Source organism: Eleginops maclovinus, chromosome 8 (genome assembly GCF_036324505.1).
Source record: "Eleginops maclovinus isolate JMC-PN-2008 ecotype Puerto Natales chromosome 8, JC_Emac_rtc_rv5, whole genome shotgun sequence".
NCBI lineage: Eukaryota > Metazoa > Chordata > Actinopteri > Perciformes > Eleginopidae > Eleginops > Eleginops maclovinus.
Genome location: NC_086356.1, coordinates 21,558,620 through 21,702,798, shown reverse-complemented (window position 1 = coordinate 21,702,798; position 144,179 = coordinate 21,558,620). Strand labels below are relative to the sequence as shown.

The window sequence follows — 144,179 nt, the reverse complement described above, 5'->3', positions numbered from 1 at the left end:
TCTGGTCTCCGGCCGAGCCACTCCCCTCACCCCAGCAGCCGGCGCTCTAACCACACCCGGCTGCCACATACCCCCACCGCCCGACTCAGGCCGGGATCCCGCCGGCCGACAGCCGACCTCCCCCCCCCCCTCCGCCGAGCGGGAGAGGAAATCGGCCACGACCATCCGGTTACCCGGCCTGTGGATCACCTTGAATTAAACGGCTGTAACGCCAGATACCAACGAGTGATCCGGGCGTTGGCATCCTTCATGCGGTGGAGCCACTGGAGCGGGGCATGGTCCGAATAGAGGGTGAAAGGGCGCCCCAGGAGGTAGTAACGCAGGGCGCCGACCGCCCACCGTATGGCGAGGCACTCCTTTTCCACCGTACTGTAGTTCACCTCCCTCTGAGCCAGCTTACGGCTAATGTACAGTACGGGGCGGTCGACCCCCTCTACCTGCTGGGACAAAACGGCCCCCCCCCCACTGTTCGAGGCGTCGGTCTGCAAAACAAAAGGTAGAGAGAAGTTAGGGGTGAACAGAAGCGGCTTTCCACAGAGGGCTTTCTTAACCCTCTCAAACGCCAGCTGACATTGCTCCGTCCACTGGACCGGATCTGAAGCACCCTTTCGGGTCAGGTCGGTCAGAGGGCTGGTCAGCTCCGAAAAGGCGGGGATGAACCGCCTGTAGTAACCGGCCAGCCCCACGAACCTCCTGACCTCTTTTTTCGTCTTGGGCACCGGACAGGCAGAAATGGCGGCAGTTTTCTCTATCTGTGGCCGCACCTGCCCGCCGCCCAAGTGGTACCCCCAGATACCGTACCTCCCTCCGCCCAACCGCACACTTCTTTGGGTTGGCCGTGAGCCCCGCCTGCCTCAGGGACTCGAGCACTGCCCCCACCTGCTGCATATGCTGCCCCCATGTCTCACTGTGGATGATGACATCATCCAAGTAAGCAGCAGCATATGCAGAGTGGGGACGCAGCACTCGGTCCATGAGCCGTTGGAAGGTGGCTGGAGCCCCGAACAACCCGAAAGGAAGTGTGACAAACTGGTACAAACCGTACGGAGTGGAGAAGGCCGTTTTTTTCCTTCGACTCTGGAGAAAGGGGAATCTGCCAGTAGCCCTTGGTTAAATCCAGTGTCGTATAAAAACGAGCAGTGCCTAGCCGGTCCAGGAGTTCGTCGACCCGGGGCATTGGATAAGCATCGAATTTGGACACCTCGTTAACCCTGCGGTAGTCCACACAGAACCGGATTGACCCGTCCGGCTTATGTACCAGCACGACAGGGCAACACCAGTCACTGGTGGACTCTTCTATTACTCCCATCTCTAGCATAGCCTGAAGCTCCGCCTGAACAATTTTCCTCTTGTGTTCCGGCAGCCGATAGGGCCGTGAACGAATGGCCACGCCCGGGGGCGTTTCTATGCGGTGGTTTATGAGAGAGGTGCGCCCTGGCAGCGGGGAGAACACATCGGCAAACTGCCCTTGCAACGCGGCAACGTCTGCCACCTGACCGGGTGAGAGATGGTCGCCGCAACAGACCGGGGCTAATTCGGTGTTAATAATGACCTCCGGTCCCAACTCATCTCTCTCTATCACCGTGGTGGCCAGAGAAGCAGACGCCACTTCCCTCCATGTTTTAAGGAGGTTTACGTGGTAGATCTGTGTTGCTCCCCCCCTGTCAGAACGCACCAGCTCATAATCTACGTCCCCCACTCGTCGTGTGACCACGAAGGGCCCTTGCCACTTGGCGAGTAATTTGGAGCTGGAAGTTGGGAGTAACACAAGTACTTTATCTCCCGGTGAAAATTGTCTCAGTTTCGACCCTCTGTTGTACAGGCGCTGCTGACGTTCCTGAGCCTGCAGCAAATTCTCCCGTGATAACTGCCCCAGTGAATGGAGTTTTGCTCGCAGGTCCATAACGTACTGAATTTCGTTTTTACTTGTGCTCGGACCCTCCTCCCAGTTTTCTTTAAATAGGTCCAAAACACCCCGCGGCTTCCTGCCAAACAGCAGTTCAAAGGGAGAAAATCCCGTGGAGGACTGAGGCACCTCCCGCACTGCAAACAACAGAGGGTCTAGCCATTTATCCCAATTACGGCTATCCTCGTGAACGAACTTACGAACCATGTTCTTTAGCGTTTTGTTAAACCGCTCCACCAGGCCATCGGTCTGTGGATGGTAAACACTAGTCCGGATCGAGCGGACGCCCAACAGTTCATACAGCTCGCGTAGTGTGCGTGACATAAATGACGTGCCCTGGTCAGTCAGGATCTCTTTCGGGATCCCGACTCGGGAGATTATATGAAACAGTGCCTGTGCAACGCTCTTTGCAGAGATATTGCGCAACGGCACTGCCTCGGGATATCGTGTTGCATAATCCACTAGGACGAGTACAAAGCGATATCCCCGTGCACTCCGGTCTAATGGCCCGATGAGGTCCATACCAACTCTCTCAAAAGGCACCTCAATTAATGGGAGTGGGCGCAGAGGCGCTTTTGGGGTGGCCGGCGGATTAACCAGCTGACATTCGCTGCAGGATGCACACCACCGCTTCACATCCGCGCGAATGCCCGGCCAATAAAATCGGGCCATGATCCGGTGTAGTGTCTTATCGTACCCTAGGTGACCTGACATGGGGTTGTGATGAGCCGCCTGGAAAATCATTTCCCGACGGCTTTGTGGTACCAACAACTGGGTATTGATCTCTCCTGTCTGTGTGTCACGGCTCACACGATACAGCCTGTCCCTAATAACAACAAAGTGGGGGTGTGTGAGTGCTGTGTTTGGGTGGAGCTGGGAGCCATCAATACTCACCACCTGATCGAAAGCGTGCTGAAGGGTCCCGTCCCTAGACTGTTCGAGGGGGAAATCCTCAACCGGGAACACCGGCGGGGGCAGAGGGGCCTCCCCGGCACCCTCCGGTGGTAGAGGGACCTCCCCGGCCCCCTCCGTGTCTGTTCCCCCTTCGTCGCCGTCAGCCGCTTCCGATTCGCCACTAAACACAGCACACCAGTCACATTTCCCTGACTCCCGTGAACGCACCCCCATAGCCCTCGCTAGCTTAGCAAACCCCGGCCAATTTGTTCCCAAGATCAGAGGGTGCGTGAGGCGAGTACTAACTCCAGCCCTGACTCTATGCTTTTTTCCCCTAAAAGATATTTCCAGAGTCACCTCCGGGTACTGGTGAATATCCCCATGCACACACCTCACCTTCACCCACGATGCTTCCACCAATGCCCCCGGCCGAACCAAGCGCTGATGGATCATCGTCTGATTACAGCCCGTGTCCATCAGAGCCTGGTGGGTACCCCCCTGTATACATACCGGTATACGGTACGTCCCTTCTAAACCGGGGGAGGCAACTGGCGGTCCCGCAACCCGGACCAACTGTCCGACCTCCATCATGGGACACTCCCGCCGGAAGTGGCCGGGCTGCCCGCACCGCCAGCACTCCTGCCCTGGCGCCTGAGGAGCCCCCCGTGGTGCCGGACGACCAGAGGCGGAGGCTGGATCCTGGGGAGAGAGAGAGAGAGAGAGATGAGGTAGGGCTTGGGTGGGAAGGGGCCGGGTCGTGGGTTGAGGGGAACGCGGTGCAGCGGCTGCTGTCGGGAACCTCCTCCTTGGGGCTGGAACGGGTCGGTCCGCGGGGACGACAGATTGTCGGGGCTCCTCCTTCATGCTCCGCCGGGGAAGCGAAAGGTGGTCCTCCGCGAGGACGACGGCTGCCTCCAGGCTGGCAGGGCGGTGACACTGGACCCAATTCGCCGTTGACGATGGCAGCCCGGCGACAAACTGCTCCAGTGCCACCTGCTCCATGACGTCCTCGGCGGAGCGCATCCCCGGCTGAAGCCAGCGCCTCGCCGCATCGAGGAGCTGCTTCGCGTAGGAGAAGGGGCGGCCAGCGTCCTCGAAGGGAAGGGCCCTGAACCGGCGGCGGTGTCCCTCTGGTGTGCTGCCGAGCCGGTCCAGGATGGCCCTCCGCAACTGCTTGTACTCATGTCGATCGGACGCTGGCAGGCTGTGGGCGGCTAGCTGCGCTGCCCTGGCCAGCAGGGGAAGAAGCCGCACAGCCCACTCCTCCTCCGGCCACCCGCACGCCGCCGCAGTGCCCTCGAATATGTCCAGATAAGCCTCTGGGTCGTCGTCGGCTGACATCTTCTGGAGGGCAATCTGCGGCGGCCGGGCGGGGTTGGTCACCGGCTCGGCCTCCCGGGCGGCCGGACGCTGCAGCAGCTCCCGCAGGAGAGCACGGTCCTCCCGCTGGCTGGAGGCGATTACGAGGAGAGCCTCGCTCTGCTGCCGTTGCAGGGCCGTTGTGCTCTCCTGCATGAGGGCGAGACGCTGGAGGGCCTGGCCCAGCGGGCTTTCTCCTTCCGTCATCTGAGGGGTTCACGTCCCTGTTCAGGAGCCCCCCGTGGTGCCGGACGACCAGAGGCGGAGGCTGGATCCTGGGGAGAGAGAGAGAGAGAGAGATGAGGTAGGGCTTGGGTGGGAAGGGGCCGGGTCGTGGGTTGAGGGGAACGCGGTGCAGCGGCTGCTGTCGGGAACCTCCTCCTTGGGGCTGGAACGGGTCGGTCCGCGGGGACGACAGATTGTCGGGGCTCCTCCTTCATGCTCCGCCGGGGAAGCGAAAGGTGGTCCTCCGCGAGGACGACGGCTGCCTCCAGGCTGGCAGGGCGGTGACACTGGACCCAATTCGCCGTTGACGATGGCAGCCCGGCGACAAACTGCTCCAGTGCCACCTGCTCCATGACGTCCTCGGCGGAGCGCATCCCCGGCTGAAGCCAGCGCCTCGCCGCATCGAGGAGCTGCTTCGCGTAGGAGAAGGGGCGGCCAGCGTCCTCGAAGGGAAGGGCCCTGAACCGGCGGCGGTGTCCCTCTGGTGTGCTGCCGAGCCGGTCCAGGATGGCCCTCCGCAACTGCTTGTACTCATGTCGATCGGACGCTGGCAGGCTGTGGGCGGCTAGCTGCGCTGCCCTGGCCAGCAGGGGAAGAAGCCGCACAGCCCACTCCTCCTCCGGCCACCCGCACGCCGCCGCAGTGCCCTCGAATATGTCCAGATAAGCCTCTGGGTCGTCGTCGGCTGACATCTTCTGGAGGGCAATCTGCGGCGGCCGGGCGGGGTTGGTCACCGGCTCGGCCTCCCGGGCGGCCGGACGCTGCAGCAGCTCCCGCAGGAGAGCACGGTCCTCCCGCTGGCTGGAGGCGATTACGAGGAGAGCCTCGCTCTGCTGCCGTTGCAGGGCCGTTGTGCTCTCCTGCATGAGGGCGAGACGCTGGAGGGCCTGGCCCAGCGGGCTTTCTCCTTCCGTCATCTGAGGGGTTCACGTCCCTGTTCAGGCGCCACTGTGAGCGGGATGGCTCAGGTAACAGGTAAGAGACGGAAGCGTTCGGCGTTGGGCAAAAACAACAGCGTTTATTGGGTGAGAATTGTGCACACAACAGGCAGCTCCGCGGTACTTTCCGAGCGGGGAAGGCCAGGACGGGGTGTGTCGTCTTCCCAGGACACAGCCTACTGCAAGACAGATCAGAACCAGGTTACCAACATGCCTTATATTAAACGCCTGATTACCTGATTCCGATCAGCTGTCTGGTCTCCGGCCGAGCCACTCCCCTCACCCCAGCAGCCGGCGCTCTAACCACACCCGGCTGCCACACCAACTTCAAGCTGTACTGCCAAGCATAGACTGAGCTCATCCCATACTTCTTTGCCAACAACAACACTAACTATGCACACTGGCTCCCCATCCATCCCCGAGACATTGTGACCCTCAAAGAGAAAGATCCCCAGCTGGCCAAGGAGTTTGCGAGTGGAAAGTTTGTTGTTCATAAGTCAAGGCGAGAGTGCAATGACCAGGCTCATTAGCAGTCAAATGTTGTTATCAAAGCTGACGGGGGAGCAGTTGGTATAACTGAAGATCCCTCAGCACTGAGGAGATGGGTGATAGCTGGTCCAAGTCTGCCACATGGTTGCACATTACAAGGCAGCATCTGAAGCCAAGGAGGCTGCAGAACAAACTAGCCACCACAATGAGACACCACAAGCCCAAAGTGTTTTCCTTGAGAAAGTCAAGAAGCTAACCCAAGTTTTGAAGGAGCTGGGCAATCCTTTCCAGGAAAGGAGTGGGGATCTGTTGTCACTGGACACCAAGGATATCGCTCATTCATTGCACTTCTCAGCACACATTATGAGAGGGGCAGAACTTGTTTCCAGCAGTTCATGGAGGGCCTGCAAAATGAGGAAGTGGCCACCTTCTATGACCCAATCAAGAAAAACAGGGTACACTGCTTTAGACAGGAACCCGTTTTTGCTGATGCTTCAAAGCAGAACGTGCTGAAGGAGGACTGCCAGCTCTTCTCCAAGCTGTTCATCTAATGCAAGAGCAGAGAATGTGACCTGCATGAGTTCTTCCGCCATGAAAATCAGCAGTTCCCTGCTGCCTTGAGTGATGGTGGGAAGCTTTACTCCAGTCAGAAGACCCAGCTTGCAGCCATTCTTGAGAGCCATGTTACAATACCGGATGTGGAACCAAAGGCTGATGCAATCATCATTGACGGTTCAGCACTGGTGAACACCCCGCCACCACGAACCTAAAAGACTTTTGAAGACTATGCCATGTTGGATGTGCTCCCCAAAGTACAAGCATACTCCACCAAGTACAAGAGAACAGACATTGTGTTTGATGTCTACCAGTCATCAAGTCTCAAGGCTGAAACCAGGTCAAAACGCGGACGTGGGGTAAAACGCAGCAAAAGCAAAGGCCAAATCCCCTCAAACTGGTGGAACTTCCTACGAGACAATGATAACCAAACTGAGCTGTTCAGGTTCCTGGCTGACAAGATTGCACATACAGTATGTCTACACCCAACTTGGTCATCGTAACCAAAGATGAAGATGTTGCCCGCAACGACATGATCAGCTTGGATGGTCCTGATGGTTAAGGCCAGTGACACAGATGTCCTCATCATAGCAATCAGTGTTCTACCTCTACTTCAACTGATTTGTTTGCTGCAGTTGTGGGTGTCCTTTGGCCAAGGATGCAACCTGCGGTGGTTTCCTATACATGACCTTTACACCTCTATCGGACTGGAAAAAAGCAAAGGAATACTCTTCTTTCATGCCTTCACTGGTTGCAATGTTGTTTCAGGCTTCCACAGCAAAGGGAAAAAGTCTGAATGGCAAACCTGGGATGTGTGTGTTGAGGCATCTGATGTCTTTGCCAAGCTAAGCCAGCACCCACCAACAGTAGGTGATGATGATCTGGAGGTCCTCGAGATGATTGTAGTGACAATGTATGACAGGTCCAGTACAGTTGCATATGTAGATGATGCCAGACTGGAAATGTTTGCTCGGAAACAGAGGCCTTATGAAGCCATTCCTCCAACTCGTGCAGCACTACTTCAGCATGTGAAGCGTGCTGCCTATCAAGCAGGCTGCATATGGAGTCAGACAATACTGCGCCAACCACAGACACAGAGTCCTGCTGACTGGGGATGGACAAAGAGTGGAGATACATGGAAGGTCTTCTGGACAACACTTCCACCCATTGCAGAGAGTTGCCAACAGCTGACCAAGTGTGGATGCCATTCAGAATGCCATGGAAGGTGCAAATTTTACCAATATGGTCTTACCTGCACAAGACTATGTAGCTGCAAGTGTGAGGGTTAGGAAAAGTTCAAATTCCCTATACTTTTAGACACCAAGATCATCCAAATTGATCAAAGTGGTGAGATTATGTGTCAAATGTCCCCATTTACAAGTCTGCATGGTGGCCATCTTGGAAAATGGTCGGCCATCTTTTTCAAGTACTTTTTCAAAAGAGTAATGTCTAAGGAGTATTTGTACCAAGTGTAGTGCTTGTATCACTATTTGAACGATTCCTCTGAAAATATGATGTTATCTGCTCCACTACAAGGAGAGTTTCCGAGCTCTCAGAGGATACAAATGGGCAGTGCGAACAAATGGAAATGGTTTTAAATTCAGTGTGATGAATCAGTGGACTCAAGAGACAATACTCAGTTGGTGTTTAAAGACTTCTCTGTTGAAGAGGAATTTCTCACATTGCTACCTTTGAAAACAACAACCAGAGGCCTGGACATTTACAGCGTAGTGAAGAACTCCTTGGCCGAAAAGAATATGCCGTTAGAAAAATTGATGGATGGATGGATGCCCAGCCACGACAGGGAGGCATAATCACTTCATTGCAAACTGCAAAGCCGAGCCGGATTTTTCAAAGTCATGGGGTTTGATCATGTCATGACATCTGTCATAAAGATAATAAATTCTATTCGAGCAAAGGCCAGACAACATGGAAGAACTGTCATCAGAATATGGGGATCTTTTGCTGCATACAGAAATCAGATGGCTTAGCAGAGGAAAAATCCTGCATCGTTTTTGAGCACTTCTGACAGAGATCAAGGTTTCAAGGTTTCAAGGTTTCAAGGTTTTATTTGTCATATGCACAGCAGATACAGCGTATATGTTGGCAATGAAAATCTTATGTCGCGTGCTCCTCCAACAACTCAACATACATGGTGCAAATAAGATAAATAAAATAGTGCAAAAAGAGAGAAGAATATTTACAATATCAACAATAAAGATTTGAAGATGTGAAATATATACATATGTGGAATACATTGAAAGTATTTAAATACTTTACACTGTTGAATGAGGAGGTATGGACAGATGCATATATTATGTATAACAGATGTATATGGCAGATATGTACAATACATAGATATGTGTACTATAAACAGATATGTATGGCAGATGTGTATAATATATATATATATATATATATGTATGTGTGTACTATAAACAGATGTGAGTAGACATTCACACAGGTCAGGAGTTCAGCAGTCTTATAGCCTGTGGTATAAAACTGTGGTCTTGGTCCGGATGCTGCGGTACCGTCTGCCAGACGGCAGCAGACAGAACAGATTGTTGCTGGGGTGATGGGGGTCCTTTAATATCCTACCGGCCTTCTTCCTACACCGCTGGGTGTAGAGGTCCTCCATGGATGGCAGCTCCGTCCTGGTGATGTGCTGAGCAGTTTTCACCACCCTCTGTAGAGTCTTACGGTTGAGGGCGGTGCAACTTCCATACCAGGCGGTGATGCAGCCAGTCAGGATACTCTCGATGGTGCACCTGTAGAAGTTGCAAAGTATCCTGGAGTCCATGTTGAACTTCCGCAGCCTGCGGAGGAAGAAGAGCCGCTGTCGAGCCGTCTTCGATATCACCCTGGTGTGATGTGTCCATGTCAGGTCCTCACTGATGTTTACCCCGAGGAACCTGAAGCTGCTGACTCTCTCCACAGGAGTCCCGTCGATGGTGATGGGTGTGTGTGCCTCTCTCTGCCTCTTCCTGTAGTCCACAATCAGCTCCTTTGTTTTGCTGACGTTGAGATGGAGGTTGTTGTCCTGGCACCAAGATGTCAGGGCTCTGACCTCCTCTCTGTACGCCGTCTCGTCGCCGTCTGTGATCAGGCCGATGACGGTCGTGTCGTCAGCAAACTTGATGATGGTGTTCAAAATCAGATCAAAGCTTTCATGGAAGCAAGAAATGAGGATACAACTCTGCTGTGCTGTGATCAATGCACACAGGTATATTGCATTTCACACGCCTATTAATTATTTTACGATCTTTGTTACTTGGGCAGATCTGGCACCTTTTTCTCTTTGAGTGTCCCTGTCTGCTTCTTTCCTGTGGCTGGGTTGTGGCTTTTTTCACTCCACACCTTCCCATTGCTTCAATAATTGGGGTTTGATGTTGGGGCAGCCTTTCAGTTGACTCCTCATGTGTGGTGTGACAAGCTCCTTTGACAGCTCATTGAGGAAGAGCCGTCGTGCATGGGTGATGCCACTCTTAAATTCAAGGTGCTGACCAGTGAAAAAGGTGTAGGCATTCATGGTGGCGATGTCAATCATGTTGTACCACAGCACCATGGGCCTCTGTGTCTGACGCTTGCAAGTGTAAGTGCCAACCATCTGGTCCATGGTGTCTACCCCTCCTTTGGTCTTGTTGTAGAACTTGATGAATTTGTTTTTTTTCATTCTGCTATTTTCATCCACTGCTTTGTCATGGTGCATCGTGCTCAGGAGAACACAGCAGCCATTCCTTTCTTTCTGACATAGCTGATCATGGTAAGGCTTCCGTTGAATCCAAACTCCGTGCTGTGAACCTCCGTGGACTTGGAAGGCTTCATCAGAGGAGGGATGTCTGGCTTGTTCTGTCGTAGAGTCCCCACAATAGTGAGATCCTTCTCCAGGAGATGCTGTGCAAGAGGCACACTGGTGAAAAAGTTATCTGTGGGGATGTTGCGACCTTTGTTTCTTAATCTACTACACAAATGCTGGAGAAAGTTTTTTCCCAGATTCTTCTGAACTTCTTCCCCTGGTTCTCTCCCTGTGTAAACTTTACCATCTATTGGGTATGGGATGTGTGCATCACAAACCCAGAAGATCTTTAGGCCGTACTTGTCGGGCTTGTTTGGCATGTACTGTTGCAACATGCACCTCCCCCTGAACACAAGCTGTTCGTCCACAGTAACACAATCACTGGGGATGAATTGCTGTCTGCAGTTGACCAGGAACAGGTCCTATAGGTAGCAGAAGGCTGCTATATGGTCTGTTTCAAGTTGGATGCCCCTGGTCCTTTTGTCATCGAAGTACAAGACACGGCGAATATCTTAAAATCTTCCAACAGCCATAGAAGCCTTGTACATGGGATTATGTAAAGGACTCCTAAACAGCTCACAGACTGATACATCCCGGGTCTTCTAAAGAGCTCCCATGCATCTTTTGGTGAGATGGTGTCGGTAAGCCCTTGTGCAGGCCCTGACCGCCTTCTGAGGATATGTGGTTTGGTGTTCTGGTGATCAAAGGTTCCCATAAGATTCCATACAAAATGCATGTGGGTCATTTAGACCCACTTATGGAAGCTTGGGGTAGTAATACAAAATCAAAAATCTCTCAAAAACATGTTATTTGAGGAATAGCTCCAAAAACTATGAAATGATAACAATTTTTCGTTATTAAGATATTTCATGAAAACAACCTCACCAGGTCATTTTAGACTCAGTTGTGCATCTAAGCCTTAAGGGTTGTATCATGGGATTCAATGTTGTATAAGGCAACGTTTCTTTTAGCGACAGCATAGGCTGCCGTGAACAAACTAGCTGTCTCCTTAAACATACTGGAGCTGAGTTCTGCAACTTTTTATCGGAAGCACATTTTTGTTTGAGCTCTACTATTTCAACAGCTCAATTTTGAGCAATAGAGTCGCAGTATGTACATTTTTTTCCGCAACTGCTTTTAAACAGGGCTACTTACAGTCCCATCTGCCAAATGCACTCCAAACGTTTTCTCTGAAAGTAAGAAAGTCTTGGCTTATTTACAGACAAAGCATCCAGGACCACCCTCCTTTGAAAACAGCCAGGGGTTTCTTCCTTTCCAGGATCTCCACTGATTGTGTCCGCAGTTAAGTGTTGGTCCTTTTGTTGTAGAAGCGCCTGCCTTCTCATCCCGCTCCTCTTCTGAACTTTCCACGTCTGTGGTGGTCCCACATTCAGCAGCATCAGGTCGGGTAGCAAAGACAGCATCCTCCCTAGCAGCAAGGCTAGTGCTAGCTGTCACGCTAGTGTAACGGAGTAAATAAGTTGTGTGAGAGCCAAATTATTGTTAAGTTATTTTGATTAATATTTTTGAATGTAAATAGGTCAGAATAATATTAACAATGTTGTAGACTAGTTAAGTTAAATATGCTGATTTCGAACTGTGTTATTAATGCTGAAATTTGATAGGTTAACAGGATTCTAAGGGATACGTGTAATTTTGTATGAGAGACGTGCTGCTCAGTTGACGTGCGTGCAGCAACGAAGGCACATAGCTTTTTGACCGTGTCCGTTTCCCTGGCCTTGTCCGTGCCTTATGAAGGATAATACCAAGTGATATTACCATTTATTTTACCTGTTTTGTGTTTGTACCAAGATACTTTTGTGTTACCAAGACGTCAAGAATTAAAGAAAACAAAAAGAAACTCAACTGGTCCGTGAGTACACTGAAAGTAAAATGAATAACGGTGAAGCATGGGATATGGAACGAGTCAGAAAACCTTAGGCTGCCCACACGAAGTGGTCTAATTAATGAACCCTGAGAACGAAGTTTGGCCATTACATTAAGTCAAAAAGCTCCCTAAGCTTGATGTGGAAGACAAGAAGATGTATAGTTACAGAAACGTTTGCAAAACGACGTTTAATGGTGCTAACTTGGATGACTAAAACGAATTGGAGCTAAGCTAACCAAGCTAAGTGGAGGCTACGTTTGCCAGCTGTGGAATGATAAGTGACAGTGCTTGTGCAGTTACTTTTTACTCATTTTGAATGTTGAGAAGTTCGTTTTGAATAAGCTTGCAGTCATTTTTGTGCTAAGTTAAAAACCCGAAGACAGTTGGGTTCAACTGAAACGAGGCTGTGTAGTAGATTAGCTGAGTGAAACCTCGTGAATAATGGCGGACCAAGACGTTCTGAGTGACGTGCGTCATGACGATAGACAAAGGACGTTAACAGCTAAAGGACTGGAAGACAGATTACACTGTGTGACAACAGCCAGAAGAGGTAAAGTAGGACAAATGACAGCAAAATCAAACGAAATAGAGAAGCTCTTGCAAGGTGAAAATGTACCAGCTTTGGGAGATGTTAAAAAAGAAATGAAAGTTTACAACAAGTTGTTTGAAGAGTTTAATGAATACAATCAGGCAGTGTTGTTGTATCTTATTAATGAAGAGGAAAAGGAGGCTGACCAGCAGATGTGGTTTCAGCCAAAGTCAGAACAGTGCTTACAGTTTATGACAAATACAAAGAAGTGGATTGAAGCACAAGTAGCTGATCAAGAGATAACACCAGGGGACAGTGTTTCTAGAATTTCAAGGAGATCAAGAGTGTCAAGTGTATCTTCAGCACGAGTTAAAGAAGAAGCTAATAGAGCAGCTCTCATAGCACAAGCATCTGCTTTAAAGGAAAAACAAGTGTTAGAAATGAAAGAAGCGGAAATTAAAGCAGCAATGGTAAGATTGGAAATTGAAACTGCTCTAGCAGTATCTACTGCCAAAGTAAAAGTGTATGAAGAATCTGAAGGGCGACTGTCTCAAGTGAGTGGGGCTAAAGCATTACCAACGCAGCTTATTGATTTCAAAACTGAAGATGGATATGGCGATATGCAAAACATTTCAGCCACACCAAAATTCACTGACAGTGCAAGGCTATTCACTGAAAGACCTGAAGACCAGATGCCTACTGGTTACCCAGGAGCGTCAGCCGGCGCCACACCAAAACAACCAAGAGCTCCACAGCCGCCACTGAGAGCTACGCCGCTGCTGCCGCCTAGAGCTACCCTGCAATTGCCTAGTGCTACGCTGCAGCCACCCAGAGCTATGCTACCGCCGCCTATGCAACTCAGAGGTACTTCATACCAAGACACTGTTGCCAGTGAGATGTATCGTATGATGCAAAAACAGACAGACATTGCAGAGATGCTTGCAAGAAATCAGCAGCTGTTCCGCTTACCTCAAAGAGACGTGCCTGTGTTCCAGGGAGACCCGCTGGAGTACAGATCGTTTACGAGAGCATTCCTTCATGCCATTGACTCCAGAGCAGACAGCGATGCTGACAAGCTATATTTCTTGGATCAGTACACCAGAGGTGAACCTCGCGATCTAGTGAGGAGCTGTCAGCATATGCCTGAACAACGCGGCTACGCTAAGGCTTGGAAGCTGCTTGAAGAAAATTATGGACATGAGCTGAAGGTGGCTACGGCGCTAATTGAGAAGGTGTCCAAGTGGCCTCAGATCAAGGCTGAGGATTGTAAAGCATTGAGTGCATTCTCTGTGTTCCTGGTGAGCTGTCGTAATGCCATGGAAGATCTGGATTATATGGAAGAGATGGATAATCCCACTACCATGAGGGTCATAATTTCGAAGTTGCCATTCAAAACACGAGAAAGATGGAGAGGTCATGCGTATGACATCCAGGAGAAGCGCAACAAAAGAGCAAGATTCACAGAGCTGGTGAGCTTTGTGGAACGTCAAGCAAAGATTGTGTCTGACCCACTCTTCGGCGATATTGACACCACAGCCACAGATAAGGTCACTAAGAAACCACAGCAGGGATACAAACTAATGAAAGAAGGAAGGCAGGGAAGTAGTTTTGCTACTAAAGTTGACCAAGTTAGTGGAAGTGAGTCAAGCGACACAAAGTCGAAGTCAGATGTGTCACTCAGCAGAGCCTTTACGAAGCCCTGCCTGTTTTGCGAAATGAATCACACATTGCATGAGTGTCGCAAGATTAAAGAAAAGGCTCATAGTGACAGAGTGAACTTCTTGAAGAAGAATGGACTTTGTTTCAGTTGCCTAGTGAAGGGTCATCTGAGCAAGGAATGTAAGAAGAAGATGACATGCGATGTTTGCGCTCTGAAGCATCCAAGCCTGCTGCATTTCTATAAGGAGATCACCAAGGAGAAACCTGTTGGAACTGAGGTCAACAAAGTCAGTGCTGCCAGAGCACCACCAGAGGTGTCAGAAGAGAAGGAGACTAGTGCCTGTACTGGGGCTGGAGACAGGTGTGTGCTTGCCATCGTTCCTGTGCAAGTGAAAGTCAGCAAGAGTGACAAGACTGTCGAGGTCTACGCATTCATGGACCCTGGCAGCTCTGCGTCATTTTGTACGGAAGCTTTGGCAAGGCAGCTGAATGTGCAAGGCAGACGCACTGATCTCATGTTGAGTACCATCAATTCCAAGAGCAAGGTAGAAAGCTACGTCCTCACAGACTTGGAGATCAGCAGCCTTGAAGACAACAATTTCATCGCAGTGTCAAAGGTCTACACACAGAAGAGCATTCCTGTGTCTCAAGAGAACATTCCGCTTCAGAGAGAGATTGACAAGTGGCCATACCTCAGAGAGGTTAGGCTGCCTCAGATCGATGCTGGAGTGGAGCTTCTCATTGGAACAAAAGAGTACACCATCTTGGAGCCATGGAAAGTGATCCCAAGTAAGGACAATGGTCCATATGCTGTGAAAACTGCACTTGGATGGATCCTGAACGGGCCGCTTAGAGAGACAGACACTGCAGCTGACGATCATGCACAATCACATGCTGTTGTGAACAGAATAGCCATGGACAGTGTGGAGCATCTGCTTATACAACAGTATAACCATGATTTTCCTGAAAGCCACTGTGATGAAAGATCTGAAATGTCTCAGGAGGACCACAAATTCATGGAGTCTGTGTCCAGTTCTGCCCGTCTTATGGATGGACATTACTACATCAGTCTGCCAACAAAGAAGTTGTGTGTCCAGATGCCGAACAATCGCAGTTCAGTGCTACAACGTGTGTTGAACCTCAGGAACAAGTTGAAACGGAATCCCGAGTTCCATGAAGAATATACAGCCTTTATGAATGACATGCTGAGCAAGGGGTACGCCGTTGAGGTTCCTAAGCCACAACTGAACCGCCATGATAGAAAACTGTGGTATATTCCCCACCACGGGGTATATCACCCACAGAAGAAGAAGCTCCGCGTCATCTTCGACTGTGCGGCCAGCTACCAGGGAGTCTCACTAAACAGTGAGCTACTTCAGGGACCGGATTTAACAAACTCGTTGATTGGAGTCCTTCTCCGCTTCAGGCAAGAACCAATTGCGATGATTGCAGACATCGAGGCCATGTACCATCAAGTCCGCATTCCTGAGAATGACACCGACCTGCAGCGCTTCCTGTGGTGGCCAGCAGGAGACCTAAGTCAAGACATCGTTGAGTACAGGATGACAGTCCACATTTTCGGTGCGACTTCTTCTCCTAGTTGCGCGAACTACGCACTTCGAAGAACGGCTGAGGAGAACCGCAGCAAGTCATCACCTGAAGCTGTGAACTCAATCCTGAAGAACTTCTATGTTGATGACTCATTGACATCTGTTGCTAATGAAGATCAAGCAGTCAAGCTGTACAAAGACCTCACAGCATTGTGCGCTAGTGGAGGATTTCGTTTAACGAAGTGGGCAAGCAACAGCCGAGCGTTGCTCTCCTGTGTCCCTGACCATGAAAGAGCGAAAGACATCAGAGACCTGGACTTGACCCACGACGCGCTACCCATGGAAAGAGCTTTGGGTGTTCTATGGAGCACTGAGTCTGATGCCTTCAAGTTTAGGATCAACGTCAAAGATAAACCTGTCACGAGACGAGGAATTCTCTCGATCACAGGTTCCATCTATGACCCGCTCGGATTCCTCGCTCCAGCAATTCTTCCTGCAAAGTTGATACTACAACAGATGTGCAAGGAGGAACATGCTTGGGACGAGAAGATTCCAGAACAGCTCAGCAGAAAATGGAACAATTGGCTGAAAGAACTAAACCAGCTGTCAGCTGTGACCATACCGAGAGGCTTGAGACCAGTGGAATTTGGGCCTGTGGCTACAGCACAGCTCCACCATTTTTCTGATGGAAGCGAAAGTGGATATGGAACTGTCTCTTACCTACGGTTGACTGGTGAAGATGGACATGTTCATTGCGCCTTTATGAAGGGCACATCCCGCGTGACTCCAATTAAGCAGACCACTATCCCACGCATTGAGCTGACAGCAGCGATGGTTGCTGTGAAGACAGACAAGATGCTGAGAAGCGAGCTCCAGATGGATCTACTCGATTCTTTGTTTTGGACTGACAGCACAACGGTGCTAAAGTACATTGAGAACGAGAAGCTTCGCTTTAAGACATTCGTTGCAAATCGCATCGCTGTAATCAGAGAGCTAACCATGCCTCAGCAATGGAGATATGTTGACACATCAACTAATCCCGCCGATTGTGCATCCCGAGGGCTTGCACCAATCAAATTCATGAAGAACGCAAGCTGGTTCCAGGGTCCAGCTTTTCTTAAAGAACCAGAACACAACTGGCCAAAAAGACCTGACAAAACAGAAACTGACGAAGTTGACAATGAGGTGAGACACACCGCCACAGTTAATCTCACAAAAGCAGCTGAAGATGTTCATCTCGTGAACAAACTGTTCGACCACTACTCGAGCTGGTACCGTTTGAAGAGAGCTGTGGCGTGGGTTCTCAAGTTTAAAGACCTGCTTCTGCAACGCTGTAGAAAAAAGAAAGAACAAACAAACACAGACAATACGAACAGACAAGACAAGAAACCAATGACAACAACCACAATACTTACCTTGGAAGACCTAATGCAAGCAGAAACAGAGATCATCAAGTTCTGTCAGAACGAATGTTTCCAGGAAGAGATCACCATGCTAAAGAAAGGCAACAGCGTGAAGAAGACCAGTCACTTGCGGAAACTCGATCCAGAACTTCATGAAGGTGTGCTGAGAGTCGGAGGTCGTCTCTCTGCTGCTGCTATGCCAGAGCACTCAAAACATCCAGCAATCCTTCCGAAGGACCTACATGTCACCACATTGATCTTGAGAGACACTCACGAAAAGATTGGACACTGCGGAAGACTTTACATGCTCTCCCAGTTACGACAAGAATATTGGATACCCTCTGCCAACTCAGTAGTGAGAAAGTTTCTAACAAGGTGTGTGATCTGCAGAAAAGTTAAAGGCAAACCTTTAGAGCAGAAGATGGCAGATTTGCCAGAAGACAGACTTCTGCCTGACAACCCCCCTTTCACCAACGTGGGGGTCGACTACTTTGGGCCATTTGATGTCAAACAAGGCCGCAGTACAGTCAAAAGATACGGTGTGCTGTTCACCTGTCTCACAACGAGAGCAGTGCACATAGAGATTGCGCACACATTGGACACTGATTCTTGTCTGAATGCCATCAGACGTTTTGTGTGCAGGAGAGGACAGGTGTCTATTATGCGCTCAGATAATGGCACGAACCTAGTGGCCGCTGAGCGTGAGCTGCGTACAGCAATTCAAGAGTGGAACCAGTCCAAGATATCAGAATCTGTGATGCAAAGAGGAATTCAGTGGATATTCAATCCACCCTCTGGTTCTCACTTCGGGGGAATTTGGGAAAGGCAGATCAGATCTGTGAGAAAGGTTCTCCGGTCTGTGCTCAAGCAACAGACAGTCAGTGATGAATGTTTGCTGACACTGATGTGCGAAGTGGAGTCAGTGCTGAACAATAGACCACTGACCACAACAACAGACGATCCAACAGATCCGGAGCCGTTAACCCCTAGCCACTTGCTACTGATGAAGAAGCAGCCAACCCTTCCCCCTGGACTGTTCCAAAAGGAGGACTCATATTCCCGCCGTAGATGGAGGCAAGTGCAACATCTTGCTGACGTGTTTTGGAAGCGGTGGGTGCGTGAATATCTACCCATGCTGCAGGAGCGACAGAAATGGACCAGCGTCAAGAACAACTTGAGTGCCGGGGACATCGTCATGATCGTCGACGATACTGCACCACGAAGCTCGTGGGTACTGGGGAGGGTTCAACGGGTGATTCCAGATGCCAAGGGACTTGTGCGACGTGTGGTCATCAAGACAAAGACCAGCACCTTAGAAAGACCTATTGACAAACTTTGCCTCATTTGCGAAAAGGACACGTGAGTGATAAATGTAAAAAAAAAAAAAAAAAAGAAGGAATGTGAATATTGTAACTTTCTGAATGTTATCTGTGAAAGATGTGAGTTTCGTTGATAGGTAATACTTAATGTGTGATTTGTTTGGCTCTATAGTTGTTATTATAGTGAGTAATTGTCAGCCTTCATGTCTTACAATTAGGGGCTGGAAATGTGAGAGCCAAATTATTGTTAAGTTATTTTGATTAATATTTTTGAATGTAAATAGGTCAGAATAATATTAACAATGTTGTAGACTAGTTAAGTTAAATATGCTGATTTCGAACTGTGTTATTAATGCTGAAATTTGATAGGTTAACAGGATTCTAAGGGATACATGTAATTTTGTATGAGAGACGTGCTGCTCAGTTGACGTGCGTGCAGCAACGAAGGCACATAGCTTTTTGACCGTGTCCGTTTCCCTGGCCTTGTCCGTGCCTTATGAAGGATAATACCAAGTGATATTACCATTTATTTTACCTGTTTTGTGTTTGTACCAAGATACTTTTGTGTTACCAAGACGTCAAGAATTAAAGAAAACAAAAAGAAACTCAACTGGTCCGTGAGTACACTGAAAGTAAAATGAATAACGGTGAAGCATGGGATATGGAACGAGTCAGAAAACCTTAGGCTGCCCACACGAAGTGGTCTAATTAATGAACCCTGAGAACGAAGTTTGGCCATTACAAGTTGCCTTGTAGTTATTGTGAAATCCTGTATCATTGGGTCAGGGCTGTTATTCTACAGTATTTTTATACAGTGTTGCATTGTGTGTAACCTGCAGCAGGAAATACGACGTCTGCTGCAGGTAGGTTGAGTAAAGAAACAGGTCCGCATGAGAAGTCTTTAAAAGTCATGTTATTATTGTACTCCTCTAGTTAGTGACCCACCACACGCTACTCACACATGGCAGGATAGTAGCCCCACTCGCCACTGCACTTCCACTCCTTTCAGTACTGAGGACAATTTAGGCCAGATGGGTGGCATTGTGCAACACATAGGTCAACAGCTAGCGGACAGTATTCTCTTGCACTTAAATAGGCCTAGTCCAGCAGCAGCTTCATCTGCTCCAAGTGTACATGGTGATAGCCACACTCCAGCTCAATACTCTGGGTCATCATCTCAGCTACATGTAGTGAGTCAGAGGAAAGTGAGAGATCCCCCTACATTCAGGTGTGACAAATCAGACTCAGTTACACTTGAGGAATGGATTGAGCTAATGCGAGCGTTCATAAGGAAGGAGGCCTATCTATGGAGGAGCAAGGTGAAGAGATCCCCATTCACTTAAGGGGCAAGGATGTAGTCAAAGTGGGCATGAAATCTTGTGGTGTTGACATCGAGCGTAGCCCAGGTTCCATATACAGCATCTTAAGGAAGCATTTCAGTTGTAAGCAGTTTTCACCTCTGCCGCTGCAAGACTTTTATACAACCCTCCCTGAGCCACAGGAAGATCCCTATGACTACTGGCTTCACCTTAACCGTGCTGTTGATGTCGCTGCTGAGTGTCTCAAGGAACAGGGTAAGCAGCAAGACAACCTGTCCGTTGAAGTCACACGAATATTCATTAGGAACTGCCCAGATTCAGATCTAACTCTCACTTTTCACTCTAAGACTATTGACAAGTGGTTAGCTTCAGAGGTGCAAGAAGTTTTGAATGAATACCACTCAGAGAAATTCATCAGGGCAGCAGGGACAAAGACAGATAGGGCTGTCTTGGAGAAGAGAGTGGCCGTAAACAGGATAGAGGTGAAGAGTAGCCAGTGTTGGGAAGGATACTTTTAAAACGTATTCCGTTACAGAATACAGAATTCATGCCTAAAAATGTAATTTGTAACGTATTCCGTTACATTAGTCAATCTGAGTAACATATTCTGAATACTTGAATTACTTCCACATTGAATTGCATTTTATACGTGTAGGAATATGCCCATCAAATCCTGCTTACTAAACAGCCCTATTCTGGTGTGTTCTTCTGTTCCAATTGGCTGAATGTGTTAGGTCCAAGTCACCCTGAAAGTGCAATATATTATAATTTTCTGTAGAGGAACAAAGAAATGTCCAGAAAATGTGCCCTGAACAAAGACTAAGGGTATGTTAACACAAAATGTGTTTTGCTTGGTTAAAAAAAGAAGAAGAATTGACCAATTTTCCATTCAGTTTCTTTATTTACTCAGCTGTTAAAAATGGGAAAATAGAAAAACATAAAATACTCTGTTTCTGTTCAGAATTTGCTGTTACATCTAACATATTTTTTTCACTCAGCGACTAAGTGCGTAGGTGTTCCAACTTATCACCTTAAAAATAAAAAGCACCAGAGGAAAACCTGCATTTTCTGTACCCTTGTCCCGATTTTACATGATAAAAGCATAAAAGGATGATATGAAACATTCCATTAAGATTGTTACAGCTGACTTTTTTAAACATTACTGTTCTTCCATTAAGAAAGATACACTAATAACGGTCCTTCAAAACATAAAACACAAACACAAAACATAACAGAAACACAAACTGAATGTGATGATGGCAAAATGATATCCTTTTTTTAAACTACGCCACCAAATGTTATATTGAAAAACCAACATTACTTCTTGGTAATGTAACAACAAAGGCTAGCAGCAAAAAACAATCCAAAATGTCAAAGTTGTACATAGGGTGAAAAACTTTTTTTTGCAAACATTTGCAGAAGGCATGTAAAGTGTTGCTTTTATGTGAATGTCAGATGAAAAAAATACAACAATTGGTTTTAAAAAGAATAATGTGGTTGTCAATGTGCATTGCCTGTGAATGCCTGTGAACCTAAAACCAATATGATTTGAGCCACCTACCTACATATTTGACCCACCTACTCTATATATCAACACTCTAGTAAAGGCGGTTGTATCGCAGCAGGAGAGCCTGCTCAAAGTGCTTATCTGTCATTTTGTTACGGTGTGGAGTGAAAATAAGTCCTCCCTGGCTAAAGAGACGCTTGACAGGAGCACTTGATGGCAGAGTAGTATTGTACTTTAAGAAGAGGGCTCTGATCATTGGATACATCTTCAATGAAGCCAATGACTTGTCTGGATCTTGGAGATACCTCTGCACCTCTTCCTCCACTGATGAACTTGTCATCTGTGCTCTCTCAAAAGTGAAGAAGTTGTCATCATCTTCTGGATCACCTCCAACTGCGGCATTTCCAGAGGTGCCGGCGTCCTCAGAAGGCTCTGTATGAAGAAGACGAGTCTCTTGGACCATTGCTCTTTTCATGGCTTCCCTCTCTTCATCAGCAAGCCACCACAGTCGAAACTTTGGGATGGTGGAAGCCGCCATCCTTGCCTCATGGGAGGCCAACACCTGCCCAAATCGAGTGTCAATGGCTTTTATAACAGCTGAGAGGATGTGGGTTGAGAACTGCACTTGTGTCAACTTTTCAGCTAACTTGGCTTTTAGGCTGAGAATGGTGGGAACTATGTATCCAAAGTAACAGTTCTTTTCTCCCTCGAGCAGGTTGATTGAGTAGGCAAGAGGTTTCAGAATGGCTGTGTACTCTTTTAGAAACATCATCTCTTGAGGATGCAGTTTGGCCACTTTCAGCTGGTCACAGATTCCATTGAGCTGACTCTCAGTGAGACTCATTAACTTCTCAATTGCATGATACTCTGAGCTCCACCTAGTCACTGAAGGTACCAAACATTTCATTTGGGCAATTTCGTCAATTGCATCAGCAGCACCTGAGGAGCGATGAGACTTATTCCAGATTGCAGCACATTTTGACATTGCACTTCTGTATAGTTTTCGAGAAACACCCTGCGAGGCAACTTTGTCAAGATCATTTGTGGCAACAAGATTCAAAGTATGCGCGGCACATTGATGGTGAGGTGGCAAAAAAAAGTTTAGCTCCTCTTCCTCTTGCTCCTCCTGAAGAACTGCAGAGACATCAGCAAACTGCACATCATCTATGCCATCCATCTCATCATCCATTTCACACCCTCCATATTCATTGAATGCCTTCACGAAATTGCTACCATTGTCAGTGACTGTGGCACTGACTTTGCCTTGGATCTGGAATTCTGCATGAATCTGACTAATTTTGGCAGCAATAACATCATAGGTGTGGCGGCCCCTTATCCTTTCACATGCCAGCGCAGCAGACTTTCGATCTAATGTCTCTGGCTCAATCCAGTGACACGTGATTCCCATGAAACTCCTATGATGAGCCGTCCATATATCTGCTGTTGTGCACACGTTTTGAACATCCTGAAGGGTTTCAGTAAGTGCCTCCTTCATACTTTGAGATCCCCTTTCAATGAGCAACATCAATGTTTTTCTGCACATGGGTGTCCTACCCCCACTAATTCCTTCGATCATCTTACGGAATGGGGCATTCTCCACTAATGAAAAGGGCTGCACATCTGCAATTACGAACTCAAGAACCAAGGAGTTTACTTTCCTGTGGGTGATTGCTGAGGTGCTGAGTGTTGATTGTTTGAGAGGAGGTGTGGTGGGCATGGCTCTTCGTTCACCACCATCATCTGTTGCCATTTCTGCTGTTTTCAAGACACTGGAATGCTTCCTCTAAAATAAAGAAAGACATCAAGAGCACAAATAAATAACACTGAAATTGTTTTATGCTGGGAAGAATGAAGAGGATTAATGTAGGCCTATACATGTGTGTAAAACCAGGTGGAAGCATTTAAACATATAAAAGGCTTCCACAGTAGCATTACTAACAAGTACCTGAACTAGCAGACAGATTTTTTTGTGTTTGTAGTCCCGAACTGCATACTACAAAAATCTAACCACTGTCTAAGCCAGCCTTTCTCAAAGTGGGTGCCGCGGCACACTGGGGTGCCCCCCGACTGTGTCAGGGGTGCCGCCAAAAAAATTACGTATTCTGACATAAAAAAAAAAAATCCCCCCCCAAAAAAATATTTAAATTTGAATACATAAATACATTATTTTACCTACTAATGGATTACTAACATTGTAAATTAATGTTGATAATATATATCATTTTTATTTAAAAAAATTTAAAATGTAAAAATCTGACTCGCGGACCCGCCCACCGGGGTCAGATGCCCAACACTGGCTACTCTTTTTAGTGGCTAAAACAAAGACGCCCCACACTATTGCAGAGACTGTAATTATGCCAGCATGTACAGCAATCGTGAACAAAATGCTAGGGCCTCAAGCTGCAAAAGAAATAGCAAAGGTCCCACTGTCGAATTCTACAATAGGGAGGTGAATCAACGACATGTCAGTGGATATTGAAGATGTGGTTTTTTGGGAAAATCAAGACAAGTGGACATTTCTCTTTACAACTTGACAAGTCAACAGACGTGAGTGGGCACGCGCAGCTCTTGGCAAATGTTCGCTTTGTGGATGGGGACCATGTTAGAGAGAATTTTTTATTTTGCAAACCGCTACCAAACAAAACGACAGGAGAAGAAATGTATCGTGTGACAACTGAGTATCTTGAAAATAGAGGATTGAGTTGGAAAAACTGCATTAGTATCTGTACTGACGGTGCGGCTGCAATGACTGGCTGTGCCAGAGGTTTCATTAGCAGGGCCAAAGCGCAAAACCCAGACATCCGAACAACCCACTGCTTCCTTCACAGAGAGGCACTTGCCGCAAAGACGCTCCCAAAAGAACTTTCCGACGTACTGGACAGAGCAGTGGATATTGTTAATTTCATAAAGGCGCGCCCGTTAAAGAGCCGCCTGTTTTCCATTCTGTGCGAGGAAATGGGCGCAGAGCATCAGAGCTTGTTGCTACACACAGCCGTCTGCTGGTTGTCGCGAGGGAAGGTTTTGGGCCGATTGTACGAGTTAAGAGAAGAACTCAGAGTTTTCTTGACAGAAGAGAAAAATGCATATGCAGAGCTGCTCGCAGATGAACAATGGTGCGTAAAACTCGCGTATTTGGCTGACATCTTTAAGCACCTCAATGAGCTGAACATTAAAATGCAAGGCAAAGAAGAAAAATCCGTGTATCATTCGTTCATTTGTTTTTCCGATTTAGTTGAGGATTGAAAAAATGAAAATAGCATTTGATTTCTCGTTTTTCCCATTTCAAAACCAAAACCAGAAATCGGATTACGGTTCGTTTTCTCGTTTTTTCGATTATGCACCCCCAAACGGAAAATGGAAAATGAAACATTCGGATAACAAATCCTGGGAATGTTAGTTGTCAGGGAAACCGATCGCGAGCCAACAACTGACTCATGCCACAACTGATCTGTAAGGAAACATGGCTAATTTGGAGTCTCACTACGAGATGATAAATCAACTCTTTCTGTCGGGGAAAACTCACGCCGAAATGTCTGAGACATTGAAGAGTATGGGAATTAAGGGGTCCTCGGAGATGTCGGTGAGGAGATTCTGTGGCGACGTTGGGCTGAGACGGAAGGGGCACATCACAGACCAAGAGCTGGAAGAAGCTGTCCTGACAACTAACACTCCCAGGATTTGTTATCCGAATGTTTCATTTTCCATTTTCCGTTTGGGGGTGCATAATCGAAAAAACGAGAAAACTAACCGTAATCCGATTTCTGGTTTTGGTTTTGAAATGGGAAAAACGAGAAATCAAATGCTATTTTCATTTTTTCAATCCTCAACTAAATCGGAAAAACAAATGAACGAATGATACACGGATTAAGAAAACCTCCTCTCCTCATCTGACAAACTGCGTGGCTTCAGATCTAAGCTCACGCTCTGGCGTTCCTTTGTGGGACAGGGCAGGAGGGATATGTTTCCCCTGTGCAACGCGCATGTAAATAACACTTTCTGCCCTCATAGCCTAGCATCTGAAATCTCTCGAGGAACGTTTTAGTCATTATTTTCCATCGGAATCTTACGCTCAGTTTGACTGGGTCCGTGGTCCTTGGAGTTCAAGCGCACTTGAGAGCGCAAAGGACCTGTCACTGCCAACGCAGGAGCAACTGATGGAGATCAGGGAAGACCGCACATTGAAAATGAGATTTTTGGTGACATGGAATTGGACAGGTTTTGGATATCAGTGGAAAAAGAGTACCCAGTGGCCTCAAGTAGCGCTGTTGCTATTTTTCTACCCTTCTCCACAACATATCTGTGCCAACTGAGCTTTTCAAGCCTGACATACATCAAGAACAAGTACAGGGAGCGCCTGAGGACTGTGGACCAGGAGCTCCGTGTCTGCCTCTCATCCATCCCTGCTAGGATAGGGCGGTTGTGTGCGTCGCACCAGGCTCACGTCTCCCACTGATGGTGAGTCAAAACCCCTCCTCTCTCTCAATTGCGGCTTGTTTGTGTAAGTGTGTTTTTTCTTATCTTATTCATTGTATCTCATTTTATTTATTTGTTGTCATGTCTACCCCCTTTATTTTATTTTAACTGCATCCTGCACTTCATTTGAGTTCTCCTGGTCTCAATTTGTTGTTGAGTTCTTGCTTACTTCTTGTGGTTTTATGACATTTGTGACTGGTTTATTGTTTTGTGAAGCACTTCTGTGTTTTTAAAGGTGCTGCTAGATAAAGTTCCTATAAAGTTGTTATTATCATTATTATTATTATTCACAGTTCGTGTTGCACTTTACTGTCCCGTCTAAATAAACAGGACATTTGCATTTATGTTTAGGCTATGCAGTTATGTAGTGTCGTTTTTAATCATATTTTACATTGGGGTGCCTTGAGATTTTATGCACTTTTGAAAGGTGCCCTGACTGAAAAAAGTTTGAGAAAGGCTGGTCTAAACTAACACAAGCTAATTTTAGCTAACGTTAGCTAGCATGTCAAACAGGGCTAGTCAGACTCTTTCAATGGCTCCGGGGCTAGTAAATCAGCACATTAAGTACTATATAGAATGAAAAGTTGCACATAACTGATACAACTATTAAATAGCAAGATGGCCAGTAAAACTACAGCAGACGACAACCCCCGGATAATAAAAAAAACGAACTTACTTTAAGATGCTTCTTCAGGTTAGAGGTGGAGTGTTTGGACGCTGAAAGGAGGTTGGTTGCTGGCAAGCAGAGGTTGCACTGCACAGTTATATTTCGTTCTCCCTTCTCTTTCTTTAATGTGAAATGCTGTTTGAATTTCCATGTAAGAAACGCATTCTGTTGTGCCGGCTCCGGCTCAAGCTCTACCTCTAGCTCCTGCTGTTCCTCTTCGGACTTTATTGTGACTAATCACGCAAACAATCGTTTGTTTTCATGTTGGGGTTGGGGCTTCTGGGAAATTCATTAATTTATTTAGAGAGTGAATAAACTCGTGAAACAGAGAAGTATCGTCATGTAATCCATTGATTTCAACAATGTAACTGTATTCTGAATACCATCTATTTAAATTGTAACTGTAACGGAATACAGTTACTCATAATTTGTATTCTGAATACGTAACGCCGGTACATGTATTCCGTTACTCCCCAACACTGAGAGTAGCTCAACACCCATGTGTAACGTGCAGTCACTACCACAGTCCACACTGCCTGACCACTCTGCTCTGGAGAGATTGATTGGAATGCTGGAAAAAGTTCTCGTGAACAATGCCCAGCCCAGACCAGCGAGTCGGAAGACAAGTGGCATACCCCTTGTTAAAGGTCTTATTGACACTCCATGCTTAGTTTGCAAAGACTCCGCTCTTTCTGCCTTGTCACACTGTAAAGATAACACACTGTGTTTCCAATGCTTTTCACCTGACCCTGCTAGGAACAGATGTCCACAGAGAGAACAGAGTGGAGTATCCGCTGGCCAGGCGTCAAACTGAATGATTATGAAATACGTTCAGGGGAGGACAACGTAGATTGTCCAGCAGTGGCTCAGTCAGTAGGGGCTTGGACTGGGAATCTTAGGGTCGCCGGTTCAAGTCCCCGAACAGACTTGAAATATGGAAAGTGGACTGCTACTTGGAGAGGTCCCAGTTCACCTCCTAGGCCCTGCTGTGGTGCCCTTGAGCAAGGCACCAGACACCTCCAATCCCCCCTCCCCATTGCTCCCCGGGCGCTGCACAATAGCTGCCCACTGCTCCTAGTACTAGGATGGGTTAAATGCAGAGGACTAATTTCACTGTGTGTGCTCTGCTGTGTGCATGTATGTGACTAATAAAGAGGGTTTCATCCTCCGATTCTATCTATTGTGAGAGTGTGCCTCCCACCTCTAGTTTTGAAGCTTTTGCTGACTACGAATCTCTTAGTCAGTTGTACAGCAGTGATATTTATTCAGAGAAAACGGTTATTTTTCAGAATGTACTGAAAGTTCCCAGGTCAGACAGAGTGGGCACTGTGAAGTTCATGAGAAGTGTGACATTAGAGCCGTAAACAGAGCACCTTGTTTGGGGAAAGCTACCTGTGTCTTCAGTCCTGTCTGTGGGCAGCACAGTCATCGTTGCGCTGAGAAAGTCAACATCAAAACCGAAGCAGATAATGGTTGGCAGAGTGATTACACCACTTTGGGGTGATGGCTCCATCCCCTTGAAAGTCATAAACCCAACCAACCGCAGAATCGTGCTGAGGAAAAATGCTAAGATAGCCGATGTGTCACCATGTATTGCTGTGGAAGACCTGCCACAGCCTGAACAAATCAAGTCAAATGTGCAGTGTACTGACAGCAAGCCCTCTTCAACTCCCAGATCAAATGAGGAGATGAAACGTGCCCTGTGCAGTCTGGACCTTCCTGACATCGACCTGGAGTCTTGTGAGGTGTCAGCACACTGGAAAGACAAGCTGCTACAGACCATTGAGAAATATGAGTCAATATTCTCAAGGGACAAAATGGACTGTGGAGACGCCCGAGACTTTGTCCATCGCATTCATGACCGACCCTTTCGTTTACCGTACAGGCGTATACCACCAAGCCAGTATGCTAAACTAAGAACAGCTCTGAATTACATGGAGGAGAATGGAATCATTCGCAAGTCACACAGCGATTATGCATCTCCCCTCGTGCTCATCTGGAAAAAGAACTGCAACCCGAGGATCTGTACAGACTTCAGGTGGCTGAATGCTCGGACTGTCAGAGATGCTCATCCCAGTGGATGAGCATCTTTGACAGTCCTCACCAGTCTGATGTACTGGCTGCTCTGGGCGGGAATGCCTTCTTCTCCACCATGGATCTTACGTCAGGCTATTACAATGTGTCTCTGCAGGAAGAGCACAAGAAATACACAGCCTTTTGTTCTCCTTTTGACCTGCACAAGTACAACAGACTGCCTCAGGGTCTTTCCAACAGCCCAGCCACTTTCATTAGAATGATGATGTCCATCTTTGGCGATGAGAACTTCAGCAGTGTCCTGTGCTACCTTGACGATCTCATGGTATTCACTCCTTCCGAGTCTGTGGCCCTTCAACGTCTTGAAATGATCTTCTCCCGTCTGTCCAGTCACAATCTGAAGTTGGCCCAAAAGAAATGCTTCTTCTTAAGACCATCCGTTAAGTTCCTTGGCCACTTCATCTGTGAAGAAGGCATTAACAGGATCCAGACAAAGTCGAGGCCATCAGTAAAATCCAGAAAGTTGATCTAATGGAAGCTGACGGGCAGACACCATGTTCAAAGATGATCAGGTCGTTCCTTGGCATGGTGCTGTATTATCAACACTTTATCGAGGGATGTTCTGCAAAGGCCAAGCCACTCTTCAAGTTGACAGCAGGATCCAGTAAGCAGACACGTGGGAAGGGGGAGAAAGCCGAAGAACAGGCCGAGCGTCACAAAGCCTTAATTCTGGCCGTTGACGTGTCTTTTGATGGAGTTGGAGCAGTTCTCTCTCAAGTCCCTCCTGGTGAAGATATAGCAAGACTAGTGGCCTTTGCCAGCAGGACGCTATCTCGTTCATAGATGAACTACCCTGCGCACAGACTGGAATTATTTGCGGTGAAGTGGGCTGTCTGTGAAAAGTTCAGCCATTGGCTAAAGGGACAACATTTCACAGCCTGGACGGACAACAACCCGTTGACATACATTTTGACAAAGCCCAGACTGGATGCCTGTGAGCAGCGATGGGTGGCTAAACTCGCATCATACAACTTTGACATTAAGTATGTTCCAGGCCTCAGAAACGTTGTTGCTGATGCTCTGAGCAGAGAACCATTTGTCCTGTCTTGCGTAAGCCATCGCCTTGTAACGGAGCCATGTCACTCTTGAAGAATGTCAGTGGTGTTGTGGGTGACACAGTCCAAAATGCCTTCAGGTACTCCAACAACCATCAGATGGTCCTGAGAACAGGCAAAGATACACACAACACATCCACCAACGAAGCCTCAGACGCTGGTTCGGTCGGAGCTCCAGATGTTTCAGCTATTCTGGAAGCTCATTCCACTGGTGGCCTGAGTGAAGTCATGGGTGCAAGTCCGGCTGTTCCTCAATTGCAGCAGGTTAACTCCCCTATTCCTCACAGCAGTCGAGTGAACCAACAGGGACAGGATAGCACCATCAGCCGAGTCCTCTATTATATTGAGAGACGTTGGAAGTCATCGAAGAATGAGAGAGCAGATGAGCCCTCCATTGTGCATCAGCTCCTGAAGTATTGGGACAAGCTAGTTATCCATGATGGCCTACTGTACAAAGTGAGAAAAGACGAAGGCATGAACCAACGACTTTTTCTCTTAGTCGTGCCTAACTCCCTCAAAGCACAAGTACTCAATGGAATTCATGATGCAGCTGACCACCATGGGAAGAGCCGAACGCTGTCTCTGGCTAGGCAGAGATTTTTCTGGGTTGGCATGAAACGAGACGTCGATGATCATGTGAAGAACTGCCATCGCTGTGTCCTTGGAAAGAGACGCCAGAACCCAATGCTTCACTCCACTCGAGAGCATCCGCATATCAGAGCCGATGGAACTTGTCTGGATTGACTTTTGGTCTGCAGAGGTCAGTGATGGGAAGTCCATGAATGTATTTGTTGTGACTGACCATTTTTCCAAGATGGCTCATGCATTCCCATGCAAAAATCAGTCTGCCAAGCAAGTGGCTCGAAGACTCTGCGACGACTTCTTTCTCGTATACAGCTTTCCCAGGAGGATTCATTCTGATCAGGGAGCGAATTTTGAAAGCAAGTTGATCAAGGAGCTGTTGACTCTTTCAGGCGTCAAGAAGTCGCACACAACACCATACCACCCAATGGGCAATGGAGCACTTCTTGTCTTTTCTCTATTTTTTCTGCACTACTGCTACTTTTTATTGTATTTCATTTAATTGTAAGTGTTGCAACATTGATTTCCAACTTGTATATATTATTGGTAGTATTTCTTTTTACCACTTTTCTATGGATATCAATGGAAGGACTATCTCTAACTCAACAGAAGTGCTCCTCTCTCTCTGGTGCCGAATTGCAGCGCCACTGAGGGATTTACCAGCTGTTATACACAGGCACAGACGGGGTACACGCGCTGGAGCCTGCATGAGGCAAAAGAGGGCAAATAGTAGGAGGAGATTTAAACCTTACTTGCCCTCCTTAAACATGGGGAATGTCAGGCCGCTCGAAAATAAGACGGACGTACTCGCAGCACTTGTAAAAACACAGCAGGAATACCAGGAGTCAAGTTTGCTGTGCTTTACGGAGACATGGCTTAACGGGGAAATACCAGACTGTCTGGTGGAGCCGGGAGGGCTTCACTGTGGTTTGAGCCGACAGAGACAAGCAGAGCGACAAGAAGAGAGGCGGAAGACTTGCCGTCTTTATTAACAAACAATGATTTGTTAATAAAGACCCCCCCCCCCCAGCAGTTCAGACCACAACCTGATCAGGCTTGTTCCTAAACACAAGTCCCTTGTCAGAAGACAGGCCTACCACCACCAGGACTGTACAGCTGTGGTCTGATGAGGTCGAGGAGGAGTTGAGGGATTGCTACAGGACAACAGACTGGGACATGTTTCAGAGAGTTCATAGCTTGAGGACATTAATGGACTCTCACAGTGCATCACGGACTACATCAGTTTCTGTGAGGAGAGCATTGTACCCACCAAAAAGGTACGATGCTTCCCAAACAATAAACCCTGGATCAATAGGGACATTAAAACCCTGTTGAACAAGAACAAAAGGGCTTTCATGGTAAGAGACACTGAGGGGGCTAAAGCTGTACAAAAGGAGCTGAATAAAGAGCTAAAGGCAGCAAAGGAGAGTTACAAAGTGTAGGAATAATCAATATATTGTGATGGAACATAAAAGATATAATTCACTGTTTCTGGACAGACCATATTTTTGGACTTCCGGTAGTACTACCGGATGTGGTTTTTAGCCTCAGATAGCATGTAGCTAATATTGTATTGTATATATGAGTAGAGGGAGAATGACGCGTGGAGTTACATACTGAACACACCGCCTCTACCTCTCACTCATTGATGCTACAATAATATTATTACGTGTTTAATAATCAATAAACCTCAGAAGAGTTGTATAATAGAATGTGATAGGTGGAAGCTTCATGACTACGACGGTGACGTCATAAGTGGGCTAAGCAGAACGTGCCAAGGACCAGCCTCCGACAACGTCAGCCAATAGAAGAGACCGGGAAACATCCATGTGACGACAAGGGGCCAACAGGATCCGGCCCCCGTTGCCAACCAATGAGAAAAGACGAGACCGGTAACATAGGAACACAGAGTAGAAATACTTGATGTAAACAGAACATCATTTTCTTTTCCTCCACACTGCTGGGAGACAGCTAACTGTCTAAACGTGGTCTGTGGATCAGTGGCATGGGGAAGGACCGCAGCTGTATCCCCTTTGCAGACCTATTACACTATTGCATTAATAAATACTATTTGATTTAAACTAGAAGTTTCCTGGTCTACTTTGGACCGACTCTTAGTCTTCAAACAATGAACATTTTTCTATCAAAAGCCAGACTAGAGGGACGTCTGGAGGCCAATAGCTCTAGAGAGGTGTTGGGAGGGGTGAGGAAGATCACAGGCTACAAACAGTCAAACACGGTTATGGAGGGACCCTTGAAGGGGCGAATGAGCTAAACCTGTTCTTCAACAGGTTTGATCTCCCCATCTCCAGCTCAGCAGAACAGCAGGGGTCCTCTGGCACCATTTCCCACCTTCCCACCTCTTCTACCTGTTCTCCAACCACACCCAACACCACTCCACAGGGGACAGCAGCCTCTCTCCCTTCAACCCCAGTCTTGGGTGACACTTCCAGCAGCTTCACACCTCTGATAATCACCACCGGACAGGTCAGGAATCAGCTCTCGAAGATCAATGTGAGAAAGGCCAGTGGGCCAGACAACACCAACCACCGGGTGCTCAAGGTGTGCGCCGGACAGTTAGCAGGAGCTTTTCCGCACCTCTTCAGTCTCTCTTTGATGAAGGTGCCTGAGATCTGGAAGACTTCCTGCATTGTACCGGTGCCCAAGAAAATACGCCCAAGCGTTCCAGGAGACTACAGGCCTGTAGCTCTGACCTCTCATGTCATGAAAATCTTTGAGCTGGCCACGCCGCTTTTGGAGGCCATGCAGCTTTCTGTGAAGAGAGAAGTTTCTAATGGAGATACTCAACCCCAACTGCCATGATTAAACCCCATATTATGTTCCAAACCACCTCAACCATTATTTCTGAAACACTTATTTTCTCAGTATTTACCACTAAAACAGTGACATTGTATGTATTATATATAACCACTTTGCTCTAAGTCCCTCCTGCAGACATCTTGCTGAACACACAGACACACAGAAGTGCTCGAGGGGATTCAGCTCGCGACTGTAAATTCGGGACGATAGGTTGGGACATGTAACGTGGGCAGGACGTTGCCGTAAATTCAATGTGAGTTGCACGAGGATAGGCTTGTTGTTTCCAGCGAGCTGAGGAGAAAGAGACGGGAACACCGTGCCGGGGCAAAGTTGCGAGCAAGGAGGAGAAGATACAGACCTGTCTTTCTGTCTATCATCATGGGAAATGTAAGATCTCTCCCTAACAAGATGGACGAGCTACTGGCGTTGACCCGGCATCAGAGGGGGTATTGAGGGACGAGCATCATGGTGTTTACAGAGACGTGGCTAACGGAGCTAACCCTGGACACTAATGCTAAACTGGACAGTTTTCATCTGTTGCAGGCGGACGGGATGAGAGAGAGTGGTAAGGAGGAAGGAGGAGGGCTGGCCGGACTCCCAGGTCTGGAGGAACCATAAGTGGGCTAACGACATGAACATTTTCTTCAGTAAATTTGATCAGTCAGGCACCCCTCCCCCTCCCCAGTCCCCCCTGCTGCACCCCCCATTGTCCTCACTGCCTGGAAATGGCCCTGACACTTCTCCCACCTCCACCCACCCCCAACCATCAGCTCACAGACATTTTTCAACCACTGTTTCTTCTCTCCTTGCAATGCCCCCCACCCGCTCATGGCACCTTGTCCCTCACAACTAACCAGGTGAGGAGGGAGCTGCAGAGGTGTAAGGCACGGAAGGCTTCAGGTCCAGATGGCATCAGCTCGAGGCTCCACAAATCCTGTGCGGACGAGCTGCGTGGGATTGTGGAGTTTCTGTTCAACCTGAGCCTAAGGCAAGGGAGGGTACCATTACTGTGGAAGACGTTGTGTGTGGTACCTGTGCCAAAGACCCCACTTCCCAAGGACTGCAACAGCTACCGGCCGGTGGCGCTGACATTGCCGCTGATGAAGACCCTGTAGAGGCTGGTCCTTGGAAACCTTGGGCCCCTTGTGAGACCATCGATGGACCCGCTGCAGTTTGCTTACCAGCCTGACATCGGGGTGGATGATGCCGTCATCTACCTGCAGCAGAGGTCCCTCTCCCACCTGGAGAAGGCTGGGGCACTGTGAGGATCTTCTTCTTTGAATTCTCCAGTGCCTTCAACACATCCAGCCGCTGCTCCTGGGAGACAAGCTGCAGCACTTGGGGGTGGATCACTATCTCACATCCTGGATCCTGGACTACCTCAACAACTGTCTGCAGTACGGGGGCCCCCCAGGGGATGGTGCTGGTACCGTTTCTCTTCACCATCTACACTGCAGACTTCGCCCACAACATGGCGACCTGTCACCTGCAGAAGTTCTTTGACGACTCCGCCATCGTCGGCCTCATCTCCTACGAGGACGACAGGGAGTACAGGGAGCTGACGCAGGACTTCAACCTCTGGTGCCATGGGAGGAACCACCTCCAGGTTAACGCAGGGAAGACCAAGGAGCTGGTGGTGGATTTCAGACGGCGCAAACAATCCCCCAGTGAACATCCAGGGATCGGACATAGGGATTGTGGAACCCTACAAGTACCTGGGTGTTCATCTGAACAATAAACTGGACTGGTTCGACAACTCTGCCGCTCTCTACAAAAACAGACAGAGCAGACTCAGAGCACTCCTTCAGAGTTTCTTTGGCTCTGTGGGATATTATTGAATATTTATTGCTTGCTCATAAAGACATGTTTATGTATAAATTCTACCAGAGAGGGTTTTAAACTATGAAGAGAAGTGAGCTTCATGACAGAGTTTATGGTGGGCTAAACATAAGAAAGGAACTGTATTGTGGTATTATATTCACAGTGAACACTAACTGCACATTCCAGAATTGTGGGAGAAGGTAGGCCCGAGAGAGGGCCAGAATGAGATAGTGGTGCCAGGCACCTGGATACTGCACGTGACAGGAAAGTTATGATAGAGTAGAGAAGGATTAGATGATAGGCTGGACACCCGAACTCGTGGATCCAAGAGGCGAGGACTCTGCCTGTGCTCCAACCAGAAACCAACACGCACCACACTGAAAAATATACATTTAATATGTCATAAGGGACTGCCCCTTTTCTCTTTCCCAAAGTATAAATATTGTGTGATGTCACATGTCGTGGCTCTGGGTGGAATTGAAAGACAGTACCTGCTTGCAGTCTATGGTCCACTAAACCTCAATATTGAGTATTTATATCTTCATCACAACTGAACATAAACCAGCTTTATTATAACCTTACTACTTCGTTTGGACACCTTGCCTCATCGAGAAATTCTAGAACACAACAGCGGTGTCAGCCATCTTCTATGGTGTGGCCTGCTGGGGCTGCAGCATCTCAAGCCACTGACCAGACTGATAAGGAAGGCCAGCTCTGTCCTGGGGAGTCCTCTGGACACTGTGGAGGTGGTGGGAGACAGGAGAATGGCAGCCAAGCTGTCCTCCGTATACTGGAAAATGTGTCCCACCCCCTCCAGGACAACCCTCTCTGCAGCCCCTTCAGTGACAGGCTGCTGCAGGTGTCTCACAGAGAGATACCGCAGGTCCTTCCTTCCTGCAGCGGTCAGACTGTACAACCATCATGGCCCCCGGTAGATCCCTACACACATAACAACAAAGACAATACTATGTGCAATATGTATATATACTTTTAGTAACTGTAAATATATACCTGGCTGATATACCTATCTATGTTGGTGTACTTTGTAAATTGTGTAATTTTTGTATATTTTTTGTATCTTGGGTGATCCCCATTTTTAGAGATGTGAGTGAGGAGGAAAAGAGAGAGGGTTATATTTTCTGACACTTTGTGAGTCTCATTACACACCGGGGACACATTTATGTATAAAATACAGCAAAAAGTGCATTTTGCATAATAGGGGACTTTTAATTTTTAACACTTTGTATTTTGTTAATTACTAATAGCAGTAAAATAAAAATAAAACTGTAAGCTTCCTTTGGATAAAAATACACTTTAATTATCTAACAGTCATTGGTTAAGATGAAATGTACTTTTTCTGTTTGGCTTAAGGAACAAATAGAAGTGCATAAGACGACTTTACATACAGTATAGAGTGGATAAGTGTATAGACCCCACAAGTTTTAAATAATAGTTCCAAAAAGCCTGAAAATAAAAGTTTTCTTTACATGTATTTTTGCTTTGCTTGGCAGTAGTGTCAATGCTTAGCCACTATTGTTTTTAAAGACATCAGTAGCTGTTTAAAATGACATTGTTTCACAGGTAGTTTGACTGTTGCCCATTCAAATTTAGCACACCAATTTAAACACATTTTTAAAAGAAAATGTGAACAAAAGGTGATTTCCATCCACTATTGTTAAGCAAACATTTGGGTGATTCAAGAAAATCTTGTGGTGGAATTATACCATTAAACAAGATGTATATGTAAATAGAAACTCCAGTCAAAGCACACAGAAATGAAACAATGGTGGAAGGTCCACAGAGATCCGCTGTGTTTTTGGTCTCTTCAGTGGAAGTCACATGCTTCATGTAGGTCACGTTTTTTTCAGTCTGTTTTCATCGCAATACACCGTTTTTTCTAATATCCAGCATTTCCATTCATGTTTTTGGTGTACAAAATAAAAACCTGAAATTAGACATATTGAATAGTGGATCTTATAGAACGAGTGTAATCAGGCTCCTCCTGACAGTGCACCCCCCCTCCCCTTTGGATCTGTCAGATACACTGAAGATACTTCATCACATCAGAATTTGGCACAGAGGCTTTAGTTGTTGAACTTTCATGAACAAAATTAAATGTTCTAATGCACACAAATCACAATTTACTTTCAAAGAGGGGTGCACGGATTGTTCTACAGAACTGCAGATAGTGGCATGGCGTATGTGAACGTACTGATATAAAAGTGCACTGAGTTTCCAGAGACAGTCTGTGGAATCAGAAGCACTGACAGGCATAGAGCACACATCCATTACGAGCTGTAAGAGGAAAAAACACACTCATTAGAAAACACACATCTCAATATTGTTTTTGTGGCGCGCATAACCAGTGTACAAAACTAGGGACCAAGCAACTATGTTTATCTAAAGCCAACATATTTCCAGCCATATTTGCCAACAATAACCAATAAACAGATTACTCCACTAATTCCTCAGATTCTTCTTACTCCCAGCATGTAAACTGGTCTAATGTTACAAACCAGGACTAAAGTTGGGGCAATGTGAAGGATCCAGCAACAGCAGCCATCTTTTCCATTTGAAAGATGTGCCCTTAACCTCTTGTCTGGTCTTGCGCTGACTTCTGTGCCACATTTAATTCAGCACATATAAAGCATCCTGTGTACATTTAAAGAAGTCAATTCCTGTTCATACTTGCTATGAAATTATCCACATTCACAGGCCGACTCTTCAACAGTGTAGTCCTGCTGAGAAGGGATGGTCTTGTGTTGCCTGGTGACCAGTGACCTAAGGAGCTAAAGAATGGAATGAATTGTCCCTGGTTATTCAGCTAGCTTGTTGCATGGCCTGCCAGTAGAAATCCCATTCAATATATAAAATATGGAAGGGGTTAGTATGGGCAGAGGGATGAAAACAATCACTTATGTTTTTTATTAATGTACATATGGCATGTGAGTTTGAAAGTATTTTACCGCCTCAAACATCTGAGTATCACTTTAATTTGTTTTAAACATGCACATATTCTAAAAAAAAATAAGAGGTTTATAAACATCAACATTGATTAAAAACAACAAAACAGCAAATAAGCAAGTTAGTAAAAATATAATCCTGCTAATTTAACAGCTGTTGTTAACACACAAAAAAACACTTCCACTAACACAGCTCTTCACAGTGCAACTAGCATTGAAGTGGTTGCAATAATCCATTTAAACATCGTATATGTTTAATAAAGTATAGGATATGTGCTTCATCAGCTCTGACACTTTGTGTTTCTGAGCAGTACAAACAAACAGCACTGCCAATAAGTTTTACAAATTATTGCTCATTTTATATACTGTAATTCACATTTTTAACTTCAACAACCTAATTACAATGCGAGGAGATGCCATGTACAAGGTTAACCCAGAGTCCATAAAATAACCAGATTAGCAGATTTTCCTCTTGAAGAACATTTTATTATCTGAGTTGAAAGAAACCAAGCTGGAAATAGCACCTTAATCCCCAAAAGGATAGAAGACACCTGTAAGGACCTTCCACTGATCTCATGTCAGGTTCCTGGTGAACACGCGCTCCCCCCGCAGGGTGAGATGCTGCAGCTGGTACTGCAACACTTCCGTGTCCGACGACTCTCTTATTCTTGTTTTGTCCAGATTTAGGTAGTCCAGAGACTTGGACTGGGCCCTCTTCCCTTTAAGCAGACAGGGTGGCAGTGAAGCATGAAGACCCCTCCCAGCTTCCCCCTGAGCCAGGGACCTTAGGATGGGGTCACTGGAGCTTGGCATACGCCTCCGCCTCCGGCCATTGGCAGCAGGAATCTCATAGGGTTGGTAGTAACGACTTTTTCCTTTGCAGATTCGTGGAGACTTGTGGAGGACAGACTCTCCAGCCTTCGGGACACTGCTCTGGACAGAGTTGGACACAGTTTCTGAGACTGAACCCTTTTCTGGAGGACTTTCTGACCACCTGTGGGCTAGTTTAAGCAGTTCCTCCCCAGTGGTGAAGCCCACCAGATAGTTTGAGTCCATGTGGAGGATCTGGTACCCTGCGACAGTGCCTCTGATGGGCGAACACGGGGTGCTGGAACATCGAGGTCTCTCTCTGTCGGGTTTTAATGTGGCTTTGATTTCAGATGCAGGAACAATCGACACGTGTGCTCTTGATCCTCCATTGATATCCATTTCCATCCTTACAGACTTATCCTAAATAAAGATGTAGAACAAATTATTTGAGTCATTCTTGTTTCTGGCAAAAAAACCCACAAACATTCAGTGGCCACATTCAGCAAATATCTGAAAGCAAGACATCCACTCCCTGCTAAAGGGCTAGGTCAGTCCTAACGCCAGATCACTCTAACTGTAGTAAACTTCTCAAATAATTACAATTAGCTTTTTAATGTTTGTTTTTTATAATGGTGGTAATCACCATCCTTAATTCAAAGTTAAGAAATGTTTAATCGCGATTAATCTGATGGTCCATAGTTAATGGACAAATATGATTGCTTTATACAACATGTGTGTTATTATTATTGCAAAGACCAGTTTAAGTGAATGTAATGAAAGGTAATCAACAGCCATCTGCTTTCATTTATTCAAGTACTGTACTTTTTCTATCTTGAGCTATTTTCATTTTATGCTACAGTATTTTTTAAATCTACTCCACTACATTTTAGAAACCAATATTTTATGTTTTACTCCACAGCATTGGTCCAACTAGTCCCTGGTCCAACGCCGCCCTCAGCCCTACTGATGGACAACTGGCATGGTTTGCAGCTTTGGGGAGGCCTTGTGTTATCTATGCTTATTCTGTTCTACACATCTATTGTGAAATGTATAAAGAACCTGTAAACCAATAAAATAAAAGTGTGATAACAAATAACAACAACACAGAGGAAAATCAGGTGAGATATGTCTTGAAACTTTGATTTTTTAAAGTAAATTTGATATGTGTGTGACAGTTAGTGAGCCACAGGCCTTTTATTAAGAGGAGTTTTTCCTTTGCACATTTAAGTAAAAATGTTTAAATCTCCTGGTGATTTTGACATCATTTGGTTCATGAATGTATTTATGCTGCCACTACACAATATGCACAATTATACTGAGCAGAAATTGTGTGTCTAAATGTAGTGACAGGTTGGCAGCCTGCCAAAGGAGACACTATAGGCAGTGTCATTTGTTATTGTGATTTATAAAAGACATTAAGAGCAGCTAAGAATTCAACTGGGGATCATGCTGTTACCAGTATGCAGGTAGATGCTTTAACTTCATTTCCATTTCACTTATTAGGGAAGTTAAACTAGATTAATAATTTTACTAATAACACATTTTGTGAGATGAACTAAAAAACCCCAGTTTACATTGATATTATTATAATATTATGAAATTGACGATTTTACAGATGGGATTTTGGATCTCTTCAAATGGGACTATTATGTTAGGAAAAACCCTTTGGAATAAAGACAGGAGTGAATTTGGAATGCTTGATTTCTGGCTCAGAGTATAATAAATGATTTATTTTTTACTGAACCAAAAACAGCGGCCTGATGCGCGCGCGCGCGCGCGCGCACACACACACACACACACACACACACACACACACACACACACACACACACACACACACACAGGCCGCTCCTATAAGGATGGTGGTGTTGAGGTTGTACAGAGAATATTCGGGAGGAAAGATGGCGACATGCGGAGCATCATGTCCGCTGCTGTCAGGAGGCTGAGATGCAGGAGAGATACCGTGTCGTTACAACATTGTGGACATACTGTCTCTCCATAAAGAGATGCCATGTTATGTTAAATGGGACGCGCTCATCATGTCAGACTCTGAGTCTCATCACATTCATCCAATCCGCGTGACCAAGGGACCGCCGTTTACGTGGGAGCACAAGCTAATCTACCAATGTATGTTATTATGATGATCTCCTGCTATCTCACCGCGATACAGACGGAATAAAAATCAAATCAATACAAACCTGTGAGTGAAGAGAAAAGATGTCCCTCACGTCTGCCTCTCTCCTCTCCGCTGTGTTCCGCCAGCCAGTGGAACACTTCCGGTGTGTTTCTCCAGAGCACAACAAGCGATTATACAGTATTTCAATATACATAATTTAAACTTTTGGTGATTCAGAATACATAATTTAACCCTTAAATGTGCAATCAAATATAAATATTTTGTATAATTAATTGAATTATTTTTTTACAACCGCATTACAGCCTTGTTGCACCCGTGATACACCCAATATCATAGCCGTATATGACACTTATTACACCCATTTTACTCTTGGACACAGCCTGTGACATGACTGTATCCTGGGACCATTTAAGGGTTAAAGTATTTGTTGGTTGCAAACATCAGAGGACAAGTGTCTTTGTAAGTATACATATATTTTTAAATAACGCAAAAGGGTTATATTACACACTCAAGCTTATTGAAGCCTTTTTCCATCAAATATGAAAAACAATGTAATGAATAAAAATACAAATAATCTGAAACTATTTGTTTATTTTGGAAATTGTTTCACTCATAAACAAACAGGAGGTTACAACATGCATTGAGTGAGACAAGTCAGAGACACTTAGCAGCTGCTGCCTTGCTAAAAGGTATCTCTGCATGAGGCCAACTGTCCCAGTCCAAATTGCACCAACTGCACATGCCAAAGCATTCATATCAAGGTTTACAGCTGTCAGCAAGGAACCAGCAGGTAGTTGTTGGCTCTGCTGCGTCCCTGAGCGTCGCAATGCCATTCAGCTTCAAACACCTTCTCAGTATCTCTCACTCAAGTAGTAATAAATAATAAACTTAACCTACACACTAGTAAAACAATTGAACGTTTTAGATGGTCATAGTCTGGGTCATCCTGAAATGTGACATAAACATTGTTCACATATGTTCAGCAAACTTATGAAGAAAAACATGTATTCATAACATTACAAAATGTAAAAGAATTAAGGACATTTTTAGTGTGTACAATGTTATTAGAGCTGACCTTCCCTGTACAGTAATGTACAATCAAACCGTCATATTGTATATGGTTAAAGAAACATTGAAGCAGAAATCAATTGACATTCTTAACAGACCTTATAGGGACAATTTTAGGACTTGTTTAGTGACATCCTATATTCAAGAAAATGTATTTAATACATGTGAAAAAAATCATTGCTAAAGTGTGAGTCGGTCATTTTGAATCACTCCCAGTTCAAGTACCGTAACAGCACATGTAACTTCAAGCTCTCTGTACAGCTGGATTAAAACTATCATATTAGATTGTCCCTATCAAACAGGAAATACATCCCACACAATGTTTTAAAGTCATGTTGTTTCTCTGGGCTGCTCTGTCCTGTCTGTATCTGTGCTGTCAGCGTCCTCTTTGCCATGTCCCGTGGTTAGTCTCTCTTTGTTAATGCTGTGTTCTTGGCTCATATGGAGCTCAGATGTTACCGACAATTGTTTTCTACTCTCAGGTATCCTTCGCATGAACACGGGACAGGTATATCAGAAACAAAACAATGGGCGGGGTAAACATGGAGGCAGGTGAAGTTTTATGAAGCACACTAGTGAGATCTCTGAAAAACGATTTCCTGTAGGTAGGTATTCCAATACTTTGTACATCTTAAAATTATTTCCTCAAATGTAGCAACCTTGACAAACAACACATGTTACAGTTTCCTTTAACAAGTTCATATCCCTGTTTGCATAAAAGGTCCACCTTAGTCCATCGGAGCTACGTATCTGGCTAAATTGAGGGATTGCCTCAGCAAGAGAGTACTTTATTATACAGCATTGAGAAACTGTAGCTTACATTTAACGTTCAGGTTTTTTAAGCGAGTCACACATGTACACACATATTCTACAGCTCTTTAAAGCCAACACTGTCTTGCACCATGCTGCTGTACACTGATTGGTACACCTTGGACACATCCAGAGCTGAAGGCCTGAGCCTGGGGTCTTCCCTCTTACACTCCTGGTGGATCTGAAAGAGATGGAAATGGACTACATCCCCTCCAGATACCCTTCCCATTAGGAACAATGTCACGTCAGGGATCTTCCAGATGTCTGTTCTCTCATCGTACTCAGGCATGAGATCATCTGAAAATGGCCTACCAGTGTTTCTGAAGGGCCACAGCTGCTCTGGGGCAACAAAGTCCCCAGTGAGCTCCCGATGACCACATTTGACCCCCAGGCCTTTGGATATGTCCACTTCAGGCAGCGCATCCAGATCGTTCACCACCAGGTGAAAGTCACTTGTCAGCAGAAACTGGGACAAGGTTTTTTCCAGGCTGTTGGAGTCACACATGACCCGCCGCCCAGCTGGGCTGTTGTGGAGGTAATGCAGGATGAGGACATAGTCTATAGCCAGCCTCAACCGGACCTGCCATGTGTTGTGTTGCTGGTGCTGCCCTTGTGCAAGAACACCTTCCAAGTTAAGGAGTGAGCCATGTGGATGGTGCTCCGTGACCTGGGTGTTGTCTTCCTGGCAAAACCCCACCAGCTGCACCACCTGAGGGCCCCTCAGGAGCTGTAGCATAGACAATCCATGGAGGAAATCCTCAAGGTAATCCAGAGAGGACAGTTTGGACAAAGCCACCTTCTGACCTCTCCATTCCGCCAAATAGACCTGGGGGAAGAAAAGGGGACAGTGAGGTCAGTCAATGAGGAGAGAGGGCTGAGCAGAGGAAACATGGACAACAGAGGACACACCTGTGGGACAGGTTTCTTCCAGTAAAGAATTCAAACTTAGTGCAAATTACTCATTTCCAATTGAATGAATGCAACTATCTGGAGCTATTACTTCTGCGACCCTGAGGGATAAGCGGGAGAAGATGGATGGATGGATGGATGGATGAATGCAACTTGTACATTGGTAAGAGTGCATTTATGAGATAAGCATAATGAGCGCTCCCCAATAGCTCTGCAGGGTAACCTGTTCAGCTTCAAATGACAGAAACATGCCCTAGTAAGGCAAAGTGGACCACTCCAAAATAGGATGTAATTTATTCAGACCACCTTTCAATGCACACAACAATGGTTATATATACATAAAAAAAATGAAAATGTACGTAAAATAGACAAATAATTTCAGCCACTGATGCAGAACAAATTGCACCCTAAGCCATAAAAAGTGCAGTGACAGCAGCTGATCTATCATCGAGATTCATTGCAAACACACATTGCAACAGGTAATGGTGTTATAGTAAAATGTGTGATATGAAGAATACTCCATACACTGTCATTTAACACTTGTCCATGTTCTGCTATTGATAAATTATGTAAACTATGTCATAAGGCCCAACTCATGTTTCAAGAAATGAAATATGACATAAAGGATCTCCCAGCAGTAATATGTATGATCAAGTAAGTTTTCCCACATACATTTTATTGTTGGTTTACATTTTTGTTTCTTTTGTCTGTAAAATGTTATCCTTCTTTGTATGTAACAAAGGGAACCTTTATTCTTAAATCACCCATGCTTACTGCCCATTGCTATGGATATTTTCAATAGCATTATCTTAATAACTATAATATATATGGTCAATGAATCTTACTTACAAAAGTTCTGATCAGTCAGTAATAAAAGTTGTTTCACATTTTAGTAGCTATTTATAGACTTTGATAATCCTAATTATCAATAACTATAATTCACTACATTTAACAATCGGTAAGGAAACTAAACTAATATATAATTAAATACAATAATAAAGATCAGTGAATGGAAAAGTATCAAATATTTGAATGTGCCAAATCTTGGCTTTTAGTACCAACAGTGAACATGCGCCCAAAGCCCCCTGGCTGACTACTTTCTCCAACAGCAACAACAGAACTACACTTCATACCAACCAGAGGATTTAAAATACATTTCACTGGAGTTGTCCCTTGATTGATATCATAGGGCAAATTAATTAATTAAGCGATTGAAGAAGTCATTGCTCCAGTTTTTTTGGTAAGTGAAATCTAAGGTTCTAGTATTTAGTCTGTATGGAAGCATAGCAGTTCAATTCACTTCTAAAATTAGCATCTGCATTTCTAAATCATGCATTAGAATTGAATGGGGAATTGACTTGACATTTACCTTTTTAACAGCTCCTTGGCCAATCAGCTTCACCTTGCGTACTTCGGCATCTATCTGTGAACACTGGAGCCAAGGGGTGAAGTTTTTCATGGTCGAGATTTTAAAATGCTGAGGCATGTGGCGTACATGAGATGAAACCAGCTGTTCATCGGTTTGATACAAAGAATCCAGATACAGGTAGATCAAGGCATTGCTGAGGAGCAAGCCAGCTAGGCACACGGCCACTACTGGAACACCTTCGGAGATCAAACTGCTACTGCTCCGACCCATAACGCCTTGTATCTGAAATAGAAGGTAAGTAGGAAATAAGGAGAGCATAATATACAGTTTTTCCCTCTGACCACACCCAGCTTCACTGGTTATATTCGTATCCACAAGCAACAATGATTTCACAGAGACCAGTAGGGCTTATCTACTGTCACGTTGTTTATACCCTAACTGTATTGATTTGCAAATATGTCACCTGGAGTTTTCGTGTCTTTGCACAGCCGGCCAAGAGATCAATCATAATCAGCCTACTACCAATACTCAAAATATGTCTTATAACCACATACAACTTTTAAAGTCTTTAAAGCATTGATATCATTGCCAAAATAGAGTCTAATGTGTAGTAATAATACCATAGATTTAATTTAACAGCATTAAAAGCCACATTTAGGATGCATTTTGTCTGCTTGAAAAGCCCACATTCAAGGGTGGTGTGGGGGTCACATAGTTTTAGAAGTGTGCACGGGACGTGGCCCTGGGAAACAGTAAAGCATTAACTCTATGTTCATGTTTCTGTGTTTTTAAACATTAAAACATCAGCTCCAGCTGCGTCCTCTGCACTAGTTAAAAGCAATAACTTTACAGTTTGTGTCAATAAATGTTTATTAGTACCTATTAATATTGCATTGGGAATGCAATAAACATTCCTACACAAAACCCATTTGCCATAGTGTTTTTGCCAAGGCTTTTGTCACCTCTGTCATCTGACAACACCAACCAAATGAACTAAATGGGTAACATTTATATTTATGTTTTAAAGCAAACGGACTGTGGGGCTCAACGAGCAAGAAATGTATTTGATGAGTTATCAAATAGAGTGTATAACCCCACCAACTGTGTTAGGACCTAATGATTTAGATAATGGCTATTCAATATTTACAGGCGTATCTTTCCCAAAGAAGGTCAATAGGCCTAAGGAAAACAATTTTTGGAATTCAAGATACAACGTGATAGACACGTAAATTGTAATTAAAAGGCCTGTGTAAACGCCATTTTAACAAGAAACACTCCAGGAAGGAGCAGAGCCTGTGCTCAGCAGGGTGCTCCAGCAGTACCATGGGCACTAAGCTACCGCAGACATGTTGTTAAAATAAATCATAATACAGACGCTTGGCTTAAAGAACATCTTTGTACCTACTAATGTGAAGGAGCAAACTTGACGCCAGCATGAATGATTAGGATAAAGTCTCGCAAGGTGAACAAGCAGCAACTGTAACGTTCTGCCGACAGACAGACAGACAGACAGACAGACAGACAGACTGGCAGGCAGGCAGGCACGATAACTTAGCTGTAAACCCTCTAGCGTCACTAACCTGTGGCAGTGGGGTTCACATACTTTCACAATGCAGCACACACGACTACAAAAACAACAACTCACTCATACTAGAGCAGCTATTCAAGATATCCATTTTGGCTCCAAACCCACCAGTAGCCGGATGGAGAAAACACTTCCTGTCATATTTGCAGAATAAAAGCCTCACTTGTGGGTACACATTGAGGGACATAATTCACGTCGGCTCTACACACTTTAAAAACAATGGTCTGTTTGTTGAGTGTAGGTGCGTGTTGTACAGTGAAGACCTACACTTGTGTGTGTTGTGGAGAGTGTGTGTGTTTGTGCGTATATGCGGCGGACAGACAGGACAGGTTTCAATTGGTCTGGTTACCCGTGCTTACGTTTAATAATTGTAAATAAAACCTTTTGGCCAGTAATTTCATTTCCCCGTTGTAGCGACCAGAGAGAAGCAGGGAAATATATCCAGTCTCTGATGGTGTTACGTCATTATGAGAGTGCTGTGATACTTATTTGATCCTGAAATCATATATTTATATACAAACATATATATTATTTAGCATGTCTACGGGATATTCCATAGTTAAATCCGTTCATTTCATGTAATGACAAATATTTCCCCCTCAGTCAAATCATCCCGGAGCCTGTCCGCATCTGTAGCCAGTGTCTCATTATACCACATTGTGAATTAATTGAAAGTAAATATATACATTGTCAAGAACACAGTTATGCCCATCAGACAGGGTGCTGCTGTGCCTCCTGTCATCATTAATGGACCTTGCTTCAGAAGAATGACCACTCAGAGGAGAAGATTTCTTACTGCTCGCGCGCCTGTTGCTTTCACTCCTCGACTCCTCGGCTCGAATCTCCTGTGGGCGGGACTAAGACGCGAGGCGAAGAGTCGAGGAGAGGAGAGTACTGTTGTGTACGTGACTGCATTTTCCGTGAATGTTACGTTTGTAGTGAGTGAGCTTTTATTCTGAAAGCGGAAGTGTGATTGGAAACGGACTCCTACCATCCATGAAGCAGACAGGTTATCTCTTTAATACAGGCGATTGAAAGACTTCCAGACTCAGCGAACAGGTACCTTTTTTTATCTTCAAAGCTTCTCTCTTAAACATTTTCCATCAAGCTGAGTCGCAGGCTAAAAGTACACTTACAACAAGTTAGATTAAAGCTATCAAAAGCTCAGATTCGATCTGGTGAAACCTGTCAAAACAGACCAACGCACTAGATAACAGAAGCTAACGTTAGCTTGGGTACAATATGTTTATTCGCTAGAGTTGGTAGTTCCAGGAAGAATATAGCTCTGCGTTTTCTGAGTATGTAGCTAGCAGCGGTGTGTTTACATGTATCTACAGCTAGCAGCTCAGTGCTAGTTCCACATCTTCCTCCGCAGGCTTCCTGGTTAAGCCGACGCCGTTAGTTTAGGCGTGACACATCTCTGTGTCTGTAATGGTGTCAAACAATTACGAATTTGAACAAATTGAGAAAAACACAATGGCATACGTATTTTGTTCAGGTCCTTTTATTTACTTCAAAAATGAAACCACAAACGTGTAAGCTGGAATAATAAGAGGGTTATAATGAGTTTGAGGTAGCTGCAGATAGCAGAAGGTGAGAGTGTGTTAGTGCTGCAGCAGGCTACGTGCGGTTGTCGGTGAGTGGGATGAGCTGTTTCCATAGTTTCCCGAGCTGAGGAGGCTGTGATGTCACACCCTGTCTGTTGTTCCTACCTCACTGTTAGCGATGAGTCACCAGCTGGTTATTCATTGGCTATTTGTAACATCCTCTGGGTTCCAAAATATGTCACTGATGTGAACAGGGTGAAGGAGATATGGTGAAGGCCATAGGGACCGTAAGGTTTAAAGCGTGGTTGTTGGCAGTGTAATATCTTTGGTTTGAATGAAACTATTCCAAAACCTTTTGCAATCCAATAAAGATGACAAATAATAATTTTCTGTAAGTTTGACCTAAGTATGTGCCTTTAAAAAATAGCTGCTTCATTTCCTTGATTTGAGCAAAACATAATTTGTGGTGGTTTTATCCATACAATTCTAATCAATTCGTCAGCCAGATAAACAACTTTATTGCAATGTAAAAATAGCACAACAACAGCGGAACATATTTCTTTGGTAGATTAGTTGTTATACAGTTTATTTCTCTTTTAAATGGTGCCACATTTTTGAGGAACATGCATTTCTGGGGTGAGCAGCAGAGCTGAGAATGTGGGTTGCGCCCATGAAACATTTACCAAATATTCTCTTCCAATACCAAACAGATTTTTTTTTGCTGTTGTTATTTACTCTTGTTCTGAGTTTCTGGTACCTCCAGTTGTGACAATCAGACAAGTATCATGCACTGCTACAGGGGTCGGTTGGTGTCTGCTCCAAGAATTGGCATGCCACGTGAGACTGATCTGGATAGTGCCTGTGCGATAGGGCAACTGCAGGCTGGTGTTCTGCAAAACCAAGTTGCGACATTATGTGGAGTGAGCCCAAGTACCATCTGCAAACTGAAGGCCAAGTTAACGGGGGATGTCAGAGACGGGCTGCAAAGTGAGCCTCCCAAAAAGATGGCACCCTAAGAAGACTTTCTTCTACAGATTTGCAGTCAATGTTTGCAGGACAATATGGCTGACGGCTCTCTACCGGGACAATCCGGAACAGACTTACATGTAGCCAATCTCCGGTCTCGTAGGGCTGCCATGACTATCCTTAAATTAATAAATTGTTAAATTGCAGATATGTCTTGTTTCATCAAACTTCAATCCTCCAATCCACCAAACAAGAATCAACAGCGAAGAAGATTTGGCAAATTTTCATTGGCGCAAACCCATATACTACTCCCCATCCCACAAATGCAGGTGCAGCTTTGTTGGGTAAATTAAATAAAGTTATATCAGTGTGTGGCGGAGGGGTTGGTGTGAGTTAAGCAAATTTAGTTAGTCGGCACGATCATACAAAAACTAATAGGCAACAAAGTTGGTAAATAAAAACTCCCAGCAGCACTGCAACAAGAGTAATCATAACTTCAATTTATATAGTGCCTTTCATAAACCCAAGGATGCTTAAGAGTGTGATGTTTGAAAGGCCTTGATGTCTGTATGGTATTTTAATAATCCCATACAGGCGGCTGAGTCCTTTTGAGCTTGTTATTTGTATAGCTTTGCTGTCATTTTATACCTTTGTTCTTCTTACTCGCTGATTTTCGAGATATTTAATTTTGCCATTTTCTAATACAAACAGAGATATAACCTGCTCATTTTTAATGTTCTGAAAAAGCATTTGCAGAAAGGATTGCAGATTAGATTGTGTCAAAGAGATCAATAATATTTACCCCATGTGGTGGTGATTTTATTTCTGTACTCGGTTTGTGTCTCTTCGCCCTGGTATTAAGACACATGAACACAAATGCTTTTTCAGGTGGTCCAGACCCACCCACTCATGTTACTCTACTGGGAAGATACAAGTGTTATAGTCTGACATGCTAAAGGAGTGAGGTCCAGCAGTTCCCACCCTCAAACCAAGCTGAGCAGGTGGAGTTCTAACACCTTATCTTTCTCCACACTAAATTGTTGATGGCCTGTTTCACATCTGTTTCACATCTGTTTCAGACAGCAGCAGCAGCAGAAGCAGCAGGCTGCGGTCCCTGCAGGCGGGATGGGAGTCCCCATGTCATTTGTGCTGGTGCTAGCATCCATCTGTCTTAGCCACTGCCTGGAACTACAAAACGCTCTGGATAGTTTCAAAAGGTCTGATAAAAACCCTTTATGCTCTGGTTAAACAGTTTTGGCTGATGTTGAACAACATTTAGCCTTTTACTCATTTATCTTGTTTAAGACAACATGTAACCCTCCTGTCTAAAGATGCATAATAGAGTTCTCTTCATATTCAATGTGATCTTGTTTGTTTCCTGAAAGTGCCACAATCATTTCCTTCCTCTTAGAACAATGATAGGCCGTTGGTTATCTTTGTGTCACAGCATCCAAATGCAGCAATATTTTTCTCAAAATGTTATTAAGATTTGTTTAATTAAAATACAAACTGTTTAATCAGAATCATCTGAATCAAAATACTTTATTTATTCGGGGGAAATTGGGGAAAGTGTATCATGGGTTGGGAGTGTCTAAGATGAGCCATAGCTGAAACAGCGTCATGCTCCCTCTCTAACCCGGTATGAATACGAATTGTGTAACAGTTGCCAAAAAAATAGCTTTTCGTGGTATCTGCTTTGTCACTGCCGATAATGGTTACACAATGGGATGAATAAGCAGGAATCACAAAGGTCAGAGTGGAGGAACACCCAACCCGACTTGAAAGGCATGAATCTTTCAAAACATCTACTTTTTGGTTTATTTCTGTATAGTGTGTTGTTAAATTGAAGCTGAACTCACTGTGTGTCCTGTAATGTTTCCTCTGAAGGTCTCAGGAACATGTGGTGTCAGAACCCACTGACTGTGTGTCCAGGAGCAGGATGCCAGTCTCAGCAAACCCTCACAATTTTTCTGTGGACATTCGGATGCCTGCTGTCGTTCCCGCTGCAGTGAGTCACTTTCTTTGAGGCATAGTGAAGGGTCTGTATCCTTCACTTTAAAAGTGTACTCATCTGTCGAGCTGAAACCATCAATGAATTAATCTGAAGTGAATCAATAGAAAGTGAACCTGCAGTGATGTTCTAAATAAGGATATAATATTTTAAAGGGCTACTAACTAAATAAATCAATGATTTCACTCACAATATTGATTTATAAAAGGATTTGTTTTTGCTTTCACGAAGACAAAAGCCCTTTCTCATTTCTAAAATGTATGATTTGACTGAGGGGAAATATTTGTCATGTCATGAAATGAACGGATTTAAATGTGTAGACATGCTAACTATATATTATATAATTATAGTCCTGTACAGAGAACTGTAGTTCCCCACAGCAGATGCACATTAATGACATCATAAATACAGATAGTGTCAGTGCAATTCGATTCTCAAAGCACTGCAGTCTCTTTTCCTAAGTCCTTTTGAATTCTCCTATCCACTATTCCTTAACCCCGTGACGTTTCACACAGAGGTCCAGGAATAGAGCACAGGAGAAGACGATAGGAGCTGAGTTTTGGACAATTCAACCATACAATACATACATGTCTGCCTTCTACTGTTGTTCCTGTTAGTGATTACTTTCTGTCTGTCTTCTGTTTACCCCGTTGGTGTTTACTTATCAAAGTGAAGACAGATCAAGAGCTAGTGCATTTCCCCTAAGCATTATGCTATATTTATGTAAGGTCATTTTCATTCATGCTGATAATTGGTGAGCGTCTGGTTTTATAGGCTACTTTATAAGTTCCAGAAATTCTCCCTAAACAATGAATCCTAATCTGTGTTCTTAAAACACTTTAATGATATCCTGGATTATCAAGTTATGAATTTAAATTATGAATTTCAATAAATGCAGATGCAAGTAAGAAAATAAAAGAAATTAAAGCTGCGAGCAGCGATGAGCGGGTCTTCGATGCTCCGTGTAGGTCCGCTGTGGTCCACACGTTGCCGCATCACAAAGGTGTTGAGGCATGGACCTTTGATGTACATGTGAAGTTTAAGGGCTATCAGTGCTTTTTCGTTGGAGTTACCGCATCATTGTGTTTTATGGTGAGGGACGCGTTGCCATAGAAACGCCACATTTTCAAACATCCAATTTGACGTAGAGCTGTTCAAGGCAGCAGTGTTAACCACCGTCTGAAATGTGGGGCCGTTCTGAGCATGTCGGTTAGAGTTATGACATCATCGTGTTCCATGGCGAGGGATCGCCTAGCATCGCGCAAACGTGAAAATGGGCGCCACATTACGACAACGGTGTGCGATAAAAAAACATTCTGTTGGATATTGTTTTACCACCCAGGTCTCGAGACCTTACTTTCCAAGTTTGGAGTCGTTCGGATAAGTGCCCTAGGAGGAGTTGGTAAAGGAACGGAGGGCAAAAAACGCGATAAATCGCGTTTTTCCAACGCAAGATTCTAAATGGCCGACTTCCTGTACATTTTTTCATACCCCTCCAACAGGCTTTTTGGTTCGTCTCTGCACCCGAGATGTACATAGCAAATGTTGTTTGTTGAGAAAGTTAAAGGGGGGGGGAGTTTACATTAAAAACGGAAGTGGGCGTGGCTTGCGCATTTTTGTACGCAAAGTTCTGGAACACATTTGACACGTCTATCTTCACCAGTCCTGACGCCCGTGCAAAATTTGGTGACTTTTCACATATGTTGCGGGGCTCAAATATGCATTGAAAATGGAGAAATAAAAATCATAATAATAATAATCCTTTCCACGAGAGCGGGCTACCCAACTGTCATGATTTCGGCCCCTTTTTGGGTGTTTTTGCCCGTCGTTTTCCCTGTATTCTGTGTGTTTTGCAGGGTTGTACAATATTACAATAGGGTCTTCGCCGACCTCTGGTCTCAGACCCTAATGAAAAGGTTTGGTTGTGCTCAGCAAGACACAGTAGTGTGTGTGGCCTGCAGCTGGCTCTGTTCCTCCTGTTTTTATACACTTCATGGTGTTTTACAGCAAATTATTTTACCTGGTAACAGAGAGAATACTATTGGCCGGACTTCTACAGATTCTTGTGGTCAATCTCTGGTGAATACTGGCTGACTGAAGTTTTGCCGTACACATAACTCTGTTTTGGTTTGTGCTTTTTACTCAGAGTTCGCTTTAAAAGAATGCATCGTTCAGTTCCACTGCTGAACAAGTGACGCTTGTAACAAATAGATATATTGTGTTCTCTAATGTTTCAGTCGGACACTTACCTGTGCACAGCATTTTCGGTGCCAACTAGTCAAGATGCGTACATTGGTGAGTATATCTTCTTTAAAATCTATTGAGGTTTACAGGCAACATACAGTACGTAGCCCTGCTGTAAAAGCACCAGTCAGAGATGGGGGCTCAGTGGTTAGTGTGTGACCTGCTCCATCATAATCATTCACACCCAACCCTTTGGAAAGAGGATATAATTAGCTTTCCATTGATATCCCAATTGTGTTTGTTCTCCAAATATTCAGCCAAATGTTTTACATAATGAGTGTGACCAAGGCTTTAAAAGTTAGCTGACAATATTTTAACCATAGTTATTTCAAGTGCGGGCTCAAGGCTTTACATATGGGGGTATAGTACCCCTTGGCCTCCTCTTAGGACCACCACTGGATTAGCCATGATTTTGAAATTATTGTTGGTCAAAATAAAGCTTGTTAGCAGGCTGTCCTTCTCATGATGATTAACATGTCCACATGTGGACTTGTTGCCCATTCCACGGTCTGACCCCGGCTCTGGAGCCATCAATTTTGAGACTGGTGGAGAGGATGACTCTCATCAAACTGTTATCCATCATGGATAACCCCCCACCTTCTCTGCCTGCAGCTGGACAGAAAACAGAGCTCCTTCTCCAACAGACCTCCAGCTCCGCTGTCACAAGGACAGATACAGGAGAACATTCCTGCATACTGCCATAACTCTGTATAACAATTCACCTCTGGTAGGGGGGGGGGATAATCATCAAGTTCAAAATTTCAACACACCCATTTGGGACCTGATTAACACTATCAATACAAGAACTTTGACACCAAAAGTAACTCTGTATCTTGAAAATAACCCCCCATCCCTTGAAAATGAACCCCAAAAGTGGCATTTTCTGCACATTCCGCCTGGTATGCATAAGCTGCTCTTACTGTTTGCCTATATACTGTTGAATAAATGCTTTCAAACCCATTTGATATTTAATAAACACTATTAATAGAAGAACTGTTACACCTCAAAGTGACCCTGTATCTTGAAAATAATCCCCCATCCCTCTTTAAAATTAAAAAAAGAACACAAAAAGCGTTTTTTTTTAGCCGTTCTGCCCTTTGTATGCATTCACTACTCTTACAGTCTGCCAATACTAAAAGACTAAACTCATTTGGAAATTTTTTATTTCAAATACAAAACAGTTAATTCATTTCTATTCAGTCACATTGACATGGAAAGAACTTGAACTTGTCAGTCTTAAGTAGCACCTCACATTTTTCTTAGCCTTTCAAGACTTTCTTGGAATTTTGCATATTCCAGTGTGGTTCGGTCACTCCTCTTGCCTAGGTACGCCATGAGAGCATCTCCAAACTCCTGTGCTGTTTTCATCCTCCTCTTCCCATTGGGCAGTGTCACCTGGATTCTGAAGATAGGATCGACTTTAGGCAGAAGCGTGGTGCTTTCTCTGGCAAACTGAACCTCAAGCTTCATCCTCTGCAACTTTGCGTTGTTGTTCAGACTTTCATCCACAAGGAACTTTTCAACTTCCCCACTGTCAGTGAAGGGGCCACCTCTAGATTTCAGTGTGTCCAGCATGTCTAGTCTCTTCCTCTCCTTTCTTTGAGCCATCTCCTGTTTCTCGTCTGCCCCACTCTCGAATTTCGCCTTCATGAGTTTACTCCAGTTGAGTTCAACCTCTCTTTTTGCTTGGGCTGCTGCCTTGAAACCTCTGAAGGATGGAATCTGTCCATCCCTACGCTCCTGGCTCTTCTGTAAAATGATTGACCTACTGACTGCGTTCAGTTTGCCTAGCTTCTTCAGTCTGTAGTCCACCTTGCCACATTGTCTCTCCATCCCAATGTTGTGCACAGGGGTGCCATCAATGTTACTAGCCTGTTCACTGACAGGGTAGTCCATTGGGAAGGTCTCCTCATCAATCCCATAGTCCCTCCTCTGCCTGGCCAGGACAGTCTTCAGATGGGGCTGCATGAGATCTGTCAGCTTCTTCACTTCATCCAAGTGTTCGGCAGCCATCTTGGAGAGTGTTAATTAACTTCGGTGCTGCCTACTAATTTAGCTTAATGTAACAGTTAACTAAGTGATTACTGTATAATAAAGTTAGCTGGCTAATTTGAGCAAAAACATGTCAAATCAACTGTTGCACTAAGCTAGCTAGCTAGCTAGTTTGAGCTATGTTCTTAACAGATAGAAAGCTAAAAGTATGACTAATATTGGAACCTGACACAAACCAAGCTAAATTATAGTACAATAAATGATATAATAATACAATTAGAATATAATAATTTTGTTTAAAAGGAAAAAACATACCTGGGACAACTTTGTTTAACTGCTTGTCTGATGGTGTGTTGAATATGACTGTCTGCTTGGGGATTTCAACGGTTTGCTTGCAGTCAACCAGCAGCCACAATGTATTATGTAAATGTATTTTATCACATTAGAACATTGCAACATCTGACAGGTGAACCAAAGTGTTCTCTTAAGATTTTATTTTATTTTTAATGATAAAAGGGGGGGAAAGGGGGCAAAAAACATGTCCGATTTAGTTTTTTGGGTGGGGTGGGGGGTTTATTTCATGATAGGTACCAACTTCCGATACAAAATATCTCCCAAATGACCCAATGCACCATCACTGAAGTGGGCGTAATCATTTTCCAATTTTTTTATTTTTAGGCCATTTATCCCCCCCCCCCCCCCTACCTCTGGCTGGCAGAGAATTCACTGCTCCTCAGCCTCTCTGTTAACTGGAACACAACATTCTAACTTTACACTTTACATTTATATTTTATTTAATATCCCATTTACTGCACTACTATGTATATAATATCCTGCTCTATATTTTGTTAACTCCAATAGTGTTTACTTGTCCGACAGTGTACTGATTATTTATGTTCTTAGTCCAACTGTGTATATATATATTTATAATACTGGTTTATTTTTATTTCTATTTCTTCTTATCACTGTGATAACTGGACTTAAACCATACCATACTGTACATTCTACATTTAATCTATTTAATATTCCACACCTTCCTCACTTATTGTACATATCATATCCTGCTTTATATTTTGTTTTTGTTTATATAATGTACATTTTTAGTCCCAAATGCATATTTTTTACTTTCTTTATAAATGTTATTTTATTTTAATTTTTATTGTAATTACATTGCCTTCTTTATGCTGCTGCTGCAACGAAAAAAATGTCCCAAATTGGGATCAATAAAGTACTTCTATCTATTTTATCCATCTATCATTAGGACACATCCTTTCCAAACCCCGTTGGTCATCACAGTCCAGTGTCACAGCATCAGCACTTACTAATGTACACAAAAATGAAATCAAGTATGATCGAAGTCATTGACAAGTTGTGGCAGGTTTAAAAGTCAGTTTGATGAAAATGCAGAGTATGGACTTTATTTTAGATTTCATGAAACTATTGCATCTGAATAAGACACAAATGGTCTGAGATAATTCAGTCTTCAGACCCAAAGTGTGTTGAGTATGTAAAGTATGTTATTAAATGTAACATATTTCAACCACAGTGTTTTTTCTTCTTCAGTGGACTTCATACCTCATGCCAGTATGGACACAGTTCATCACATGCTTCTGTTTGGCTGCCAGACTCCCGTCTCCAGCAGCAGCTACTGGTAATATCACATTTCACACTGTTGCATTATCATGAATAACCACAGCACTGCCCACAGAACCTCCTGCAGATCCTGCTAGGGGTCGCATTGTTTCTTTAGTGATGTGAAAAGCACCAGCAAGATATATTCCTCACCACTTCATAGCTGGTTCAAATAGCTTCCAGTATGACAGGTGGACGTTTGATTATAACTAGTTAGTCATTTTCTCTACAAACCAGAAATTGAATGAGTTGACAAAGAACCTGTTCCTCCTTTGTCATGACATGGTGGATATGATCCTCGCATCTTTTGATGCCAGGTATACAATTTCAAATTCCACAAATACCCCTCAAATATTGGCTATGAAAGGTGGACCCTAAAGCCTACACATTTCACCTAAAAACCTACATCTGATCTCAATTCAAGAAAAATAAAACATTGAATTTTAAAGAAATCCAAAACTTTTTAGATTGAATTCAATGTATAAACTAACATTTCACAGAAACGGTTAGCGTTAGTGCCAAAGTAAATACAAACATAGCACTTTGTTTGAGTTGTACATATTCTTGCCCTACTTTTGTTCGGATGTAGGATTTTTTTTTTTTGGCCTTAGTCTCTTTCACTCAGATCATTTTTCATATTATGCAGATGCAACATTTCTTTTGGGATAGAGTAACTTAGAAGGGAACCTCGGTGGCCCCATATCGGACCACGAACAATGCAACATAATTGTTTCGACTCGTGCTGAATGCCAGTCCTGACCAAGCGTTATATTTACACAAAGCCTTAGGCAAATGAAGGCTGATGCCTAACTTGTGCAGCTGACATCATCTTTAGATCAGACTTAGAACAACAGGTAAGAACTGGGTGAGTTTAAGACCAGGTGTAGGGTTGCAACAGACCCCCAGTACTCCAAGTCAAAGGTTAGACAGACACAAAATAGACTGGAAGAACAGAATTTTGACTTTCATAATGTTATGTATGTCTCCATTATTGGCAATGAAGTTTGGGGACCTTCTATCATCAGGCAGTCATTTAGACTTGCCAGCAACAGCAGGCAGTTGTTTCAGATGAAATAAACTCTGATAAACCCAATGTACATCACCTGCTGAGCATCCAACAGCAGCAGAGAAACATTTAGAGAATACTGGAGAACAAAGAGGAGCATTTAGAGCGAAACAGAGCTAAATGAGGACTGAATAATAGATGTAGATGACTGCACAACCCCTATATGCTCAATTTGCAAAAAGTCTGAAGTTGGCTAACATGTTCACCATAATATCTTTATAATGGCTGCAAAGAACATAAACAAATCAGGTGTCTCCAATAGCCAATTGTAGTTCCATGATTGAGCCTACGAAAATAAATAAGAATATAAATGATATTGCAATTATATGTTAAACCATGTATTTCCCAAGAGTTCTGTTTGGACCTGTGTTTAGAAGTATGAAAACAACAACAACAAATCTAAAAACAGAGAATCAACCCGGGAAGATGATTGGGAAATGAAGACCTGCTGACGCAACCCTGGTTCAAGTCTTTTTTTATTGACACAAATCCAGGTGTAACTTTGCAGCGTTAATCAGAACATTTTTTCAGTTTGTTCTGCTGTAGTTTTTCTCTCAGTGCCCTCTCCCTCTCACTTGTCCATCTTTTCTCAACAGCTCACACACTGAACAATATAAATGCTAGATTCCAAAGCGAAAACAACTCAGCAGTTACTGAGTCACTGAGAGCTGCAGACTGCCTGCCCATGATTGGTCCACGCATGGCCTGATGCTTCTGGCCAATCGGCTGGCCCGGCCATTAGGGATGCTCCCTGTGCTCTTGATGGCCTGGTCCAGTCAAAGCTGACTCTGTAAAGTGGCCATAAACACACGTTTCTATTTTACTCATTTAGCGATTTATAATTAATGCCCCCATGTCGTTTTTTCCTACAAAACAAACTTAGGTCAAATCTAAAGCAAGTAACTAATGCACACTGAAGGGTCGCGCCGGCTGGTAAAGATTCCCGTGAAGGCAGCTCTGGTCACCTCACTCATTGCTCCTCAGATATCCTACCCTGCTTTCTTTAATCTACACAGAGCAGAGCGCACAGATCCTGCGGGGATGCACCCGCAGACATTTCTGCTCTGACTGCGTGCCAGTCCTTTAAAAAGGAAGAGACTGTTTATTTGAAGAGGTTGACTGAGCTGTTTCTCTCTGAAGGGACTGTGGCAGTGTCCAAGGCACCTGTGAGGATGAGGCGTCCATTATGTACGCCTGGGCGCGGAATGCACCCCCTACTAAATTACCCCAAGGTATGTTTGTTCACAATGACTGAAAGTCTTATTTGTTCATTTACCTAAAGTTGTACCATCCGTTGGTCTGGGTTAGTTTGTTTATTGATAGAACAAGGTACAAAATGAGAAGGACATTTAAGGGTATGAAATGTAAATATCTCCCTCTTGTGGACAACTGTAATAATTGAAGAATTTCTAAATGAGCTCAACTCTACTCTGGAAATCTGAAGTTACATGTCTTGTTACTTATCAGCTGACAAACACAGAACTGATAGATATGCAGCTATCTCATACACGCCAATTTGTCATTCTTACTGCTGTTGCAAAATGTGTTCTAAATCTTTATTAGGTCTCCTAGCCAATCTGATAAAAGGGAAACGAAAGCCATTAAAACAAATGTAAGTGCATTTTATAAGGGCGTGCAGGAAAATTGTCTTGCCAGTGGCTATAATATCAGAGTATGGGTTTGCAACGTTTGCAATATGAACATGCTGTGACTTTCTCAGTCAAAACTTATGTTAACAATAGACACATAGAAGATAGGGACATGGTTTAATAACTCCCTGACTCCCCCTGTAGAACACAGCTTCCCTGTCTTGTTAGTGTTTATTGATAACATATAATAGATTTAAAGGTCCCCACTTGTGCAAAATGCACTTTTGATGTCCTTTATACATAAATATGTGTCCCCGGTGTTTGAGGAGACTCACAAAGTGTCAACCCTCTCTCTTTTCCTCCTTACCCACATCTCTAAAAATCGGGGGTACAAACGAGCTGATCCAGATGAGGCATGTAGCATGGGGGATCTGTTTGGTATTTTGAACAAAACAATTTACATACATGCTTTTTATAGATATGGACCTACAATAACCATCCAGCCATCCATCTTCTCCCGCTTATCCGTCAGGGTCGCGGAGGTAACAGCTCCAGCAGAGAGCCCCAAACTTCTCTTTCCCTGGCCACATCAGCCAGCTTAGCTTCCAAGGTGCTCCCAGGCCAGCGAAGAGATATAATCCCGCCACCTGGTCCTAAGTCTACCCCTCGGTCTCTTCCCAGCCGGACGTGCCTGGAACACCTCCCTAGGGAGGCGCCCATGTGGCATCCTCACTAGGTGCCCGAACCACCTCAACTGGCTCATTTCAACGCGAAGGAGCGGCGGTTCTACTCCAAGTCCCTCCTGGATGACTGAACTCCTCACCTTATCCCTAAGGGAGATGCCAGCCACCCTGCAGAGAAATCCCATTTCGGCCGCTTGTATCCGCAATCTCGTTCTTTCGGTAATGACCCATCCTTCATGACCACGGGTGAGGGTAGGAACGAAAATGGCCCGGTAGACAGAGAGCTTTGCCTTCTGGCTCAGCTTTCTTTTCGTCACAACGGTGCGGTAAAGCGACTGCAGTACCGCTCCCGCTGCTCCGATTCTTCGGCCCATCTCACGCTCTATCATTCCCTCACTCGAGAACAAGACCCCGAGATACTTGAACTCCTTCACTTGGGGTAAGGCTTCATTTTCTACCTGGAGTGGACAGTCCATCGGTTTCCTGCTGAGAACCATGGCCTCAGATGTGGAGCTGCTGATCCTCATCCCAGCCACTTCACACTCGGCCGCGAACCGATCCAGTGAGTGCTGAAGGTCACAGACCGATGAAGCCATTAGGACCGCATCATCTGCAAAAAGCAGTGGTGCAATCCTTAGCCCACCAGCTGCAGACCCCCTCCCCCACGACTACGCCTCCTGTCCATGAATATCACAAACAAGAATGGTGACTAAGTGCAGCCCTGGCGGAGGCCAACCGTCACCAGAAATCTGTCCGACGTACTACCGAGGACCTGGACACAGCTCTCGCTTTGGGAGTACAGAGATTGGATGGCCCTGAGTAGAGACCCCCTCAACCCATACTCCCGCAGCACCTCCCACAGTATCTCCCTGGGAACCCGGTCATACGCCTCCTCCAAATCTACAAGGCACATGTAGACCGGATGAGCGTACTCCCAGGCCCCCTCCAGGATCCTTGCGAGAGTAAAAAGCTGATCCGTCGTTCCACGACCAGGACGAAATCGCATTGTTCCTCTTCGATCTGAGGTTCGACAATCGGTCGGACCCTCCTTTCCAGCACCTTAGAGTAAACTTTCCCGGGGAGGTTGAGTAATGTGATGCCTCTGTAATTGGCACACACCCTCTGATCCCTCTTTTTAAAAAGGGGAACCACCACACCGGTCTGCAACTCCCTCTGTACTGTTTCCGACTTCCACGCAATGTTGATGAGACGTGTCAACCATGACAGTCCCTCAACACCCAGAGCCTTCAGCATTTCTGGGTGGATCTCATCCACCGGGCTTTGCCACTGTGGAGCTGTTTAACTACCTCAGTGACTTCCCCCCGTGAGATTGGAGTTGATCCCCCTTCATACTCCAGCTCCGCCTCTAACATAGACGGCGGATTTGTCGGGTTCAGGAGTTCCTCAAAGTGCTCCTTCCACCGCCCTAACACACTATCAGTTGACGTCAACAGCGTCCCATCCTTACTGTACACAGCTTGGATGGTTCCCTGCTTCCCCCTCCTAAGGTGTCGGACGATTTTCCAGAACAACTTTAGTGCCGACCCAAAGTCCTTCTCCATGGCTTCTCCGAACTTCTCCCACACCTGCTGCTTTGCCTCGGCCACGGCTGAGGCTGCGTCAGGAGTACCCAGGGATAACATATCCCGGAAGGCCTCCTTCTTCAGTCGGATGGCTTCCCTGTCCACCAGGGGGTTCGAGAATTACCGCCCCTTGAGGCACCTAACCTTGAGACCACATTGGGCCCGCAGGACGAAGCGGAGGTGTTGCCCACGTTGCCTTTTCAGGCTGTGCCCCTCCGGGCTCCGTGGCAAGCCCGGCCACCAGACGCTCGCTGACGAGTCGTCCTTCTGGGCCTGGCTCCGGGTCTCCTCGCTTTCATGTGTGTTTGTCATGAGGTCTTTTGACCTACAATATATTGTTCAAATATAGTATAATAGGAGACCTTTAAAGGTCACATCGTGTTTATTTACATTGCAAATGCTGAAACAGTGCAGTAATCAAACACAGAGTATCAGCTCCAGCTGTGTGTCCCCCTCACTCTTAACAACAACAACAACAAACAACAATTTTGTGTCTTTTTCTAAGCTCTGTTGTGTTTTCTGTTGTCCCCTCAGATGTCGGTTTCAAAGTTGGAAGAAGTTCAGGAATATCCCACTTTGTGCTGCAGATCCATTATGGAGATATCAGTGCTTTCAGAGGTGAGTCCTAGTACACACATTGTTGCATAGAGATTGTTTATGTACATCTTATTGAGTTAAAGTCTGGAAAGATTCATGGGTTTCACGGATTCACTGCACAAAAGGTTTCACAGCTCAGTGAAGGATAAGCCAATGACCAGTTCAAATGTTGTTGCACAATCAGGGTTGTGCAGTAGTGGTGTTAGTAGTTGAAATACATTTCAATGAAGTGGTGGTGTAGCTTCTTTCTGAATCAAAAAGCTTTTTAGTAGCTTTGCCCTTTTTCTGATCAAACAGTGAGTCCACATCTACATTATGCCAAGCAAAGCTCTCTGCTGCGCTTCAAGATAAAAGCGCTGAGGAGCAGTAAGTGCTTATGCAGATGAGAAGAAAGCATTTGAAGGTTTTAAAGATTAATCTGTTTTGTTCTGCAGACCATCATAGAGATTGTTCAGGACTAACCCTACGGATGACATCCAAACCGTGAGTAATTGTAATTAAAAGCACAAACTGTTCTGCTGAATACTGATAGAAAAAGCAATGGGTAAACATTTTGAGGAAGCCAAAAATCCACCACAGACGAGGGGCAATGTAATGTAACGTAACATAATGAGCTATTTGAGCCACCGGTATTATTTGACATACATATGTTTCATACAGATGCAGGTCTTTCACATATCGGGCCGACACACACTCCAGCCGACACTTGAGTAGGTCAATAACCGTGCCGTAGAATTTTCTACCAGCATTCAGGTCCTCCACAATTCCAGTCAACAGATATTTTGGCAAGCAAAATAGCTGCTGAGGTTTTGCGCTACTAGCTAGCCTCTCTGTTTGGACTAAATATCCGTCATTAATTATAGCTACAGGTGGAACTAACCAGGGAAACTTGGCTTACCTTGGCCTCCTGGACAAAACGCAGAAAAAGTAGAGGGAAATGTGTGAGAGGAGAAAGAATAGGACCCTGAGACTTTACTATCAGTTTTTCCTCTGGAGGAGCAGGCAAACTTGACTAGAAGGAATAGAAAGGAGATTTCAGTAGAAAAGTGATAAAAGTAAGCTATGCTACTTTATGCTTTACTCTACTTTAGTTCAGAGGTAAATGGTGTACTTTTACTCCACTACATTTATTTAAATACCTACAGTTACTTTATATAATTTTGGATTAATGATGTGAAGTATAATCAACCCTTGAATCAAACACTTTCATGATCAATAATTATAAAACATATCAGATATATTATTCTGAAATGCTCCGGAGCAGGTTATGTACCAGATAAGAGATCACCTCAGTGAAAGCACCGCCTGCTGACCAATCACAGCTCACAGCCTGCAGACCAATCAGAGTTTACCGCCTGCTGACCAATTAGAGCTCTGTGTGGGGAGTTTAAACCCATCAAGTCATATATCAGGATAAAGGAAATACAGTTTAAACTGCCGTATGCAATGCAGACAAATGGCAAAAATCGCCGACCGTGTGAACATGAAAATTAAAGAACATCACTACCCATCATCTGAGCCATTCCACTATTATTACATTTGGCATTGCTTATTTAAATATCTGCCACAACATAAGTAACCGGAGCAAAGTAACTCAGGGCATTGCGTACAGTCCACGGTACTGTAAGTGCAGACCCAAAGTGTCGCATTTATCATCTGTGTCAGTTCCTCGAGCCGTATCTGGCCGTGCAGTACTTACAGTGCCACATACTGTACAGGGTTTCCCCCAGAAAATGTGTTAGTCAAGGTGGTGACCGGGGGGGGGGGCACGTACTCATCTCCGGGGGGGGGGGGGGGTGGTGAAGAAGCCGGCGATTTTGGGCTGAGTTTTTCGATCCATTTGGCTGTGAACATTGCGAGAGAAAATTACGTGCAAATGTCAAAGGCAGGCTAGGCTATAATAATATAGCTACGTGTAAACGTTAAACACAATTAGCCTTGATAAGAAAACATTACGCTTATCCAGGTAGCCTACTAGTGAACAGTTGACAGACTATTATTAGACTAGTATAGAATTCAATAATAATCTTACCTTGATACGACAGGTTGTCAGCCATCCAAATAGTAGATTCGACAGGTTGTCAGCTATCCAAATAGTAGATTCGACAGGTTGTCAGCTATCCAAATAGTAGTCTTTCCGAAAAATGCTGGTTTTGAAGGATGTTGGTCGAACGATGATAGCACAATGACATATACCACTAGATGCCGCTGTTCGGACGCATCACGCGATTCAGAGGCATATTTGGAGGCATAGCCCCACATTTTAAAACGTTTCTTTTATTTGTTTTTTGTTTTTTATTTTAAAATGCGTTCTGCAGAGAAGATAGACTGTCAGTCACGGTTTGGAATGAAAGGTAGAAAACATGAAAGAGTAAAACGGCGAATATCGCTATAGGCCTATATCTATATAATTTTTTTTTTTTTTTTCTGGAGACGTGACGTTAGTCAAGGCGGCAACCCCGTGTTGTTAAGGCGGCCGCCTTAACAGGAAAGCGCTGTGGGAAACCCTGCTGTATGAAAAAGTGTAAATAAACATTAAGTTGACGTAGTTTTTTATTTACCAGCTGTTCGTCCTGCACCTTGCAGCTGCAGCTGTGTGGCTTTCATGATGGATTAAGTGTTTAATTCATGGATGTTTAAAGTTTAGCTTCTTATTTGTCTGACATGATAGTTTACTTTCCATTAATGAAATATGATGCTCCGCTGTCAGTACGCTTCTCCAGGTTGTGATTTGTCAAATGTTGCTAACCCCGCACCTTTCACATGGATGCTGGACAGTGAAACCCTGGGTTGACTTACCGAGTTGATAACCAGCGTCGTAGGACCGCTTAGCGGGATATTGTTTGTTAGGGTTAGTTAAGCCAGACAACTCAAACATATCCAGGGTCTGTTGAACTGGCTTCGTTGTACAGGCCTCTGGAGGAACTGGATAAATATCAATGAGACAAACAACAGCAAGGAAACGACAATAAAACACTACCATGACAAATCGAATAATAAATATATCTCTATCAACACTAGAAACCTTTGCATATACAGAACATAAAACACAGGATGTAGAAAATGATATTGATCTGGGAAAACAACAATACCAACAACAGCTGCAATTATTACACAGAAGATCAAATTCAATACAACTTGTCAATCAGAATATAGCATATCAACTATCCACTTTAATAGCAGCAACCTACATGCCAAGTTCCACAACAGCAAAGAATATCTAAGACAGTTTAAGAACCCAGTTAACATCATGGCAATATCAGAGACCTGGACCAGCACTGAGAATTGTGCATACTTTGTGATTGATGGCTATGAACTGAATTACACAAACAGAAGGAGGAGGTGTTCACACATATTCACAAACATTATGGAAAACCATAGAGTAAGTGGGCTATTATAAAGGGACATCAGTGATCATTTTACCTGTTTTTATTGTCTGTCACTGCAGATATAAGAGACCTAAGAACACCAGCCATTTCAAATACTAAAGAAAACATAAATGCATTTAAGAATGACTGAATCATAATTGGAAAGTAGTATATGAAAGAAGTGATATTCACAAAGCATGTAACACATTTTTAAACATTTGAAAATCACTTTATGACAAAAACTGTCCTGTCAATGCAGAGATAGACAAAGACAAACCAACAGTCAGATCACTAAAGGTCTAAAAAGTGCCTGCAAAAAAGAAAAACACACTATATAGACAGTCAATATGGATTCCAGACAGACAGATCAACATCTACGGCACTAATGGAACTAATTGAGGAAATTGCTGTAAAGACAATAAAAAACATGCAGTGGGAATATTTATAGACACCATAAATCACAGCATTTTAACCACAAACTAGAAAGGTATGGCCTCAAAGGGTTGGGGTGGATTTGAACATAACTTGTGGCGTACCACAAGGGTCTGTGTTAGGTCCAAAGCTCTTCATACATCAAGAAACATCAACGATATATGCAGAGTATCAGATATACTGACATTTATTTTATTTGCCGATGATACTAGTATTTTTTCTCCCGGGTACAAATTTAAATAGCTTCTGAATTGTAAGGTATGCTTGGGTGCTTTGAGAGGCGCCTCTAAATACAATGAATTCTTATTATTAAAGAAGAACTCTGAGCATGTGCATAACAATGGTTGGGTTGTTTTTTATGGAATGGTTTGGAGCAGGAGAGTGGAGAGTTAAAAGAAAGCATGAACATAAATTAGTTTAAAAGAATATACAACAACACTTTTTGGAAAGATATGGGAATGACCATAGGTGATCCAAGATGAGAAATAATTGTAAATGTAAATACAATAGCAGTTATTCATAACCGCAGAAACCGCAGTGTCTGTTATTGAGTATAAACAACCTCTGAAATGTCCAAATTGACCAATCAGAATCGAGATTTCAACTAAGCCGTGTATTAAACTGTGACAAGCACTTCCTGTTTACTGACTGACTCTCTCTGTGCCTCCTCACAGGCAGCCGTTCATCGCTGGCATATACTTGCTTATGTCTGTGGACACAGTTATCCTTCCAGGAAGAAAAGGTATTTTTTCTAAAAAGTAAATGTGAATTTAAGTCCAGGCATGCAGCCAGTGGTGGATTTTGTCATATTTAGCTTTGGGAAACGCTGAAACTTGGAGGCAACAAAGACTGTGTCCAGTGTGTCTCTACCGGTTGGCCTTATTGTTCCACAAAGGAATCCAAAAGCATTTATGAAGGCTTCCTTCCTTACAGCCTGCTACCATTCTGACAACCCCAAGATGGCACTAACAAACACATACAGATTATTCAAATACATGTCTCCAAAAAGAAATAAGGGCAAGCCTACAGCCCGACTCCTCTTGCCATTTCTCTAATATGAATGTTACTGTATTGTCTTTCTTTCCTTTGTTATTCTGTCTATGCTTCCTTCCTTCCTTCTTTCTTTCTTTCCTTCCTTCCTTCCTTCCTTCCTTCCTTCCTTCCTTCCTTCTTTACTTCTTTTCTTTTTTCATTGCTTCGTTCCTCTCCACCCCCGAATACAGTATATAGTATTTGTCATATGTAAATATTGGAAATTTCTTATAATAGTCTTAAAATCGTTTTTTAAATAGCTTCCTTGTATTTTGTTCAAGCACCCATACTACTACTACTACTACATAGTAACTTTTTGAAGTTTTCGACTTCTAGTGGTCCAGTAAGTAATAACAATCTGCTGTCTCAGGCTGATCGTAATCATGTGACCTTTGAGGACCGTCTGGAAAATCCCAAATTGTAAGATAGTTTGGCTATTATAATGCTTTTATTCTAGTGATAAGTGTATATTTACTTTCAGAATCTACGTCCAGTGAATGTGTAGAATATATAGTTTGATAGGTACTACGATGATTATTTCAGGTCTCGCCAGGAAAATGTGTATATATGTATTGTGTAATGTGGTATGCACGCAGACCCTGAAATGTAAGATTGTCTCGTCATTCCTCCTATTGATTTGTTTTGGCCAGCGTCCATGCAAAATTTGTCAACATTTGTCTCAAGGTGTGAAAACAGTATTTCTATTCTAGGCGTATAAATAGTACCTAAGGTTGTTGTTTGGGACGCAGCTCCTGCTGCCCCGGGAACACGGAGAACTTTACACTCGGATGCAGGTATTGTCCTTGCAAGTACTGTAGATTGATTTTATAGTGATATCTGCAGAACTCAACAACTAAAAAACTAAAGCTCAGCGCTATATCTCCATCACACATGGTGCCGCTTGTAACTTTTTCAGGCGATTTGTAATCTATTCCATAATATATATATTTTTTTAGAGATTTCAAGAAGCGTATGAACAAACAATAGACGTCTTTTATGAACATATAACCACGATGGAAGTAAATTGAGATAAAGACTATAATACTATAATAATTATAATTATGCATCCCATGAAGCATTGTGTGAAGCCTGTTGACGAGTCAGAGGCTGTTGTTTGGGCTGCATAAAAGTGCTGATCACGGACATGCGTAGGGGAATAAAATGTCTCACAGACTTTGGTGAGTTGGAAATCAGCCGGTTTTATACAATAAGGACAATAATAACTGCAGTGAAAATAGATAAAACATATAGATAGAGCATTATATTATGACCACCTGCCTTTATATTGTGTAGGTCCCCCTTTTCCGGCCAAAACAGCCCTGACCCATCGAGGCTTGTAAGTAGAGAGGTGGGGCCTCCTTGGATCGGACTTGTTTATCCAGCACATCCCGCAGATGCTCGATGGATTGAGATCTGGGGAATTGCGAGGCCAAGTTAACACCTTTAACTTGTTGTCGTGCTCCTCAAAACATTCATGAAGCATCTTTGCAGTGTAGCAAGGGAGCGTTATCCTGCTGAGAGACGCCACTGCCATTAGGGAACACCGTATCTATGAAGGAGTGTACTGGGTCAGAACAAACTTTAGTTTTTTAGTTGTTGAGTACTGCAGATTTCACTTCAAATCAATCGGCAGTAAGGACAATACATACTTCCAGGTGTAAAGTTCTCTGTGTTTCCAGGACAGCAGGAGCTGTGTCCCTAGCAACCACCTTAGATACACTGAGAACGGAAATACTGTTTTCACTCCTTGAGAGTTAAAAATAACTTTACATAGGGGCAAAGACGTAGCAATCTCACAAATTCAGGGGCTGCACGCACAGAAACCTCAATAGTTAAAATGAAAATGTAGTATATATACACATTTTCCTGGCGAGACCTGAAATAATATATATCAAACTATAGATCCTACACATCCACTGGAAGTATATTCTGAAAGTAAAATATACACTTTTCGATAGAAATGTAATTATGATTCCTACTTCGCTTACTTCATTCCCTACCTACTATCCTCCCTTTGTTTTTTTTCTGTGCTTCCTTCCGCCTCTTTATTTACTTTCCCTTCCATTTTATACTTCTCCATTCCTTTCTTCCTCCTCCATCCATCCATCCATCCATCCATCCTATCTCCCTTCCTTTTTTCTTTTTGTTGTGTCTTTCTTAATTTTCTCCTTTCATTAACTTTTCCTTCCTTCCTTTCAATTTCCTTCTTCCTTTATTTTCTTTTTTTCCTTATTTGAACTTTCTTTCTTCCAGCCCTCCTTAATCCCTCCTTATCTTCCTTCCTCCTTTATTCCTTGCTTTTATTTATTCCACCTTGTATCCCTTGTTTTCTTCCATCCGTTTTCCTCTTTTGCTTGTTACTGTCTTCTCTCATTTCTCACGTTCTTTCCTTCTTTTTAACCGCCTTTACTTTCTTCCATTGTTCCTTCTGTCATCAGTTTGTTCTTTCCTATTAACTTCATTTCTTCCTTCTGCTTTTTTACGTCCTTACTTCCTTCTATCTTTTCTTCCTCCTTACCTCCTTTACCACGTTACCATGTCCTCCTTTTCTTTCTAGCATAGAGAAAATAAAGGAAAGAAGGAAGGCATTTAGGGCAGGCTCCTGGTTAGGTGTTTTGTTTGTGCCGAGTCAGCATTAAACAGTGAACTTGGAGTATAAACCTGACACCTGGTCCGTCATAATAATCAACAGCTGTACTGATAAAAGCAAGCAAACCCCAAAGAACAGTCCATAGATTTGGTAATCCTGTCAAATCTGAATACTTATTGTTGAAGCTTCTATTAAAAGACAACTGCTGCTGTAAGGGCTAATGCACGGAGTGCTGTCTGACTCACTGAGCCAGAACAAAAGCAAGAGTCCGTAACTCCATTTCATTTGTGTGTTGCATTTCGGTGTGGTTATTCACCCCATTTCTTTGACAGGGAGGTACAGCCCTCCATTACACAAAGATGTGTATGGCACCATTGACTGTGTGACTTTTTCATCCAATCAAACGCTTTGTCTGAGTCCTACTGCATATAACTAACAACATGATCTCATCAGCACGTCAGTCCACATGATCCACATTCAGACATTTGATCAATATGTTACCTTTCTTTCAGTTGCGGACAGTATCTCGGCTCCGAACCGTAGTTGGGATGCTCACTGGCCTTTGAATATCTGACCTTGGCTTGTTGTCAGGCCGGTAACCAGCCGCCCAGGCTATTTTTACCTTAACAAAAAGAGGAGAAGGCGTTTGGGTGCCGTTGGAACATCTGCCGCTTTATTTCACTCAGAACGTGATAACATGTCAAGAAGGTTCATAAAGAGCTATACTGGACACTTTTCCCCTCTCTACAGTACACATGTGCGCCTCACCGCGGTCGTCGCCATTACACAGCCAGACAATTCTCTTTCCCACAACCTGCACACATCACACACATACCTCACGGCTTCCGTTACTAAAAGGGGACAGGCCAAGCCTGTAAACAAATAGATGACCAAAACGAATGATCACAACCACAACATTTCTTCAATCCCGGGTGAAATTAGTTTTTGTGACAGTTGAGACATAACGAAGACTGAAACTTATGATGAAGACTCGGGCTCATGATGAAGACTCGGGCTCATGGTGAAGACTCGGGCTCATGGTGAAGACTCGGGCTCATGGTGAAGACTCAGGCTCATGATGAAGACTCAGGCTCATGATGAAGATTCAGGCTCATGTCGGAAACAAGATGAAGACTAATGACGTTAGGCTTAGTGTTGGATGGATGCAAAACAGCAGCAATTCCCGAGCAAATAAAACAAAGTAAATCTGTAAAATAAATCTACACATGTTTGGTGAGGGTGCAGCTTGAGAAGTTAATAATAGAAAAAGAAAGCAAGATCAAATAAGAATGTAAACATCTAGCAAAAGTGACAGACAGGCTGAACAGGGCTTGACATCCTTTCATTTTCCTTTGGTAGAAACAAATGCAGACATGGCCTGTGACTACACTTCATATCCAATTTACCCGTTTGCCTTCAGGACCCACACACACCACCTCGGTGAGTCCTTCCAGACTCTTCAGAAATCCATTTCAAAGTAACTTGAATCAATATCCGTAATAACCTGGATGATGTGTTACAGGTAAAGTGGTAAGTGGCTACAGGATAAGAGGCGGGAAGTGGAGCCTGATTGGGCGACAGTCCCCCCAGCTGCCACAGGTATGGTATCACACTCTGTTACATCAGAAGATATTAATCTGTAGTAGCCAGATAGTTAAGCAGAATTACATCTCTAAAGCCACAGCTACCACTTCGTCTTGTTTTTCCCATTTTGAGTCATTTAATCAAACTAAATGAAATACATTATCAGGTTACACATTTTTTATGAGAATATTTCAATATCGTATCGTAATATATCATATAATTTATCAACAAGTATTTAAAGATTGCCAACATATACGTTGTATATGCTGTGCATATGACAAATAAAACTTTGAAACCTTGAAACCTGAAACCACTGTGCAGTTTATCCTGTTTTAGTATTCACCGTCATTGTATACAACATATGATGCTAAAATTTCCAATCCTCTGTCCTAGAGGATCAGGTATTTCAATAATACATTATTCCTCCTATTGACTCTTGAACTCAAGAAGGTGTGATGTATTGATATTCAGGACTATATCAATTATAACCTTCCTTTTATTAGTGGGATTTATAAACCTCTGGCATGACAAAAGCAGTCGTCCAAGTTTTCCAAGGAGTTAATAATTGTGCTGTTAAATTATTTTAAAATATTTTTGATATATCAGAATTCAACAAGGAATATATTTATCAGGGTTCAGAGAGCTGTTTTTTCATTGCTCATCAGTGATGTGTTTTCCCTGCAGGCTTTTTATCCTGCTAACAAGGATGTCAGTGTGAAGTATGGGGACACCATCGCAGGCAGATGTGTGTTTACTGGGGAGGGCAGAACCTCCAAAACCTATATTGGGTGAGTTTGATTTATAACCTAATGCAGCTAATCCTTACCCGTGTTTATTATATTACATTAAACCTTTGAATCTACTTTTCTGATGTGTGCAGGGGTACCTCTGCTGATGAAATGTGCAACTTCTACATAATGTACTACATGGACAGCAGACATGCGGTCCCCTACATGAGCTGCATGGAGCCGGGCTCCAAAGAGCTGTTCAAGCATATTCCAGAGGAAGCCAACATGCCCATCGCCGTCAGTCCAGCTGATATGAACTCAATGATGCATATGAGGCACTCAACAGGTACAACTATATATCAAATATTGTTTATATTGCATAATGTTAACCCACTCTCGAATTTCCCCACAGGGATTAATAAAGGTACAAAGGTACTTATCTTATATACTATTTTAACATTTGTTTAATGAATTGTTCAAAAGTTACACTCTACAAGGCTTGATGTGGACAATGCTCGTGTTACATAATTATTTTCGTGCGAGCGTGGAAACATGAGCAATCTGACCAAACAGTTGGCTAAAAGGCATCATATTCAGACGGAGAAATGCACAGCTTTCTGCCATAAATCGAAGCTCTGTGGCCCCAATTACGTGTAAGGTGAGAGAAGTACTAAAGTCTGATTTAAGGGTTGATTATAACAGGAGGAGCACTGCCGGAGCCCTACAAAATGAGCTCCAGCAGGCCACTGGTGTGAATGTCTCTGACCAAACAATGAAAAACAGACTTCATGAGGGTGACCTGAGTTGTGTGTTGGGTCATGAGGGTCTGGGGAGGCATATCCATATTTCAGGCATGCATACAAGCACGTGGGGGCAATACACAGTGCTGAGTTCCATTTTGAGTTGCTGAAAATGGAATTTCAGTAAAGGGGACCAGCCTGCCGCATAATCTTTTCACCTGGATTTTCGGGGTGTCTTTGAATTCAACCCACTGTAGGTTGATCATTTTGATTTCCATCGAATGATGTGGCGTCCTTTTCGTCCCTCACACATTACCCATCTGATTTGTTTTCAAAGTGTTCCTTTCATTTTATAGAGACTCAATATCAAGTCTGTTATTTGTAATTTCTTCGCCCCTCGGTCTTCGCTTGAACCGGAAGTTGTTTTGGTGCGCCATCTTAAGGAGTGTTCCATGGCGCTTATTTTTGTCCGGAGGAGCGATGAGCGATAATCGAGGAACCATCGTTAAGTTTAATCCTCAGCCACTCGCCCCGCCCCCTTACTGTGTATCCCTCACTGATCTGATGCTTCCTAATATGAGAGCAGTTTAACAGTGGAGTGAAGACACGTTAAAATGAAGGGAATCACTGCTCAGTTTTATACTGTTTGTCTATTTATCATTGTATCATCTAGTTACAAATTTCAACAAAGTGGACAAAAATAACTTTATTCATTTATTGGAAACATTTTATCATGATCTCCAATGCATTTTTATTATTAACACAATAAAATGAATAGAGACAGATTTAATGTCTATCAACAGGAACAGCTTTTTCGTTTTACATGTATATTTATTGTCATTTCCATTCAGTCCCGGCATAGACATGATTAATCAGAATCAGAATCCCTTTATTCGCCCACAGAGGGGAAATTTAAATTTGCTACAGCAGCAACAGAGCCAAAGACACACACAAAAAAACACACTATTTACAAAATACACATCCTGAAGGAGATAAAGCAGCCAGGTTGCCCAGTTATTGATAATGACATATTTATGTTTATGTATTGCACATAAATTGTTATTGCACAACTAGTCAGTTTTTTTTGTTGTTGTTGTATGTATGAGGGGTCTACCAGGGGCCCTGCTGGTTGTAAAGTCTGACCGCTGCAGGAAGGAAGGACCTGCGCTATCTCTCCGTGAGACACCACGGGTTCAGCAGCCTGTCACTGAAGGAGCTGCACAGTGCGGACAGGGTGTCCTGGAGGGGTGGGACACATTATCCAGCAGGGAAGACAGCTTGGCTGCCATTCTCCATTCTCCCACCACCTCCACAGTGTCCAGAGGACTCCCCAGGACAGAGCTGGCCTTCTTTATTAGTCTGTTCATTTGCTTCCTGTCAGCAGCTGTGATGCTGCTGCCCCAGCATACCACACCATAGAAGATGGCTGATGACACCACAGAGTCATAGAAGGTCTGAAGGAGTGCCCCTGCATCCCAAAGACCTCAGTCCCCTCAGCAGAAACATTCTGCTCTGTCCCTTCTTGTAGAAAAATTGTTCAAGTCGTTGGCCCATTGATGGTCCCCCCGGACCTGGGTGTCTGGCTCTTTGATTTTCCACCTCAGCTCTCGCTGTGGGGCTGGCGAGCCTGTGTTAATTATTCTGGCTATTAACCAGGCCTGCTAATTGACCTTTCTGACGCTATTGAGTCAATGCAATTTACCGCCAGGCTCGGATCCACCTTGATCGGCAAGATCTTACCTCTGATAACCCTGAATGAACCAGGTTCTATTAACTGCTGTTTCAAAGCGGACGACTCACTAAATCCGTTTAAGCGATCCCGTACGTACTTGCCTCAGATGGTCAAGTTCAAGCTGAGCTGGAAGTTCCAGTACTTTGCCACTAAGTCCGGGCTCCTGTTTACGACTTGCTGCGAGTGAAGACAGCTGTGTCTCCCCTGCTAAACAATGGCTTCTATAGTCATATATGCACACATAGTCAGCTCTCCAAACTGTTAGCCTCTTATATATGGGCATAGAACAACATAAAATAAAATCGGTTTCAATGTGGGTTATACATGATTATATTTGATTATAGTAACTTTCGTTTTAAGTATTATCTTAATATGGGACCCCCAACATCGCTTAGTCATCCTTAGCTCCTTTCTTTACCCGATCTAAAGGCCGTCTTTTTGTCCTTCAGGAGAGCCTTTATCTCAGGGGTAATCCAGGGTTTGTTGTTTGGAAAACACCGTACAGTCCTGGTGGGTACGACGTTTTCCTCACAGAAGTTGATATAGTCCGTTATGCAGTCAGTCAGGCTGTTGATGTCCTCCCCGTGAGAGTCAGTGAACACACCCCAAGCAGGAGTGTTGAAACAGTCTTTAAGGGCATCTTCAGACGCCTCAGACCACTTCTTCACGCTGCGTGTGGGCACCGACTGTCTGTAGACCAGAGGTTGATACACAGGCAGGAGGTGGACCAGGTTGTGGCCAGATCTGCCCAGGGGAGGAAGGAGTGATGAGCTGTACCCCTCCTTGGTGTTGGCGAACAGTAAGTCCAGTGTTTTATTGTCTCTGGTGGTGCAGGTGACATATTGTTTGAATGTGGGCAGAGCTTTTGAGAGAGAGGCATGATTGAAGTCCCCAGAGATCAGGATTAGCGCAGGTGGGTTCTGTGTTTGCAGTCTGCTTACATTAGAGCACGTACAGTAGAGCACGTCACATACATGACGTCATCACATTACGTGATTTTGCACCATTTAAAAGCCCTGCCTCCAGCATTTTCTCAACAATGTTCATGTAAAAGCCCAACTAAAGGCAAGATTTGCAATAAATAACTTAATAATAACTAACCCTTTTTTGGACGTACCTTGGTTAAAAAGCACATGTTTGTTCAAATGTTTATATCAGTAAATGTGCAATAACAGAGGCATCAGGTGTGGGGGGGGGGTGGGGGGGGGTGTTTGTGTGTGTGAAAAAAATAAAACAGGGACAGAGATGGAACCACGTTCTAACACAAAGGGACACAAGGTCATCAATGTCTCTTCACATTTGGCCTATTTTTAAAAACAAATGATTAGAAAAATGTTGAGCAGTAATCCACATGAGAAGTCACTGATCAATACATGATTTTCCAGGACTGTTAAGAAAACTATACATGCACACTTCTTGTAGTAGTGATTAGAGGACAGGTCTTGTGTTTTGAACAAAATTATCAAGTCAAAGTTATTTACCCCATTTAATTAAATAATTAATTTAGAATGAAAACTATAAAAAAAGACAACGTGGATCATTTAAATACTTATTTAAAGAATGTGGAGACAAGCTCACCGGTTGTAATACCATACAGACACCCAGTATTTAGGTGTGTGTGTGTGTGTGTGTGTGTGTGTGTGTGTGTGTGTGTGTGTGTGTGTGTGTGTGTGTGTGTGTGTGTGTGTGTGTGTGTGTGTGTGTGTGTGTGTGTGTGTGTGTGTGTGTGTGTGTGTGTGTGTGTGTGTGTGTGTGTGTGTGTGTGGTGTGTGTACGAAAACATTTGGGACAGTGGTGAGAATGTGAGGCACCTGTTATGAAAAACTAGTTGTTGCTTGGACTGTGACTTTCTAAGTATGCAAAAACTTCAATATTTAAACTTTACTTCAACTTTAACTTCAAAGTCAGCTTTATTGTCAATCAGCGATAGGCCTTCTGATATGGAAATGTGCGTACATCATTCTTTGGTATAATGTCATTGGTACATTGCCAACGTAACAAATGTATAAAAGGGTAAGCCCTGTGGACAAAAAAAACCTCATCGATATGACACAAACCAAAGTATCATTTGCTATCCATTTCCACACCACTTATGCTCACCCTTGGCTTTATTCCAGTTACCCATGTCATTGTCAAAATATGCATGTATTGGAATGATTGGATCAGAAGAAGAAATGAAGAGTTTGCTAACTTTTCTCAGGTGTGTTTCTAACCTCCTGCACACTGACTCATAACAGAGTGCATTTTCCTTCTCTGGAGGTTATCTGCCCGAGAAGGCCCCAGCAAGGGCCGACTATTACCAATGATGTGGGACACTAGGGCAAAACTAAGGCAACATGCTTACCGACATCCCAATATCCTCTTGGTGTGCCAGGTCCTTAGCTCTTCTCTAGTCCAATGGAATCCTCCCATATCTCTAAGCTCAAGACAATTTCTGCTAGGTCTCTACAAAGTACTTCTACCCTTAGGCTGTGCCCTTTGCTAGACTTTGCCTATAGCCTACATTACCTTTGTTCTTTATTTCCACTCCTTTCCTTCCTATTCTTCTGTCTGTCTGTGCAGGTGACCTCTATTCTCTTTTGTCAAAGCTGCTAGGCCAGAGCAAGGAGGTTGTTAACAGTCATAGGTATAACCCCAGCCAGATGGAGGGATCCCAGCCTGACTCTGTGGCTCAATTTGATAACTTATTGCAAAAGAAAGAACTGGGCCTTCCCAGTGGCAGACTAACCTTCCACTCCAGGGAGGATCCTGTTTTGGTGAGGGACAGAGTCCACAAATTCCATCAGCTTGAGGCCATGGCCAAGCCACAGAGAAGCAAGCTTCTAGCTGAAGGTGGGTTCTGGATGTTATTTAATAGTTGTCACTGATGCTGAGAACATACCCATTTATTTCTGTGGTTGGTTCAGTATCCTTAAAGCCTAACACATAAAGTGCAGCCTTCATAAATAGTACATTATTTGTTTGGCAGTTTACGATGCTAAACTACCAACCTTTTTTTCTCAAAGAAAGGTTTTGTCATGGCTGGAAAGACATGATTACCGGTGCATATCAATAAATTAGAATATCTTGGAAAGGTTAGTTCATTTCAGAAGTTCACTTAAGAAAATGTAAACTCAGAGACCTGAGACCATGTCAGCATTATCATTTTCCCTTGTTTTATTATTTATAGACATGTCTTTGATTTAAATGATTTAATTTATTTTTTAAAAGATTTTTTTGGGCAACCAGTGCCTTTATTATAGTGCAGTTGAGAAATGGGCAAACAGAGGGGATCACACGCAGCAAAAGGACTCAGGCCGGATTCGAACCTGGGTTCATCACATGGGGATCAAACCCCAACATATGGCCGCTAACTCTACCCACTGAGCTGTACGTCGGCCAAGTTAAATTATTATTGTTATTATTATTCATTTTTTATTGTATTCTATAAACTACTGACATCTTTCTCTGTTTTGGAATTCAACAGACACTGGAATGGCTGCCATAAATGTAGAGATAAAGATTTAAGAAAAATCTGGAGTGGTCTCTTAATTTGTTTCCGGAGCTGTAGATCCATTACACACAAAGTTAACCATTACCAGCATTTATTTGTTTTAATCTTGATGATTGCAGCTCACAGCTAATGAAAACCCAAAATTCAATATCTCACCAAATTGTATCATTACATAAGGTCAATACAGAAACTGATTTGTTATTATAGAAATGTCAGCCTTTTGAGAAGTACACTGCCCGTCCCAAAGTTGCACACTAAGTTTGCCTGTACTAAGCTTCTGCAATGTCACAACATTTATTTCTGTCAAGAGTTGGATACATTTTCCGCCAATATCTTGTATTGTTGATGGGAGAGTTGAACCGCTGCGCAAAGTGTTCTCCAGCACATCCCAAAGACTCTCATTGGGGCTGATGTCTGGACTCTGCGGTGGCGATCCATGTGTGAAAGGATGTCTTGGGCTCCCTAAACAACATATTCAAAGTGTGAGCCCGATGAATCCTGGCATTGTCATCTTGGAATATACGGGCATATAGCGTACGCATGGGTCAGAGAGTCCGTAGAGGACCCATGCCATCAGGGAAGAAAAACGTAATTTATAAACATGGCGTATGCTCAAAAGATGGCGTATGTTAATTTCTAAGCAATCTTTGCGATTTATTACAAACAAACTCAATGGAAAATGTGCGGTCCTCTACGGACTTTCTGACCCATGCTTACGCTCAAAAACGGGAGGGATGAGAAACTGTGACACTGTTGGCAGAAGGAAGAATGGAGAGAAACATGTGAAATAATACCATAAATCGAAATATTACCTCATGTATCATATATGAAGAATTAATTTACAAAAATGTATAAAATCTTAAAATGATTAAACAAACGCCTGTTTGAGTGCACACAAAACATAAGTTGGAGAAATAAATAAATACAGATATGTTATTGAAAACCACCCCTGGATTATGTTCTCTTAATGTTATGAAATGTATCATGAATGATGCGTTTAACAGAAAGACATGTAACATTTAAACTGACACCTATTTGGTTGTACAGATACCAGTGAATGGAATACAGTAATTATGTTTGAAAATATGTTTAAATTTTTAAGCATTTTAGAATGTTTGTTTTTGAACGGTCCTTTACAAATAAAGTTAATTATTATCATGCCGTACGCCCAAACTTGATGGGTTGCTCCTAAAACACAAGAGGTATGGAAACTCAATTGCTAAATTGAACAGCTGACATCACACAATACATTTGTTTTCTTTCCTTTAACCGGTTGATGGAGTTGCTGCTGGGTGGTTGAGGTACAGTGTGCAGTGGAGACGCTGCGCACATCTGATTGACAGCCTGAACACAAAGCGCCAAATAAATAGCTAACTGTTTGTACATGTGCAAACCTAGCTAGATTGCACTCGTTTTAATATCATTTCTAAAAAAGGAAGAACATTTTGTTACATCTGAAGGCCAGACGCAAAGATGTAACCCCGTTGCACAGTTCTCAACCCGATTTTAGTAGTTTCAACAATAGTTCTTTTTTTGCCTGATGCAGGCCAATAATTTAACCCTTTTAAAAATGGTTAACATCCTTTCGACGACCACAGGATATGTCTTCCAACATGGTTGTTTAAGGAATGAAAATCTACTCAGCACATCAACCATGATTAAACAACTTGTTGTATGCTTGTACGCTTCTGACGTACGTGGTTCAGCAGTGACTTGACACGAGGAATGTGACCGCTGTAGCCCATGTCCTGGATACAATAATGCACTTCATGCTTCCTTCTTCTGTCCAGATTTATGGAGATGCTGATTTCATTTTTCTCGCAGGACCAATACCTGGGATAATACCCATGGAATGACTATGCATTATTGGCCAGCCAACTCGCCTGTCCTGAACCCCGTAGAGAATCTTTGGGTTCAGGTAATTTTTCAAGATTAGAGAGACGAAACCCAACAATGCAGAGGTCGCTATCAAAGCAGCCTTCCATCACATCTCAGCAGTGCCAAAGGCTGATAGTCTGCATGCCCTGCCACAGTGATCAAGTTATTCATGGTAAAGGAGGCCCAACCAAGTACTGAGTGCAAACACATGAACATACTTTTCAGAAGCCAGACATTTCTATATTAAATATCTGTTTATGTATTGGTCTTATGTGATATTCTAATTGTCTGAAATACTGAATTCTGGGTATTCATTAGCTGTAAGCCGCAATCATCATGATTAAAACATAATCGCTGGACATAATTAACTTTGTGTGTACTGGATCTATATAATGTATGAGTTTCTCCTTTTAAATTTAAGTACTGAAATGAACTAACTTTTCCACAATATTCAAACCTACACTCATCTACACTTAATAAACAGCAACATACTGTAAAAGTTGTACGTTATCTTTAGCAAGAAAGTTGACTCAGAAAGTGATATTTAACTCCTTCAGGCAATGTCAGATGTTTTTAGACTTCAAACTTTTGTTAACCTTTATTAACACCACCATAGCTGGAACTCCTGAAAATGACGCGGGGCAGTGAGTGGTTGTTCATCACTGAGCCCTACATAAATCAGCTGTTACGGAGCAGAACCCTGCAGTCCATGGGGCATGGTCTCCTGTCCTGTCAACTATTAATCTGTTCATTGTCTGACACAATGTGTATGCGTGGTATCAGTGAGAAAAGGATACTAACAAAGAGGACCCACTAAAGGCAAAGTCTCGACCCAGACTTTAGTACAGCTAACTTCCTCAGGCTGAGAGTCATCAACAACTCCACCACACTTTTTAACACGTTTCTAATGCTCTTTTATAGTTTATAGCTAAAGTGCATTAACAAGGCAGAAATATTTATTCAGGTGAATGTTAACATATTGAACTGCCACAAGTTTTGCCTGCCTATCGTTTCCGGAGCCTTATTCTTAGTGTACTGTATAAGGACCCTCACTTCCTGATATCACTGTATCGCACCTGGATGTGAATATACAGCTGATGAAACAACCCAGAAATGTGTTCGCCCTCACACCTCATGCTTTTTAGGAAGAAGTTTTATCACAGCTACTTTAAAAGACTGTTGTACATAGTACTTGGTCGGTGAAAATATGCATTGTGTCTTGCTTTGTTCTGAGTTTTTTTTTTCCTATGTCTAAAAAAGAGATTTCTGGAGGTGTAATCAAAAATCTTTGGAAATCATCATTGGAATATGCCTTTATTAATTTTGGAAATTGAAGTGTGTGTGTGTGTGTGTGTGTGTGTGTGTGTGTGTGTGTGTGTGTGTGTGTGTGTGTGTGTGTGTGTGTGTGTGTGTGTGTGTGTGTGTGTGTGTGTGTGTGTGTGTGTGTGTGTGTGTGTGTGTGTGTGTAGACTACCACTTGGAGCAGGTGGAAGGCTGGCCCCTGAGTTCTCTGCAGTTGGGCCAGGTGTCAGGACTGGCCCTTGACTCAGATTCTAACCTGGTGATTTTCCACAGAGGGGACCATCATTGGGGGGCTGAGTAAGTCACTTTCACTTTTGGATATACATATTTTTCTGTTGCTACATTCGGAAGTTAGGGTCAGAATTTGCTGTAAACAACATGAAAACATGGATCCATCCTGCTTTGTATCAACAGTTCCGGCTGGTGGTGCTGGTGTAAGGGTGTGGGGGATATTTTGTTGGCATACTTTGTACAGTTGGTACCAATTGAGTTTTGTTTAAAAGCCACAGTCGGCCTGAGTGGTGTTGCTGACCATGTCCATCCCTTTATGACCACAGTGTACCCATCATTAGGGTTGGGTATCGGTTGGGTTTTATCCGATACCGGTGCCTACTCGGTATTTTTTAAACGGTTCCGGTGCCGAAACGGTTCTCGAACCGGTACTTAAAAAAACGAAAACGCACACACGTTGTCAAAAAACAATACCCTTTTATTTCCAGGGCCAAATTGAACACAGTATTAACTTAAATCTTTAAACAATATAAATACAAGTAACATATATTAATAAATAAACCAATATAGAGAGTCCCAGCCTGGGACTCTCTTCTATTTGTCCGACACTGGCTGCTGCCGTTGAAGTGCTGCGCCTTTCGTCACGTAATTTATCAAACACGGTGCATTGATCGGCTTTTAAATAAACTCCATGCACGGTCAGATGTTTCATTAAATTAAGAGTGATACCTCCCTTGCATGCTATTGCTTTAAGACATGTGTTGCATGTCGCAGAATCTGCATCCTTAGATGTGAAATGAAGCCAAACCTTGGAGCGTTTTACTTTCGTCATCTTTATTGATCCTCTCACTCAGTTCTGATCAACAAGTGTGCTGAGTAGCGGCACTGACGTCAGGTTCAACAACCTCAAGTTGACGCCGGAACACCAGGGGGCAGTATAAAAAAAAAGTCTGGCACCGAAATGAGGCACCGAAATGTTCGTTCTTATTCGGTCTCTTTACTACCGTTTAGGTCGCGTTTCGGTGCCCAACCCTACTTCCAGCAGGAAAACGCGCCATTTCACAAAGCTCAAATCATCTACAACTGTTTTTTTGAACATGACGATAAGGTCACTGTTCTCAAATGGCCCCCACAGTCACCATATCTCAATCCTATAGATAGAGCACCTTTGGGTGTGGTGGAACGAGAGATTGGCCTTATAGATGTGCAGCCGACAGATCTGCAGCATCTGAGTGATGCCATCAGGTCAATATGGACCAACATGAGTCTATGCCACGAAGAATTAAGGCAGTTCTGAAGGCAGAAAAGGACCAAAGTGTAAAGTGGCTGGTGATTGTAGACAAAAATGACTCCAATAACAAGATCTTAAGGTTGAAAATAGCAATTGTCATAGCAATTATACAATCATTGGTTTTCAAATTGCCTTTGCTACTGGTCTGCTTAGAAACACAAAACCATTTGTTCCAGCTCTTTTAACAGCCAGGCTAGATACCAGCAGAGGTCTGTGGGTCCTATTCAGCAGTCCACTATCTTGGTCGTGGACTCAACCAAAGGCACCATCTTGAAGGCTTCTGGCAGAGACATGTGAGTCACATTGTATTCTCTATGATGATGAATGAAGGCAAGTGATGGGTATGAACAGGCAACCATGTATATTTGGTACATCTTTGATTTAAACCTGAGTCAGAACTTGTAATGATTCACGTCTCTGATGTTGCAGGTTCTATTTACCTCATGGAATAACTACAGACAAGAATAATAACTACTGGGTCACAGATGTGGCTCTACATCAGGTAATGTGCAAGATTTATTTGAGCCCAAGTTACTACATTCCAATCATAAATCGTTTAGGGTTTTTATTCACAATTAAATGTTCATATTTACTGTTTTTAATACTCTGGTCTCTGGAAAACTCTGGTCATTCCCATCTACGACTATATTTACCGTAATTTCCGGACTATAAGCCGCTACTTTTTTCCCATGCTTTGAACCTCGCGGCTTATACAATGACGTGGCTAATTTATGGATTTTTCCCGCTTTCACAAGCTTCATGCTGCCAAAATGGGATTTTGAAAAAAAATAGACAAAAAACTGAGCACCGTCAAATAATGTGACGTAAATCGAGCGTGCTCAAACTTCCCATCATTCTGATTACGGTAGTCATTTTGTCACCCTCATCATGGCAAAGACACGGAGAATTGCATATGATGCAGCTTTCAAGTTGAAGGCGATCGATCTGGCAGTTGGAAAAGGAAATAGAGCTGCTGCACGGGAGCTTGGCCTTAATGAGTCGATGATAAGACGTTGGAAACAGCAGCGTGAGGAACTAACTCAGTGCAAAAAGACAACAAAAGCTTTCAGAGGGAAGAAAAGCAGATGGCCCGAACTAGAAAATGATCTCGAAGACTGGATCAACACACAGAGAGCAGACGGCCGAGGTGTTTCAACTGTGCAGATCCGACTGAAAGCCAAAACAATTTCCATCGCAATGAAGTTTGAGGATTTTAGAGGTTGACCATCGTGGTGTCTAAGATTTATGAGACGTAAAGGCCTGTCCATCAGGGTACAAACAAGTCTGTGTCAGCAGCTCCCTCCCGACTACGAGGAAAAAGTTTCAAACTTCCGCAAGTTCACTGATGCAAATATAGCGAACCATTCCATCGGCCCGCACGACATCATAAATATGGATGAGGTTCCTCTGACGTTTGACCTGCCTCTCACTCGGACTGTCAACAGGAAAAACGAATCATCAGTCACGCTGAAAACAACTGGGCATGAAAAAATGCACTTCCACCTGTGTTCTGAGCTGCACGGCATCGGGAGAAAAGCTTCCACCGATGTTGATTTTTAAACGCATGACGATGCCAAAAGAAAAATTCTCGAGAGGAATTGTTGTGAAAGTCAACAAGAAAGGATGGATGACGGAAGGCCTAATGCATGAATGGCATACGGAGTGTTACGGCAAGCGACCGGGAGGATTCTTTCACAAGAACAAGGCTTTGCTCGTGTTGGACAGCATGAGGGCCCACATAACAAATTCTGTGAAAGAAGCCATCAAGAGGACAAACTCAATTCCAGCTGTGATTCCTGGGAGCACAACAAAGTATTTGCAGCCACTCGACATCAGTATAAATCATGCATTTAAGGTGGCGCTCTGTGTTCAGTGGGAGGCTTGGATGACAAGTGGGGAGAAATCCTTCACTAAAACGGGCCGCATGCGAAGAGCAACTTATGGTCAAGTCTGCCAGTGGGTCCTGACAGCGTGGAGCATTATCAAAAAATCCACTATCATCAACGGGTTTCAAAAGGCTGGACTGCTGCGTGTTGAAGAGGGCAGCATGAGCTCAGCGGGGAATTTGCCTCTGGATGAAAGTGACGAGAGCGACAATGAAGACGATCCAACATCGGATGAAGCAATTCTGAGGCTATTCAACTCCGACACTGAAGGAGATGACTTCAGTGGTTTCAGTGCACAGGAGGAGGAAGATAGTGACCAATGACTTTCTTGGTAGGCTACTGTTTACTGCTATTTTTTTTATTTTTGTCACAAGCCGTGTTTCGTTAAAGCCTGTTTATTTTTGTTACAAGCCGTGTAAAAAAGAAAAGAAAAAGAACAACGAAATTGGGGAGAATATTCATTTTAACAGCATTGACCGTCCCTGCCAGGGATAAAGGGAGATGTGACAACCGACCAAAATCATTAATGTACGCTCAAATACAGGTTTAAAGTTCAATTCAAACAAGTCTTGGATAAATCTACTCGTGACCACATGACCACAAGTATCAAAAGGATTTGTCAACCATCTTAAATGGGAATTGACAGTATGATATACCTTGTTTCGTTTAAAGGCCTATTTATTTTTGTTCCAAGCCGTGTTTCGTTAAAGCCTGTGTAAAGTTCATTTGTTTCAATGTACCGGTAGGCACCTGCGGCTTATAGACATGTGCGGCTTATTTATGTACAAAATACATATTTTTTTTAAATTCAGTGGGTGCAGCTTATATTCAGGTGCGCTTAATAGTCCGGAAATTACGGTAGTCTATATTTCCTAATGATGATCTGTCTATGGTGAACTAATCACTTACACATAATTAATTTACATTTGGAAATGATTTACAAATAATTGTTATGTAAAGGAAAATGTGCAGTGAGCCGATCATGACTGAGACCAGAACTTTTCTTATTAGTGAATGCTGCACATTATCGCGCCTAGAACACGGCTCATTACTAAGTAAATCAACAATTTGACTGACAATATTAATTTTAAAATGATGTTTTTGATTTAAAAAGGATTACATTGTTTCCAACAAGAACGATTGTCAGGTATAGTTTGTAGTAACAGCTGAATTGCAGCAACAAGCAAAGTAACTGTGACAGCACCAGTGTTGTGGTAGTTACTCACTACTACTACACACTACTAGTCACATTACTTTTGGATTACTCAGCCATGTTTTTTAAATTTCCATCATAACACCTGGCCATGTACAGTGGAGGAAATAAGTATTTGATCCCACTTACAAAGAAATGAACAGTCTGTAATTTTTATGGTATGCTTATTTTCACAGTGAGAGACAGAATATCATAAAGATTAGTGAGTAACAAACAGTGAAGGGCAGAAAGTTTGATGCGCATTTTATTCCCTTAAATAATTTGTAATCACAGCGGGAACAGTTTGCAGAGCTGTCATTTGTTCAGATAAGTCCAGACATGGGTCACGCCTCTTATAAACATCACTGTTGCCGGAAAAACAATCCATGGAGGATACATCATTCTATCCTCGGTTATAGCTCCTCCAGAGAGTCTCTTCGATGCTCCATCCTCCATCCTTGATGTTCATTTAGAGAAATTAGATTCCCTTTAACATGGCGCACAGACATTGACTTCCAGGTCACTACCGAGGAGTCGAGGAGGTGAACATTTGAGAAATGAGAAAGGGCTCATGTGTTTGACCTCTCTCTTTCTCTTGTTCTTGTTCTCATTTTCAACTGGGAACAGTTCATCCGTCATCATTTTCAAAGTTTCCTGTTTTTTAATGAATATTCAAAAAGTATCTAATGGTGTTTTCTGATGGATAAAACTGAATGTGTTTGGTTTTGCTTACTTCTGATGTTAAATTGACCTGACTTCTTTATGTGAATTAACTGCATATAGTCCCCAAGTATTCAACTATCATCATTAGGTCTGTATTCAGAATAGATTGGTTTTGAACACACAGATTGAATCTATGCATACATATTGAACCTGGAACCCTTCTCTACCCTCACCAGGTGTTAAAGGTGAGCAGCGATGGCAGAGATACAACAATGCTGGCATTAGGAGAGGCTTTCACACCAGGCAGCGACAGCAGCCACTTCTGCCAGCCCACCGACGTGGCTGTGGACGGAGACACTGGAAACATCTTTGTGTCTGATGGCTACTGCAATACGAGGATCCTCAAGTTCTCTGCTGACGGCCGATACCTGTCTGAGTGGGGTGCAGGTAGGAACGTGGCTCAACATTGTAGACAGTTCAAACATAGCAAAACTGTTGAACTTGTGAATGCAGCACAGGGAAACAGCACAGGGAATCACACTCTTGATGTTGCCTCCACCCATACTCTCCGAGGCACAGCGGCCTCTTCGCCTTCCATTCACCCAACTCACAACAAATTCAAACAATGAAAGCCTCCTTCCATCCAGAGATAATTTTAACAGCTAGACACAACAGCTCATTTGATTCGATAGAAACATTTGAACCTGCAACATTTAAAAACAACAGATTTTTAGGGTGAACAGATAGAAGCATTCATTCATTTACGTTCCCTCCACTCTGCTGGCATTTAAGTTGTCTGTCAGCATTCGCCCAGTGTAGTTTTTGGATGATTTAGAGGCAATCCAAACTCCAAACTTGACTTGATTCTCCAGGTTAGATGCATGCTAAGTTAGAGGCACCTTCGAATAGAGTCCAAACTAAAGAGATGTTAAAACATGTTTTAATTTGAAAGCAAAATAGTTTGTTTACAACAGCCCCAATAGCCAGCTGTCACTAAAAAAATACAACAACTAATGTTTCAATAAAGATGGCTCATTTACTGACAAAAAGTGTCTTTGAAAAACTGCATGTAACCACTTGAGCTCTGCATTCCTGCCTTTTATAAAGGTTAATGCTCCAGGCCATACTCCATATTGGCCTCTCACAACAAAATATCATAATAATTATAATATATAATAACTACTTTTACTTAAACTGAAGCACAACAAGGTAAAAACTCTGTAAAACTCAAGAACACAAGAAACTCATCTCGTCCAGTAGCCTGCTGCTTAAGAAATGTTCCAAATTAAAGTGTTAATAACTTCAGAAGATTAAGAGGGATTTCTAGGTTTACTTGAGGAGCGATCTTAAGGACCCTAACAGCAGCAGACCAGAGAGAGTCTGCCGTCAAGAGTTTGTTGGTTGAGTTAGAACTTTAGTGAAGTGAAAGCAATGATACTTGTAAAAACAAACCTCACTGATAAAAGTAAGAGGGGTTGAGGTTACATTTCTTTGGTGTTGTTTTTTGTTAAAGGCTCATCAGACAGGAGGAGACGCATACCGTTCCAGATCCCCCACAGCCTGGTGTTCCTCCCCGACAGACAGGAGGTCTGTGTGGCTGACAGGGAGAACGGACGCATCCAGTGCTTCATAGCCCAAACTGGAGAGTTTGTTAAGGAAATCAAGAAAGAGGAGTTTGGAGGGGAGGTGTTTGCCATCTCATACAGCCCTGATGGAGGTGAGATCAGGGACACTCATCACACCTGTACTCCTCACTTTACATAACAATTTACACTCTACAGTTTTTAACTTGCTCCAGAGCAGGTTATGTTTGAGATGAAAACTTGAGTAAAAACTGAACAATCAGAGCACAGTGCACAATGAACTAGTGCACTATGAAGACATATTCTAGGCTACAGGAAACACAGTTTAACTGCCAAATACAGGAAAGACAACTGGCAATAAATGGCTAATGTAAGTGTGTCAATTATGAAAATATCACAGCCCATCTAAAGAACAATCTGACAATACATTTGCAGTGCACAAGCCTTACTTAAATATCTGACACCACACCACACAACACCACATCTCATCTCATCACAATATGTCATTTATTCCATTATGTGTGTTGGCTTCCTGAGCTATATGGCCGTGCACTTACAGTGCCACATAAGACTTTATTAGTGTTACTTTTGTTACAGTTTACTTACTTTCATGTATGCAAAGTAATTTAAATATATGACAAACTTTTTACAAAAACACACACTCATCCATAACAATGCATCCAAATAACACCATGAGTTGACCAAACATTTGCATGTATTTAAAGTCAGATCTACTGGGGCATTGGGTTATATAACTGTTTAAATGTTGTGTTTATACTCTTAATAGATTATGTTGTTTTCCAAACTGGAGGTGTTAATCATGTGTGTGTGTGTGTGTGTGTGTGTGTGTGTGTGTGTGTGTGTGTGTGTGTGTGTGTGTGTGTGTGTGTGTGTGTGTGTGTGTGTGTGTGTGTGTGTGTGTGTGTGTGTGTGTGTGTGTGTGTGTGTGTGTGTGTGTGTGTGAGAAGATGGCTTGATCTTCGCAGTAAATGGGGAATCTCTGTTTGGCTCAGCTCCACTGAGAGGTTTTGTAATTGATTATTCAACCCTGGATATTTTGGATACCTTCAAAGCAGAGAAAAAGGTAAAGATACACACACACACACACACACACACACACATGCCACGTGTACTTTACCTAGTGGTCTGGGATGTGATTAATCATTTTTGTTGCCTGAACCTTGGCATTGATCTGTATTTTCCTTCATCAACAGGAGTTTAAAATGCCTCACGACATAGTTGTAAGTGGTGATGGCTGCGTCTTTGTCGGGGATGCAGGCAGTAAATCAGTCTTCAAGTTTACCACTGAAAGTAAGCACGGCCTTATTAAGATAAAACTGAAACTATTAAAACTTCTAATGTGCACAATCCATCTCAACTTGTTGCCTAAAGTAAAACTCACATTTACTATTATGATGTTTGAGATGTTGGCGAGAATGCAGAAAGTGTCAATAAGGTTATTTTTTATTAGAACTTTATCGTATTCAATCTTTTTTGTTGTGGCTCTGCAGATGAACGGTCTACTTGTAATTTTAACGGTGCAGTCTTATTCCGCTACTGGATTTAACAAAAACAAATGTCCATCTTAATTTTTCAGAGTTACATCGGTCTGTCAAGAAAGCTGGAATCGAGGTTCAAGAACTTGAAGGTGTGAATTTTTAAGTGTTACGATTTTAATACTCATCATGAAAATAAGATTACTGGGAATTGCTGAGGGTCTTAGCTCTGCCTCTGTCTGTTTCTGACCATCTTTGACAAGGTGTACATTAATGTCTAGGAAGCAGCTTTCAGTCTGATACAAGCACAATCGGCTTCACCCTGACCACGTCTCCTGTTTCTATGATGTGTCCAGTGGTTGGTAGTAGTTGCAACCTTGACATTTGTATATTTCTCATTTTTACTTATTTTTATTCATTTTTAGTTTTGGTTCCAATTATTTGTTATGCTTCTTTATGTATTTCTTGTTTGTATTGCGCTGCTACAATGAAAACATTTCCCAGTTTGGGATTAATAAAGTATTTCTGATTCTGATAGTTGTATAGTATCTTTGAACCAAATTTGAACACCAGACCAAAATAGGCATTAAAACATCATGGAGGGCAGGAGGAAGATCGATGTTCCACAGATTTTTTGATTCCATTGTGTTTGTTTTTATTAAAATGTTCAAATTTTCAGCATCGAGTAGGGGTAGAAAGAAAAAAAAACGTGCTGATCACAATCCACAATGAGGCTGGTTAAGGAACATTTTTTGTCGATAACATCCACTGCTTATTTCTGCCCTTCCAATTTAATCCCGGGAGTCTAATGTCAAACACTTTGATTTTAAGTGTTCATATATTTTTATATTTAAATGAAACAAAATAATTTAGTGACTGATCAAAACAGCAAATGAGTTATGCCTTTGCTTTGGGTACAGTTGTGTGGTTGATTCCATGTGGAATAAAAATAAAGAAATCAGGCATCAAGACAACTCTATTAACATACTTTCTCTCTCAATAGAAATGGAGACGTTTGTCCAAACTAAACTGAGGCCGGAGCACAACATGTCGAAGACAGCAGTCGCCCAAGAGAAGCAAATCGTGGCTCAGCATGAAGACCACACAGAAGCAGCAGAGGAGAAGCACAGTGCAGCTCAGCCAAGCAGGGGGCAGGCTGTTTTGCCAGCCATCATCACTACCCTGCTGCTTGTCCCTCTGCTGCTGCTGCTCTCCACCGGACTCTTCATTTGCTGGAGGAAAAACAGTATGTATGAGCCGCAAGCTTTGAAGTTGAATCAACCGAAAAAGGAGGAATTACATCACATTTACATATTAAGCCTAACAGGCGTCTTTTGTAGGATGTGTGCACTTTGAGGAGTGAAACTGAAGGAGTTAATCGCCTTAGTAGAATAGTGAAAAATTTACTTTGAAAACAATTGTGTCTAAAATCGTGGTTATACATTTACAAATTGTGTAAACTCTTGATTAGATCAGATTTTTTTGGGGTGTGTTTGGTCTTGAAAGACAGTTGAATCAGGATTTTTATTCCTACCAAGATCCATTGTCATTGGCCAAACCCAAGTGTTGCTTTCCTGGTGTTGTAAATGTGTGACGCACATTTCCATGTAAGCAGAGTATGCTAACTGAAAGGACAAAAAAAAACACACATCTTGACCGACTGTTTGAACCTCATGTTGAGGTCAATGTTTGAAAAGTTTGCAAAAATTTCATTTCTTAGGTAGGATAATAATAATAATAATACAATTTTAAAACATGACACGTTGCAATGGTGTCTTTAGTCCTTTTAATATTAAATTGCGCTCAATATCATAGAATAGAATATTCTTTGTCTGCAGACCGATGTGAGGTGAAATCCGAACCCAGCTCTGTAGGAGGAATCTTGGGAAAAATAAGAGGTAAGTCATTAATGATAACTAAAAGAAAACCTTTTACATGCTGAATATTGTTTCGGAGCCGGAGAGACACCAACAGACTCTGATAGAGCGGGCCATTCTGTCTGTTTGTTCTGTGATATTGCTAAAAGAAAAGCAACCTTTGCGGAAAGCCGTTGAAGCCCAGCCTGCTCCAGGATTTCAAAGGGTGGGGAAAGGAGGGCTTCCAGAACCAGAAGCTGGAACCTTGATAGCCAGAGGGGGGTTTTGCCACTGGGCAACTTTAAGAAATCGCGCCACTGTAGAGCGAGACCCAACAGTCTGGTTATCAACCTTAATATGTCTGGCTGCCCATAGACCGTCAAGGTGGAAGCCGTCAGCCGTCTTTCCAGCACCGACTGTAAAAAAAATGCAGGATTACGGGCACTGAGGTACTCTCAGGCACTTCTCCGCAAGCCCCACACCACTTTGAAAATCATTTTCATCTGTTGGCATTAAGTGCCCTTGTAGAGGGAGCCCTTGAATGCCCCCTATCAGCGGAAACGGTGGAAAGGCATGAAGGAGCCTATCTGGCCATGGATGTGCCAGGGCATCCTGTCCAATAGTACTGGTTGTCTCCATCATTGAGAACCAGAGAGGGCAATGTGTCTTGGACACCGAATCAAACAGATCCACCTCTGCCATGCTTGCCCCATAGTGCCTCTGGGTGGAGTCTCCATTCTCCCAAAAGAGGTTTTTCGGGAGAGAAAATACGCCACAACCTGCAGTGGCCCTAGCAGATACACAGCCCTGAGGCTGCAAAAATAAGGGGAAGCCCAGACAATGAGTTGCCGCGCAACCTGTCATGACTTGGTTGACTTAACTTGATGGTTGACATGGTAGACAGCTAACTTGTTGTCGCAACGTATCTATACATGTCTGCCTCTCAAATATGGCAGGAATTTGTGGAGCGCTTAATACATAGCACGTAGCTTAAGCACATTTATGTGCTGTGCCCTCTCCTTAGCACTCTAGAGCCCGCTCACTGCCCCCGAGCCAGAGAGCGAAGCATCTATCACCACCACCTCGTGGCATAAGGGGATTGACCCCAGTGTGACACCTCTGACCGGGTACACCCTGTCTCTCCATGGCTGCAATGCCATTAGGCATCGACTGGACACCCTGACCTTCCTGGTTCCGTGCAACCGCGGATATAAGTGGAGACCCCCTGTCCAGATTTGGAATGGCCGCACGGAGTAGGTCCAATGGCACTATTATCGTTACTGACGTCAAAGTCCCCAACAGCCTGAGAAAAAAGGCTGTAATTCACCTTCCTGTCTATTTGAAATTGAAGTAAAGTATGTATGGCCTTTATCCGCCTTGGAGGCCAGTATTTGGATGGAGTCCAGGGACATACCGAGGAACCCAACCTTTTGACTGTATAAAAGATAACTAGGCATGGTTGACTATAATAATAATAATAATAATAATAATAATAATAATAATAATAATAATAATACATTTATTTTATAGGCGCTTTAACAGGTGCTCAAAGTCGCTTTACAGAGGTACATAAAAAGAAAGACAACAAATAAAGTAAAAATCACATTAAAATCAAGCAATGTAAAAACAATCACACATTAAAAGCCAGTTTGAAGAGGTGATCTATCAAACTATCAAACCCAACCATGATACATGGCCCAGTAGGGCCGTGGTGTATTGCTCTGCCTGTTCCTGGGTCGGAGCACATATCAGCCAATCGTCCAAATATGGGTGGACTTGTATGCCCTTGGCTTGTATTGGGGCCAGTGCTGCCTTTGTGAAGACCCGTGGGGCTAGAGATAGGCCAAATGGAGCAACTTGAAGTGATAGGCCTGCCATTAAAACGCAAAGGGCAGGTATTCCCTTTGTTGGGGTGCTATTTGGACGTGAAAATATGCGTCATTTAAATCGATGGATGTGAACCAGCTTTGCTGTGTCACAGCCTGGAGCACATGTGCTGTCCTCAAATTGTGGATGGACAACACCTTTAAAAATCTGTTCAGCCTTTGTAAGGGCGAAACTCACCCTATTTCTTTTGAATTAAAAAATAAACTGACTAAAACCCACCTTGCTGTGTCTGAAGTTCTACAGCTTCGATTGCCCCCTTCTTAAGGAGGATGCATGTTTCCTGGCTGAAGTCTTTACTGTTTGTGGGTTCGCTGACTGTAGTTAGTCTGACCACAAAAGGGTCGGTGGTGTGAGAAAAGTGTCCAACAGCCAGCCCCAAACACTCCGCGCCTGCAACCTTGCCCTTTTGGGCCCCTGGCGGGGGAGAAACCCAGAGCCCCGGCCCCTCTGGATCAGCAGCGCCAGTATTGCAGGAGCCCAACCGGGTTGATCGGGCTGCTGAGGAAAGTTGGAGGTCCTCGGGTAGCCACTAGGACGAGCTGGCAGCTGAGGGCGATTGGGGCCATAACCCTGTGGCGGTCGCTGTCTGTATTGCGGCGTGGGTCCTCAAAAGCTAGCAAACTTCTGCCGAGTCTGGTTTGCCTGGATTCCACGATCCAAGGCCTGTTGTACTGTCGGGCCATACATACAACAGTCATAACTGTTGCTGTGGCAGCCTCTGAGACACTACGGTTTCAGCGCTACCAACGAAGAGTCACTCACTATGTTATTTCCCTAGATTTGTATCAACCTGCATTCGCTACCTGCAAGAAAACAATAGAGACCTTTCTGATGGTGATGTGGGCTGATAAAGGTGGGGCTGCCCTAAGTCACATAACCTGCGCATGTCCGAGAGGGATAACATTCAGCGTTAAGCACTGCCTCTGGCGCTCAGTAGGAATGAAATAGAACAGTCTGTTATAATGTGTCGCGGTGGCTGAACTGCAGCGCAAAATGTGGTCAGCCTTGATCAAAGTATACAGAAACTGTAAAGTCTGTTCACAGTTTGTTTTCCCATGAATCAGTCTCAACATGTCCCTTTGGTGTTTACTTCCTGTCCGTTTTCTGTATTTTTCCTCTAGAAATAATAATTAGATTTTCTTTGGTTTCCGAAATAGTGCCTTTTTCCCATCAGCAGTAAATAATAGTTTTTAACCTGAACATCATCCCTAATTCTCAGTGAGGAGGAGTCATTTGTATTTGTCAAACTGTTCAATATTCGTGGTTAGTGATTGTGTTTGCCTGTGTGTTCAGGTAAAGCTGTGGGCAGTCTGAACCTGGGGAACTTCTTTGCATCGCATAAGGGTTACAGTCGTCAGGGCTTCGACCAGCTGAGCACTGAGGGAAGCGACCAGGAGAGACACGATGTAGACAGCAGCGACTCGGAGAACGAGGAGTACTCTGCTCTGCCACTGCCTCGACCCCCCTCTTAGACTCTGTAGCCAGTCACCAAGATCCTGCTTACAGTGCTGAGTGTATGTTATTCATCACGTGTCTAACTGTTGTATAAGCTGCCAATCTTATTATTTATATATTTAAAAATATGCTGTATATAAAGATAATTTAAACATTAATGTAATTTAATTGTTGTGTTGATAGAGCGTGGTCTTGGTAATTAATTTCACACATTTCACTATAAAAGATTGTTTTCCCTAAATCAGACTTCCATTAAATTAAATCCGTAGCACAACTCTAATGATAAACATCTGGCCTTAGATTCAGCCTTAAAACAAGACCAAATCTGCCAATGTCGTAAGACTTACTCCACTGTTTATTTGTGCAATTTAACTCAGTGCAAGGATATTCTTAAAACCTAACCTAACCCCAATCTCTTTACTCTGTATGAAAGTTTCAAACTCAGACGAGTGCAGTTGCATGATCATACCCTATTTCACATTTATAACCCATAAAGTGTTACTTCTTGACTCTCATCACGATCAGCAGAGAGTGTGTACAGGCATTTATGGCAATTATTTTTGGGAAGTGGTGGCAAAGTCCATAAGGACTTGGCTTGGGATCCGCAAGGTCAACGGTTCAAGTCGCCGAAGGACCAAGTTCTACGAGGTGTCCCTGAGCAAGGCACCGTCTCCTACAGTGCTCCCTGGGCAGCTCACATTATGGCAGCCCACTGCTCTTAACACTAGGATGGGTCAAATGCAGAATGAAAAAACTGAAATCTGCCACTGGCTTTTTAATTTTTTTGAGATATGGGTTCTGCTGGACTGGAGCTGGAAATAAATACAGCATCTTAAGTCATTCCAACATCAGAGTTAGGATCTCTAAGAAGGATTTATTCTATTTTAATTGTGATCTTAAAATATATAATTTGCATTGATACGGTACACAGTGTTCATCCATCCAACACCCTCTTAGATATATTATAGCTACTTACTAACCATTATTTTTCAACATGATTCTTTGGACCGTGTTTTAGTTTAATACCATTTCATTAAGAATTTTGTGCCTTTTCTGTACGTGCCATTTCAACATGCATGATGGGATTAAAACAGCTGCTGCTTTTTGGTGTGTGTGTGTGTGCGTTTGTGTGTGTGTGCGTGTGTGTGTGTGTGTGTGTGTGAGAGAGATTGTTACTTCATTGGCTATAAAGACAGGAACAGAGAGTTGCTACAAACACACAACACCCTGGTCTCTGATGGAACCACATCAGCTGTTTATGTTCAAGTTTGGAGAAAAAAAGGTTTAAGCAGCTTCATTTGCTAAATGGTAAGCTGTTATTTAACTGATATGAAGTGTTGCAAACATGAAAAAGTGTTTGTATGGTGTCTTTGATTGTATGTCTTTTTTTGCGGCTGTATGGGGATGTTAATCTGGATATGAATTGTTTATTGTAAACCTTTTTGCACGGGTACCGCAGCTATTGAAAGGCATTGTTCAGACTGGAATTGTTTCTCAACATTTAAATCACAGTTATCGTAATATAAAAAATGATGAATTGATCACGTTTAAAAATGTAAGGACATGAATATCACACAGAGAAGATGCCTAGATACATGTTATTTTTAACGTAAAGGCAACACTCAAAGTATTTTTTTGTGAATCGAGTGCTTGAGTCACAATGCAAAAGTTAATCAATAAAGCAAGTTCACAGTGCACACCGCTAAAAATAAAAGGGATAACATCATAGGGATATTATCACACTGTTAAGTTTAATTACGTTTTCTATGGTTTTACCATATTTTCTGTTACATTGCCTATTCTTAAATGTCATCCTGTATACTCAGACCCTGATTAAATATTTTAATTTCTATCCATATCTATCACATCTCTATTTGGAATATTGTTTGTATGAAAGCTTTCTTTAATTGCATGCCATTGAAATTTGGCAATTTTGCAGTCAGATGGGAGCAATCTGATTTTTATTTTAACACCCTACTTTTTGCTGCAAGAGTAATATTTTCAGTAACTATGTTATTTGTGTAATAAAGTATCTGCAAAGCATCGTAGTGTCATAGAGCTTCTGGGATCAGACCATGAATCAGTATTCGTACCACAGCCTTTGACATCTGTCGTGTATTTCTTAACTCTGACATATAGTACAGGTATTCAAGCATTCAAGATGCTGCTTCAGAAGTGCTTGTCGAGAGGCTTTTAAGCGGCCTGCCAGGAAGAAAAAAATTAGTGTATGCTCCAGGATGCTATAGTTTCTATTATGATGTGTTTAATATAGATATGTATAAAACTATAAGGAGTTCAAAAATAGGAATACATTTAGTCAAACCGTGTTAATTTTTTGTTCATAATGTTGGGAGCATCGTGGCCATCGACACTGACAACTGTGCAATATTAACAGACTTTATAAAGCCCCCCCTTTGTAGAACTGTTTGTTGTTTAATATGTATAAGGGTCTGAACACACACACACACAAACACACCACAGTCCTTAAAGAAAGTGAAGCCTCATCTCAGCTCCTCATTTCTGGACACTGGACCTTTGGCCTTTGAAAATAGGATAGCAAAGTAGTCAAAATAGTGGGAGTAGCCTCACTTGCTATGCTAACATCACCTGTCTAATGCCAGAGACACTTTCATAACAGCGTTGTGATGCACTAGTGATAAAACAAAAAAACTAGTGCCAACACTGAGCTTACCTTTAACTCTCCACCTCATTGATAGTCCTTCAAGCCGGATATCGTAAGGTTTACGTCAGAGATGGAACCATTACCAGAGTATGAGGCCTATGGTGCACACCCTAGAAGGCAAACTCGCCCTCCATCACGCTATGCAGAATATGATGTGGATCATCCAGGCTACATCAATCAGAGATACAGACCGGAGGTAGAGACTTCTAATCAGGAGGGAAATGCCAGGATGACCCCCCTCACCTCTCCCAATGACTCTCCCCCACCAAGGCGCCCCCACAGGCATGATGCTATTCTCCAGGAGATGGACTTTAGCTATGGGGCTGGCAGGCAGCTGCTGTTTTCAGAGAGAGAGCTTAGGGATCGGTTTCGAGAACACTCTACTCCCCTGCCTCCAGCGCTGCACACCAGACATCCGCAGCAGGATTATAGAGCACAGATAAAGTGTGTGTCACTAGTTAACTAGTAAGCTAAAAACAATTGCACTAGTGTATCTAGTGGACATTTTGGACCTTACTAGTTAACTAGTGCACACTTTGAGCCTCACTAGTTAACTAGTAAGACATAAATAGGCTTTAACTAGTGAACCTTTTGCATTCATTAGTTAACGTGTAAGCTGCAATATGCATCCACTAGTTAACTAGTGGCACTTCATATGTCGTACACGTTACCTAGTGTGCACTTGAATGCAAATGAAGAAGGCGGGATCCGGATTTTGATTGGTCAGTGTTCAACTGTGCTGGAGAGCCTTGGGGCTGTTCTCCTGCAATGTTTTGTTTTACGTCTCAAAGACGTGATGCAAATCAGTCCGGTATTTGGTGCCTAATTTTAGATTATTGTCCTTTGGAAGTCAGTCAGTGTGTTTTATGTCTAGAAAAAACGCTTGTTCTGTCTCTGCTTTGTGTGTGAATTTGTGCAAGTGTGCGTATGCTTGTTTGTGAGAACACCGGGACACTCGTGACACAAAAGAAGAGGATATGATCGTGGCACATTTTAGCAGCAGTGCTCATGAAATGAATAAAGCTGAAACACTGAGCATCTCTTAAAATCAGGTTAACGATTGACCTGTATAAACAACCTCTCCATATTTGCCTTAGACTTAATATTTACGGAAGTCGCGGCGATCTGTCTGCCTCATAGGAAAGCTGTGATTGGGTCATACCATCTTTCTATCCATCATTGAGGTCCCTCTGTTATCACCGTGCTACACTAATCCAAGCACATTTCAAATTGCACCTTGATAACATGTTTTGAAGAGGATCTATATACTGTATCTGTCTGCAGTCCTAAAGCAACTTTCTAATGTTAACAGCAGTGGCGGCTCCTGACAAATTTCTCAGGGGGGGCAAAAGTTGTGATGATGGCTAAGATGACCCATTCAATGGGTAAAATAATAATAAATAAAAGTCAGATAGCCAGCTTTACAGTGTCACATCTCATTGTTTAATTTGGTTTTCAACCACTAGATGCAACCCCAGACATAAAATATACAATACATTTGGTTCCACAATAAAACACACATTAACAGATAGTTTGTCATCTAATAGTTTGCCCTTGAAATCACTTTTAGCACAGTCTACAATTTATAGCCATCATGGATGCCATAGCAATAATCAAATCAAATTATACTATAATCAAAACTGTAATTAATCAAAATTTTCCAGAACATATTCCATTTACCACTATACAGTTTACAGGTTTAGTAAAGGTATAGAAAACCAACAGACCCAACAGGCATGACGTGCATGCTGCTGATTCTGTGAAACTGAATCATTTACTGAAAGGGGCGTGTTCAAAAAAATAGCAGTGCCAGGTTCAACTATTGAGGTCATTGATTATGTGAAAAAAAATAGGTGTTAAACAGATGGCCCCTATTCAAGGATCAAGGCAACTGATGCTGCATATGCTGGCTGTGCATTTGTCCTTGAAAAACAGAGTAAAACGGGTTGTTTAAGACACTGTTAAGAAGAAGAGCATTCTTTGATTAAGAAATTAATAAAAGAGGGGAAAACCTATAAAGAAGTGCAGAAAATGATAGGCTGTTCAGCTAAAATGATATCAAACGCTTTAAAATGGCAGCCAAAACCATCACCACCAGGTGAGGAAGAAAAAGAAAAACAACTATTCGAAGGGATCGGAGAATAACCAAAATGGCAAAGGATCAGCCAATGATCAGCTCCAGGAGGATCAGAGAAGATCTAAGATTGCCTGTGAGTACTGTAACAATCAGACAACGTCTATGTGAAGCCAAGCTACCACCAAGAAGCCCCCGCAAAGTCCCATTGTTAAAAAAAATACATGTAATGAAGCGGTCACCTTTTTAAACACACTGCTATTATTATGAACATAACTGTATTTGGCTGGCAATATGCAATCAATACAACTATTTACAATTCAACATTTGGAGAGTACAACATAACACAACTCACCATTTAAGAACACACTCACTCATCACTTGTATTGAAATTTAGCTCGCCTCTCTTTCAAGCAAGCAAAGCGATCAATCACCCTCTCGTTGAAATCAGGCATGTTCCTGACCAGCTCTCTTTCCATGGAAAGCATGCCCAATGCATTCAGACGTTCCTGTCCCATTGTATTTCTCAGGAATGTCTTGATCCTCTTTAAGGTGGAGAAACACCTCTCAGCTTCAGCTGTTGTCATCGGAGTGGTTATGAGGATGTTCAACAGCGCCACAGTCTCAGAGAAGGTTTCCTGGAGGTTGTAGCTCTGTAGAACCTGGTACAGAGCCAGTGCACCGCAGCAGCCCCTGAAGTCTGGACTTTCGTAGATGAGAGAAAGCTCAGTCCTGAGCCTCTCCTTGTGTAGCATGGGGTATGCCCTCACGGTGGTATTCAGAGCCTCTTCAGGGAATGTTGTCCGATGCCGGTCAAACAGCTCTGCCTCTAGCAGCACGGCACTCACAAGGTGGCTGGTGAAGGAGAACCTGGCTTTGGCATGGCCAAGGATTGTGTCACAGATCTGTTAAAATTATAAAAAAATGTATAGTCAGTAACACACAATTGTTAAAAAAAAAGAAAAAAAAATCTAGTGATGGCATGAATGTGGCCATGATCTACTGCAGGGGTCCCCAAACTTTTTGCAAAGAGGGCCAGATTTGGTGAAGTAAAAATGTGTGGGGGCTGAGTCGGCCGACCTTTCAGCCTGACATCCTTTGAACCATTAACATTAAATGCAAATTAACTATTTAATACCTTTTTTTTTTTTTTTACCAAAATCACTCTTTTCATATTTGAAGACCACATAAAATGACACAAATGTCTGGAAAAAAAGGAAGCTTAAACATATCTAGGTTCATTTGAAACATTATTATATTTTATATTATATTTAAAAAAAAAATCAAAAATTGCACTTGAATAAAAATCAAACCAAAAACAAGAATAGACCCTGTCTCTGTTAAGAAAAGATGCACTCAAATATATAACCATACAATCAAGTCTCAACAAAACTGCACTTGAATAGATATTGACCGTGTCATCACAGTAGATGAGGTGAGTAGTGACTGAGGCTGTGTATGTCGCTCTAAGACGGGTGTGGTGGGGGTGTCAGCGGCGTGGAGCGGGTCTCATAGCGGGCACAGCTCCGTGACACCGCCGGTGGGGGCTGTAGGGACGGGGGCGAGGGGCTCACGGCAGCACCGCTGCTCGGTGGAAACAGCAGTGATGACGTGCTTTCACGTCCGAGTCTCCAAACCAGAAGTGTTTGTAACAGCACCGGAAAAGTCGCTAGATCTGACGTTACCTTGCGTTGCTCCTCACAGACTCACATGCAGCACTGTGTGTGTGGTAGCGGCCCCGCCTCCCCCCCCACACAGACAGAGATCCTGGATGAATGACAAGAGGCTTCACTCCCTTCATTTCATTCCGCTACGGAACAAACGCGCCCAGGTGCTGAGACCGAGTCACAGAGTGAAGCCTCTTGTCATTCAGCCTGTTTGGAGGCCAGAGACGAGGAAAGCAAAGAGGCATGCACATGGCGATATATCGAGGCTGGAAAAAAAAAAGTACGTGCTGGCGGGCCGCATATTATTGATTATTTGATGACAGAGGCTGCGGGCCGGTTGGAATTTGAACGCGGGCCGGGCCGTAGTTTGGGGACCACTGATCTACTGTATCTACTGTCTCACAGTTCCAAAGTATTTGTTATTCATGCAGACTTATTACTGTATCCTTGTGTGCATATAATGGACAAGTAATGGGTGAGTAATTACTGAATCCAACTGTAAAAACAGAGGTTGTGACTTTATCACTTGGTTCCAACACTTGAGTATGCCTACATCATTGGTCAGTAATGAATGCAGATACCTCTTTTGACAGCCTCTGCTTCTCTTGTTCTCCCAAGGCTCTCCTTGATCTTGTGGTACCTGGGGCTTCTTGCTGCTGCTGTTGAGAGGAGCTTTGGTCCCTGGGAGACAGATCAAAAGTGTTAGAATATGAATGAGACAGTATGTCAGTGTCATTATCAATAATTACTATCTTTAAAAAAAAAAAAAAAACTGTTTGTGTTGCACAACTTTTTGGAAATGGCTGAAAAAAATATCACTATTTCTGGATGTGCTAAATTTACTTATGCACACAAATGCAGATGACTAAATTGGCTCATTACTTTTGAGTTCCTATACATTATTGCCATCACAGCATGCTGACATTTAGTAATGAACATGTGCATAATTATTATTATAATTACTCTATTGTATTATCTTACCTGATGGCCTGAATACTGCTGGTGAAGTTCTGCAGGGCACGTTTGATGAACACCATGTCAATGTCCCTCTTCTGAAGCTGTTGGTACATCATGTCAACATGAGGCATGATTTGATGAAACTGCTGCAGGAAAAAAACAAAATCTTCATCCTGCAGCATCCTCAGGAAGCCAGACGCCTCCCTCACGGTGGTGCTGTCAAAGGTGCTGTCTGACCTGATGGTCTCAAAACACTCTATGAGGTCGCCCAGGTTCTCATAGACAGTGCTCACGATCCTGCTGTTGAAGTTCCATCTTGTGGATGATGCTCTAGGCAGCCTTCGTGCAACAATCTGGTCGAGAAGGGCTGTGCGTTTGGGTGACCGGGTAAAAAAACTGGAAATCCCACCAAGGTCAGAGAAAAAAACTCTCACTGCTGAGATGTGTGAAGTGGCCTGCTGCATGATCAAATTCAGCTGGTGTGCGTAGCAATGCAAATAATGGGCATTTTTGTACTCTTCTCGTACCTTTTGCTGCACACCAGCTCTCTCTCCTCTCATCACACTGGCACCGTCGTAGGCTTGCGCAATGAGTTTACACTTATCATCATCAGTGAAAACGCTATTCAGTCTCTCCAAAATTGCATCGGCAATGGAGCTGGCCGTTGCTGACAAGATGGGGACAAATTCAAAGAACCGTTCTTGCACAACGTGTTTTCCATCTACATATCTCAGCACCAGCACCAACTGAGTCTGTGTAGAGACGTCTGTGGTCTCATCTGCTTGGATTGCCACGAATCTTGCTGCTCTCACCTCCTCCACGATACGCTCTCTGATGACAGATGCCATGCAATCCAGCAGCTCATTCTGCACCGTCTTTGATGTGCCCTTAAAGACTGTGGCCGTTCTTAAGTGCTCCTCAAACACCTCGTCCAGCGACGCCACTAAATCAACCAGTCCACGAAAAATCCCCGCGTTGCTGGACCCCTCACTCTCATCCTTGCCTCTCAGAGCTAACTCAAACACGCCACAGAATTTCACACAGTCGATAAGGCGGCCTAGGATGTGCCGGTTCTTGCTCACCTCATCGTTGTGACGGCGCACGGCTATCCTGTAGCTCTCATCCAGCTGTGTGGCAATGTTCACTCTCCCAAATGCCGACAGTTTTAGGCAGCTGTCCATATGCATCTTCGATGCTTCGTGTTTCTTCACCTTTTCTGAGAGGTGGTGCATATCAGTGACACCCGTCTTTGTCCAGGCGGTGTCAGTGTTGGCATCCGGGTGGATTAGCACACAGGGGTAGCAAAACAGAGCGTTAGCCACTTCACAACCTGCTAGCCATGTTTTCCGCTCGTACCAGCTCCGGGAAAATCCGCGGCTGTATGTTTTCCCCGCTTTTGTTGACACCTGCTTGATGTTTAAATTTGGTCTGGGTGGTCCCAATTCTTTAACAGCCAATTTATCCGCATTGCTTCGTCGACTGAACGGTAATTCCCTCAGGGAAACGATGGAATTGCAGTTGCCAGCCATGATGATTCGGCGCCGCCGAATCATCCGCCGACCGAATCACGTTAGGGCAAGCCCCCCCGGAGCCCATAGAAATGCATTGTATCGTTCGATTTTTGAAAAAACGAGTCTCAACATGTAAGTCTATGAGAGCGCCTGGGGCGATTTTCAATCTGACTGATATCGCCCCAAGGGGGCGGGGCTACTGGTTGGACAGTGACATCCAGGCTGCTGATTGTCGCAGCGATATTCAGGCTGCTGTTTGGACTATACTATTAAGACTTACACCGGCAAAATAAACTCTTTTCTCTCTTTTTTTTTTTTTTTTTTTTTTTTCGTTTGGCTTAAGGAGGGCGGTGCACTATCGCCCCCTATGGGCCAGCCGCCCCTGGTTAACAGCATCTTCAAGGTTTCAAGGTTTTATTTGTCATATGCACAGCAGATACAAGGTATATGTTGGCAATGAAAATCTTATGTCGCGTGCTCCTCCAACAACTCCACATACATGGTACAAATAAGATAAATAAAATAGTGCAAAAAGAGAGAAGAATATTTACAATATCAACAATAAAGATTTGAGGATGTGAGATATATACATATTTGGAATACATTGAAAGTATTTAACACTTTACACTGTTGAATGAGGAGGTATGGACAGATGCATATATTATGTATAGCAGATGTATATGGCAGATACGTATAATATATAGATATGTGTACTATAAACAGATATGTATGGCAGATGTGTATAATATATATATATATATATATATATGTATGTGTGTACTATAAAAAGATGTGAGTAGACATTCACACAGCGCAGGAGTTCAGCAGTCTTATGGCCTGTGGTATAAAACTGTCTCTGAGTCTGGTGGTCTTGGTCCGGATGCTGCGGTACCGTCTGCCAGATGGCAGCAGACAGCACAGACTGTGGCTGGGGTGATTGGGGTCCTTTAATATCCTACCGGCCTTCTTCCTACACCGCTGGGTGTAGAGGTCCTCCATGGATGGCAGCTCCGTCCTGGTGATGTGCTGAGCAGTTTTCACCACCCTCTGTAGAGTCTTACGGTTGAGGGCGGTGCAACTGCCATACCAGGCGGTGATGCAGCCAGTCAGGATACTCTCGATGGTGCACCTGTAGAAGTTGCAGAGTATCCTGGAGTCCATGTTGAACTTCCGCAGCCTGCGGAGGAAGAAGAGCCGCTGTCGAGCCGTCTTGGATATGACCCTGGTGTGATGTGTCCATGTCAGGTCCTCACTGATGTTTACCCCGAGGAACCTGAAGCTGCTGACTCTCTCCACAGGAGTCCCGTCGATGGTGATGGGTGTGTGTGCCTCTCTCTGCCTCTTCCTGTAGTCCACAATCAGCTCCTTTGTTTTGCTGACGTTGAGATGGAGGTTGTTGTCCTGGCACCAAGATGTCAGGGCTCTGACCTCCTCTCTGTACGCCGTCTCGTCGCCGTCTGTGATCAGGCCGATGACGGTCGTGTCGTCAGCAAACTTGATGATGGTGTTGGAGCTGTGTGTGGCCACGCAGTCGTGCGTGAACAGGGAGTAGAGGAGAGGGCTGAGCACACAACCCTGAGGGGCTCCGGTGTTGAGGGTCAAGGTGGAGGATGTGATGTTCCCCATCCGCACTGCCTGGGATCTGCCCGTTAGGAAGCTCATGATCCAGTCACAGAGGGCGCTGTTGAGCCCAAGGTCCCTGAGCTTAATGATGAGCTTGGAGGGCACAATGGTATTGAATGCTGAACTGTAGTCAATGAACAGCATTCTCACATAAGTGTTCCTCTGGTCCAGGTGGGAGAGGGCAGTGTGGAGGGTGAGGGAGATGGCATCATCCGTGGACCTGTTTGCTCTGTAGGCAAACTGCAGGGGGTCCAGTGAGTCAGGGAGGGAGGAGGTGATAAAAGTTTTGACTAACCGCTCAAAGCACTTCATGATGATGGAGGTGAGTGTCAACTGGGCGGTAGTCATTGAGGCAGATGGGTTTTGTCTTTTTGGGGACAGGGACAATGATGGACTCTTTAAAACATGTGGGGACTACAGACTGGAGCAGTGACCTATTGAAAATGTCTGTGAACACATCTGCCAGCTGAACTGCACACACCTTGAGAGCACGGCCAGGGATGCCATCAGGTCCAGGAGCCCTGTGTGCGTTGATCCTTTTCAGAGATCTACACACATCTGCACTGGTTAAAACCAGTGAGCAGGGATCCTGGGCCTTTTGTGCCTCCACAGCCGGGGGCTTCTCAAAGCGTGCATAAAATGTGTTCAGTTCATCTGGGAGAGATGTAGACACTTCCTCAGCACCACTCGTTGTCCTTTTGTAGTCTGTTATTGTTTTTAGTCCAGACCACATATTTCTGGCGTTGGAGCCCTTGTAGTTCGACTCCACCTTGTCCCTGTATTGTCTTTTCGCACTGCTAATAGCTCTCCGGAGTGCATACCTGGAATTCCTGTACTCATCCAAATCACCGCCGCTGTGCGCGATGGCCCATGCTTTAAGTTTAGCTCGGACCTCGCCGTTTATCCAGGGCTTCTCATTTGGGAATGTCCGTACAGTAATCCGCGGCACGACGTCATCGATGCATTTGCCGATGTAGCAAATGACCGCGTCAGTGTGTGTGTTTATATCGTCCTCCTCAAACACACACCACTCCGTGATGCCAAAGCAGTGGCGGAGAGCAGAGTCAGTCTGCTCGGACCAACGCTGCTCTGTCCTTGTCACAGGTCGGTCCCTCTTCAGTCTCTGCCGGTAAACGGGGAGCAGAAGAAGAGATATGTGGTCTGACTTGCCGAAGGGGGGCGGGGGAGGGCTTTATATCCATGCCGGAAAGGAGTGTAAACATGGTCCAGTGTATTTCCACCGCGCGTGGGGCAGCTGACGTGCTGATAGTATTTCGGCAGGACTTTCTTCATGTTGGCTCTGTTAAAATCCCCGGCCACAATAAATGCGGCCTCTGGCCGAGAAGTCTCTGTCCTGTCGATAATCCCATACAGCTCCTCCAGCGTTGTGTTGTTGTCAGCGTGCGGCGGAACATACACTGCTGTTAGAACAACCGATATGAACTCCCTCGGCAGATAAAAAGGCCGGCATCCGATCATGATGTGCTCTAGGCTGGGAGAACAGTCCGAAGAAATGATCTCCACATCTGAGCACCAGTTGTTGTTAATCATGAAGCACACACCTCATCCCTTGCTCTTCCCTGAGTTTATTGTCCGGTCCTGGCGATGAATGGAGAATCCGTGTGGAGCAATGGCGGCGTCCGGTATCGTGTGGTCGAGCCAAGTCTCCGTGAAAACCAAAACATTACAGGTCTTAATGTCCCGTTGAAATGCCACCCTGCTAAGGAGTTCGTCCAGTTTATTATCCAGGGATTGGACATTTGCCAGAAGTAAACTCGGTAGAGGAGGCCTGTTTTCACGTTTCCTCAATGTTCGTACCTAATTGATATACAGTCAGATGACCGTTATTACAAAATACTCGTTTTATATTTTTGTAAATATGATCATATTTAAAAAACACAGTGTATTTAAGTTCCGATTGTTAAAAACGTATTTTAAAATGTGGGCTGGCTGAAGGTCTAGTTTAGGGCCAATAGGAGACCTCAGCGCATTGTTTCCCCTCCTCCTCATTAGCATTCAATGCAACTAGTGCAGGGGTATTCAAGAAAACTATGAGAAGGTCCAGTTCAAATACATTTCCTCTAGCAGAGGTCCGGAACATCATATGTCTATTTGCAGTATGACGATATCAGAATAAATTGTGTTTAAAAAAATAATAATACAGGTTAAAATCATTTCAAAGAAGTTTATTAGCACTGAACACAGGATAACCTTGTGAGGCTGCAGTTTAAATAAAAAATAACTAAATTATGTATTCAAAAATAAAGAAAGTGCTTAAGAAAAAATAGCAGCTTCAGTTTCCTTTTGATAGAACAATCTCAATATTTCTCCTGAACAAAACATTCTCAAAACATGTTAACTATTTTATGTATTCAAAAACAAAGAAAGTGCTTAAGAAAAAATAGCAGCTTCAGTTTCCTTTTGATTGAACAATCTCAATATTTCTCCTCAACAAAACATTCTCAAAACACCTTAACTATTTCTCTTACAGATTTCTCTCACATCTGTCTTCCCCCCTATCATTTCCCCTTGCTCAGTGTGAGAATTGAGCTTTGGCTTGCCCTGCCAACATTTTAAATCTGGGCTTGAAGGAGGTCAAGGCCATTCTCATGCACATGTGCAGATGCTCATTGGTGAGCGTGGAACGATATTTTGTTTTTATTATGTTCATTGTAGAGAACGCTGCCTCACAGCTGTATGTGGAGCCGAACATGGTCAAGATAAACAGGGCCACTTTTTTCAGATCTGGGAAAGCTGTCTCAGAAACCATCTGGAGCCAGAAGGTGGTACATTCGGTTCTTGCAAACTGCTCTTTCAGGGCCACGTCTGCCTGGAGGTCAATCATTTGCATCTGGAGAGGCCCAGAGTTTGCCCACTTGAAGTGATGTGCGACATCATTTGAGAATGCTCTGACATCAGTGATGAGAAATGGATTCTGTATGAAGAGGGTGAGCTCCTCTCCAATGCTGAAGCTATCAAAGCGTTTGCTGAAGTTTTCAATCAACTTGTCAACAAAGTCAACAAAAGAGGAGACATCTCTATGGCCCTGCACCTGTTCTTTCACTTTTTGGAAGTGTGTGTAGTCTCCTTGCAGATCTTCTTTGAACAGCTGAAGTTTTCGTTGAAATGAGCGGACAGCTGTCATCAGATCACAAATGGAATTGTTCTTTCCCTGCAGCTGCAAATTAAGCCCATTCAGGTGTGACATGATATCAGCCAAAAAAGCTATGATATCCACGTTTTTCTCGTCATTTAGAAAGACAGAAAAGTTTGCTGCTTTCTGACTTTCCAGTTGTTCCAAGAAAGCTGTTACTTCACGTCTAATTGACCGAAATCGCTCTAGCACCCTGCCTTTGCTGAGCCATCTCACATTGTTGTGGAGCAAAAGATCATCAGAGTTTGCATTAACCTCTTTGAGAAATTCCCTGAGCATGCGATGCTGACAAGAAGAAGATGCCCTGAGAAAGTTTGTGATTTTCATCATTGTCTTCATCACCTCAGCATACTCATCTGACAGGGCGGAGCAAAGGACAGCCTTATGAATAATGCAGTGGTAAGAGATGAGGTCAGCGTTGTCTTGTTTCAACCTTCCCACAGCTCCTTTTCTCTCCCTATCATGGCAGGGGCTCCATCAGTGGTTATTGATATGACTTGTTTTGGCTCTATTCCTCGCTTTGATAGCATTTCCTTAATGGCCAGGTAGATGTCTTCTCCTTTGGTAGTGGTCTGCAGGGGAGTCAGGCCTAAGAGGTCTTCACAGAACTCATTTTTCTCCCTGTTTAAGAATCTTATGTAAACTAACAGCTGAGCATTGTCAGACACATCAGTAGATTCATCCACAGCCAAGCCTACACACGGTGCCTTAGAAATAGCATCTTCCAGCTGGGACAGTGTATCTTGAGCTAGTATCTCACTTCTCCTTGTGGCTGTGTAGGCTGACAGGGGTATTTTCTCTATTTTGTCACAGAGGTCATCTTTTTCTTAACCATCAAGTAATGCCTCTGTTATTTCAGTCATGCACTCTTTGACAACACTTGCATCTGTAAAGGGCTTTTTGTGTTTTCCTAAAACCCAAGCAACACGGAGGGAACATTCATTTGCACGCTGTTGTGCGCTGAAAGCACGGCTTAATACCCTGGTGGACTGATCATATTGGGCAGTGAGACTTCAAATTTTCTGCGCCCGGAGTTCGGACAAATGCTTTGTGCCTAGTCTCATAGTGACGCTTGACATTGGCACTTTTAATAAGTGCCACGGTTTCGGAGCATATGAGGCACACTGGTTTCGTGTTCGCAGGCGGAAGAATGAACATGTATGCATCAGTCCATTCCGTGTTGAACGCTCTATTTTCGGCGTCTACTTTTCTCTTTTTTGAAAGCGCCATAGTGTTTGCACCTCTTCTGACTATAACTCACGCCCTGTATTCCTGTATCATCTCCCTGCGTTTCTCGCTTCAATCGCTTTTCGCTTGCCTTTCACCTTCTCTTCCTTATCACACTGCGTGTATGTCTGTGCCTGGCTGACTGGCTACAAACCTCGGCTTCGGTTTGCTCATACAACTCGCGCTGAGTTCAAGCTGGCGATTTGATTGGCTAGTTGAACCATGTGGTTAGTATGACTCGCACGCGATTGGTTTGTAGCTTCCAATCCTTGCTCAGTGTAGTGCTGGTAAAATCACTGTTGTGTCAGATAGGGGGAAATACGATGGCGCATTGCATTCACTCAATAATAAAAAAATTCACCAAGCTATCTCGTAATTACGAGATCATTATCTCATAATTACGAGATACTATCTCAAAATTATGAGATAATATCTCATAATTATGAGATAATTATCTCATAATTATGAGATAATTATCTCATAATTACGAGATACTATCTCAAAATTATGAGATAATTATCTCATAATTACGAGATAATATCTATAACTGTCTGCATGATCTGTCCTCTAATTGACTCAGCAGCTTTAGTTCGTCTAGTGACTTCTGACTGAATAAGGCAATAATGGACGTCTCTCGCGGAATTTGTTTTGGAATTTGTTTTTATTTCCTTCTTGGCATGAGGCACTGGGAAATATTAACATTTCTCAGGATGGATGGGATTAAAATAAGCATGTCAACGTTGCGAAGGCGACTGAAATCGTTGGGGTTGTACAGGAGGAAAGCCCAATCTGACCTGCTGGAAGTTGCGTTGTTCGTTGCAAGAGCAACTAAACCAATATGGTATGTTGCATGGCTACAAATTCATGCATTTGAAATGCATCCAGGCTGGCTTAGTAGTTAGTCAGAACACTGTTCGGGTTCTGCTGAAGATTCTCGATCCCCAAGGAGTACAGCTGCGGTCAAGACGACGTCTACTGCGACGTCTGTACAGAAACCCCGGCCCGAACTTCTTGTGGCATGTAGACTCCTATGACAAGCTGAAACCTTACGGTATATGCATCAATGGAGCAGTGGATGGATTTTCGCGTGTGGTCATATGGCTTCACGCATACTCCACCAGTAGCAACCCCAAAGTTATTGCTGGGTATTTCATTGATGAGGTTGAGAGTAGAGGTGGCACTCCTTCTCGTATCCGGTCAGATTTGGGCACCGAGAATTGTGTAGTGGGGCAAATGCAACGGTTTCTAAGAGATACTCATCATGATGAGTTTTCCAGCAGATGCTACATAACTGGGTCAAGTAACCACAATCAAAGAATTGAACAATGGTGGGGATTTCTCAGAACGCACCATGCACAGTTCTGGATGAACACGTTTCAAGATCTCAAAGACCAGGACCATTTCTCTGGAGATTTTCTGGACAAAAGTCTTATTCAGTTCACTTGCCTGGAAATAATAGAGGTAGGTACATGGCAACTTTTATAAGCTTTATAAAACCTGGGTTCTGGCAGAGACATGGTGTTCTGATGCTGTTTCCTGTTCGCCGTCACAGTTCAACTGTAATAGCCAAATAAATTAACAAAAGTAATTCACAAATGCAAAGATGTTTGATAGCCACATGCTGTAGCGGATATTTCTTTGAGAGACGCAACAGAACCTTGTAAAAAAAAGAGGCCCGTGCGTAAATGATGGTAATTGTTTTGTGCGCAAACATTAGGGGCTATGTTTACGCACAATATTTTATCCCTGAGCCACTCATAATCTGATTAGAAAACCTATTACCCATTAATTATTACGTTATTTTCATTAAATATGGCCGAATGAACATTTGGCCTGAATTGAGATAATGAATAATCTTATTTGTATCCTCCAGAGAGAGCTGCAGGAAGTGGCTCAGTTATGGAACTGCCACAGAATTCAACCCAGCAGGAATGCCGTTACTCCAAGTGGACGACCACTGCTGATGTATAACATTCCTCAACTGTTTGGCAGAACAGACCACATAAAAGCGGTACATCCTCAACAAGTAACTTTGCAGAGAAGAATGCCTGGCAAGAGGACCACTCCCCTGTGACCAGACTGTTTTTGACATTTGCTGTCTGATAATGTCAGAAAATCATCTGCACCCTCCCACTACTGTTGAGGAAGCCATCGAACTGTACCTTTTTTTACGAGCTAGGATCCACACTATGCTGTAATCCATAGATTCTTACCTGTTTCACCCATATTCCCAGTCGTGGTGGTAATGCACACCTCTTAAATTGGCACAAAATTATGTTAACACTTCAAGGGGTTTTAGCAAGGTTGTGTTACCTTTCATTTCTTCACATTGACAGAAGACTGATTTTAGGATTTCCAGAGTATAGCCATATGCATAACTTGCATGGATGTGTTCCTTATGTTCATACTTAAAACAATATTAAGGTATAGCAGACTGTATGAAAGACCTGTAAGTATTAGGCCTATATGTGATAGTACCACAGACTATTCAGTATTTCAAGTAGCCTACAGTTCCCTTAACTATAGCAATACATAAGTAAATAAATAAAATGAAATTAATGAATGAAATTCACAATTTGCTTATTTTGTTAACTATTCTGACTAAGCCTCAGTTGGGTTTTACAGTTTTTTTACTATGCACAGTACAATCTAATAATATTGTTAACAGTTACAGTAACAGCAGTTACTTATACTAATGTTTGTGTTACTAATCAATCTCACACTGAATTCAGAAGTTGTAATCACATTTTGCTCACACAAGAATAATAACACCGCATTCTGTGTTGTCTGGAACCTGCCATTCATCAGGCACTTCAAGTGACAGGCATTTAAACAGCGGTCAACAATGAACACTTAAAACAGCAATGTCAAAAAGACATTTTTCAAATTCACTTCAACAGGTCAGGGCATTACAGTTCATGTCAACTATGTGCAGAAACAGGGTAGGCATTGCTTTATCAAAATAATAAAGAAAATATATGTTAAAAGGTATACAACCCACATATAATACCCCCAATTGAAAACAAATCATGGTATAGAGTATATGTAAAGAAATCTGCTTATACTGTATAGGCTGAAACAGGGTGGGCATTAACGCACCCATGCAGAAAAGAATACATTCGAAAGGAGTGTCAAGTAACTGGTAAATGCATTCATCAAAAAAAGGACTTAAAGGTAACACAATACTAAATTCTTAGCAGTGTTTTCTGATAGTGCTTGTCTTCGTATCAGGTGAATCTGTATACTATGTATAAAAGCATACTTATTGGACCACGCAATGACGAACAGAAACGGAACAGAACAGACAAACAAAACTGAAGAAATCTGCATATAGGCAGAAACAGTGTGGGCATTTACGCATCAATGCTGAAAAAGAATACATTCACAAGGTGTGTCAACGTAATAGGCCAATGCATTCATAAAAAAAGGTAGGCTACCTAAAGTAATGGACCAGTGTAACCGCCAAGCACAATACTACATGTCATACAGTTGACTTCTACTTCATGGTGTTTTCTGATAGTACCTTGTTCTTGTATCAGGCACATCTGTGTACTACGTATAAAAGCAAACTTATTGGAACACGCAATGAAGAACAGACACTTTAATTCTGGTGCCCGATTGGCTTGCTACACCTCATGCAACTACATAATGTCCATTTGCAAGTAATTGCTGGAAAGCACTTCTTCCATCTCAATTTCGCAGCTCAGGGTAGGAGTTGTAAGTGAATGGTAACTCCAAGACTGCTCCACAAGTGTGCGCAACTGGTCGACGGGACAGTCCTTCTATATTGGTGAAAAGTACTTCAATTTTGATACAGATATTATGTCAGAGCCAGTTATGAACCTCAACAGTTTTCTTAACCCTGTATCATGTAATCCACGGATGTACTGCTGGAAAAATTTGAAGGCCTGTTTCTCTGGAGCAGAGACTGGATGGGCCTCAATGAGCTTCAGACTTTTCGGCATGTTGGCTTTTTGTCCGTATACATGGCTTCCAGTTGTTCTGGTGTGTTTATGGTGGTCTTCAGGCATTCAGCAGCAACTGCTGCCATATTGTCGAGAGCATATTTTGGCTCCTGGATGATCTGCTTGTGTGCCGCTTGAAGGAGTACTGCTTTGAGATTTTCACGTTTTGAACGATTTTCACTCCCCAGTCTATCAAGCATATCCAGGAGTTCATCCTGGACTCACCGTCAAGGTCTTCCTTTAAAGCTGTGTCAATAAGATCTCTCTCAGACTGACTTAAGTACATCCGAAAATGACTCAAAGAGTGTATTCATAGACACTGCATGCTCACCGAATAAGAGGGCTGTAGTGAATGCCGGGGCAAGGCGCAATGGAAAGTATCCTTGATCCATCCATCCTTTCGCTAGAACTCTTCCACAGCCTTCCATTCATCTTCCTGCCATCTCGGTGACAGAGAGGGTATTCTTAACTCTGCTCCTTCTGCTGCCCTGTCCAAAAATTCATTCCAAAAGGCAGTGTACACATCTCTGGCAACTCCATCCTCGTCTCTGCCACGTTCATTGACCATACTGTACTGCAATGGGTAGTCCAGGGTAAAGGATCCTTGAATTGGCTTATCATTTCATCAAACAGATTAGCCCTGTGAAGTGTTATTTGCATTGATAGTGTTTCAGAATTAAAATTTTGAATCTCGTACATTGGCACAGGAAGAGGCGTTGAGACAAGTGGCATGGATGTGGTAATGTCATCAGGTGGATGTAGAGAGGTAGAGGTCACTGGGGAGATGATAAGCAGAACTGGAATTGTGTCATCCAGCTGGCCTTCAGAAGGGGTGCCTTCTCCTGGCCCGATGAATACTTCTGGATCAGACATTGGAGATGAGGACGGAAGATCTACGAATTCATAACCAGATGAATTTTCAAAGCGGATACCAGAGATAGGTGCGTCCTGCTCTGTGGGAGTGTCACTCAGGGCACTTTGCGCGTCCTGCTCTGTGGGAGTGTCACTCAGGTCACTGTCCATCTTCCTTGTCCCGTGTCTGCTTCTTGTGGTCGGACTGCTGTGTGTAAGTAAAAGCGTAACATCCCAAACTTTGACAATGTGTACAGTTCACCAACATCTGTGTGGTCATCAAGTTCACATTCCTTGAAATCATACACATTGTGAATGAAGTCTTCCCAGTTTCCTTTTTTTGATTGCCGTCTGGAAAAAACAGTTCCTTCGCAAAAGAGAGTACATCCATTTTAGTTGCAGTCTTGCTCACATCAAGAACCCTAGTGCCTCCACCACATCGCTTCCTTACTTGTTTTCCCTCATGGATCCAACCCAGCTCAATTTTCCGTGTGGTCTTGACAGCATTTTTGTTAGTAGATCTTCTTAGCCCAACAGAGGAAGCTCCTGGTTCAGATGCCTCACCATGATTTGTTGCACTGGTCCTCATTCTCTTTCGCAGTTTATCTAGAAGTGACATCCTCGATGGTTCATCTCCTTCCTTTTTTGTTTGTCCATGCAGTATCGCCTTGTGGCAATTCTGTCCCCGTATAGTGGTATGTAACATGCAAGGGATGCATCATCTATGTCTTGAATGGCAAATGCGTCAATCTGTGAAGAAGACACACAAAAAATAATTACAATTACGAAAACCCAACATAGAAAAGACACCACTTACTATACTATTCATATCCACACTCAACATAATCAAACCAGATATCACTTACAATTCCCCTAATAACATGATGTGGATTTATAACATGCTGTGGATTTGTTTTAGATATCTTAAAAATGTGGTATTTAAAATACCCGTATAGTCTAGAAATTTTAAAACCTATCTGTTCAAATTGTTTTCTATAATCATCCAAATTACTCATCTCACCTGTACATTTAAATATGCATTAGTTAGCCTAATAATTTAGCTAGATTCTATTTTAATAGCTTAAATGAAGGCCCCCAAATACATAATGTTCCAGTGTAAACAGGTAGGGTACATCTAGAATTGTTAGGGTGACCACCAGTCAGACTTAGAAAAGGAGAATAGGCTACTTGTGTTGAAATGAGAGGACATAAAAGCAAATTTAAATCATCCAATCCCTTTTAAGTTAATTCAGTTATCTAATTGAATTCTGCCTTTCTGTTCAGTTCATCTTAATCATAGGTTATCAGGAAATGTTTGTGTTGCCATCTAGTGGCCTAATTAGTAATTACATATACAGTACCCAGCACAGTACAGCACTTTTGAAAAGTAACATTGTTGTAAAGATTACGCTTTCGAATTCGAAGACGCTTGGTGCTACAGTGAGTGGCAAGAAGATAGTTCTACCTTTTACAGTCTATGAGTTCTACCCGTTTTCAAAGTAGCTGAGAAATTATTAGTTGTAATCATCATATAAATTAGGGCTCGAACCTTACACCGTGCGGTCATTCGGCCATTTACTGTTTTATAAACGCATGGTACATAAATTATACATAAAGCGTGACGGTTTCTCAGTCTGAAGTTTGTACTGAGCTGAGTCCCGATGGTTAGAAGGCTGCAAAGCCAAACCTCACTAGATTTAGCTAGCAGCTAGCACTCCTCAAGTTGGAACCGTGCAGTCTCTGAACTAGTACTGACACGAGGAGCATAGCTCTAGACAACATCGAACAGCATGTCTACTCTAGCACATTTGCACATCGCCTCACCTTGTCAGCTTGCATTTGGCTGATTCCATCTTCGGAGACTCCGCGTCCCCGAAGAAAACCCCACAGGCCACCATCATCAGTTAAATCCATCACGCTGCAGGGCAGACAGACAGTACATCATCTGATATTGCCGTTAGGTTAGCTAGTCTGGTTAGGTTAGGCTAGCTAAGATTCAATCGAATGTGAACCAAAGAACATATTAAAGGCAGTCGAAAACCTAGGTTAGGCTGTTAAGAACTACAGAGGAATGTCCCACGAATCCATTTACTTTTAAAAACTGCAGTTTTAGTTGATTAGAACATACCTGTTTCGAGTCTGTTCCAGTCACAGCCATGCAAGCAACCCTCAGCAAGACTGCGTTGACTGATAGTCAGAACAAAAGTTATCTCGTAATTATGAGATACTTATCTCGTAATTATGAGATCTTTATCTCGTAATTTTGAGATGTTATCTCATAATTTTGAGATCTTATCTCGTAATTCAGGGATTCTTGAGACAAGGGACAAACGGGTTTTTAATTTCTAAAAATAAAATGTTGATTTTTCCAAAATATATCTATATATTATATTTGTCCCAGGTGCTGGCCTTTTGATGCTGTTGAAATACAATCTCCAGGTTTAACATTTTAAACATTTTTTTCATGTTTGCTGGACAAGCCTGGGATTTGTCAACACCGTAAGACACAAAGAAACATAGAAATATGTATTTTGAATAAACTTATTGCAGTTATTTTGACTACTGGAGGTTATTTTAATCTGTGTTATTCAATCCATGTTTTTAAACTAATACTATTACTTTAAAATATATATATTATCAAGCTGCCAATTATTATAACTGGGGAAATATACATGTTCACATTTATTTTTTAATCTCAAAAACAAACAATGTTAGTCAGCAATACAGAAATACACATTTATTTAGGAACTGCAGTGCTTTTGTTGAGATAATGTGAGAAAATGTAATAAAATATCTTTTTAAAAACAAAAATGAACAGAAAACTCATCTTATGGAGTTGACCAGCTGTTTACGGTGTTGACGCACATCTTACGGTGTTGACGAATTAGAAGAGAACTGGAGATAACTCATTTAACATGGCCATTGAACTTCAAAAACTCAACTTTTCAACTGAAACATTTCAGGATTAAACGCCATTTAATATAAATCGTTATTTTTGCACTCACACCCACTTTAAAAACAGGAACTTGGCAGTAGGCATATCGGATCTCTTGAAAAGTCCATAAACTCATATCTGATCTATTGAACAGTCCATAAACTCATATTGGATCTTTTGAACAGTCCATAAACTCATATCAGATCTCTTGAACAGTCCATAAACTCATCAAATTTACAGATCATGGAGAAAAACACTAAGAATATTCATTAATTCAGCCTTTGGAAATGGAAATTCTCTGTAAATCTTGAACTCATCTTATATCATTGGCATGAATTTAAACACCTGGCAACAACCGATTGAAAAGGTCCTCATCTAGGAAGTCCATGACCTCTGAGGAGAGCTGGTAGATATCCCTTGTGCGCTGTGCGGCTTGTGCGGACTGGTAATGATGGGTGAATTTGACTATGATGTCAGTAGATGGAACATAGCAGACATCCTGGCACCCTTGTTTCCTTTGGAAACGACTACATGGCCCATGAGGGTGGAAAAAATCCACTTGAACATCCCCTTGTTCTTGATCTGTTTTAAGCACTTTAGCCAGCCACCAATTGTAGTCATAAACCACAGCAAGCCAATCTCTGTGTGATGTCACTCGGCCCCACTGCTGACATTAAGCCCTCAGGTGCTCTGGTCGGCTCCTCCTCCATTGCCTCCACTAACATGGCAAGAGGACTCTGAACAGCCCGATGCTCATCTGCATGCTGTGGTGTGTGTGGTGTGGTGTGGTGTGCAACTGGATTAAAACAGCGGCAGATTTGTGGCTCATTACAAAAGCATGAACTATGCCTACAGTAGATGGTATTGCCCCGAGCTACCACTTGATGAACCTTTCTTGTTCCTGAGATGGGTCGTAGGGACTTGGGGAGGACAGCATCATAAGCCAGGAAATCATCAGTGCTGACATAGTGTAGGTGGACTCCACTTAGCCTGCTGGACACAAGCTGATGAAAAGTCATGCCATTGACGATGTCCACTCCTCCAAGAACCATTCTGTCAGCACACCGCTTAACTGTTGCCCCAATACCATCCGGGGCGCCCTTTCCGTGGGATGTAGGGAAGAAGTTCCATGTTACATTGTTGAACCCCAGTCGAGGAGGGATGGTGGAGAGGAGGAGAAAGTTCTTTTTATTTTTGTATTGTTTACTTGGACCATCAGACCAAAAGTGAATTGTGTCAATGTGGGGGAATCTGGTATGAATGTCCTTCAGAACTTCATCCATGTAGGTCCATATTGCTGCTGCGTCTTGGCGCTTGGACTCGGAAATTGTGCAAAAAGCTTGTTTTTCTTGCTTGGTGTAAAACATGCCTGTATGGAGCGTTATCAGTGGGAGATTTTGGCCATAGTGGCAGGATTGTACTTCGGAGCTGTATTTGCATTTCCATGCTTCAGAGAAATCGATATGCACAATCACTGTTCTTTCATTGCAATTTTCAATCATGTTTCGGTACTCTTTGGATTGATTTTGAACAAGATGGACATGGGTGGTTGTTTCGTTTCTTAATTTGTCTTGGTAGAGATCCATCAGCTCCGACAGAGTACCCGTACGTTTCTGTAGTCTGGTATGAAAGTGAACTCCATCCTCTGTTTTCTCTTCGACCCGTTCCCACTGCTTCCAGTCCACTTTTGTTTTCCCTTGCTCTAAAGGCAGACTTGATGATTTGTGAAGGCATCTTGCACAGGTGCGCAATAGACACGATTCACTTGGTGGAGAACAACAGACAAGCTGAAAACTCTCTTTAAGCTTGCTGGTTGACACAGCCTGGAAAGATTTCAAAACATCAAGCATGAGCGTGGCGTTTTCATGGATCTGGCACTGACAAGTGTTTCGATCTGAGGTTTTGGGTGGTGTTATGTAGAAGGGACGTAGTGCACAGAAAGAGGAATAACTCAGGCGAATGCTGGGGTTTTGCTCAGTATATGACTGGTGGAGATTCTGCATTGTGTCTGTCATTACCATCCTTTGACGTTTCACTTTTTTTCTTGTGATGGTGTCTTGCTTGTCTGTCGTGATTCTTGAATTGTTTTCAAAAAATGTGTGAACCACTGAGGAGATTGTCTGGAGGTAACTGGGCTTTCTTTGGATTGGTGTGTTTTCTCTGAGTGTTTTGTAGCTAAGGCCAAATTCACGAACCTGATGCATCAGGCGATACTTTTTGAGGATTTTGCCAGACAATGTGGTGTGTGGATGCGGTGGTGTTGAATTAAATGGGCAAATGATACATTTAAATCCCATTTGTCAACACCATAAGGTAAGTGGTCAACTCCATAAGACAACATTTCTTACGGAGTTGACGTCTGATGGAGTCTTACGGAGTTGACGATATCTTCAATTTTTCATCATAACATGTGATTTCTTTGCAGAAGCCATCTTGTTTATCACTAGCTGCTAGTGGCCTCAACAATAACGTTAGATTAAACTTTTATTTCTTGATAAAATCACATAAACCTTGAATTTTATCGACCATGGTGTTGACACTCTATGGTTGTGACATAGCTGGTTTTGTAAAAGAAGATAATTAAGGAAAAATATGAGAAATATTTACTTACCAGAGCAGTGGCCTCATGGCATGTCCACCAAACAGCAAGTGGAAAAGGGGTCCTTAGAGTATGAGTTGGCCAATATAATGCCTGTTTTTTTTGCATTTTTAGAAAAATCTTATGGTGTTGACAGAAACTCCGGACGCGATTTCAATCACGTAAAAAGTACATAAATATATATTTTTAATTGTAAATTTCTATATAGTTTGAATAATTACTTAAAATACATGATCACAGTAGCTATTGTGTTTGTTTTATTTTAATTTTAACAATTATTTAAGTATTGTAAAGTCATGGAACTTGCTTTCGGACAAGGGTATTTTGGGGTTCAGGCAGCACACTAGGTGATGTAAAATAAAATATATGTGTAAAAAAGCATTAATTCACATTTTGTGGTATAAATAAGTTCTTGTTTTATTGTTTAATCAAATTATTGGACATTTTTTAAACACATTTTAAGAATTACAATGAGTTTTATCTCTCGGACATGTTTTGTCCCTCATCTCAAGAATCCCTGAATTATGAGAAAACATCTCATAATTATGAGATCATTATCTCGTAATTACGAGATAACCTGGTGAAATTTTTATTATTGAGTGAATGCAATGCGCCATCGTAGGGAAAAGTAACCCTCCGGTTTAAAATGAATTCTCCCGTCAAAATTAAAAATATTTTAACAATTTATTCCGGGTCCGGATGGGATTGCATTTGGGTCCGTATCCGGACCGCGGTCCGTTGGTTGCGGACCACTGAACTAGTGTGACCAGTGCGCATTTGGGATCCACTACTCCTAGTAAACATTTTAAGCCTTGCAAGTTAACTAGTTGAATTTAAATGTATATCTCACTAGTTAACTAGTAAGGGCACAAGAGCCGTTAACTAGTGAATCTTTTGCCTTTACTAGTTAACTACTGAGTGATTTTGGGTGTTACTAGTTAACCAGTGCAGAAAAATGTATGCCACTAGTTCGCCAATTTTCTGCTTCTTTTTTGTAACTAGTTTAACATGTCAGAGTTTTTGCAGCACACTACACCCCGTTCCAAATTATTATGCAAATAATATTTTCCTCAGATCTCCTCAGATCTTCCTAAATAGTCGATGCAAATGACAGTCAGTATTATTTTCAAGTCATCAACTGTTAAGATTATAATTCGAATTTTATTGAACAAACCTCCCAATGATTACAGTATTTTTTCAAAATAAAAAATTCAAAATGCACTGTTCCAAATTATCATGCACAACAGAGTTTCAAAAACATTTTATACGTTGTAAAGAACTAAAAATGGTCATTTGTTGAATTTGCAGCATTAGGATGTCATATTTACTGAAATTAAAGCTATTTCAATCAAAAACATCTTAACAGGCTAGGTTACATGTTAGCATAGGACCCCTTCTTTGATATCACCTTCACAATTCTTGCATCCATTGAACTTGTGAGTTTTTGGAGAGTTTCTGGTTGAATTTCTTTACAGGATGTCAGAATAGTCTCCCAGAGCTGCTGTTTTGATGCAAACTGCCTCCCACCCTCATAGATCTTTTGCTTGAGGATGCTCCAAAGGTTCTCAATAGGGTTGAGGTCAGGGGAAGATGGGGGCCACACCATGAGTTTCTCTCTTTTTATGCCCATAGCAGTCAATGACACAGAGGTATTCTTGCAGCATGAGATGGTGCATTGTCATGCATGAAGATGATTTTACTACGAAAGGCACGGTTCTTCTTTTTTTACCATGGATGAAAGTGGTCAGTCAGAAATTCTATATACTTTGCCGAGGTCATTTTCACACCTTCAGGGACCCTAAAGGGTCCTACCAGCTCTCTCCCCATTCCGTCCCAAAACATGACTCCGCCACCTCCTTGCTGACGTCGCAGCCTTGTTGGGACATGGTGGCCATCCACCAACCATCCACACTACTCCATCTATCTGGGCCATCCAGGGTTGCACGACACTCATCAGTAAACAAGACTGTTTGAAAATGAGTCTTCATGTATTTCTGAGCCAACTTCAACCGTTTCTGCTTGTGAGCATTGTTTAGGGGTGGCCGAATAGTAGATTTATACACAACTGCAAACCTCTGGAGGATCCTACACCTTGAGGTTCGTGGGACTCCAGAGGCACCAGCGGCTTCAAATACCTGTTTGCTGCTTTGTAATGGCATTTTAGCAGCTGCTCTCCTAATCCGATGAATTTGTCTGGCAGAAACCTTCCTCATTATGCCTTTATCTGCATGAACCCGTCTATGCTCTGAATCAGCCACAAATCTTTTCACAGTACGATGATCACACTTAAGTTTTCGTGAAATATCTAATGTTTTCATACCTTGTCCAAGGTATTGCACTATTTGACACTTTTCAGCCACAGAGAGATCCTTTTTCTTTCCCATATTGCTTGAAACCTGTGACCTGCTTAATAATGTGGAACGTCCTTCTTAAGTAGTTTTCCTTTGATTGGGCTCACCTGGCAAACTAATTATCACGTGTGTGTCTGATATTGATTTCAATGATCCAAAGAGCCCTGAGATCCATGAGTTTAATTGAAAAACTAAAAATTAAATGTTTATTACACTTAAATCCAATTTGCATGATAATTTGGAACGTGGTTGTGAGCAGGATCGCTCAGGTTGAAGACAAGAGATGGAAGGGTATAGGGTTGGGCAACAATAATAGCGTTTATTCCACAAGAAACGTGCAAACGAAAGACAGCTCCCCGGCCCTTCCAGGACGGGCAAGGCCAGGACGGTGTGTGTCGGCTTCCCAGGACCCAGCCTACTGCAAGACAGACCAGAACCAGGTTACCAACATGCTTTATATTAAATGACTGATTACCTGATTCTGATCAGCTGTATGGTCTCCTGCCGAGCCACTCCCCTCACCCCAGCAGCCGGTGCTCTAACCACACCCGGCTGCCACAGTGGTGTATTTAACTAGTAAGACTTTTAGCGTCACTAGTACGGTCAGATGGCCACTAGTCCATCAAAAAGCTTAGAAGTTGGGTCTTTACTGCTACTAGTGCCTTTCCTGGCGTCACTTGTAAGGCTTATGTAGGAACTAGTTGAAAAATAATGACCAGTAAAAAGTTTTGTTCAGCTAGTAAAACAAAGTGCCAAACTAGTGACTTGTGCTGCCAGTATGCATAGAGGGGGCCAATGTGGAGGATGTCAACACATAGTACCTAGGGATACACCTCGGCAATAAACTGGACTGGTCAGCTAACACTGATGCACACTACAAGAAAGGGCTAGCCGGCTCTACTTCATCAGGAGGCTGCGGTCCTTCAATGTCTGTAGCAAGTTCCTCTGTATGTTTTACCAGTCTGTTGTCGCCAGTGTTATCTTTTATGCTGTGGTATGTTGGGGAGTCAGTATTACCAATAAGGATGCTGGGCGACTGGACAGGCTGGTAAAGAAAGCTGGCTTTGTTGCTGGCCTTGAACTGGAGGGTATCCACAGCTACTGCAGAGCAAAGGACAGACTGCTTTACCGTCCTGGACAATGATTGTCATCCACTGCACAGCACTTTCACAAAGCAGAGGAGCATGATCAGCTCAAGACTAAGGTCACTGTCGTGCTCAACCGATTGGCTGGGGAAGTCATTTGCACCCAGGGCTATACATCTCTACAATATGTCACTAAGAGGTAGAGGAGAGATTGACTTTTCTGCATAAGTCTGTCTCCCTCTCCACCACTTGCATTTTCACTGCCACTTATAACAATGTTTGTTGTCTGACTGTCTACTGGCTATATTAGCCCATATGCACACACCCCTCCTTCCCCCAACCTGGACTGTGTCCTAACTTTTAACGTAATACTTGAATACTGGCTGTAACTTTAATACTTAATACTGTTAGATTCGCCGCTGATTTCTGTGTATTACCTACTGTTTACATAACGTTAATATTTGCTGCTGATTTCTGTCTCTCCTACTGTTTACATTACTCTAATATTTGCTGCTGATTTCTGTGTCTCTCCTACTGTTTACATTACTCTAATATTTGCTGCTGATTTCTGTGTCTCTCCTACTGTTTACATTACTCTAATATTTGCTGCTGATTTCTGTGTCCCTCCTACTGTTTACATTTGTTTCTTTTATTTTCTATTGTCCATATTTAATGCTGTTTTTTAGGCTTTAGCTTTGCACTGTAAGACTCCCTTGCACTACAGCCTGGCACACATTCTCCTTGAGCACCTTACAATGCACACTGAATCACAGGGTCAGGTCCTGCAAGCGTCCTATGCCTATACTTTTTCTATTTACATTCATGTGGATTTTAATATCATCCTTTTTTATGTTGTATGTGTATGTTGTGTGTGTTGTCTATAAGCAACTGGAGACTGAATTTCCCTCGGGATCAATAAAGTATCTACCTTCCTACCTACCTTAAAGAGCAGCCAATGATATAAGGCTGATTTTTCATGCCACGTAATGTGACCCTCACTGGGTTTCAGTAGACAGGGAAATCATCTTCCACCAATAGCCAGCCAACTATGTGTCCATGTTTATCTCTGATATGTTCCAGTTTCCCTAGTTGTACCATCATTAGTGTTAAAAGGTGTTAAATATGTTACACAACTTTGTTTCTCAAAACCATTACATGTTGTGTAACAGTACATTTTACTGGCACTGTTTCTACAGGAACATCAGAAACATCGGGTAATTCTGAAGACATCCTACAAACACCACTGCAAACAAAGCATTGAGGGGCTTTACCTAAGTGTGAGGCAGCGGAAGCAATCCCTTTACCGACAGAATGGTATTCTGGTATCCCCCGACCCCTCGTTGTCCCCAGTGTTGTCACAATACCAACATTTTTGTTTCGATACCAATACCAAGTCAAGAATTTAGATACTTTTTCAATACTTAAAAAAAAAAGGGGGAAACATCTTACATGTCATTATTGTGCTTTATTTCAAACCTGGGGGAAGAAATCTGTCAAACAAACTACTTACATGTATAGTAGATGAACTACATTATTCAAAAGTTTACATTAAGTTTGGATAATAACACGGGAAAAATAGAGTGCTCTCTGTTCCCCTCTCCCCATCTCTCCCTCTCCTGACAGCCAGTCGTATCGGTCTGATGCAGCTCAATGATCCAGTAATGAGTGACCCGACAGGGAAGAATAAACGTATGTATAACTAGTTTAGTTAGTATATAAGATAGTTACGTGTGTTAGATATTTAACTTGATGTATGTGTTTTGTTCCGCGCACTGGTCCGTCACAAAGGACGCTAACATCGCAGCTGATGAAGACCCTGGAGAGGCTGGTTGGCCCCTTGTGAGACCATCGATGGACCCGCTGCAGTTCGCCTACCAGCCTGACATCGGGGTGGATGACGCCATCATCTACCTGCTTTTTTTTCAGAGGTCACTCTCCCACCTGGAGAAGGCTGGGGGCACTGTGAGGATCATGTTCTTTGATTTCTCCAGTGCCTTCAACACCATCCAGTCCCTGTTCCTGGGAGACAAGCGGCAGCACTAGGGGGTGGATCACCACCTCACCTCCTGGATTCTGGACTACCTCACCAACTGTCCACAGTACCTGAGGACCAGGGAGTGTCAATCAGACACCATCATCTGCAGTACGGGGGCCCCCCAGGGGACGATGCTGGCACCGTTCCTCTTCACCCTCTACACTGCAGACTTCACCCATAACACGCCGATCTGTCACCTGCAGAAGTTCTCTGAAGACTCCGCCATCGTTGGCCTCATCTCGAACAAGGACGACAGGGAGTACAGGGAGCTGACGCAGGACTTCAACCTCTGGTGCCATGGGAGGAACCACCTCCAGCTTAACGCAGGGAAGACCAAGGAGCTGGTGGTGGATTTCAGACGGCACGAACACTCCCCCAGTGAACATCCAGGGATCGGACATAGGGATTGTGGAATCCTACAAGTACCTGGGTGTTCATCTGAACAATAAACTGGACTGGTCCGACAACTCTGCTGCTCTCTACAAGAAGGGACAGAGCAGACTCTTTCTGCTGAGGAGACTGAGGTCTTGTGGGGTGCAGGGGGCACTCCTTTAGACTTTCTATGACTCTGTGGTGGCATCAGCCACCTTTTATGGTATGGCCTGCTGGGGCAGCAGCATCTCAACTGCTGACAGGAAGCAACAGACTAATAAAGAAGGCCAGCTCTGTCCTGGGGAGTCCTCTGGACACTGTGGAGGTGGTGGGAGACAGGAGAATGGCAGCCAGGCTGTCCTAACTGCTGAACAATGTGTCCCACCCCCTCCAGGACACCCTGTCCGCACTGTGCAGCTCCTTCAGTGACAGGCTGCTGCACCCGCAGTGTCTCAAGGAGAGATACCGAAGGTCCTTCCTTCCTGCAGCGGTCAGACTGTACAACCATCATGGCCCCCGGTACACCCCCCCAAGGATGGATTACTGCACCGGCCTACCGGGCCCACTACCATTTCAATATTGTCTCAACAACATAATACAATTAAAGGGGCCATGAAGCCATAACATTGGTTACATTACATACATTATGTAATATATCTCAATAGGGCCCCTCGATCATATGCCACGGGTTGTGTAATTAATTCATCCATCATACGTTAAAGCCCCCCCCCCAAATTAAATAGAATAGCATATGATACGTCATATAGTGCTCCTGAACTACAGCTTATCAATGTTATGCATCCCTAATATCGGAAAAGGGCCCTTAAATCAGTTAGAATGGGGTAGGATATACCATAAAGCAGGGGTTCCCAACCTTTTGCAAGCTGGCCCCCCCTTTCGAAGGTTAGAATATTGTCAAGCCTTGATGACAATGCATGATTTCAAGCAGTTTTCTTATGAATGATGTGATCTGTGTGATGTAGGGGTTTGGGCCCCTTGCATTGCGCCTGCTTATTTTTGACTTGTGTGCTTATGTGTGTTCTTTGACTTGTTGTAAATCCTCAAGATATACGTGAATAAAATTTGACTGTGCTTTTAGCGCAACCTACCGCTGATTTGCGCGTGAGGGTTAGCGTGGTGCTTCTTTTTTTTTTGGGGGGGGGGGGGGGGGCGTCACAGGCCCAGGGGCCCAATCACTCTTAATCTGTCCCTGCACCCCCCACATATACACTGCCTGGCCAAAAAATGGTCAAACACTCTAATATTTCGTTGGACCGCCTGTAGCTTTGATTACAGCACGTATTCGCTGTGGCATCATTTCCATAAGCGTCTGCAATGTCACAACATTTATTTCTGTCTTTCATTAATTTTTCGCCAAGATCTTCTATTGATGACAGGAGATTAGGACCCCTGCGCAAAGTCTTCTCCAGCACATCCCAAAGGTTCTCAATCGGGTTCAGGTCTGGACTCTGTAGTGGCCAATCCATGTGTGAAAATTATGTCTCATGCTCCCTGAACCACTCTTTCACAATTTGAGCCCGATGAATCCTGGCATTGTCATCTTGGAACATGCCTGTGCCATCAGGGAAGAAAAAATCCATTGATGGAATACTTGGTTTCCCACACATAGACTTTACTTGGGAGGGCCGCCCAGGTATATTAACGGCCACCAAATTATATTTCGCGACCCATTTAGTTTTTTTTTATCTGTCCGCGAGCAGGCGCCATCCGCGATCAATTAACTAGTGGACAATGATCTCCCCACTCTACGCCTCCTGTACCTGTTTGCTCTGCTATCGTGTGAAGGGTCTGCTAACAAGCGACAAAACAGAAAGGGTGACCTTACGAGAAAAAGAGAAGAGGACATTGGAATTACCTCAGAAGACGCGGACACTTAAAAGGTAAAGCAACTCATTTTCTCCTTATAGTGCTGTTGTTTTCTGACTTTGGTAGGAGCTTCGAATGACATGAAAGAAAGTGACAACTTTGTTGCGTTGGTAGCTACAACGTTTGTAACACAGGATAATATTGCTGCGTGCAAGTTACGTGTGCTAAATTAAATATAAAAAAGATTATAGTTTTCTCTTCGGGCTATGGCAGTTAGAAAGACACAGATTAACTTTAGCTAAGGTATGACTGGTAATTTCCCATGCAATTTACTCATCAGATATGAGTATTCAAAAGTATTTTAAGAGAATACGGCATGAGGACGAGGAGGAGAGACGAGGAGAGGAGGAGAGACCACAGGTAACTTAGCCAATGTTAGCATTTGGCATGCAAAGGCAATAATAAATACATAATTCTCAATAATTACATGTGTCAGTTCATTTGACCTGAAATTATACAATTGCAGTCAACAGTGAGTTGAAATGCAGAGACCAAACTAGATTCTAGCATGTTCTCAATTCTAGCAGGTGGTCAGTGAAGCTGCTGGCACAAATAGTGAGAATACTGGGAGAGACAGCAGGTCCCAGTGGGGTAGAAGCAGCAGCAGATCCCAGTGTGGTAAAGGCAGGTGCAGGTGACCAAGCAGCACAGTTCCAAGCATCCCATTCACCGAGAAATAGACATAGTATGACATAGCAAGGAGAACTCTAACATTTAAATGCTGTAATACCAATGCATCATTTTCAGATTCCAAGCATCGCAACTCAGGATGGAACCCTGACTGGCTCAAAATGCCACAGTTAAAGAATTGGCTCTACCTCACCCAGCATGGTATGAATGGCATTTGCAAGGTCATATTTGTAATAAAACTTATTTTTTGTAAGAATTAACACGTTTTTTTTTAAAGGAATGTTTTGCCGACTGTGCAGGCAACACAAGCCTCCAGTAAAGAAAATAGAAACTGGGGTTCTTTTTTTCTGCAAGGATTATCTGGAGCACCACATCTCTTCAGAGCCTCATCAATATAGTGTAAAAAGTCAGGTCTCACTTGCATCAGGTATATCATTGTTTAATGTATAGCTCATTTCTGCAACCTATTAACCATGTTTGGCTCATATAATGAATGATGTCTTTGCCCTTGGTCTAGGCTACTCAGTGATGCAGGCTTTTGAGCCCACAGTTATTATCGAGTATGAAGCCGTTATAGGTGTATTCAAATGCCTTTACTGGCTAGTAAAGAAAGAGATTGTTCACCACACCAACTACCCTAAGCTGTTAAGTCTAGCTCAGCTTTTGGGTTGTGATTACTTTGAAAAGCTGAAGGTACACCTATTATAAATTAATGCTTGTGAAACTAAGAACCTTAACCAGCTTAATGTTAAATTACCTTCTTTTCTCAGGTGGATCATATAAACAATTACCAATCACACAGAATAGTGGATGAAATGCTGGAGATCCTTGCACAGATAGTGGAGTTGCCTATTTTGGAAGAGATAAGGTCATCTCAAGCAATCAGCCTAGAGGTTGACGAAACGACAGATGTTTTGTAAGCCGCCAGCTGGATTTACATGTTAGGTGGGGTATTTTTTAAAGGAATGATGTGCATTTAAATAAAGATTTAGGCCTAGTTGATACTTATTAATTAACATATTAATTTGATTTTAGACACCTGGATAAAGAGGGTTGTGTTTTTAAGAACTTCCTTGACCTTGTAACTCTGGAAGATGGGAAAGCTGACAGCATTGTTGCTGACATAAAGTATGTACTACAGAAGAAGGAGCTCCCAGTAGACAGGCTCTACGGATTCGGGACAGACGCTGCAGTGGTGATGACGGGTATGGAGTTTATTGTTAAATTTAATGGATTGTGTGACATTTGTTTGTCAACTGTTATTTAACACTAGTCCAGTTTATTTGTATTGCCGTTAATCACAATTACATTCTCAAAGGGCTTTACAGGCCCACATTTAACAAAGGAAACAAAATGACGCCCTCAACACTAAATTTACATCTTAAACCTAGGCCGTGTGAATGGAGTGGCAAAGCAGCTCACAGACAGTTTTCCAAAGCTGGTTTCTGTAGCATGTGCTGCTCACAGACTAACACTGGCATGCAAAGATGCCTCAAATGCTGTCAAATATATGGCAAACTTCAGGAACCACCTGCAGGAACTGCACCTATTCTTCAGAAATAGTGCATATAGGTCAGCTACACTGAGATCTGCCGCTACCACTCTTCGTCTGAACGACTTGAAAGTTAAGGTGTGTTTTCACCAATTTCCATAATACTACTGTGGTGTCATATTATTTATTTTATACTTACCAGTGTTTCTATTTGTTGTTAGGAAGTGAAAGACACAAGGTGGCTATCGCAGGACCTAGCCGTAAAAAACCTCCAGAGGAGCCTTCCAGCTGTGCTGGCTGCTCTGGCAGAAGAAGCGAGCACAAGGAAGTGCCCAGTGGCCAAAGGTCTATACACCTACAGTTGTACAAGAGTGGACCTCGTACAAGCAGCATGTTCTCGTAGGATCATTTAAGGTTGGTAAATTACCTGAATTAATATGAACTGAATTGATTTCTGTCTCATCTGTCTTGATGGTTAGAATTGCTTGTTTTGACATCTGTAAATGTTTCAATATGATCTCTGAAGGACAATTCACAAACTGAGATCATGCATATCCTGGCCAGTGAGAATGACGAATGGGCAGAAATATACCCAAACCTCTGCCTTCTAGCTTCAGCAGGGCTGGTTATCCCTGTCTCCAGTGTGAACTGCGAGAGGGATTTCTCAACGATGAACAGGGTAAGTAAATGTAATCTTTCTTTCAGCACTAAATAAGTTTTGCATGTAATTCCTGTATAGTTCATGTAAAGCCAACTGTCTGTTTTTCATCAGTTTTTCAGGTGAAAACAGACCTAAGGAACAGACTAAAAGGGGAGCACCTGGCTGCATGTCTGCGGATATCAGTCAATGGACCAGCACAAGAGGCGTTCCCATATGCACAGGCGTTGGAGCTGTTCTTCAAAAAACCCTGAAGGATTATGTGCTCTGACCAACAGTGCCATCTTTGTGCACAGTGAACATTGAATGAAAAATTCAATAAATCGAAATGTTGTTAAAGCTCACAAGTATTTGTTTTTTGTCACATGTTGTTGCACGTCACAAAGCGTGGCGTGACCCCCCCCCCCCCCCCCCCGGTCATTTTTTTGTTTTGCGGCGGCGGGGGTGTTGTCAGCAGCTGCTGAATGGAACTAATAAAGTAACTTGTAATCTAACTTAGTTACTTTTAAAATCAAGTAATCAGTAAAGTAACCAAGTTACTTTTTAAAGGAAACTGTGGCAACACTGTATATATGTATATAAAGTTAATCACTGTGCAATATTTACCTGGCTGCTATACCTCAGAACGGTTTCTGAGGTCTGTTTTTGTGTCTTCTGTACAATTGTGTAATTGTTGTATACAGTATATGTTTGTATCTTGGGTGTAACATCAAGCTGTCTTTGGCTCTTTTTGCTGTAATGAATGAAAATGTCCCCTCTGTAGGACAAATAAAGGGATTCTGATTCTGATTCTGATAGTGAAACTGGAACATATCAGAAATAAACATGGACACATAGTTGGCTGGCTACTGGTGGAAGATGATGTCCCTGTCTACTGAAATCCAGTGAGGGTCACATAACATGGCATGAAGAATCAGCCTTATATTATTGGCTGCTCTTTAAAATAAAATCTGTAAATTCAAAAAGTCGTGGACAATGATATGTATCTGGTGTTATCTGGTCATGCTTACCAGATACCCATTCATTCACGTCAGAAATCCATTTTGACACCATGTCATCTGAGACACAATGTAGCTCCGTCTTGAGTTCCTCAAGACTTACAGTCTCTTCAAGGAGCCTCTTACTAGCCTGATAAACAGTAAACGATATACATTTATCAAAATTAAAACTTGCTATGATTAACAACAAGCCATTGCCTTTAATAGGAGGCTTACCTTCATATATCTTGTGGAAATTGCCTGATGAAAGGAGTCATCTTTTTTACTGTTCCATCCCATAGCATGCACTGTGAGCATGTGTAGTCGTGCTTTTGAAAGCAATAATGAGGTTATGATGTGTATTCTTAAAAACTATGCAATAATAGGGCAAAACCTTCTACTCACCTGCTTTGGACATGTATTTTGTGGTCAGGGCACAACGGGACAGATAGCTGTTGACCTGCTCCACCTCTTCCACCGCGGTCATCCCTGCTCCCTCCTGGTTCTTCCCACTCCATTTAATCTGATGGTAAAAGGTTCCTGGAATTGTTGTGCATACCACTATACTAAACAGTATAGTTTAGATATTTACTTCAGTATTATAAATATAAAAAATACAAATGTACGTGATACAAAAATATTTCACATACCTCAGTAAGAACAGGCTAAAAGAATCCAAGAGATTTCTCAACTAAATTAAATAGGATTTATTATTACAATGATATGATAAATTTACAATGGACGCTCGGCCGAGGTCTTCTCCTATTTAACTGGTCCACAGTCCACTTTCGAGTGGTTAGCTGTCTACAGCGCCGTAGGAAGAAGGGCTGATCTCACACTTTTCAAGTTGTTTTCTACTCTAAGGTCCTTCCAGTCTCATCTTCTCTTAATGGTTAGTAGCAACGGGGCGGGTCTTCGGCACATCTGACTTCGTCATCTTCTTCTGTCTACTATTGGCTGACGTCGACGGAGGCAGGTCCATGGCACGTTTTGCTTAGCCTTCTCATGACGTCTCTATATATGATATCTAGTGATCCAGAAATATTTCACATACCTCACATTTGGTAGCATGGGCTTGAGCATGCATTACACATAGGAATGGCTTCATGGTGGTCAGTTCCTGGAGAGCAGGACTTCCTGGACTTGCAGCTTTCTCCATGTACGGCCAGTACTTGCAAGCCACATCTATGGCGAAGAACTTGGCTTTGGCTGGCATGAGCTCCTTATTAAGATAGAGGGGGTAGTTGAATATCTCCCCCCTGTACATATTTCAGGCCTTCAACAGAAACCCATGGCGACTGACAACCACCTCCATGCCTTCTTCATCCAGCTTAGAAGCCCTCCTTGACTTCTCCCTCGCTGCTGTCCACTTGGAGTCCCCACGTGTGCCTCTTCTATGGGTCTAAGACACGCATTACATCATGACAAATCAATTAAAAGCAATGGAATCACGATCTACACTTACATGGTAAGGAGAAGTAGCTGAATTTGAAGAAAGTCTAGGTCGGATATACATGAGTATTATTGTGATATACAGTGGGGCAAAAAAGTATTTAGTCAGCCACCAATTGTGCAAGTTCTCCCATTTAAAAAGATGAGAGATGCCTGTAATTTTCATCATAGGTACACTTCAACTATGAGAGACAGAATGAGGAAAAAAAATCCAGAAAATCACATTGTAGGATTTTTAATGAATTAATTGGTAAATTCCTCGGTAAAATAAGTTTTTGGTCACCTACAAACAAGCAAGATTTCTGGCTCTCACAGACCTGTAACTTCTTCTTTAAGAGGCTCCTCTGTCCTCCACTCGTTACCTGTATTAATGGCACCTTTTTGAACTCGTTATCAGTATAAAAGACACCTGTCAACAACCTCAAACAGTCATACTCCAAACTCCACTATGGCCAAGACCAAAGAGCTGTCAAAGGAGACCAGAGACAAAATTGTAGACCTGCACCAGGCTGGGAAAACTGAATCTGCAATAGGTAAGCAGCTTGGTGTGAAGAAATCAACTGTGGGAGCAATTATTAGAAAATGGAAGACATAAAAGACCACTGCTAATCTCCCTCCATCTGGGGCTCCACGCAAGATCTCACCCCGTGGGGTCAAAATGATCACAAGAACGGTGAGCAAAAATCCCAGAACCACACGGGGAGACCTAGTGAATGACCTGCAGAGAGCTGGGACCAAAGTAACAGAGGCTACCATCAGTAACACACTACGCCGCCAGGGACTTAAATCCTGCAGTTCCAGACATGTCCCCCTGCTTAAGCCAGTACATGTCCAGGCCCGTCTGAAGTTTGCTAGAGGGCATTTGGATGATCCAGAAGAGGATTGGGAGAATGTCATATGGTCAGATGAAACCAAAATAGAACTTTTTGGTAAAAACTCAAGTCGTCGTGTTTGGAGGAGAAAGAATGCAGAGTTGCATCCAAAGAACACCATACCTACTGTGAAGCATGGGGGTGGAAACATCATGCTTTGGGGCTGTTTTTCTGCAAAGGGACCAGGACGACTGATCCGTGTAAAGGAAAGAATGAATGGGGCCATGTATCGTGAGATTTTGAGTGAAAACCTCCTTCCATCAGCAAGGGCACTGAAGATGAAGCGTGGCTGGGTCTTTCAGCATGACAATGATCTCAAACACACCGCCAGGGCAACGAAGGAGTGGCTTCGTAAGAAGCATTTCAAGGTCCTGGAGTGGCCTAGCCAGTCTCCAGATCTCAACCCCATAGAAAATCTTTGGAGGGAGTTGAAAGTCCGTGTTGCCCAGCGACAGCCCCAAAACATCAGTGCTTTAGAGGAGATCTGCATGGAGGAATGGGCCAAAATACCAGCAACAGTGTGTGGAAACCTTGTGAAGACTTACAGAAAACGTTTGACCTCTGTCATTGCCAACAAAGGGTATATAACAAAGTATTGAGATGAACTTTTGTTATTGACCAAATACTTATTTTCCACAACCATTTGAAAATTAATTCATTAAAAATCCTACAATGTGATTTCCTGGATTTTTTTTTCTCATTCTGTCTCTCATAGTTGAGGTATACCTATGATAAAAAGTACAGGCCTCTCTCATCTTTTTAAATGGGAGAACTTGCACAATTGGTGGCTGACTAAATACTTTTTTGCCCCACTGTACCTATAAGGTCAAATGACGAATAAAAACTTGTTTTTTGTTTACAAATGAAGTCACCGCTCTGTCTTCTGCTACAAAGAGGCCATTAAAAAAGGCGCTGTCATCAGAACTGAGGAAAAAAAATAGCAAATCTACCCATGAAATATAAACAGTAATCAAAAATTAAATAAAAACATTGTAAAAACTGCACCTTAACTCTTCTGTTAAAACCAGGCAGGGATGCTTCAAAATGTGGATCATACAGACCAGTATCACTTTTAAACACTGATATTAAAATACCCTCTAAATTATTATCTACACATTTGGAATCACCCTTGCAACATATAATATCAACTGACCAAACAGGTTTTATTAAAGGGCGGCATTTGTTTTCCAACATAAGAAGTCCCTCATCTAATGATTCCCCAGAAGTTGTGGTTTCATTGGATGCGGAGAAGGCTTTCGACTGCGTGGAATGGGATTTTCTTTTTTTTGTTTTAAAGAAATTTGGTTTGGTAAAACATTTACTAAGTGGATCCAACTTCTTCCTTATTGCAAATCCCAGACCTTTCTCTGCCATTTCATATCTCAAGGTCGGATTTAAATATTTGGATATTAACATAAGTCCTTCATTTAAAAACCTCTTTGATGGGAATTTTGCCCCACTCATGTCTAAACTTAAACTACATTTACAAAGATGGGACATTCTACATCTGACGTTAGAAGGCAGAGTGAAGTGTGTTAAAATGAACGTTCTGCCAAGATTTTTATTTCTGTTTCAATGTATTCCTATCTTCTTACCAAAATCGTTTTTCTGTCAGCTTGATAAAATGATATCTGGATTTATATGGAGTGGGCGGTGCCCTAGAACTGGGAAGGAGTTCTTCCAACAACCAAGAGCAGAAGGCGGGTTGGCTCTGCCGAACTTTAGAGGCTATTATTGGGCAGCAAACGTACACAAGATATCATACTGGATTCAATCTACAGATACAGACTGGTGTGAACTGGAAGGCATGTCATGTATATCGTCATACTTCCGTGCTCTGATTTCATCAAATCTTTCTGAGAAGGTTTTACAGTTTACATCTAACCTGGTTGTCATCTCCACTCTTAAAATATGGTCCCAATTTAGGAAGCAGAACAATGCGAGGAAAACTCTTTTGTTTTACACCCCGCTGTGTAGCAACCACAACTTCTTACCAGCCAAATTGGATCAGACATTTGCATCATGGCATAGAAAAGGTATCACGAGGTTCAGTGATTTATATGTAGATGGGACCTTTCTTAGTTTCAATGATTTACGTCTTAAATATGACCTCCAACAAAAGGACCTATTTCGCTACTTTCAAATGCGTCAATTTGCTAAGACGTATAGCCCACAGTTTCCCAACCTTTCTAATAAATCCCTTTTAGATTTAATTTTGGATGTTCCTTATTGGTTGAAGGGTTTCACAGCACGCTCATACTCAATGATCATGTCAATGGATAATGCCAAGCTGGACAGGATCAAAATTAGCTGGGAGAAGGAACTTGGAACTGAAATCTCAGAAGATATTTGGTCTGAAGCTTTGCATAGGGTGAATAATAGCACCTCCTGTGCAATATTGGGTCTAATTCAGTTTAAGGTTGTACATCGCCTGCATTGGAGTAGAGCGAGAATTTCCTCCTTTTATCCAAATGTTGATAGCAGTTGTGCCAGATGTCATGTCTGTGTGGCAAATGAAGACACACTAAGAAGCAACTCACAAATATGACTTAATTGGAAATCAAATATCCCACCCACTGCAGCACAATGGCTGAAAGATGAAATGCTATTTCTACATTTGGAGAAGATTAAATTTGCAATAAGAGGCTAAGACAAATTTCGGTCAGTCTGGGAACCTCTTTTGTCACACTTTAGTAATCTTCGAGAACTCCCCGGCACACTGACTGACAAAGTTATAAGTAGTCAGTAATGGAATCTTGTGGCTTGGGCCCAAGCTATAACTTACTTGGAAGTCATGCTTTCTCTCATGGTGATCCTATTCATTTGTTTGCATTTTAACTTTATTTAGGAGTAGTTATGTAGAGATACCTGTTACTAAAACCTTACTGTTTTTTCTTTTTTTCTCATTATTATTGTTGTTTGGGTCCAGTCGGGGTGGGTGGTCAGGTTGGTGGGAGGGGGGGTGTTTTCTTTTGTTTATTTCATAAAGACAAAAAAGGTGGAAAATATTATGTAACCTTGCTGATACGTCATTGTCACTACTCTTGATTTTTCAAAAAAAAGATTTGAAAATAAAAATAAGTGCCTTATCTCACAGAGAGAAGCTGATAATCACAATAATGGCCTCAGTTCAGCGAACGAAGCTAAAGAATGACAAAAGTGCCTTATCTCAATGAGAGAAGCTGAAAATCAGAAAAAGGCCTGAGTTGAGTGAAATGTCAATATCACAAATTGTATGAGAGTAACCCACTTCTTGTGCTTGTTTTCATCTGTACTCCTGGATATTGATTTATGTAAGTGCTTTATGGGGAGAATCAAGCACAAGCAAGAAGAGTTAGACACATCTTGGTAAGTCTCAAACCGAAGGTGCTTTTCTCACTGAGAGAAGCTGAAAATCTCAAAAACGGCCTCAATTCACTGAAAGAAGCTTAAAATGACAAAAGTGTCTTATCTGACTGAGAGAAGCTTAAAATGACAAAAGTGTCTTATCTCACTGAGAGAAGCTGAAAATCACGCAAACGGCCTCAGTTCACTGAAAGAAGCTGAAAATATCAAAAACGGCGTCAGTTAACTGAAAGAACTTAAAATGACAAAAGTGTCTTATCTCACCGAGAGGAGCTGAAAATCTCAAAAATGGCCTCAGTTCACTGAAAGAAGCTTAAAATGACAAAAATGTCTTATCTCACCGAGAGGAGCTGAAAATCTCAAAAATGGCCTCAGTTCAGAGATGGGAGTAAGTCACACATATGCAAGTCTCAAGCAAGTCTCAAGTCTTAACCTTCAAGTCTCAAGCAAGTCTCAAGTCATTTTTGTGAGAGTCGAGTCAAGTCAAGTCAAGTCATAGCTTAGGTCAAGCAAGTCACAAGTCAAGTCATAGAAATATAATAAGCTGGAAGACAACCATCTTAAAACTTTAAGAGACTGCAGCCTAAGTTTTATGTAGCCCTCATTTGCAAAAAAGGGCTAACAAATAGAGGAAGGGGATATAAGGCTAAAGAATAATTATAAATACTCACTAGGACCAGCAGGATCAGAATTACTAGGAACGACTACAGGGCCTGGTGTACCAAACAATAATTACCAGACAGAGTACTCAACACAGTAGTTTATCTTGGGAACAGCAGCAAACCACTTCCTTTTATTTACAACCATTTTTTCAATATGTTGCAAAAGACAGTCCTTTTTTTTAATGTGTTGCAAAAGACAGAAGACAAAGAAGTGCAAGAAGGAATGAACTTGAACAAATACAACTTCTATGTCCACTACTCATTCAAAAAGGCCTCACTCTCTCACTCTGCTGTGGATGATTAAAGCTGTAGGTATTGCTTGGAGTTCTTGAAGTCATAAACTGCGATATCATTGTTATTGGTGTCAAATGTGTCCTTAGTAGTGATGTACTCTTCAAATCTAGACAGAGGGGAGAAGTGCAAAAAAACTACTTTTAGCTCATGTTTTCATTGCATAATATTCCATTAATAAATACCATACGGAAATGAAATGGAGACACTTATATACTACGATTTACTCTTGAAAGTGGCCCATTTCTCATTTATGTCATACATCTCTCATATATCATATACTTATACATACATTTACAGTAATAGGGTTTGTGCATGTTGTTTGGCTGTTATACTTTATATATGATTTAACAAAAAAAAAAGCAGCTAGCGCTAACAAGCTAACATCTACATTGATGTGGTAGACTTTGGACTAGCAACTAGCGCTAGCTAGGCCTGATCTGCCAAGTGAATCAATCTGGCAATTTCAGATAAACTGCCGTATTTCAGTCAAATTGTCTGTTATTTGATAGGCGGGATCAATGTGAAACTAAGTCAACATGATTAAAACTTAATGTGATGCAAACAGTAAGCTCTTGTCACGTTTGACTGATGGAGATGGGATGTTAGCTGCCAGCTAACGTTAGATTAACAATAATGTGAAATTAGCTAGAGACATTACTTACTTTTCTTTGTGTAGTACTTTTCTTTGCGCTACACACCTTGCACACGGCGAATCGTTTCTTTTGTTGAGTTGAATAGTCTTTAAATCCAAATTTTATGATTTTGGGAACACTGGCTGCAGTAGCAGCAGAACTGGTAGCACCTTCCATCTTCCAAACCCCGACCGCTCTACTGTAGATGGCGGGCGCATCACCTAGTAGAGATTACTGGTTGCCAGGTTCGCCCACATGCAACAGGAAACATCCAATCGAAAATATTTATTATTATTATTATTCACCAATTAACCAAGACAGCAATGACTTGTCGAGTCATTGCATGCAAGTCTAAGTCAAGTCTCAAGTCATGAGTAGCAAGTCCAAGTCAAGTCGAGTCTTTTCTCACTGTTGATCAAGCAAGTCACAAGTCCTCAATCTGGCGACTTAAGTCTGACTCGAGTCAAGTCACTAGACTCGAGTCCCCCATCTCTGCCTCAGTTCACTGAAAGAAGCTTAAAATGACAAAAGCGTCTTATCTCACTGAGAAGCTGAAAACCACAAAAACGGCGTCAGTTCACTGAAAGAAGCAAAAAATGACAAAAGTGTCTTATCTCAATGAGAAAAGCTGAAAATCACAAAAACGGCATCAGTTCAGTGAAAATGTCCAAATCGCAAATAATGTAAATGCAACCCGCTTCTGTTGCACGTTTTCATGTGTACTCTTGGATATTTTTGTATGTACGTGCTGTTTTGGGAGAATTAAGCGCGAAAAACAAAAGTTAGAAACATTTTGGTGTGTCATGCACCAAAAGTGCTTTTCTGACTGAGAGGAGATGAAAATCTCAAAAACGGCGTCAGTTCACTGAACGAAGCTGAAAATCTCAAAAGTGTCTTATCTCACTGAGAGGAGCTGAAAATCACAAAAATGGCGTCAGTTGCGTGAAAGAAGCTGAAAATCTCAAAAACGGCGTCAGTTCACTGAACGAAGCTAAAAATTACAAAAGTGTCTTATCTCACTGAAAGAAGCTGAAAATCACAAAAACGGCGTCAGTTCACTAAAATAATCTTAAAATGACAAAAGTTTCTTATCTCACTGAGAGAAGCTGAAAATCACAAAAGTGTCTTATCTCACTGAAAGAAGCTGAAAATCTCACAAACGTAGCCAGTTCACTGAAAGAAGCTACAAATGACAAAAGTCTCTTATCTCACTGAGAGAAGCTGAAAATCACAAAAACGGCGTCAGTTCACTGATAGAAGCTGAAAATCACAAAAACGGCATCAGTTCACTGAGAGAAGCTGAAAATCACAAAAACGGAGTCACTTCCTTGAAAATGTCCAAATCTCAAATAATGTAAATCCAACCCACTTCTTTTGCACGTTTTCATGTGTACTCTTTGATATTATTGTATGTGCGTGTTGTTTTTGGAGAATTAAGCACCAAAAACAAAAGATAGAAACATTTTGGTGTCTCACGCACCAAAAGTGCTTTTCTCACTGAGAGGAGATCAAAATCTCAAAATTGGCGTCAGTTCACTGAGAGAAGCTGAAACTACAAAAACGGCGTCACTTCCTTGAAAATGTCCAAATCTCAAATAATGTAAATCCAACCCACTTCTTTTGCACGTTTTCATGTGTACTCTTTGATATTATTGTATGTGCGTGCTGTTTTTGGAGAATTAAGCACCAAAAACAAAAGTTAGAAATATTTTGGTGTCTCACGCACCAAAAGTGCTTTTCTCACTGAGAGGAGATCAAAATTTCAAAAACGGCGTCAGTTCACTGAGAGAAGCTGAATCCACAAAAACGGCGTCACTTCCTTGAAAATGTCCAAATCTCAAATAATGTAAATCCAACCCACTTCTTTTGCACGTTTTCATGTGTACTCTTTGATATTATTGTATGTGCGTGCTGTTTTTGGAGAATTAGGCACCAAAAACAAAAGTTAGAAACATTTTGGTGTCTCACGCACCAAAACTGCTTTTCTCACTGAGAGGAGATCAATATCTCAAAATTGGCTTCAGTTCACTGAAAGAAGCTGAAAATCTCAAAAACGGAGTCTGTTCACTGAAAGAAGCTAAAAATGACAAAAGTGTCTTATCTCACTGAAAGAAGCTGAAAATCACAAAAACGGCGTCAGTTCAGTGAAAATGTCCAAATCTCAAATAACAAAAATGCAACCCACTTCTTTTGCACGTTTTCATGTATACTCTTGGATATTCTTGTATGTATGTGCTGTTTTGGGAGAATTAAGCACCAAAAACAAAATTTAGAAACATTTTGGTGTGTCACGCACCAAAAGTGCTTTTCTGACTGAGAGGAGCTGAACATCTCAAAAACGGACTCAGTTCACTGAAAGAAGCTAAAAATGACAAAAGTGTCTTATCTCACTGATAGAAGCTGAAAATTACAAGAACGGCGTCAGTTCAGTGAAAATATCCAAATCTCAAATAATGTAAATGCAACCCACTTCTTTTGCACGTTTTCATGTGTACTCTTGGATATTATTGTATGTACGTGCTGTTTTGGGAGAATTAAGCACGAAAAACAAAAGTTAGAAACATTTTGGTGTGTCAGGCACCAAAACTGCTTTTCTCACTGAGAGAAGCTGAAAATCACAAAAACGGCGTCAGTTCACTGAGAGAAGCTGAAAATCACAAAAACGGCATCAGTTAACTGAAAGAAGCTGAAAATCACAAAAACGGCGTCACTTCACTGAGAGAAGCTGAAAATCACAAAAACGGCGTCAGTTCTCTGAAAATCTCCAAATCTCAAATAACGTAAATGCAACCCACTTCTTTTGCAAGTTTTCATGTATACTCTTGGATATTCTTGTATGTACATGCTGTTTTGGGAGAATTAGGCACCAAAAACAAAATTTAGAAACATTTTGGTGTTTCACGCACCAAAAGTGCTTTTCTCACTGAGAGGAGATGAAAATCTCAAAAACGGCGTCAGTTAATGAAAGAAGCTGAAAATCTCAAAAACGGAGTCAGTTCACTGAAAGAAGCTTAAAATGACAAAAGTGTCTTATCAAACTGAGAGAAGCTGAATATCACAAAAACGGCGTCAGTTCACTGAAAGAAGCTTAAAATGACAAAAGTGTCTTATCTCACTGAAAGAAGCTGAAAACCACAAAAACGGCGTCAGTTCACTGAAAGAAGCTAAAAATGACAAAAGTGTCTTATCTCAATGAGAAAAGCTGAAAATCAGAAAAACGGCATCAGTTCAGTGAAAATGTCCAAATCTCAAATAATGTAAATGCAACCCGCTTCTGTTGCACGTTTTCAAGTGTACTCTTGGATATTTTTGTATGTATGTGCTGTTTTGGGAGAATTAAGCGCGAAAAACAAAAGTTAGAAACATTTTGGTGTGTCATGCACCAAAAGTGCTTTTCTCACTGAGGAGATGAAAATCTCAAAAACGGCGTCAGTTCACTGAACGAAGCTGAAAATCTCAAAAGTGTCTTATCTCACTGAGAGGAGCTGAAAATCACAAAAATGGCGTCAGTTCAGTGAAAGAAGCTGAAAATCTCAAAAACGGCGTCAGTTCACTGAAAGAAGCTAAAAATGACAAAAGTGTCTTATCTCACTGAGAGAAGCTGAAAATCACAAAAATGGCGTCAGTTGAGTGAAAGAAGCTGAAAATCTCAAAAACGGCGTCAGTTCACTGAACGAAGCTAAAAATTACAAAAGTGTCTTATCTCACTGAAAGAAGCTGAAAATCACAAAAACGGCGTCAGTTCAGTAAAACAATCTTAAAATGACAAAAGTTTCTTATCTCACTGAGAGAAGCTGAAAATCACAAAAGTGTCTTATCTCACTGAAAGAAGCTGAAAATCTCACAAACGTAGCCAGTTCACTGAAAGAAGCTAAAAATGACAAAAGTCTCTTATCTCACTGAGAGAAGCTGAAAATCACAAAAACGGCATCAGTTCACTGATAGAAGCTGAAAATCACAAAAACGGCATCAGTTCACTGAGAGAAGCTGAAAACCACAAAAACGGAGTCAGTTCAGTGAAAATGTCCAAATCTCAAATAATGTAAATGCAACCCACTTCTTTTGCACGTTTTCATGTGTACTCTTTGATATTATTGTATGTGCGTGCTGTTTTGGAGAATTAGGCACCAAAAACAAAAGTTAGAAACATTTTGGTGTCTCACGCACCAAAACTGCTTTTCTCACTGAGAGGAGATCAAAATCTCAAAATTGGCTTCAGTTCACTGAAAGAAGCTGAAAATCTCAAAAACGGAGTCTGTTCACTGAAAGAAGCTAAAAATGACAAAAGTGTCTTATCTCACTGAAAGAAGCTGAAAATCACAAAAACGGCGTCAGTTCAGTATACATGTCCAAATCTCAAATAACAAAAATGCAACCCACTTCTTTTACACGTTTTCATGTATACTCTTGGATATTCTTGTATGTATGTGCTGTTTTGGGAGAATTAAGCACCAAAAACGAAATTTAGAAACATTTTGGTGTGTCACGCACCAAAAGTGCTTTTCTGACTGAGAGAAGCTGAACATCTCAAAAACGGACTCAGTTCACTGAAAGAAGCTAAAAATGACAAAAGTGTCTTATCTCACTGATAGAAGCTGAAAATTACAAGAACGGCGTCAGTTCAGTGAAAATGTCCAAATCTCAAATAATGTAAATGCAACCCACTTCTTTTGCACGTTTTCATGTGTACTCTTGGATATTTTTGTATGTACGTGCTGTTTTGGGAGAATTAAGCACGAAAAACAAAAGTTAGAAACATTTTGGTGTGTCACGCACCAAAACTGCTTTTCTCACTGAGAGAAGCTGAAAATCACAAAAACGGCGTCAGTTCACTGAGAGAAGCTGAAAATCACAAAAACGGCATCAGTTAACTGAAAGAAGCTGAAAATCACAAAAACGGCGTCACTTCACTGAGAGAAGCTGAAAATCACAAAAACGGCGTCAGTTCTCTGAAAATCTCCAAATCTCAAATAACGTAAATGCAACCCACTTCTTTTGCAAGTTTTCATGTATACTCTTGGATATTCTTGTATGTACGTGCTGTTTTGGGAGAATTAGGCACCAAAAACAAAATTTAGAAACATTTTGGTGTTTCACGCACCAAAAGTGCTTTTCTCACTGAGAGGAGATGAAAATCTCAAAAACGGCGTCAGTTAATGAAAGAAGCTGAAAATCTCAAAAACGGAGTCAGTTCACTGAAAGAAGCTTAAAATGACAAAAGTGTCTTATCAAACTGAGAGAAGCTGAAAATCACAAAAACGGCGTCAGTTCACTGAAAGAAGCTTAAAATGACAAAAGTGTCTTATCAAACTTAGAGAAGCTGAAAATCACAAAAACTGAGCCAGTTCACTGAAAGAAGC

At 42.9% G+C, this 144,179-nt stretch overlaps 4 protein-coding genes across 14 annotated transcripts; 1 reads left to right on the top strand and 3 right to left on the bottom strand.

Moving 5' to 3' along the window:
* Positions 1–36,118: 36,118 nt before the first annotated feature.
* Positions 36,119–40,901, bottom strand: macir (macrophage immunometabolism regulator). The gene is made up of 2 exons (XM_063889495.1): positions 40,820–40,901; positions 36,119–39,041 (listed from the first exon to the last, which is right to left on the bottom strand). The coding sequence occupies exon 2, from the start codon at positions 39,024–39,026 to the stop codon at positions 38,385–38,387; it is 642 nt and encodes a 213-aa protein (XP_063745565.1). The 5' UTR covers positions 39,027–39,041; positions 40,820–40,901; the 3' UTR covers positions 36,119–38,384.
* A 431-nt stretch (positions 40,902–41,332) lies between these two features.
* pomk (protein O-mannose kinase) lies at positions 41,333–47,408 on the bottom strand. 7 transcript variants are annotated; one of them, XM_063889489.1, is made up of 3 exons: positions 47,296–47,408; positions 44,915–45,196; positions 41,333–43,462 (listed from the first exon to the last, which is right to left on the bottom strand). In XM_063889489.1, the coding sequence occupies exons 2-3, from the start codon at positions 45,182–45,184 to the stop codon at positions 42,695–42,697; spliced, it is 1,038 nt and encodes a 345-aa protein (XP_063745559.1). In that variant the 5' UTR covers positions 45,185–45,196; positions 47,296–47,408; the 3' UTR covers positions 41,333–42,694. The 7 variants fall into 7 exon arrangements, with proteins under 7 accessions (XP_063745559.1, XP_063745560.1, XP_063745561.1 ...); XM_063889490.1 differs by having other exon boundaries at positions 47,186–47,302; XM_063889491.1 differs by lacking the exon at positions 47,296–47,408 and adding an exon at positions 47,253–47,274.
* Positions 47,322–96,680, top strand: pam (peptidylglycine alpha-amidating monooxygenase). 4 transcript variants are annotated; one of them, XM_063889485.1, is made up of 26 exons: positions 47,322–47,558; positions 49,901–50,013; positions 50,096–50,229; positions 50,900–51,020; positions 53,261–53,318; positions 56,823–56,910; positions 59,098–59,189; positions 62,347–62,430; positions 62,844–62,892; positions 66,884–66,951; positions 71,191–71,271; positions 71,354–71,430; positions 72,100–72,203; positions 72,296–72,489; positions 77,178–77,447; positions 81,456–81,585; positions 82,987–83,103; positions 83,240–83,312; positions 86,788–86,998; positions 88,065–88,268; positions 89,103–89,218; positions 89,349–89,445; positions 89,732–89,782; positions 90,634–90,876; positions 91,469–91,528; positions 94,667–96,680. In XM_063889485.1, exons 3-26 carry the CDS (start codon positions 50,138–50,140, stop codon positions 94,843–94,845), a joined length of 2,859 nt encoding a protein of 952 aa, XP_063745555.1. In that variant the 5' UTR covers positions 47,322–47,558; positions 49,901–50,013; positions 50,096–50,137; the 3' UTR covers positions 94,846–96,680. The 4 variants fall into 4 exon arrangements, with proteins under 4 accessions (XP_063745555.1, XP_063745553.1, XP_063745552.1 ...); XM_063889483.1 differs by having other exon boundaries at positions 50,092–50,229; XM_063889482.1 differs by lacking the exon at positions 49,901–50,013 and having other exon boundaries at positions 47,348–47,558; positions 50,092–50,229.
* A 2,163-nt stretch (positions 96,681–98,843) lies between these two features.
* On the bottom strand, positions 98,844–102,297 carry LOC134868048 (uncharacterized). Of its 2 annotated transcripts, XM_063888922.1 has the most exons (3): positions 102,234–102,297; positions 101,834–101,933; positions 98,894–100,490 (listed from the first exon to the last, which is right to left on the bottom strand). In XM_063888922.1, exons 1-3 carry the CDS (start codon positions 102,287–102,289, stop codon positions 99,963–99,965), a joined length of 684 nt encoding a protein of 227 aa, XP_063744992.1. In that variant the 5' UTR covers positions 102,290–102,297; the 3' UTR covers positions 98,894–99,962. The 2 variants fall into 2 exon arrangements, 1 of the variants encoding a protein (XP_063744992.1); XR_010166236.1 differs by lacking the exons at positions 101,834–101,933; positions 102,234–102,297 and adding an exon at positions 101,000–101,259 and having other exon boundaries at positions 98,844–100,490.
* Positions 102,298–144,179: the final 41,882 nt, after the last annotated feature.

Excerpts from the sequence above, each read along its gene's own strand:
- macir (XM_063889495.1), bottom strand. The coding sequence starts at position 39,026 with ATGGAAATGGATATCAATGGAGGATCAAGAGCACACGTGTCGATTGTT.
- pomk (XM_063889489.1), bottom strand. The coding sequence starts at position 45,184 with ATGGGTCGGAGCAGTAGCAGTTTGATCTCCGAAGGTGTTCCAGTAGTG. Across the intron at positions 43,463-44,914 it reads GCCAAGGAGCTGTTAAAAAG|GTCTATTTGGCGGAATGGAG; the intron begins GTAAATGTCAAG and ends TTCTTCCCCCAG.
- pam (XM_063889485.1), top strand. The coding sequence starts at position 50,138 with ATGGGAGTCCCCATGTCATTTGTGCTGGTGCTAGCATCCATCTGTCTT. Across the intron at positions 71,272-71,353 it reads GACCCACACACACCACCTCG|GTAAAGTGGTAAGTGGCTAC; the intron begins GTGAGTCCTTCC and ends GATGTGTTACAG. Across the intron at positions 83,313-86,787 it reads CAGATGTGGCTCTACATCAG|GTGTTAAAGGTGAGCAGCGA; the intron begins GTAATGTGCAAG and ends TACCCTCACCAG.
- LOC134868048 (XM_063888922.1), bottom strand. The coding sequence starts at position 102,289 with ATGGTGTTCATCAAACGTGCCCTGCAGAACTTCACCAGCAGTATTCAG. Across the intron at positions 101,934-102,233 it reads AGCAGTATTCAGGCCATCAG|GGACCAAAGCTCCTCTCAAC; the intron begins GTAAGATAATAC and ends TCTGTCTCCCAG. Across the intron at positions 100,491-101,833 it reads AGCAGAGGCTGTCAAAAGAG|ATCTGTGACACAATCCTTGG; the intron begins GTATCTGCATTC and ends TAATTTTAACAG.